General features: G+C 52.1%; 1 protein-coding gene across 3 annotated transcripts; it reads right to left on the reverse strand.

Moving 5' to 3' along the window:
- Positions 1–3,470: 3,470 nt before the first annotated feature.
- SLCO2A1 (solute carrier organic anion transporter family member 2A1) lies at positions 3,471–72,993 on the reverse strand. Of its 3 annotated transcripts, none has more exons than XM_056122069.1 (14): positions 72,718–72,993; positions 36,358–36,495; positions 30,593–30,755; positions 17,489–17,716; positions 16,817–16,915; positions 14,328–14,464; positions 12,787–12,862; positions 12,334–12,498; positions 11,046–11,232; positions 10,188–10,353; positions 7,687–7,850; positions 6,894–6,958; positions 5,662–5,785; positions 3,471–5,052 (listed from the first exon to the last, which is right to left on the reverse strand). In XM_056122069.1, exons 1-14 carry the CDS (start codon positions 72,811–72,813, stop codon positions 4,932–4,934), a joined length of 1,929 nt encoding a protein of 642 aa, XP_055978044.1. In that variant the 5' UTR covers positions 72,814–72,993; the 3' UTR covers positions 3,471–4,931. The 3 variants fall into 3 exon arrangements, with proteins under 3 accessions (XP_055978044.1, XP_055978043.1, XP_055978045.1); XM_056122068.1 differs by having other exon boundaries at positions 12,787–12,865; positions 72,718–72,990; XM_056122070.1 differs by lacking the exon at positions 72,718–72,993 and adding an exon at positions 37,361–37,393 and having other exon boundaries at positions 12,787–12,865.
- Between the last annotated feature and the right edge of the window lie 32,289 nt (positions 72,994–105,282).

The following is a 105,282-nucleotide window of genomic DNA, read 5'->3' on the forward strand; positions in this document are numbered from 1 at the left end:
CAGTTCTAGAGCTTTCTGAATGCTTATCCACATTGGAAGAAAACTCCATTGTTCATAAATACTGGAAGATAATTTTGGTTCTTGTCTATAATGGTAGGGGATTGGATTCATCCACAGTGGTAATGTTCATCCACGTTGGTAGAGAATTCTGCCCTCAGGCTTACTTAATGAAAGAGAATTCTGGTGCTAGGGTGAAGAAAAATCTAGTGTTCATGGTAGTGGAAAAGATTTCTTGTGCCCATTCTGAGTGGGATAGATCTTGATTCTCACCTGCACTGGAAGAGAATTCTGGGGGGTCTGAATTTCATAGTCTAGAGTGTAGGGTATAGTAATACTTACAACAGTGGTTAAGAGTTCCAATGCTCCTCAACGTCAGTAGCATGTACCCCAGAACGTTAGAGCACGCAGCGCTTAATCTAGATTCTAGTGCTCACTAGCCACGGGAGAGAGTTCTAGTGCTTATCTGTAGCCAAGAATGCTATTGATCATCCGCAAGGTAAAGAATTCTGATGCTCATTCCCATTAGAAGAGAATTCTAGTGGTTACTTTAGTAGGAGACTATTCCAGTGCTTTCCTTAGTGTCTGAATTCTAATGCTCATTAACAGAGAGAATTCTACTACTAGAATTCTGATTCTAACACTAGAATTCTAGCATTCTTCCACACCTTTTCTCTTCTGAGCATGCAAGAGGATTACCCTTCTCCCCACGTCAGCAGGGATAAACCAGCTCTGGTCAAGAGTGAAGATGTGACTTCCGGGCCCAAACATGAACTTGGCAGCGACTGTTGGCCTTCACAGCCTTTCTGCTCCCATCAATCAGTTAAGAGCTCAAAATCCAATCAGGGTGAATTATGGAGCTGGGGGATTACTGGGGGACCCCCTAGGAACCATGGGGGGTATATTTTGGTGAGCAAGACAGATTTCCCTGTGAGTCCTATAATAGATAGTATGCTCAAGGAGCTACCAGGAGAGGAACTGGTTAAATGGACAGGTTTGTAAGCTGTACAGATGTGCACTTTTAAACTGACCTATTGTCATCCAGGAGAGAGAGGTGGTGGGGATGGGGGTGAGGTGGGGGCAGGGGCACTCAGGGACTTCAGCAAGGGGGAGGGCCCTATGTAGAGTGACAATAGTACATGATGGGGGTGGGGTGGAGAACTACAGGACAGGTGTGTCACAGGAGGAAAACTGTCTCTCACTTGCTCAGGCCCCAATGACATGTTTAATCTCTTGTAAAAGACTATGAGGAGTCTGGTGTGACTGACAGGAGAGAAATAGCTCTCCCTGGACAATTAGTTCCTGTGGCTGTAAAAGAGCTCGCGCTCGCACTCTCTCTCCTCTCTCTCTCTTTATCACACACACACACACAGACACACACACACCATGCACAGTTCCAGCCCCTGCCAATCTCTCGGGGCATCTGTAGTAAGAGCATTATAGTGTGCGATCCATTTGATTGCGAGTGCTGCTCCCCATCTTTGGCTGGAAGAGTCACAGGAGTGGCATTGTTCTCTAAGCAGGGATCTCGGCCTGGCACCACCCAGGGCTGCTCCCTTGAAGGGCTGTCTGCGTGCAGATCTCCGCAGGCCTTTTCTTGTGGCAGCCTTTGCCTCCGTCCCCTTTCTCGTGAATCCTCTTATGACTGGTGGCGCTCTATATAGGAGTGCTTGGTCAATGGTCAATGGGGGGGGGGGGGCGGGGATGTTCTTGCTACTTGGATGGAAGCTGGTCAATGAAATGTTTCCCGGTTCTCCCCCATTCCATCCCCCACCTCCTTCCCATGGGTCAGTGAACCGCATTGGGAACAGAAGGGCCTCCCCATTGGAGAATGACCAGGGTAATGAGCTCTGCACTGCAGCCAGGTTGACTTCAGGTAGCATTGGCATGAAACTGGCCGCAATGCTTAGTCTATGGCTTTGGATTTTCATCTTCAAAAGTGGCCTTAAGGCCAGCCTGGCTGCAGTAGGTTGCAGGCTAATGTCTGAAGACACAGTGGTTGTGTGTGTGTGTGTGTGTGTTTATTTTTGGGTAGCACCCGGCAACACACAGGGGTTACTCCTGGTTCTGCACTCAGAAATCACTCCTGGCAGTGCTGGGGGACCATATGAGATGCTAGGAATTGAACCCATATGGCTGTGTGCAAGGCAAATGCCCTACCCCTGTGCTATTGCTCCAGGCCCCCGAAGACACAGTGTTTGATTCTCCTGCAACCACGAGGGAAGTGTGGTCTCCACATGCTTCCTTAAATGTGTGTTGGGAGACCTGAAACTTGAACATGTCCAAAGCACTGAAACTAGGAAAAAAAGAACCTGTGGGAATTTCTTGCTTCAGCCCTCTAGGGGCTGGGAGAGGGAGAGGCGCAGAGAGGGAATCTAGGACAGACAAGGGGCAGAGAGGGGCAATGGGCGGTGGTCCTGTCACTGAAACCCAAGGTGTGCAGGCTCACTTGACGCCCTCAGGGGCCTCCCATTAGGACAAGTACCAAAACTCTCCCTCCGCGGGAGGCCCCAAGACTCTGCAGGAGTGCCTGGAACCACACTCCGTGGCTGTGCTTTCCAGCCAGCAGGGGGCGCTGAAGTCAACCTGAAATGCTCCGCTCACGTGCGCCAACTGGCCAAGGGACACAGGATTCTGCCTGGGCACAGTGTCCCTGTGAAGGGCCCCAGGCCCCACCAAGCACCATGGTGGGGCTCTTAAGAAAATAAAGTGTAGGGCAGGAGCAATAGCACAGGCGTTAAGAAACTTGCCTCGCATGTGGCTGACCCCGGTTCAATCCTTGGTACCGCGTAATCGGTTCCCTAAGCACCGCCAGGAGTGATTCCCTGAGCACAGAGCCAGGAGTAGCCCCCGAGAACCATCAAGTGTGGATAAAAAAAATTTCTTTGAATGTCCTGCATCACTTCAGAGACATCCCAAAGTCCACAGCAATATTCTGGACCCGGGTGAGGGACTGGGGATGTGCATTTGAACAACCTCTCTGAGTTTTGCTGCCTTTGCAGGGAGTTTGCTCCATTCTGTTCTGGAAGGGAAAGGACGTTGACCCGCGGCATTCCCTGCTGACCCACATGGAGAGGTCTGCTGAGGGGACTCGCGTCAGTTCTGCCCAAGCCCGATGGCTCGGATTTGTCACTCTGCTTTGTATTCATCTCACTTTCTGGATGTGAACTCAAGGGGGACCAGGTCTCCTGAGAACCCTGTGATGTGTGTGTGTTGATGGTGGTGGTGGTGAGGAGGAATCCAGGCCTGAGAACTCCCTGCTACAAGCTGTGACCATGACAGGCAGAACTTGGCCGGAGGAACAAGATCAACAGAACACTGGTGCCACAGAACAGGCTGAGACTGGTGTCCATGCTCAAAGCTGCGGCCAGGCTCTGAGGCCTGTGGTGTGGACACTTCCTCTGCCAGAGCGTGCGGGTCCTGTTTTGTCCCGACAGGGCCACATGATGGCACGAAGTCATGACCAAGATAAATCAATAGCAAAACTAGAATATATTAATAGCAATATCAAAACCGATTTGGGAGGGCCGCCCACCGCCCGGTCTCTGCAGGCTGGACTTGCCCAGGTGTGCAGCCAGCAGGCAGGTCTCGGAATCTGGTGACACTGCAGCAAGGAGGACCCGGTTAGTCACAGGAAGCGTTTTCCAAGCAGAACCATTTGGAGTAGCTGGAACTGGCCCCGGGGGTGCCTGGCGCCCCTGCCTGAGTGAGAACTTGGGAACAGGCCCTGGGCACCGGCGACACTCGCCGAGCTGTCAGACTCGGGCAGCCGGTCATGTACACACAGTGTCTTTCCTAAAGAGTGGGACTGGGGCCTAAGGGTCAGTGAGCAGTGCCCGGCCTGTCCAGCCAAGCGCCAGAGGCTGGCCTGTGTGGTGGGCCATGGATTATCAGGGTCCTGCTGAGTTTCTGGTTCTCATTCTGTCTATCCTGGAGAGGGGCCTGGTGTGAAGGAGGAGGGGCGCAGGCGGAGACCCCGGTGCCATGCTGCGTGTGTAGGGGCCCGCCAACCTTAGTCCATATCCAGTTCTGGCCCCATTGTGGTGGGTGCCCTGTTTCTGGCCCCCCACGCGTCCTGTCTCTGGAGAGGTGGGGAAGCCTCCTCTCCCCAGGTGCTGCCCAGCCGGCTCGGGGCTTTCGGCCTTTGCGCTGGGCACTGGCTCTCCTGGCTTCTCCCACCGTCTCTTCTCTTCTAGACCACGCAGGCTGATGTCCACAGGGGCCTGGCCGCCTGCCCCAGGAAAGCCCGGGGAGGGGCCCCAAACACTGAGCTGGGGTTGCTCCCAGACTACAGACGGGGGGAACCATCCACCTCTTGTGTCCAGCTCACTTGGCTGGACATGGAGCCCCAGCAGACAGCAGTGAGCATGACAGGTCCTGGCCAGAAGGACCCAGAGTGACCTGTCCAGGGACCAGGCCTCACTCTGCTGAGTGCACGTGGGAAGCTTGGGGGCCGGCTGACCATGGTCCCCGACAGGGGCACCTTCCAAAGTGGCCTCAGGGGCCAGGATGTGAGGAGGTGAGAGAGCATCTGGGGGTTGGGGTGGCCTCACCGGCTTCGGAGGGGCCCCTTCCCTAGCCTGGCTCTGGCCACTGACAGCGAAGTCCACTCCCTCCTATGGGCCAGTGACTTTTCTGCTCATCACTGAGGTAAGGGGTGGACTAGAGCAGCCTCCAGGGGCCTCCTCACCTGAGACTGTGCTTTGGGGGAGAGACTGGCGTGCGGGAGGCCCCTCCCGAGGATCCCAGCTCTCTGCCCGTCCAGCTCAGGGCCCCCCAGGGACCTCGGGGCACATGTGGGGGAGGACGCAGGGAGGGCAAACAGTGACGGAGTCTTCTCTGGTACTTAAAAACAGAAATGACGTGTCGTTAGTATCTGCAGGCAGGTGGAGTGGGCAGAGTCCACCGACGGGGCAGGCGGCCGAGGGTCCGGGTCAGATGAGGCTGGCGGTCTTCTCCTGCACGTTGTACTCCTTGCTCTTCTTCACCCGCCAGGCAAGGAGCACCAGCAGCAGCGCGCCCAGCGCCTTGTGGCCCATCTGCAGACCCAGGTACCTGCGGACAGGAGGGGCCGGGCATGGCGGTGCTGCGGACACTCAGGGAAAGTAGAACCGCCCACGGTGGCCCAGGAACGGTTTCCTCATGCCTCCCAGACTTTCTCCCCCATGTGAAGACAGCTTTCCTCATTTCTTTGGCCACGGGTACAAGTGTTCAGTGCATAGGCAGGAGCCGGCAGGGCTTATCCCCAGGGGCGCCCCCCAGAGGCTAGATGCAGCCCTGCAGCCTCAGCCAGTCTGCAGGGGCCTGGGCTCCAGGCACTGAGGGGGCACCTTTCCGCCCTCCTCCTGATCTTCCCTCTCCGCATTTTGTTCCTGCCATTGGCCCCTGCCAGGAGCAGACATAGTCTACCCGGCTGAGCAGAGGGCGGCCAGCTGGTCCCGTCCCACCTCCCCTACCCCCGCCCCACCATCCCTGCCTTTGGATAAACTTCTTCCTTTCTTCCTTTCTCTCTGCAGTTGCCTCTCTCGATAGCCAGTGGGGATTGCAGGCCACCTCACAGTGGTCCTCTTGAGCCCCGAAGGCCTGTCCGTGGTGGTCCCACGCCCTGTGCACTGAGCGGCCCTCTGGTTTGCAGGTAGCAGAGAAGCTGCCCGCGGCCCTCACCTGTTCCGGAGGTTGTCGTTGTCATAGTAGGCACAGGCCCCTCGTCTCACTGAGCACTGTGAGCTCCACCGGATGCAGGAATAGTCGATGGTGAGGCCGTAGAGGGCTGGAGAGGGCAGCCAGGCTGGCACCAGAGGGAAGAGAGAGCAGGAAGGAAGGTCACGGGCACTGTAGGCAGGGCTAGGGGAGCGAGTCCCTATAGCGCTGAGCAGGAAGATCCCAGGTCTGAGAACAGCATTCTCTGCCCTGGGAACCACAATGGCTCTGGAGAGCACTAGAAAGCTCTGGAAAGTTCTAGAAAGCTCTAGAAAGCAGAGCGCTTTTTAGGAAGCCCGCATGCCTCTTACACTGGAAGGTGTGGCAGAGTAAGGGCCCCAAGCTCCCTTTTAGACCAGGCCACCTCAAGGCCTGTACACATGGACAAGAGTCCTGCATGGGGAACTGGTCCAGACATTGAAGTGCTGACCACCTCTGCCTGGCCACTCTTGAGGCAGAAGCCTCAAGTCCTCCTGGAGTGGACCCAACGTATGCTATCTCTACCTGTCAGCTCAGCCAAGCAGCGAAACACTGGGCTTCGGATGCCTCACACCCAGGTCTCTGAGCTCCGATGCAAAAATAAAGGCAAGTGCTCTATGCTGCAGGAATGAGGGGCTGGCAAGTTCATTTCCAAGGTGACAGGGCTCCTCAGGCCCCCCGGGGGGGGGGGTGTTTGGGCGGGAGAACCAAGGTCTCCTTTGGGGTTGGAGCAAGTTGGAAACGAGTTGTGCAGTTACAAAAATGAAACGGGGCGCCAGGATGGACCTCTGCCAGGTCAGAGAGGGGGTCGGAGGGGCTTGTCAAGAAGAGACGAGCTGGGGGTCGCAGCCAGCAACCCCCACCAAGAACGTGTTCCCCGCTCAGGGCCCAGAGTGTCCTGCAGAGGCTGCCCCTCAGCAGATCCTGGAGGGCCATCACCAGCACAGACAGAATTTCACGGAAGTGGGGACCTGGCGCCCCGGAAATTACATGCTGTGGGCATTTTAGCCTTTAAGGTCACCGAGTGCAAAGGATGAAGTCCCGAAATCCCTCGGCGGTCTTCGCACATTACCCCACCAGTCAGCCCCTGGTCCACCCACACTTACACAGCTTCTCTGTATAGCAGCGATGAGCTCTGGCTCTCCCCAATCCCGCCCGGCAACCCAAGCTGCCTCAGGGCCACTCCCCAGGAGGGGGGACACTCCTCAGATACTTACCCAGCAGGCGCATCAGCAGGAACTGGACCCCGATGGCGAAGGACTTTTCCTCCTGGTTCACCACGCTGAAAGGGCACAGGCGGTCTGTACTGGAGGACCGGCCTCTGCCCTCTGCCCTCTGCCCTCCTTCCCTTGCCCTTTCCACTTTCCCTGCCCTTGTGGGAACCGCCAGCCCCCAGCCTGAGCTACAGGCAGGCGGATGGGATTCCCCTGGATCCAGCTCATGAGTCTCGTCCAGTCGTCAGAACCTCCCCATCCCGTACCCACGCCCCCGGGGACACATTAGAAATGCAGATTTCCAGGGCCCACTTAGTCAAACCCAGCAATGGCACCTACTGTCACTGGGCTGCCCGACACCAGTCCTCTGAGGCCAGGTTCATCACCCCCATTTCGCAGAAGAGCAAACTGGGGCTCAGTGAGGTTGCTACATGCAGGATGCAGGATGTTCTGCCGTGCCCTTTCCCTTCTCCTCGTTTTCACCATCCTCACCCTCTCTGGAAACTCCCCAGCCCCTCTCCCACGGCTAGGCATCGGCAGAATTCTCCTCCCTCTCTCGGTTCGTCTGGGATTTGAAAGCGAGTGGGTCTCGGGGTCCGTTCCCATGGGGTTTGGCCACATGCAGGCCAGCCCTCCCCACCACCGCGCGGCGCCCCCATGCCCCAGAGTACTGGCGGGCCACGCAGGAGCACGCGGGTGGCTTTTGCATTTGCTCGTCTCTCAGCAAAGCGCCTTTAGAGGTGGGTGAGGACCCCACCCCCACCACAGGGGCCGAGAGGCTGGGCTGGCCACTCACCGGAGCACCATCATGTAGAGCGGGTTGTGCGAGATGCAGGCGATGAGGGACACGAAGGAGATGAGGAAGATGGCGGAGAGCAGGAGGTGAGCGCAAGGGATGGGGCAGGGCCCTGCCTTCGCTGCTGACGAGACCCCCTTCACGCAGTTGCAGTTCAAATAGATCTTGGGACAAGAAGGGGTGGGGGTGGCGGTTAGGCGCCTGCGCCAGCTCTGGCGGAGTCCTGGGGGTCAAGACGCTCCTCTGGAGTCCTGCCATGCACCAGGAGACATCTGCAGCAGCACCACGGCCCAGGAGCTTGGTGCTCGAGCTGGCGCTGCCAGGCAAAGACCCACCCAGCTCAGGGCCGCCCCGGCAGGAGCTTGGGGGCTGGGGGTGCATTCCTGCATGAAGGGCGAGGGAGGGAGCCGAGGAGGGAATGCGGGCAACCACTGTGCGGTACAGGTCTGGGCCAGAGCCTTTGGCTCGGTCTTGCTCCTATCTCAGGGGGCTCCCCAGAAGAGATTTCTATTCCAAGTCTGCGAGTCCATGTGGGTCCTATGGTGATGGTACAGCTCCCCTTAAGGCCCTGGCTGATGCCCGGGAGCGTGCCGTCCCTCTCCCACCATTCCCTGGACCAGCTGAGAGCTCTCTGGGCTACAGAGCAGTGATGGGTCAGGGAGTGAGCCCGTCCACTTCCTGCCACCGCACAGGGGAAAGGAAGCGCTTTTCATCCGGGCTGCTAGGAAGCTCAGGAATAAGTTCTCGAGAACACTGCAGCTATTTCCTCCAGTTTAGAGCTTTTAAAACATTTTTCACTTGTAATGATACCTCTTTTCTCTTGACATTATGCTAATGGATATCACTGTGCTATTGTTGGAAACTTGTCAAGATTATTTCTGGAAGTAAATGAGTCAGTGGTAAGTAAATACAGATAAGAAAGCCACAGAGTCACCGCAGCCTCCTCTGACCAGAAGGCGACTGATACTGGAGCCGGGCTTCTCTCTGCCTCCCACCCTGCCCCTTGCCCACAGAGCTGCCTGTGGGGCAGCCCTGGTCTGTCCGCTCCGAGGAGGATGGTAAGGAGGACTCAGATGTTCAGGCCATCCACGCAGGCGTGATGAAACCAGGCACATTCCTCCCTGGGGGCAAGTCCAGATCTCCCTCAGCTCCTGGGAACTGAGCTGCCAATGCCAACCCTGGCCTGCCCAGCCCTGGCCATTGCCCTTTCCCCGACCTGACGGGCGTGACACTCCTCCTCCATCTCACGCCAGCTCAGCCATGCCCGGCGCCAGCTCTTCCCAGACTGGAAAGGGTCCACCACCAAGGTTTTTCTCTCTGGTGCGAGCTCACAGGTTCCTTGGGGCAGACTCCCCAGTCTCCAGTGACCCGGGTCCCTTCCTGGAACCGCCTTCTAGAAAGGAAGCCCCACGAGATGATGGACCGACCATGGCAATTGTGGCCTAATCCCCAGCACCCATAGCTGTGCGGTGGCCAGGCCACTGAACCACTGAGCGAATGACTCGATTGGGTTATGGGTGCCTGGTCCGAGAAACCAGCAGCCCACAAACTCCTGGCGGGTTGGGAACCCACCCAAAGTAGCACAACCAATGTGGGCTCCCTGAGTGGAAGTCCCAAACCTGCCCTTCAACAGCCGGGACTGTCCGCCAGAATACAGCCATGCCTAGGGAGTGAAGAGTTGAATCAAATGCCCACGGTCACTGCGCTGGGCCTAAGCCTCCAGGTCCACAGGCAGAGACACTCTGCCCTCAGTGTCCACACCAGTTCAATGGCTTTGCTGGACCATGGGCACCAAAATCTAGGGGGTGGGGGGGTTGTGTTAGGACCAGCTTAGCCGGAGAACTGCCATGACAGGCTCTGGGTGACTTAGGCCTCTTCCAGGAACAAGAAAAGCAGAAAAACCAGATGCTTTTGTCAAAGATTACATCCCTGGAATACGATTAGGTCTCTGGAATGTAACTGTCAGGGAGGTGGGCTGGACGTTGCGGGCCCAAACAACAACAACAAAAATATATGTGCTATATATTTATAGGGCATAGAAAATTGCTGAGTAATGCTAACTTGCCAAAATGAAAGCATAAGAACTTGCTGAACCTAGTGCTCAGCGTCCTTGTTGAAACCCGCCGCGCCGGGTAGATACTTGGACCCCAGCTAGCTGGAACAATAAACGTCGCAGTGTGATTTGCATTATCGGCTCTGTTCTCTGTCCTGGAGGGGTGGTCGACTCCGAACTCTAACAGCTGCATCAGGAGATGCCTCATACAATTCACTGAAGCAAGGCTTGTTCCCCTCAGAGTGTGGCGGGGCCACCAGAATGGGGTTTGCTGAAGCTTGGCCCATCTTTATGTCACTTAGGGTCAGAGGCATCTGGCCGTGACTCGAGGAAAGGGAGATAGAGGGAGCGCAGGCATGACCCCAAGGGAGCCAGGATGTGGGAAGGAAGTGGAGGGTGCCTGGTCCTTCTATGACCGGGAGGCCATAGAGCACCCCCGGAGCCTTACCGGCTGCTTGGAGGTCACGGAGCTGCTGTTGATGTCGCTGCAGCCAGCGTGGCACGGCGAGAGATACTCCACACCATCGTCCCCACACACGGGGTGGAACATGGCATCTGTGCACCCACAGTCCTTGCGGCAGGCTAAAGGCTGCGGGTGGGGAGAACTCGGTGGGCTGCCAGCAAGACAGGAAAGAGGGTTCAAACAAAGCAAGATGAGCGGGAAAGCACACGTGCCCCGCTGCAGACAGGGCCCACTTCTCGGCTGGCTGGGCCTCGCCACTGGGGCCCAGTGGAGCCAAGGACCAACCTGCCGCTAGCGGGGCTCATGGCAACTCTCCACGGCTTTTGCCACTCGGGGCCCAAACCCCACCAGGAGGAAAACTCAGTGAGGCCGCCCTTCCCTGCAGAAGGGGCCAACACACTGACCACCCAGGACTCTGTCTGTCTGTCTGTCTCTTTGTTTTGATTTTGCTGTTTGGGTCACACCCATGATGCTCAAGGGTTACTCCTGGCTCTGCACTCAGGAATTACTCCTGGCGGTGCTCGAAGAACCATACGAGGGATGCCGGGGATCAAACCTGGGTCAGCCACATGCAAGGCAAACGCCCTCTCCACTGTACTATCGCTCCAGCCACCGTGTCTGTTTTGTTTGGGGGGTGTTCCCAGCTTACTCCTGACCCGCTGTGCTAACTCACTAGCCCCACCTGGGACCCTGACAAGACTGATGGCGGGGGTCCATGGGAAGGCCGCAGGGAACTCCCATCCCCCTCTCCCCTAGAGGCTGAGGCTGCAGCTGGAAAGCGGCCCCCAGATCCAGGCTCTGATCCTAGTGGACGGGGTCTCTGCACATCCCCCACCCCATTACCTGTAGTTGACCTCTGCCACGTTGGGGGTGGAGCAGCCCATGAAGAAGAGAGGGACACAGAAGATCATGGAGATGGTGATTATGGTGATAGCCACGCGGGGGATGGTTTGCAGAGAGAAGGCAAAGCGCTTCATGAGGATTCCTCCCAGCAGCATGCCCAGGGCCGCCGCGGGCAGGTTCACGGCACCTGCGGAGGGAGGGGCTGCTCGAGGCCGGTTCGGGTGCCTGGGTGGGGAGTGCGGCCTCGGACCAGAGACAAGCCAGCCGGGCTGGCTTCCGTCTGACAAGGACACACACAGCTGCAGAGGCTGACAGACCGCCCAGCACAGACAGGACTGCCGGTCAGTGTCCAGGAGACAGGAGGGGCCATGCAGGGAGAGGCACGTGAGCTGCAGTGCTCTTTCATCCCTGACCTTCGCTGCATCCTCACAGAAACCACACGAGGTCAGCAAGGCATGGTGTAGCAAAGACGGGAGGTTCCGGGGTGAGATTATAGCCAAAGGCCACACAAGAGGTTGGGGTCACACCATGTCCACTTCGCCCATCCACACAGTCAAGTTCACCTGTGAACTGGGCCCTGTAATCCAGTAGGGTGTTTGGGGAGACCCTGTCAGTGATTCTTTTTGTTTGTTTGTTTTTGGGTCACACTGGTGATGCTCAGGGGTTACTTCTGGGTCTGCACTTAGGAATTCCTCCTGGCGGTGCTTGGGGAACCCTATGGGATGCTGGGGATCAAACCTGGGTCGGCCGCATGCAGGGCAAATGCCCTACCCACTGTGCTTTCGCTCCAACCCCCATCAGTGGTTCTTAAGCTCAGGCAGTGCCCGTTCCAATGCCAGACCCCTTCTGAGACTCTGCTTTCCACGGCCACCAGAAGCCTGGCTGGGCCTTGGTTAATTTCCAACTCCTCAGGAGACCATAATGTGGAAGGGGTTCTCTTATTTCAGCAAACACACTCAAGGCCCTGGGAAGGAAAGGGGGCAAAGGCAGGGGCCGTTTTCTAACCCCCGGGATCTCGCTCTCCCTCCGCTGCGGTGAGTCTGTGAGAGGCTGTGAGGCTGCCTGCCCCCAGGACAGGAGGAAGGCGACCCCCACTCCCTGAACTGCTGCCTGGGTTGACAGGGCCCCAGGAACCTGCCCCTGAGTGCGGCAGGTCGCCAACCAGGAAGAACATCCTTGAGACTCTTTCTCTGGGCAACTCCTGCTCCGGCTCCAGCCAGTGTCCAGTCTGGCCGAGTTGGGCTCACGGGCTGCTGGTACAGACAGGTCCCCCCCGGCCCCGACTCACCGATGAGAAAGTTGGCGTAGGCCGCGGAGGTGCCATACTGCTTCTCCAGGAACTTGTTGAGGAAGGTGGAGAGGCCAGCGATGACGGAGGAGAAGGTGCACTGGGCCAGGACGACCAGCACGAAGAGCGGGTTCAGCAGGAGCCTCGCGAAGATGCGGGGGAAACCTGCAAGCAGACGCCGTCAGGCTGCTCGGGCCGATGCCCACGCTACAGGCAATGGTGGGCCAAGTATGGAGAGGAAAAGGACCCCCTGGAGAGGTTCTCGAGAGCCTGTTGCTTCCACAAGACGGGAGGAGAGCTGGGCAATGCTGTGGGGAGGTTGCGGACCCCTGGCAGCCTGTGGAGGGCTGGGACCACCTGCTCCCTTACCTCACACCACACCCACAGGGTGGGGAACCCCTGAGCCCCAGCCCAGCCCCCAGCTGCTCCCTGGAGTGCCTGCCAGCCAGTTACGTTTAATGAAGTCCACCAGGGAGCCACTGGGTACGGCATCCTCCATCTTCCTCGTCTCGTCCGCTATGGCTGGAGACTGCTGAGGAGGCAAAGGGGAGGGACCTGAGCGTCTCCCTGAGGTGCCTTCCTGCACCCTTCACCCTCCATCCTGGACGCTCCAGGCCCAACGGGGATGTGAGGAGGGAGAGGGTCTGGGCCAGGCCACACGCGAATTCCTCCACATACTTGAGCTGCTGATTTCATACCCAACCTTCCGTGGCAGATACCCATTCCTCCCATGCTAGTCGGTCGTGGGAGCATCCTTCCTGTCTTCGGACCCTTTGGGGACCCCTAGTCCAGAAGGCCCTCGTGCCAGTCTCTGTCTCGCTCCTCCACAGACCTGCCTCCTCCCGGGTTCCCAGTGGAGTTCTGCTTGTGCTTCTGTGCTGGGCCTTGACTTTCTCTGCTTCACAGACATACGGTCCCGAGCCCTGACACTGAGGGCCCTCGAGGAACCTGTTCCCTAAGGGCTCACTCCAGGTTTCTCCCTCTCCACAGGCACTGTCTCCATCCTCACAACTATCCTCACAGCATGGGTCTCTTTCTCCAGCATTTTAAAAAGTTCGGAATACTTGCACAAGGTCCCTCGCCTAGGCTCTGAGCAGCAGAGCAGGATACAAACTCAGGTTTGAATCCTATATCACCAAATTTAACCAACCGATTTTCCCCCAAGGCAAGCTGGGCACTCCTGCCCCATCCCTGCCCCCAACCCCTACACACATACACACTCCAGGTCTCCACCTCAAATTCTTCATTGCCCAGTGATTGTCAAGTTCTGTCCCTGGCACAAAGTTTGGGTGCAAATTTGAGTCCCTCTTCCAAAGCAACTCACTGGTAAGTCCTCAGGGAACGCCAATGCTTGCCCTAGTTTGGGCTCTCAGACAGCCATTCCTTCCCAAGACCGAGACCATCATCGAGCTAACCACCATGCTACCCCATCAAGTGGACCCTCTGTTCACGATAGCAGCATATGGTGCCTTTCTAGCTCAAAACAAGTTTGAGATCCTCCCTCAGTCCAACAACCAGGCTCATGACCATTCTTCCCTGTTTTCCTTTCTCATCTTTGCCTAATTTCTTCCCCAACAGGATATGATGAGAAGAGGTTCAAAATGGGCACCCTTGTAGCTCTCCCTTGACACTGGAATCCCCTTTCCCTCAGCCTTCAGGATTAGATGCTTTGGGGCCCTTCTAAATGCAAAATCAGATACCCTAGTCCCCATATCCATGTCTCCAGGGCTCTTCGTTTTTCATCCCACTCTAGAGGAGCTCAGAGGATCCCAAATTACATTCCGTGGAGCCTGCCCAGCCGCCAAATGCCAGCACGGTAAGGAGCCTCTGACAGACTCTATTGACGACAGTCATCCTCACTTTTCAAAGTTCTGAGAGATCCTGCCTCACAAAACTTGTGCTGATTGCCCCGCAGCTTCTTGGCTCCACTCGCTCCCTACCCCACTTCCTTGTTTGGGCACCGAGAGGCAGATTCAAGGGTGCTCGGAACTTACCTCCACTTCTCTGTGCAAGGCTCGAGGAAAGAAGAAAAAAGGGAACGAGCTAATCACCAATAAGGCCGAAGCAATGAGCAGGCCCAGCCACCAGGCTCCAATCCATCGGGGGTCTCCGGGGCTCAAGTTCACTGTGGCTGAAGCGAAACAAGAGGATGCAAGAATGCTTTAGGGCATGCACGTTCTTGCCTTACAAGAAAGAGGTTCTTGGAGCAGGCCCGTTTTTACTGATCAAGGAAGCTTCCACTCATCTGTTTCCAATCCTGAAAAGGGGTGACCCCACTGGTGGCTGAGTCACCGGAGGGCTCACCAGTGGTCAGACCCAGACCCCACAGTCAGAGTCAGGTGCCAGCAAAGTACAGGGAGAGGCCAGGTGAACTGCCTCAGCCAATCAGGAAACAGGGTCAGAGGGGCTAACCTTGCTCTTGACCCCGGAAGTGCCACCTCCTCAAGCAGGTTCAAACTTTGTTTTTCTGGGTGCCCAAACAGTGGTACTCGTCACCACTGAACACAGCTGGCCCCAAGTTTGCTGAGTCCTAAGAACTGAAATTCCAAACTGCTTAAAAGACTGAGAGAACAATGTGCCTTGGACTGGGCAACCTTCCTCAGAGTGAGCAAACTTTCAAAAAGTGAGCAACATTCTTCAGAGTGGGCAATCTTCCTCAGAGTAGGCAACACTTTTCAGACCGAGCCATCTTCTTCAGACTGAGCCATCTTCTTCAGAGTGGGAAACCCTCCGAGTGGGCAACCTTCCTCAGGGAAACTGCTCCTGATGAGTCTCCCTCCTGCATCTCAAGGTGACCACAGGTTGAGAATAGAGGAGGGAGAGGTGGCAGAATGGCTCACAGTGAGATGCTTCAGATGGCTAATGAACTTCATGGGTACTCAAGAGCTAGGAACAACTGAGGCCGCATCAGCAAAAGGTCAAAGATGGTTTGGCACCTAGGGAGAAATCCCCCATACTCCCCCTCTCTCTGGGAGAACAGGCAGGACGCCCTACAGAAGACACCGGATTTGTAGGCATATTCTAATCTTTACCACAGCTCTATTTTACCAGGCCTCATAAGTCCCATTTCACAGACAAGGAAGTGAGGCACAGAAAGGTCAATATTTCCAAGATGACTCAACCAGCAAGAGGTGGAGCCAGCACTGGGCACAGTCTGTCCCCTCTGGATGGAAGTCATAGTCAACCCATGTGTACTTTATGTGCAGTCTCCTTTTTCAGGAAAAGAATTCTTATTAAATCTTTATTTCTAAACAACTAAAATCATCTTAGACTCAAAGAATCAGAGATGAACTCCCATAATCACCAGCACTGCAGCCCTGCTTGGAGTCTGTCATAAACATCTCAGGTGCAGAAAGTATGTTTCTTCCGCAGCAGTCCCCCACCACACATGGCATGGGCCCCAGTCAGAGCCAGAAGCTGTTCACCTCAGGCTATCTGAGGGACTGTAAGGAAAAGTGCGGGAGTGAAAGGAAGAAGCGTGTGAGTGAGTGAAAGAGGATGGTATGTGTGTGTGTGTGTTTGTGTTTATGTATGAGAAAGCATGTGAGTGAGCAAAGGATGGGAGTGAGGGAAGAAGTACGTATGTGAGTGAGGAAGGGAGTGTGTGTGTGAGTGAATGAAAGATGGATTCAGTGGCTGTGAACAAGTGACTGCATGAGTAAGTGATGATGTGAGTACATGACTGTGAGTGTAACTCTAAGTAACTGAGTGATGAAATGACTGTGAATGAGTGTGTTGCATAAGCATGTAATAAGTGATTGTGTGAGTGGCTGTGGTTGTGTGAGTGTGTGTGACTTACTATGTGAGTGTGTGATTGTGAGGGAGTGAATGAATAATTGAATGAGTGATTGTAAATGAGTGTGAGTGACTTGTTGTAAGAGCTAGCGTGTGCGTGAATAATCTGCACGAGCAAGTGAGAGTGGCTGTATGTGTGTGACTGTGTGAATGTGAGTGTGAGTGACTGCATGAGTGAATCTATGAGTGTGCATGACTGCATGAGTGAATCTGTGTGAGTGAGCGAATTTGAGTGAGTGAGTGAGTGAGTGAGTGTGACTGTGTGCGTGACTGTGAGTAAGTGAGTGACTGGGTAAGTGACTGTGAATGGATATGCATGAGTGAATCTGTGTGAGCGAGTGAGAGCAAGTGTGAGTGACCGTGTGAGTGAATCTGTGTGAGTGAAAGAGAGTGAATGTGAGTGACCATGTGAGTGAATCTGTGTAAGTGAGGGAAAGTGAGTGTGAGTGACTGCGTGAGTGAATCTGTGTGAGTGAGGGAGCGTGTGAGTGATTGTGTGAGTGAATCTGTGTGAGGGAGAGTGAGTACGCGTGACTCTGTGCGTATGACAGAGTGTTCGTGACTGCATGAGCAGGTGACTGTGAGCGCATTGGGCAGGAGGGGCTGGCCGAGAGCCTTTGCCGATGAAACCTTGTCCTGACCTAAGCATTGCCTGGACTGATGCAGCCCAGGACGGGCACACACTCACCTGTGTCCACCCTGCCGTAGTCCACGAAGATCCGCAGCATGACAGAGCCCAGCAGGTACCCGAAGGCCGGTCCGAACACAGAGATGGCGAATAAAATGGCTGGAAAGAGGAATGGAAAAGGAGGCTGAGCCTGTCAGCCCCACAGCATTTAGGAATGCCAGGGGCAGCCATGCTAGGGGGTGACAGTAGGCTGGGGGGTGACACTCCCCAAAGGGACATCACAGAGGCACACAAAGGGGTGAATTTAGACAGTGGAATGGTCACCCGCTATCTGCTCTGGATGTGCGTCTCTGAGGCTCACCTGCCCCCAAGCAAATGGCCAGAGACAACACGTGGAACCAGGCCTGGGACAGGTGTTAGCAGCAGCTCAGGCTGGGCTGGCAGGGGGCCAGGTGATCTCTACGTAAACAAAGCTTCAGATTGCAGGAGGAAGCAGGGCCCTGCCCTGGGCTCAGCCTTGTGCATGCGTGTGTGTGCTTGTGCATGTGTGTGTGTGTTTGTGGTGGCAGGGTGGGCATCAGAAGTGGTAGGAATTCTGAGCCCCAAACCTCTGCATCACTGCCGGTGTGGTAAGGCAAAGTGCTGATTTTCCTCCATCTGCCCCCCCGGGCCCGGTCAATGCCACATCAGGTACCGCCCACCTTGCCACCCTCATCAAGACAGGCAACTCACAGATGTACAGGGGCGAGTTGTTGGGCTCGGCGAAGTCATCCACGTAGGAGATGCCAAAGGGCTGAATGGGCACTGTCCCGATGCCCGCCAGCAGCTGAGCCAGCACCATCAGACCCCACAGGCTGGTGATCTCCTTCTGGGCCTCCTGGGAGGAGCTGTGGCACTCACTGGGGGCCTGGTCCCCCAAGTGCTTCTGACAGAGCTCGTCCTGGTAGTGGCTGCTGTTGCCTGCAGGGAGAGAGCCTCGGTCACTCCCACTGTGTCTCTGGCTCCTGTCAGTGTGACCCCAAACCTGGCCTTTCTCTGGGCCCTTTGGGACAGAGGCTGTACTGGCACACAGCACACGACTCTGAGGGTCTGTCCACTTGGTGTGGAGAGACAATTCTAGAAAGAAGGGTGAGCGCGGCTTCTGCTCTGAGGGAGTCTATACTCTCCTTCAGGGGCAAATGCCCCCCCCCCAAAAAAACTCACACAGAGACTACATTCTCCTTAGAATTAATGCACTCCCTCAGTAAAATTAACTTTTAAAATAAAAAGCCAAGCTCGTGGACCTTTGGCACCCTGTCCTTGGCCTTGAGCCTTCAGTGCCTCCTTTAGATGTTTGGGCCACACCCAGAAATGCTCAGGGGTCACCTCCTAGTGGTGCTGGGGGACCAAGTACTTTAACCCTGTACTAGCTCTCTGGTCCTCAACAAAGTGGTCATAAGGAAAAATAAACTGGTCTTAGCCCTACATCACTGTGTGATCTTGGGCCAGTTCCTAAGTCACTCTGAGCCTCAGTTTCCCATGAGACAGAGACCCGAAGGTGGCTGCATAGGGAGATTTTCTATAAGTCATTACGGCACGAGATGATGGTTCCAGAAAGGGTTTCAGGTAGGAAAAGGAGGCGCCTGTAGGTAAGTGGAGAATGAAGACTGAGCCTGCTCTCCTGCAGGAAGGCCAGGAGGGACAGAGAAAAGGTGTGGGTGTGGGGAGGTTCTTCTTAGCACAGATACCTTCATCCCCTTCATCCCCAGCAGGCTAATCCTCATCAAAACCCAGAATAGGGCATGATGGAGAAGCAGCAGAGATGTTGGAACTCTGAGCACTGTGGGTGGGAATATAATGTAAAACGGGGTGCCATGATGAGAACACAATAGTGTCCTGAAAAAAAAAAAACAACAGGGGGCCAGAGCGATGGTAAGTGGGTAATGCTTGCCTTGCACCTGGCCAACCCAAATTTGATCCCTTGCATCCCACATGGTCTCCCGAGCACTGCCAGGAGTCATTCCTGAGTGCAGAGCTAGGAGTGCAGAACTAACTCATCACTGAGCACTGCTGAGCATGACACAAAAAGCCAAAAACCAAACGAACAGAACTACCATGTGATCCAGCAATCCCATGGCTGCGCGTGTACCCTAAGGAATAGGAGCAGGGAATGAACAGCTATCTTTCCACCAGTGTCCACAACAGGAAGTCACACCTGTCGACAGGTGAGAAGCCCCGAAGCATCCATTGGAGAGGTCCCTGAACCCCTGAGCGCCTGTTGAGAGGCCCCCAAATGAATATGAGAATAGGGCCTGAGACTTGGCTCAAAGGGCTGGGCACATTTGGAATGCAGGAGTCCCAAGTTCAATTCCTACGTGGTCCTTGACCACTGGTTACCAGAGGTAACCCCAATGCACCACAGGATGTAGCCCCAAATCTAAATATAAAAAACGGGGGTCCACGAACCAGAAGAAGGGGGAAGGAAAGAGAGTGTACGAGGAGCTTTTCGCAGAACTGGGGGTCTCCCCTCTCTCTGCCGCACCCCACCCTTCTCTTTTCTGGAGTAGTTGTCAGTTTTCCTTGGAAGCCAGGGCCCAAGTGAATGAAGAGTTGGCTACCACCCCCCATTCCCAGGTCACCCAACAGAGCTTCTCCCTGGCCACCCTCTACTAAGTGGTGGCTCTGGAACGTCTTTCCAGAGGTGGGAGGAGGCCCTCTCCCCACAGAGTACACGCAGAGAGCATCTGCTTGCCTGACCCACGTCAGTGTGTGTCTCATCTTCCCTGGGGCAGAAGCCTGCAGGGCCTGAGTTCATCAGCACACGTTCTTTGCCTGCAGGACAGCAGAGGTGGCTCCGCCAGCTTTCCGGGGACTATGCAATGCTAAGTGGAAACAGGCCGGGATCCCCGGCACCACCCCAGCAGCACGTGAGTCAACTCTGACTCATGCCACGTTTTGCATCCCAAGAACTTTACCTCTGGGTTTTGGACCCCTTGGCGGGTCTGGATATTGGGGGAGGGCTGTGTGGAGAGGGGCTCTCTCTGGTGATGGGACCGGAGGAGAGGGGGCAGGACTGAGGTCAGGAGAGGTCAGGGCCCTGTGCGGCTCACCGACACACACCAGGTTGGCCAAACTGATTCTCGCTGGGTGGGCCCTAGAAGGAGGCTTCCCAGGAGGTAAACCTGGCAAGGAGGCCGTCCAGGATGAGTTTCTCATGGCCAAGGAGTGAAGGATTCTGCCAGGAGGCAACAGTCAAGTCCCCACCCAGGACTGGTTTTGTTTTGTTTTGTTTTGTCTTGTCTTGGGGAGGGGTCCCACACCCAGCGATGCTCAAGGACTACTCCTGGCTCTGCACTCAGGAAATACTCCTGGCGGTGCTCAGGAGACCACACGGGATGCCGGGATTGAACCCTGGTTGGCCATGCTCAAGGCAAGCGCCCTACCCCCTATACTCTGGCTCTGGCCTCAGAAGGCTGGTTTTTAAGAGCCACCCAATACCTCCTCACTCAAGGCGGCATGAACCATGGACAAGGAGGGTCCTGTGGGGAGGCTGGGGAGGCCCCAAATCCTCAGAACCTTGATGGAGACAATATGCCAAGGCAGAGGTGTTTCCCAGGAATTTACTGGAAACATTGTCAAGGTACCAAACCCTTTTGCTCCAGTATTGCTCCTGGAACGTCATTCAGAATGTTCCACTCTGAAGGACCCATTTCCTCATCCTCCCAAATTGGGCTGCTCAACAGTTCTTTTCGAAAGAACTGGCTACACCCACTGGCGGGCCTGGAACAGACTGTCCTGAACTCGCTCAGGCTTTGGGATCCCAAAGTGGGCTGGAACTTAGGTTGTTTGCAAGTCTGGAGTGATGGTGGGTGATCCCAACAGAGTTGACAAAGCCTTATTAATCCAGAAAGCTCCTGGAAAATCTTCTCTACTATAACCAGCCTCCACTTATAGAAGGGACTGGAACTCTAGACATGTTCTTTGCACCTCCAGAACAGAACTGGGTTGACATCATTTGGAGGCTGGGGCTCAGGGCTAAAGGAAGAAATTTACTAGGTGTCTACCTTGGCTCTCTGCTCAAAGGTCCCTCAGAAGTGGCGTCTTCACTCCCCCAGACAGATGCAAGACTGCTTGCCTTGCATTTTATCTAAGGATTAGAAATCATGAGTCCATTCAACCCAGGACGTGATGATACAGTAAGACCAAGGTTCCCCGCAAAAGACGGGAAAGTTTGAGCAGTATTCAACTCCTCATTCTGCAAGGAGGAACTGGTAGAACTTTGGGGACAATGATATTGAGGTTTGTGAGAACCTGGGAACTGAGCCCAGAAATCAGAAGCAAATCAAATAAGGGCTGGCCGCCAGCAATGGTGGATTGTTATAAAGGATCTGAGGGGCAAGTGGGTGGCATGGAAGGTTACCCCTCTGCAGAAGAAATGATGTTGGGGAGAGCAGAGGGGATTCCCCTACTCTGGACCCAAGACTGGGTTTGAGGTTGAGGTTGGCATGCCTTCCCCGCCTACCACACTGGCACTAGTGCAGGGGGTACTGAAGAAATGCCTCCTTGGCCACAATGAGGCCTGTACACTGTTAGCAAAAGGGATTTTCACCCACCTGCCCCACCGCTCATCCATTCTCCTGCATAGCACCCTGAGGGTCACCCCTTGGCTCAAGAAAGAGGCCCCTTGGCTCAGCTCCTCATCAGAGCCACTTCCTAGTGGCAGGAGGGAGTGAGAGAGACCCCCAAAGAGCTGATGGAGACCTCAGCAGCTTATTTTACTTGTCTGGGTGATGCGTGCTTGGTTTACATCCACTTGCTTTATATCCAACTGGGTGTGAAGCGGAACTTATCATTCACAGATTTATTAGACAGTATGATGGGAACCTCGTCAGAAAAAAAAAAAAGCAATTAAGTGAGCTAACATGAGTTCATCTGCAGGCAGTCATGCCAAGCCAAGCTCGTTTCCTCTGCAACGGGGGCTCCCAGGCTGGCCGGAAGCTATGCGTGGTAGAACATGCCGGAGGAAGCTTCCTGACAAAGCTTGCCATGAGAGTCTGGGGACGCATGGTAGGAACATCCCTGGGAGAAGCGACTCAGAGCACACCCAGTGCAGGCTGTGTAGCCAGAGGAACTGGCGCCAGGCACCACTCAGTACTGTGCTCACAGGCTAGGGGGAAGTCAGCTGGGAGATGACAAATCTGCGAAGGGCAGGTTGCTGGAGTCATGGCTAGTATGAGAGCCCAGAGGCTGAAAATTCCAAACTAGACCCAAGGCAGTCAAGAAGGACTCCAGCCCAGGAGAGCGACTATAAATGAGTCTTAGTTTCGAGGGCTGGAGAGTACAATGGGTAGGACTCTTGCCTCACACCCAGCTGACCCAGGTTCTATCTCTCACACACCATATGGTCCTGAATCCACTAGGAGTGATCCCTGAATGCAGAGCAAGAGGAAGCCCTGAGCACCACCAGGTGTGGCACCTCCCCCAGCAACCCAGTCTCCCCACCAAAAGAGTCTTAGTTTGGATTTCTGTGTCAAAGGACCCTAATGGGGCTAATGGCTCAGGGGCCGAGTATTTGCCTAGCATGCGTGAGGTCCTGAGTTTAATTCTCAGCACCACGTGAGTCCCAAGCACTGCTAGGAGTAGCCCCTAAGCACCACAGAGTACAGTCCCCAAGCCCCCAATCAAAGACCCATAACTGGGTGGCTTGAAAAATCAGAGAAACATGCACCTCACTTGGTGCAGGTCTGGGGCTGGAGGGCGGGGCGGGGCGGGGGCGGAGGTGGTCACAGGCTCTGGTTGTGGGGTCTCGCCTCCCGGGAACAGCTGGGGGCAGCTGTCAGAGGCAGCCAGCCCAAAAGCCCCCAGCCTCTTCTCAGGCAACGTCCCTGCAGCTGCTGACCTCCCCGAGGTTCTCCCGCACCCCTTCCTGCTGCTCTGACTTTTCTCTCGGACCCCTGACAGACTTCTCCTTGCTGATGCGGCCAATGCAGCTCTGCATCCAGAAATGCCCTTTTTCTTCCAGAGGGAAAGAAACTGCTCCCGCCTGTGGCCCAGGGGCCGCCCGTTTACCGCTGGGCCATGGCAGGCATCCAGCACAGCAGCGGCTCCCGCTTTCCCCAGCTATGGCAGGAACAGAAGGTTCCTTCTGAGTTTTTGGGAGGTCCTCGGGGAGCAGGATGGACCAATGACTCCTTCACACCTCACTACCTCACTCCCTGTTTCTTTTATTTTTTTATCTTTTTTGGGTCACACTCAGCGATGCTCAGGGGTTACTCCTGGCTCTGCACTCAGGAATTACTCCTGGTGGTGCTGGGGACTATGTGAAATGCTGGGGATCGAACCCAGGTTGGCCGCAAGCAAGGCAAATGCCCTACCTGCTATACTATCACTCCAGCTCCCCCCCCTTACTCCCTATTTTCCTATCCCTCACTCCCCGACCACTTTCCTGGGGTACCCAAAGCCTTCCTCTTCCCTCAAAGAGACTCTCCCCACGGTCAGGGTTGCCCCAACCAATGGCTCATGAGTCATCTGCCCGGGGGAGGAGGACCCAGCTTGTTGCCCAGCTAGAAGCAGGCCTGAACCCTCAACTCATTCCTTAGAGAGGGAGAGAATGGGGCATGCCCTGGGAGCCTGTAGGGGAGCACTTGGGTCACCATGCAGGCCTGGGCCAGCGGCCAGCCAAGGCGGGGTCTTGACTTGCCCCCAGAGTCAAGCCCTCTCCTCTCAACGGCTTGGCCTTTTTGAGGGCACTGAATCTGAACCCACTAGACCACCAGGGAAGGCCAGCCTGGCCCTTCGGAGAGGGCATGCGCTGTTGCCATGGAAACGGCAGCTCTCCTGTCCCCTCTCTCCTGAGTGTCCAGCGCCGTCTGCTGTTTCCTATCAGCTCCCGTGGCCCTTCTCCCCGCACTGCGCCTCTGAAGAATGTTCCACATCAGCTCTCATTAGCTTTTGTTCTGCTCATCTGTTTGGGGCTATTTTTCTCTTCATTGCCTTAATAACATCCATGTGTCTCACGGTCCCCCCACACCCTCCTTGTTGTTTTCTCTCCTTTTCCAAGGTTAAATACATCCAACTGGCCTGGAGATGCAACGCCAACCCAATGGTCCAGCGTGCTGCGTCCCCCCTCCTCCTTGGCCCTGTCTCCGCCTGCACGGCACGCTTCACGATCACTTGGCTATGGTTGACTTCCCCATGGCCACAGATGCCCAGTCCCCTGTCCAGTCCTGGCCCTACGAACTACACTCAGCTCTCTGCAGAGAGAAATACCCCCAAATCTTCTACTCATAATATACACATACCCAAACACACACGCACACATGTGCGTACACACACAGATGCACATACATGTACCACGCACACACATGCACATACACGAACTCCCACATCCACACCCAAACGCACATGCACACATGCAGATGCACATACATGCACACCCCCCACACATGAACACCCCCCACACCCACAAAATATATACATATGCACACACACATACCCCCGTACACAGCTCGCTCTAACTTTCCTTCACAGGAAGCACATTCACCTCACCAACAGGTGAGTACTCAGGTGTTCACGCCCAAACAACCTGAACTCCTCCGTGAGGCAGGACCGGGCCCACACGCTTCAGGAAGGGTCGGATGCCGACATCAGGCCCCCGAGTTCTCTCTGTGGCAGGTGGCCCTCCGCACCCTGTCGCCACTTTCCTCCAGGGACCCTCAGGATGTGTGAGCATGGCCGCGGGGCGGACGGTTTCCAGGATGCAGGACCAGAAGGGGACTCTTCCCTTTCTTTTCTTGACCACTCCAAAAATACCATCTGTGGCCGCCCACTGTGCCGCAGGAAGGGGCTGCCCCCATTGTCTGGCGGGGGCAGACTTCCCCCCCAGTCTTGGCTGGGAGCTCTGGCGGGTCGTGCCAGTTCCCGCAGACAGCGGCTTCCGAAGACGCTTATCTCCCAGGGGCCCGTCTCTTGCTGGCCCGCTTCCCAGCCCTGCACGCCTCCCGCGCCTTCCCGACGTGGGCTCCCAGGCTGTGGCTGGGTGGCTCGTCTTTCTCGAAAGGCGCCAGGGCACATTTCCGGACTCCATTGACATTTAGAAAATCTAAACATTCATAAAGGTCTGCATGGCCTTTTTAGAATTAGCAATTAGTTGTTAAAGGTCTGTGTGATGTCCACAATGTCCGGCCGCTCTTTAATTTGTATTTCCCCCTAAAACGCATAGTTACGCTTCGTTTCCCAGGATCCTTTCTGGAGTGACTTTGCTCAAAGAGAAAAAAAATCAGTAATCAGCACATGATAATAGTCTGTGGGGGGCATCGCAAACGAGAAGCAGATTTCAGAACCCGTGGCAAGGGCAGACAAAAGGAAAGCCACCGCTAACATGTTCCAGGCACTTTCTCGCCACTGTTTCAGTTCCATTTTCCTTGCTCCCATTGTACAGATAAGGAAACCAAGGGTCAGCAAGGTAAAGTCCCACTTTGTCTAAGGGAACTTGGCAAGTAAATGGTTGGGTTAAGATCTGAAGTTCTATGTGTTTGTTTAGGACCCCCTCAACCGTGCTAGGATACTACCACCGACTTGGTGTCCTGGAGTCACTACTGGGGGAATCATGCAGTGCCAGGGATCCAACCTGGGGATTCTGCATCAAAGCATGCCATCTAGCCCTTTGGGCTATCTCCCAGATGCTCAGACTTTGAACTGTGAAGTTCAAGCTCTATTTATCCTGCCAGGCTGGTCCAGCTGGGAACCTGAGGGCTGAGCAGACAAAGCCTATGTTTGTCCCTCATGAAATCCCATCAGCTCTGCTGAGAGTGCCTGTTCTGGGCCAAGTGAGCCTGCAGCCCTTCAGAGGTTTGGGCTGCCCTGCCCAGCTGCCGTGACAGTTTCCCCAGGAAACTGGACCCTCAGTAGCCTGGAACGAGTTTACTCAGCATCATACAGCTGTTGTTCCCAGAATTGGAACCATCATCTAAGCATGTCACTGGCTTGGGCCACTGGCCACATTCTGAAAGTGCATCCTCCTCTTACAGATTTGATTGGGTTAGTCTGGTGCACACACAGCACCGCAGAGGAGCGGCCCAAGGTTCACACTGTCCCAAGTCCAGGGTGGGGGGAAACCAAGCACCTCCTGACTCCAGTTGAGATTCACTGTCACGGGCTCGGGAGATGGTGCAAAAGCTGGAGTATATGTTTCACATGCAGGGGCCCTGGGCTCGATGATCCCTGGCACTCCACGGTACCATGAGCACCTCTAAGCGTAATCCCTGAGCACTGAGCCAGGAGTAGCCTCCAGTACCTCTGGGGAGAGCCAGAAAACAAACAAACAAAAAAATATGCGAACCTCCCTCCCCAGATACACAATGTCGTTCAGGACAGAATATTTAATGAAGTGCATTTGTTCCTAACGCACCCGTGTAATTCACAACTCATTGTCCTGCATTTGACGAAAATGTTTGTGCTTCAAACTTTTCCCAAGAAGAGGGAATAGTTTTATAATTCTGAATAATTTTAGTTGCCCATAATCACATGCCCATACAACCCTTGCCTCCACAGTACAGAATGAGCTAGAGTCCATGGAAGTGGTTCCTAGGCCAAAGTCCTCCTCAAGTCACCCACTGGCACGGGGTACATGCCCCAGAGGTCACTGAGTCCTGAGCATGTCCAGCTGCTGCTCTGCCCCGGCCAGACTGAGAGAGAGGGACTGTTAGAACCCACAAAAGAAAATAAGCAACCATGAAAATTCACTCTCCGGGCCAGCAACCCTCCCTGCAGGCCTGTGGGTAACACCAGGACCCCTCGCTGGGTCCCCTGCAGTCCGATGGCAGTGACTTAGTGAAGACTCTGAGGCCAAGATCAGGAGACCAGAGTGCTCCCCTCCAGCAGAGTCCTGGCGGTGCTGAGTCCCAGCGGAAGGGCCGTCCCTAATCAGGAACGGGCGGGATTACTTTCAGAGCCCGCCTGCCTCCAGTCACTCCGTGGCGGCTGCTTTGTGGGGAGCAAATGCCATCGAGATGTGGCTCGGGCCTCGGGAAGCCCAGCCAGCAGGCTAAGGAGGCCACCGTGTGCGGCCCCTGGAAGGATGCCCTTCCCTGGGCCTGCGCCCACTGCCCCAGGCTCCCTTTGCTGGCTTTCTTAGCCCCATCTTCATGCTCACATGCGAGGGCAGGGAGAAGTGTCCCGAGCAATGGGAGTGTGGCTGCTGGCCCTGGCCCTGGCTCTGGCTCGCTGAGAGGGCAGTCAGTCGCTGCCAAGCCTCCCGCAGAGCTGGCCCATACGTACCTCCAGGCCAGGCCACAGATCTGGACGAGATTCTGTCTTTATCCTGTGCCCACTTAAAGCAGGACTTGGCTTTGAGGTGGCTGCAATAGACCCCAAACTGCCATGCATCTATGAGAAGTAGCAAGTCGGTAACTGGCAGGGAGGTGGGGAGAAGAGAAGGTCCCCACGAGAAACCAGCAGATGTTTCTTCTTTAGCTACGGTGATTTCTGCTGCATTTTCCCCAACAACCTATTTTCCCCTATACATATGTCTCACGTCCTGGAGCAAAGCCCCTTCGAGCATTCTAAGTGACTCATCTCTCTATAAATCTGTACATAAGACTTCAAAAAAAAAGAACCAGGTATACACGCAAATAGGAACCAATTTTCTCTGGGTGCCAGGAGTCTCAGACACCTTCAAGTACAATACAGTGAACTAAGAATGCGCACACATGGGCTGAGACATTCACTGTCGTCCGTCACAGTCACTGCCGCTCCCTAGGTCCCTCCAAACAAGTGCACACTTATTCCAGTCCAATAAATTATCATCAAATTCATTCCAGAGTAGTGATGCTCCCCAGGGTGCTAAGTGCAAACGCAAACCCCACTTTGAGTCGGATTATTACTCAGCCCAGACCACACAAAATTGTCACAGGGGAAAAAAATACACTGCAAACAAATATGGTTTATCGACAGGCAAACACAATGGATAGAATGCACTGTCATCAAGAGCAAGAGAAAGCAGATACCACACACGGGGATGATTAGCTTTCTCAAAACTTTAGCAAACAGAACAATCCCAAGGAGAACTATCTGAATAATCGAAGTGACCAAAGGGAACATATATAAATCATGTGGAGGTTCCAATAAACCATAAAATAGGACAGATATGTTGAACGATTCAATATATGTTTAAAAAATGTCCAAAAAATGATGATATATAGTCATAAAAATTTACAATTGGGGGGCCGAAGAGAGTACAGTGGGGAAGGTACTTTCCTTGCATGCAACCAACCTGGCACCCTGAGTCTCTCCAGGAAAGATCTCTGAGTGTAGAGTCAGGCAGAGTTCTTAAACATGAAAAAAACATGAAACATGGCAACAAACATGAAAGTAATAAAAGGGAATAAAAAGATAAGTTGAACTTCATGAAAATCTTACAATTTGACTTCACAAATGACACCACTGAAAAATGTAACATTGAGTTAAAGACTGGAAGAAAACAATTACAAATTTGTATACAATGAAGAACTCATATCTGAAAGAACATAGTGAGCATGACATCTTTTCTTTAGAGGAGAAAATATTTTTTCCTCCCAAGAGCAGACTTGAGCAGACCTTGGAGTAAGCAGATCACCAGGTGGCTCCTCACCTGATAAGAAGAGGGCGACCTCTTTCCCAAGACATGCATGTATGTGTGTCGATGTGAGTGATGAATTCTGCCCAGTGAGGACTCCATGACCGCCCTGAGGTCTGTCCCTGACCCCGTGACTAGTTACTTGGAAGATTAGAAGGTGGGAAAGCCAGATGAAACTATCTATCTATTTTGCTTCTGTACGTCTGCTTTGCCTTCGATAAGGATAGGACTGGGAAATTCATCCTGCTTCCATAGCCCTTACAGTATATAAAACGAAGGGGGGTTACAGCACTGTGGGGTGCCAAGTCTCTTAAGCTTGCCAACACACAATGATGAGTCTCTACTGCTCTTTACTCTTTTGCTGCTCTAAGTCCTTTGACGGGCAGTGAGTGGTGACCTAACAGTCCCACCCAGAATTTGCAAGGACTATCAAGTAAGTAAGTAAACAAAAAAACCCAACTGAGAAATGGGCAGAAGGCTTGAGCAGACACTTCAGAAAAGAGTCTATATCGAGAAATGAGCGCATGAAAAATATGTTCTACATCAAAAGCATATTTACACAAAATTCTGCCCACATATTTATAGCTCTCTAATCACCCAAACTGGAACAATGGAAATGTCTTTCAAAAGGCAAATGAATAAACGAAGGCAAATGCCTACAAAGGAATATAACCCAACAAGCAAAAGCAAGGAGCTTCTGAGATATACAACAACCTGGGTGAACTGAAAGACATGTCGCCTGAAGGAATCGTCTCAACTGTTACCTATTGTGTTTCTATTGAGATGATGTCTCAAAACCTCAAGAATCCCGATGAGCAAGAAAACAAGGGCTGCAGAGGCGTGTAGCCGAAGGTTTGGCTATGTAAGAACAGCACAAGGGGCGGGAATGATAGGTCACTACATAAAATGTTTGCCTTGCTTGTGGACAACCTCTATTTAATTCTTGGCATGCCACATGGTCCTCCAACCCCTGCCAGGAGTGATCCCTGAGTACAGAGCCAAGAATAAGCCCTGAGCACCATCGGGTGTGGCCAAAAACACACACAAACAAAATAAAAATAAAGGAACAGCATAACGGAATCTTGGGGTGATAGCATGGATTTGTATCTTGACTGTGGTGCTAACATAAATCTATAAATATGTTCAAATATATAGATAGAACTGAATATCGCCCCCCAAAAAAGTTAACTTTGTTCTCTAATGACTTTTGTTTTTGATCCCTCTGAGCTCAGGGATTACTCCTGGCAGAGCTCAGGGGACCATATAGGGTGTTGGGGATTTAACCAGATGGGCTATGTGCAAGGCAAGCCCCTTACTCTCTGTTCAATTGCTCTAGCTCCTCTAATGACCATTTGTTTGTTTGGGGGCCACACCTGACAGTGCTCACAGATCACTCCTGGAGGAGGGGGCAACCGGGGGAACCATATATGTGCTGCCAGGGATTGAACCCATGTCTACTGCATGCCAGGCAAACATACCACCCACTGTACTATCTCTCTGGTTCCTCTAATGATTTTTTTTAACCTACTTTAAAGTACAATAACTTGGGGCTGGAGAGATAGCACAGCGGGTAGGGCGTTTGCCTTGCACGCAGCTGACCCGGGTTCGATTCCCGGCATCCCATATGGTCCCCTGAGCACCGCCAGGAGTAACTCCTGAGTGCAGAGCTAGGAGTAACCCCTGTGCATCGCCAGATGTGACCCAAAAAGAAAAAAAAAACAAATAAAGTACAATAACTAGCACATCAGTAGGAATTAGAAAGTAGGTCTGCAGAAATCAGACACAATACTAGGAAGAGAACAATTACACCGCTGAGCAATGAACCTCAGTGTGCCAACATTAAGATAGAGGCTTCCTCGGGGAGGGAGTATAGAGTCAAGCGAAGCAATTGTTCATTTATTTCTTTTCACAAAAGAGCTCTATGGGGACCATGAAACAGTACATGTGCCCTGCAAGGAGCCAACCCAGGTTCGAGCCCTGGCACAGGAATTCTGGGCATTAGCGGGGAGGAGAGAGAGGTACCACCCTCTCCAGCCAGCCAGCAATGGGGGAATGTTCCACGCTCTAAACAATTCTGTGGGTTCTGGTTTTCTGCGAGAGTCTGAGGAGAAGCAAGATAAACGCCAAGGAGACTTTGTGTCAGTCGTGGGCAGTGGAGTCCAGAGGGGTGCCCATAGTCCTGGGGTATCCCCACCAGCATCCTGAGATGCCACCCATGTCTCACTCTCCCCAAGACCACTCACCGGCGCTGACCAAGCTGTACTGGTAGGGCTCCGAGAGGAAGTGCGGGAGGGTGAGGATGAAGGCACCCAGGGCTAGCAGGAGACCCCCAATGCCAATCAGCCTTGGGCGGTGCACCCGGCTGCCGAAGTAGCTGACGAAGATGATGAGGGTGGCATTGCTGATCTGTGAAGGAACAGAGGGGAGCGTGAGAGCGATCGTGGTTTACACCCAGATTTGCAGCCAGAAAGGGCCTTAGGGGTACGGGGATTCTCATCCTCCACTGGACAGGTGGAAGCAGGTGTCCAAGAGGCCAGCCTAATGGGGTCGTTACATTGACCAGGACAGGCAGAGACCAGAGGCAGCCATTTCTCACCTCCCTGGACCAGCCTGAGGGAGGAGCTGAAGAAAAAGAGAAGCTTCCAACCTCAACCTCTCTGCTCTGAGGCCCAAGACCTCTGGGGAACAATCCAAGGCAGCCTCCAATCCCAGCTAGCTCTGAGGAACAGGAAGTTCTCCCTGACCACAGTGCTCCCCGAGGACTGTGGCCCAGTAGTCAAAACCTCCTCTCCAAGGCTGGCACTGTCTCAGTCCATCATGTGAACCTCTGTCTACCCACAACAAAGTTGGGGCTCAGAATACCCAGGAATTTGGGTCTAGGGGTGTAGCTGGAATGGTATAAAGCATGCCTTGCACCTCGATACCTAGTTTGACCCCTGGCACTGTTACCAAAAAAAAAAAAATCCCAGTAACTTGCTCCGTTTATGTTGGGGGGCGACAGGCAGAAATCTGCCTGCCTGTAACGACCCAATTAGGCTGGCCTCTTGGACGCCTGCTTCCACCCGTAGAATCCCTGCACCCCTAAGGCCCTTTCTGGCTGCAAATCTGGGTGACTTCCATTCCCTGGAAATGTTTCCTGAGCTCTGTCACGCCAGGGAGGGGCGCTGAAGATGGTGGGAGGGGGGCAGGGATGGTGGCGGAGAGCCGCATGGTCTGATTAAGCCTCCACCCAAGAAAGGGCTGCCCCTCGACCCCGGCTTGTTTGCTCCCCCAAGTGGCTGGGTGTCACCACCCAGGACCCCATCCTGTCCATCCCAGTCTCCCGCTGACTGGGAAGCCAAAGTGACTAGATGAATGAGCAAATGTGGGTTTCAAATGGGGATGCGGTCCTTGGGAGGTGAGGTGTGTGAAGAGAGAGCCTGGTCTAGAGAGCGGCTCCAGTCAAATAAGGTTCTAGGACATTCGAGACCTGAACTTCGAAACTAAATCTATCCTCCATGCTTCTTCGATGTGACGAATTTCCTTCTAGTTTCCCCATCACTGTTCCTAAAAAGAGTGTAAATGTCTCAGCGAATCAGCTATGAGAATTGGCAGACATCAAAGGTCTAGGGGCAGGGAGGGAGGTCCCCAAGGAACTCAAGGAGAAACTACCAGGGCTGCCGGGAGCCCCACCTCTTGCAGAAGCCTCTCCAGCACACTGCAGGGCCTGAGCTTGTTTGCCTGAGAGAAACTGATCCTCCACAGCTTCTATGGATGAGGCGGCTCAGATCAGGGTCTGGGAGCCAGTCAGCTGAGAGGAGTGGGCCACGGTAATCCAAGCTCAACTCAAGCTCAAAAGATGCCTAAAATGCTCAGTGGAGCTACAGCACCCCACCTGAAGGCTGTCAAAACCCGGCTGTAACTCACTCCTACCTGTCAGTACTGCAAATCAAAAAGGAACCAGGGCAAACCGGTGGTGATATTAAGGGAGTGGGGGAATTTCAGAGGGGGAATGCTCGCTCAGGTCTGACTGTTGGCAGCGGTCAAGAGAAGCCAAGTATCCCATATCCTCTGTCAGTGGAGATGCAGTTCCTACGACAGGTCATTCACCTCTAGCCTGCTCCCCCTCACGCACACACAGTATCTCCCCTCACATACTCAAAACCTGTCTCCCCTCACACACATACCTGTCTCCCCTCTTATACCCACCTCTCTTCCCTCACACACCCAAAACACCTCTCTCCCATCACACCCACCTCTCTCTCTCTCTCACCCTCTTTCTCACAAACACGTTTCCCCCTCATACACGCTCGTCTCCCCTCACATACATACACCCATCTCGCCTCACACCCCCACCAGCCTCCCCTCACACACACTCATCTCCCTTCACATCCCCTTTCCTCTCTCTCTCACACACACACATACAAACACACATCTGTCTCCCTTCATATTCACCTGTCTCCCTCACACCACACACCTGTCTCCCCTCCACATATACAACCGTCTCTCCTCACACTCCAACCTATCTGCCCCCACACAACCTCTGTCTCCCTCCCTCCCTCTCTTTCTCTTTCTCTCTCTTTCTCTAGCACCCGTCTCCCCTTGCGCCCCCCCCATACCTAACATCTACCTGTTTCCCTCACACCCAAATCTCTCTCTTCCCCTCCCCTGGGTGTGGGGATGCCTCCTTCCCACGATCTGCAGTGCTTTCAATCTTGTACTCGAGGAGCTGTCATCTTTGCCTCCTACTGGAGTACTCTTCTTCCCCCAAATTCCCAAGCCTGACTCAATGGCATGAACTTCCAGCCTGTCTCTGTCCCAGACTTCAAGGTCTCCCAATTGTCTCTGCCAGCGGCTGTGCTAAAACTACTTGGCCTCAGAGCTGTTCAGGCAGCCACGCTGGCTCCTGCCTGCCTGCCACACAACAACCGATGACTCCGTCTCCACAGGGAAGTTCCCAGTCTTGCTCCCTGTGTTGAGGGATGACCCCTACTTCACAGTGTGGTCTGTTTTCAGATGCCTGCATCAGAGTCCAGTGAGGACAGCTGAATTCTTTAGTTGATTCCTGTCTCAGCTTCATGCACTCAGCTCTCCACCCCTCCTCAGGCAGACAGACAGACAGAGATGGGAATGTTCCTGTACAGAAGCACTCACACTGACACACAGACACACAGACACACAGACACACAGACACAGATAAACACAGAAACACAGACATGCAATTACACAGACACACAGAAACAAAGATTCCCAATTACACAGACACACAGAGACATACAGGTAGACTCACAGTCACACACACAGTCACAGAGATACACTGATACAGACAGACACAAACACACTCAGACACTCACAGACAAGATCATTAAGGCAGAGAGATGAATTTTCTTTAACTCAAACCATTCCCAAAGGCCTGGCCTCAACCCAGAGGGTTGAAAAGCTCATGTAAGGGGGTGGTGAGGTCGTACAGCAGATAGACTGCTTGTCTTGGACACGCCACTGACCTAGGGTTTGATCTCTGGAATCCCATATCATTCTTTCAGCACTGCCAGGAGTGATCCCTGAGCACTGAGTCAGGAGTAAGCCCTGAGCACCACCAGCTCTGGCTCCAAAAGAAACAAATTCAAAAAGCTCATCTAGGTTTGTGGAGGCAAACAGGAACTTCATTTTTTTTTCCCTTTTGGGTCACACTTGGCAATGCAGAGGGGTGACTCCCGGCTCTGCACTCAGGAATTACTTCTGGCAGTGCTCAGGGAACCATATGGGATGCTGGGAATCGAACCCGTGTCGGCCACCTGCAAGGCAAATGCCCTACCTACTGTGCTACGGCTCCAGCCCCAGGAGAAAGACTGATCTAAGCCAGTCTCTCTCTCCCTGGGTAGGGGACACCACCCTCGGGGGCACAGGACCAGTGTCGGAGGCAGGTGGATTAGAGGCTCTCTGTTCATTCCCTGATTCCCAGGGAGTATGGAGTGATTGGTGTTTGTCCCGTTTGAAGGGGGCGGTAGGCAGGGCCCATCTGATCCAGGCTTGAGGAGAGGCTCTGCATTCCTCTCTGAGCTAGAACCTGCTGAAAAGGACCCCACACTGGCCTGCGGAGGGCTGGGGGCGGGGGTGTGGGAAAGGACGGTGGGTCATCATTGAGGCCTAGCAGGGGCTCGGGCTTTAACTGTGGGGACACATCAGAGATATGAGCGTCCTGTGTCCTCCTGAGAGGAGACATTTGCTTGCAGCGTTTCTCAAGTCCTAGAATGGTGCATTGTGGGTAAGAGGTGCCAGGTCCGGGCGCCAGAAGGAGGGACACCTACCTAGCCCTCGGCTCTTGGGGTCTGGTGCAGTGGCAATGGGGAGAGGCCTGAAATGTCCCCAGGATACTTATGTGAGGGACGCACTCAAGACAAGGACAAGCACACCAGGGGAGAGGGGTCTGGGTCTGATTCCCCCGAGAGGGTGGGAGCTGCCCGGGGGCTTAGCGAGGGGATGAGGGGTACGAGGGTAGGGGGATATGAGTTTGGGTTGTTGTGTAAAGCGGTCTCTAGACTTGGGTTGGAGGGAAATGGGGAAGTTTGAAAGAGAGTTTCCTTGTGGTGTGAGATAGGGGGAGCGAGGTGAATGTTAGACTCACAGCTAATGGGAAGCCCCCGACCCTCCTGTCCTTACTCTCTCTCCCCTGGAAAGATGGACCGAGTCATGAGCATCATCAGGAAGCAGCCAGACAGATAGACGCACAGACATTACACACAGAGATACACACAGAAGGTCAAAGACCAGGGCCTCGGAGTTCAGGGGAGAAAGTTCAGGAAGTCCCTGGGGATGTCTGTTTATGGCCACACATGCTGTGGGGCAGAGAAGCAGTTGTGTGTGTGTGTGTATGTGTGTGTGTGTGTGTGTGTGTGTGTGTTGGAGGTGGGGGTGCTGGCAGAGAGGGGCACCTACACACACTCTACCCTGTGTTTGGAGAGTTACACATGGGCAGTGCAGGGCGCTGGACAAGGCCCTGGGATGGATGGTGAAGGGGCGCCAGGTTTCTGAGGGAGGCACCAGACAGGCGTGGGTGCCCCAAGGCTCCAGGTGGAACAGGAAATGCTTAGGTGATGTGGGGCCAACAGGGCTGGGCTGGAGGGGTGGGGGTGAGCTTTCCTCATCTGAGAGACACAATGATGCCGAGACCCTTCCTCCTGGCCCTGCAGCCGGGCCTGGCGTGAGTGGGGCTCAGAAGGGGCACTGCTGGGTGTCCCACCCAAGGAGGAGGCAGCATTCAAAGGGCCTCTCCTGCTGGGGAGTAGGTGGGGGAGTCAGGGACGCTGAAAGTTCAATGGGTGTTAGGTCTCCTTGGAGCTGTGGACGGAGCCTGTCTCCCACTTCCCCTGGGCCTGAGTTTCACCAGGTTGGGGCCAGATCTAGTTCTGGTCCCACCCACTCGGAGCCTCTGGTGGGACTAGAGAGAAGCTGGAAGCCAGGCCTTGAGCGCCATCTCCCCAGTGCAGCTGTTGACGACAGGCGCGACGTGGACTCCTGCCTCTTCCTCCAGGTGGCCTGGCCCGCTGGCCAGCCTCACTGGACGCCCCCCAAGCCCAGCCCCACCCTGCTTTCCTGTAAGTCTTTGAAGCCCGCTTTTTGTTTGTTTGGGGGTTAGACCCCACAGTGCTCTGGGCTCGCTCCGGGCACCACACGCAGTGCCCGGAATCACACCTCAAACTGGGGTCAGCTGCTGGCGAGGCAAGTGTGTGACCTCCATGGCCCACTTCGCAAGCCTAAGGCACTGCCGGAGTGAAAGCCCGTGGCTGGAAGGTCTGGCCACGAGCTGTTCTGGCTCTGGCAATCAGGCTGCAGCAGGGAGCTGCCGGGTCTGGGGTCCCAGCAGAGGGGAGGAAGCCGACGGGGCCACCTGGAAGTGGCGGGGTGGGCGGGTGGGGGCCCACCTGTGCACTGAGCTCAGCGTGGGTACGTGGGTATGGGGAAGTCTGGGGCTGCACCCCCGGCGCCCCCTTGCTGCGCCCTGGGGTCCGCTCCCAGGGCTCCTGCTTACCTCGTTCAGGCTGGAAATGAGGCCCGAGGCGGAGCTGGAGAGGCCGAAGCGCTTCTCGATGGTGGTGAGGCTGCTCTTGAAGTAGGCGCTGTAGAGCAGCTGGCAGAGCTGCAGCAGCCCGTGGCACAGCACAAAGACCTGCACGAAAGGCAGAGCGGGCTTAGCACGTGGGGCAGGCGGGGCGACCGCACCCACTGGCGACTGCGGTCCGTCCCAGCTGTTCCCATCATCCCTGACCACGCTCATCACGGTGGCACAGCCAAACTGGGGGTGGGGGGGGTGGGGGGGTGGGGGGTGGAGAAGCAGCTGGGAGTGGCCCTTTGCATTTCCCCCAGGTATTAGGGAGACAGACTCATGTGCATGTTCTATGAGGTCATAAAGCACCCGACGCAAGCAAGCTTTCCCAGGTGGAAAGGCACCACTTTATTTTATTTTACTTTATTGCTCAAGCATGGAACTTGAGGTTGAGCCTGGGGACCTTCCTGGAATGGGGAAACAACAGCCTGAGACTTCCGAACGCGGGCGGCAGGAGAGATAGGCTGCTGCCGTCCCTTTGTCCGTCCTTCTTTGTGTGTTTACACAGTTTTATTTTATGTTTTTGAATCACCGTGAGATACAGTTACAAGCTTTCATGTTTGAGTTACCATCAATCACACAATGATCAAACACCCATCCCTCCACCAGTAAACATTCCCCACCACCAATATTCCCGGTATTCCCTTTCCCACCCTCCCCTTGCCTCCCTGACAGACAATATTCCCCATACTCTCTCTCTACTTTTGGGCGTTATGGTTTGCAATACAGATACTGAGAGGTTGTCATGTCTGGTCCTTTATCTACGTTCAGCACACATCTCCCATCCCGACCGATTCCTCCAACCCTCATTTGTTTAGTGATCCCTTCACTACTCCAGCTGAAAGGCACCCCTTTCAAGGCACCAAATTCTGCTCACTGCCCTGAAGACAGGAATTCTGCAAAGAATATTCTGGAACAGGCAACTCACAGGTGAAGACTCTGTCATAGAAGGCGAGGAATAGGAAATTGGGTCTTCATCCTCCCAGACCATCATAGTTTAGAAACCTAAGAATGATGATGATTACCAAACGTTCGAAGATCCTTAGACATGGCCATTCCATAAATTCTCTTGGAAGCAGCTTCACATCATAAACACACTGTCTCTCGAATTTTTCCCTATGTTTAAACTAAGTATTTCATGATATAAAACTGGCTGCATCCTTCGGCTGCTGTGAAGAGACTTTTTTTAATTCTTATATTTACTCATTCAGATACTTAACTCATTCCATCTTACATTAATAAATATGTGTTGAATGCCTACCATGGCAGTAGCATAAGCAATGTGTAGGTATGTAAGTGATGTTCTCTGTCCCTTGAGAGGGAAATGACAGCCTTTCCTATTTACAGGCTCAATATTAGGGAACAACAGGGAAGGAGCCTGATTCTGAGGCAGCATCCTGGTGCCTATGGGCTGTGGTTCTGCCCTCCTGGCCCCAAAGGACCAATACACTCTGAAACCAGCCCAGGCCACCCCCACTGTCCTCAGGTCCTATTGCTTCACTCCTTCACGGTCCGTGTTTCTCTCCCCCCCATCCTTTGAGGCCACATCGAGTACCCTCAAGGGTCACCCAGTGTTTCCTCAGCCTGGCATCACCTCTGGCTAGGGGCCTCTGTGGCCACTCCCTGAGGGGAGGCCCTGTCTGCACACATGTCCAAGCACCGGGGGCTGTGCCGTGGGTGCTACTCAGGGGGCCCTGGGCAGAGCATAGGCCAGGACTGGTGGACCCCAGCTCAGTTTCTGAGGATGGGTGCCCCCATTTTGGAGTCCCCTGGGAGGAGTTTTGTGGAGATGGCACCGTTGCCCTCGGGAAGGTGGGCTGCTCTGTTTTAAAGCCTGGCTAAGCTCTTCCCTTTGTGGAAGGGCTGTGCGCTCATGAGGGTGGCACTGGCTCTGCCATAATCATCATTTCCGTTTCTGGTATAGCAGAGCTGACCCTCGGCCTGCTCCAGGCCAGGACAGGACCTTTCTGAAATCCGCTGTGGCTACTAAGATGGCACCATCCTGGCTCACAGTCTTAGACCCAGTGAGGAGGCTGCACACCCCCAAACCCAGACACCTGCCCCAGCCCCCCCCCCCTCATCAGGAGGCAGTGGAAACTTGCCCCTACCCCATGAATCATGGCCCCAGGGTCCCACCCTCCAAGGATGCTGCTCTCAGCTTCCTATCCAGAGTCAGGATTCTTTCTTTCAACAAGAATCTTAATTTAAAATAGCATAGGTGGAGGGGCTGGAGAGATAGCACAGCGGGTAGGGCGTTTGCCTTGCACGTGGCTGACCCGGGTTTGACTCCCGGCGTCCCATATGGTCCCCTGAGCACCGCCAGGAGTAACTCCTGAGTGCAGAGCCAGGAGTAACCCCTGTGCATCGCCAGGTGTGACCCAAAATGCAAAAAAAAAAAGTAGCATAGGTGGATCACGTGCCACAAGCTCCCCCCCCCCCCCCCAGCAGTCTGAAAGTCTGGTCTCTCTCTACCTCAGGCCACAGAAGCCTGTTCTCACCTCCTCTACCCTACAGTAGACACCTTTCACTGATGGCATTCATAGCATTTGGAAATGATGGTGATTTTGAAAACAATCTAATTTTACAAATGGGGTAACTGAAATCCAGAGAAAAAGCTCCCCTGCACATAGAAGGTTCTGGGCTTAGGTGTGGCTCAGTTCTGCTGCTTCTAACAAGTGAGTCGCTCCCTGCATCTCCTGGCTCTTTAGTTTCCCGACTGTGAAGAGGTGTTTCTTTCAGTTGGTTGCTTTGGGGCCACACCCAGTGGTAATCTCGGGATCACTCCTGTGGTGCTGGAGATTGAACCTAGGTCATCCAGGCACAAGGCAAGAGTCGTACCTGCTGCACTGTCTCTCTGATTCCCGAAGAGGCGGTCCCTAACTTTGACTTAAAGTCACCCAGGGAGAAGGGGTGGAGAATGTTTAAAACATAACCGTGGGGCTGGGGGGCATTTGCCTTGCACCCGGTGGACCCGGGTTTGATCCCCAGCATCCCATATAGTCCCCTGAGCACCGTCAGGAGTAATTCCTGAGTGCAGAGTCAGGAGTAACCTCTGAGCATTGCTGGCTGTAACTCAAAGAAAAAAAAAAGCATAACCCCAAATTAGGCCTCTTGAACAGAACGATTCCCTGAAATAAGCCCCACATGTACAACTTGAGACCCAGTGACTAGTTAGAGATCACACTTAGGTATGAAAACAGAGTGATGTGTGAAGATTAGGGGAAGCCCCAAATAAAACACCCCCAATTCTTAGGAATTGCCATTGTGAAATGCGTGGAAGATCAGAGGCAAGGAAGAGCTATGGGAAATGTGGGGGACAGTGATGGGCAGGCAGGAGAGTGCCTGTCCGGGCCTGACTTTTTCCTGTACAGCAAAGCTCCCTGAGCCCTGGAACTCCTGCCCAGGTCAGATCCCAGGAGGAGGCAATTTTTCATCTGGGATCATCTTGCAGGATCTTTCTCTTCTGAACATCCCCTACAAACAAGTGGCCCAAACTTCATTTGAAGTCCTCTTCTCTGGACATGACGCCCTTTCTGCCTTCAGGACCAAACCCATTTGCCCATCTGCTGATGGTACCCGTTTCTCAGACCCTCATCCAGATGTTTCCCAGATATTTACATGCAAGTCCATCACACCTTCCTTGGACATGTCCACTTGGGTACTCTCAGGTTCTTTGACTAACCACTTGCTGAATTGGATCACCAACTTCCTGGCCAACCCTCCAGCTTCCTGTCACTCTCCAGCACCTCATTTTCCCAAGCCAGACACCACGTGAAGCTCTTATTTCTCACCAGCCAGCATTCATGCCTCTGCTCGGCCCTATGGTTTCTCCCGACCACGCCTCAGCTTACGCCTCACCCTGTCCTAGGTCACGGCATCAGCTTCTCACAGGCCTCGCTTGGGAACACTCAGCTCTTCCAGCCACCACCCCAGGAAGAGCTTTCTCAAAGGCAGATGTCAGCAGGTCACACCTCAAACTGGTACAAACCAGTGTCCTTGGCGTGGCATCCAAGGGGCTGCAGGTCTCAGTCCCTGCTCTGCATGGTTACATGGACTGAGGTGGTCACATTCGCCTCAGAGGCTAGGACAATGGCACAACTTTATCAGCAGGTCCCTTCTCTGTGCATTCCCTAGGGCCTACTGGGCGATTTGAAGCAGAAGTGATGCCTGTGGCCACTGGGGCAATCCCGAAAACAGACACAGAAACTCCCTGACTCCCAGCTTTCCTACTCAGAGGCGCCACGCACTGGCATTCTAGCTGAACACGCCGGCCAGCGTCACCTGTCTGTCAGACAGGTCAGGAGGCAGTCACCAGGGAATCCCAGCCCAGCCTTCCCTGCGAAGGGAGCAGAAAAGAGCCATGGGCATGAGAGAGATGGCAGATTTCTGAGCAGACAGAGTGTCACGGATTAAGCACCACATATGGGGTTGCTCAGGTAGGCAGCACGAGGGCTGTCAGCCAGGTTGCCACACCTCATTGAGGGCTGGACCACTCCACATCTTCACCCGTATCCATTTACAGAGTCATCTTCCCCTTCTTTGTCCGGATAATCTCACCTAGTCCCTCAGGGGCCTATTGGCCAGGGCAGAGATCAGTGACGCTTTGTGGTCAAGGTGGCATCTCCAAGTCCCTGGTTCCCTTGACTGGTTTTGCAGGTGGCAGGTGCTGGCACATGCGGGAAAGACAGGTTGTGGGGGGTGGGGGTGGTGGGGGGAACAGGACCAGGACCAGACCATGCACGGAAACGGGGACTCAGGAGCCCTCGTATATGAAAGGATGGTGAATTTGGTTCTGGAACACCTGTGTTTCTGAGAATACAGCCCAGGAGAGACCAGCGTCCCTCTATCCGAGTGAGCAATCAGTGCACAGGAGTGACTAATCTCCAAGTTCCCCTGCAGTCTCCTGGGAGGATGGTGGAGACGCTGGGAAAGAAAAGCTGTCTCAGGTCTTTTCCTGAGAGAGATTGGCCTTTACTCTTTCCAGTAAATTCGGAATTCCCCTCTCCTCCCAGATACTGGCAGAAGTCTCCACCAACGGCCAACTGGCCCTTCCTGCGTGGCAACGCCCCGAGCAGAGACAGCCTGGGAGCTTTCTGGGTATGCTGCAGAAGCACTGGTGTGGATTATTCCCCCCCTCCCCCCAACCCCCTCGGCACGCAGATAGGATGCAGCACTGTGGCTGCTGGGGAGAACCTGCCGTGAGGGAAAACAGAAGGGGATGATGGAGAGTTCAGTGGACACTTGCGGCCAATGCCACTGGGGAACAGCCGTCTAGCTTCACCTTCCAAACTTGTGGCGATGGAGCCATGGGACCATGACCCCAAGTGCATGTATGAACCAAGAGCTCACCCCAGAGTTAGCACAAGGGGCTGCAGTGACAGCACAGCGGGTAGGGCGTTTGCCTTGTATGCAGTTAAACCTGGGTTCAACCCCTGGCATCCCATATGGTCCCCGAAGCATCACCAGGAGTGATTCCTGAGTGCAGAGCCAGGAGTAATCCCTGAGCATCTCTGGGTGTGACCCAAAAAGAAAAAAAAATAGAATCAGCATGAGATGAAGCAAGGCATACTTGACACAAAGCAGAAGAAATAGGTGCTACTGCTTGCGGGGCGATGCATGTTACACATGTGGAGGGCTGGAGGGAGGGGAGTGGGAGTGGTCTGTGGTCACTGTCTGGGCAGCTGGCGGAAGAGAAACGCAGGCCTCACTGTGCAAGGATGGGCGCGACCTTGGACACCGTCTTGGCTCCCTGAGAAGCAGCTCCCCACTAATGAGTGGGAGCTGAGATGGTCTGTGTGATCCCGGGCAGCCGCTAAGCTCCCACCAGACAACGGGACCCAGGAAGTGGCCCTCACTGGAAGAACAGAGAATGAAATTCAAGCTTCCTCCATGCCCCTGAATTACTTGTTCCTCAAGTCATTTATCCTTTCTGCTGCTTCCCCCTTCCTGGGGTGTGAAACTCTGGAACCGAATCTTCCACCACATGTGTGCTATACATCATTTGCTTAAGATGCTTCACTCTTCGTGCAGCCACATTTGCAGCCATGTGACATCTCAGACTCTACATCACGGGATGTACCAGGAGCAGCACACCACACTGGATGGGATAAATAGAACCAATCTCAACTAAAAAAATATTAGGACACAAGGCTCAACCTGTAACAACATATTAGTCATCTCTTATAAAATGTAATGACTCCAGGTGAGATACAACAACCTTCACACACTTTCTTCTAAGGAAAACTTTTTTGATCATTTTTTAGTGAATTATTCATAACAAGCTATGCAAAATAGGGCCGGCTATTGGGGCAGGCCTGGGTGGTGGTTGGGAAAATTCCAAATAATGGTGGTGTGAAGGTGTAATGATGGTGGGTTTGGTGTTGCAATAGTGAATGTAATAAGTTATTGTGAACAACTTTATAAAAATTAAATTGCAGCACCATAGCACTGTCCTCCCATTGCTCATCGATTTGCTTGAGTGAACACCAGTAACGTCTCCACTGTGAGACTTGTTGTTATTGTTTTTGACATATCGAATACGCCACAGGGAGCTTGCCAGGCTCTGCTGAGTGGGATGGATACTCTCGGTAGCTTGCTGGGCCCTCCGAGAGAGACAGAGGACTCAAACCTGGGTTGGCTGCGTGCAAAACAAAGTCCTACCTGCTGTGCTATCACTTTAAATTTAAAATATTTTTTAAAATGATGCTTCGTTCTAAGTTGAAAGGATCCCCTGATAAAAAAAGTCTGTGAGGGGCCAGAGAGATAGTATAGCAAGTAGGGTATATGCCTTGCACACGACTGGTCTAGGTTTAATTTACAGTACCTCCAATCTCCCACCAAGCCCACCAAAACTGACCCCTAAGAAAAGAGCCAGGAGTAAGCCCTGAACACCCCTGTGTGTGGCCCAAAAAACAAAGCAAAAACAAACAAAAAAAAAAGGAATAAAAAATGTCTGCTAAGCTTTGCATACTCTAATCTTCCTTTGCGAAAATCTATAATTCATATTAGCCTGTTAGTGTCACCAAGATAACTAACATTCATCAGACCTGCTTTGTTTAACAACACAGATTTTTTTCATACCTTTTGCACCACGAATCCTCACCCTCTTCCTCGTAACACATAGGGACTTTTTAAAAAATAAATGAAGGGGCTTGAGTGATAGTACAGTGGGTAGGGCATTTGCCTTGCATGCGGCCAACCTGGGTTTCCCAACATCCCATAAGGTCCCCTGAGCACTGCCAGGAGTAATTCCTGAGTGCAGAGCCAAGAGTAAGCCGTGTGTATCGCCGGGTGTGACCCAAAAAGCAATAAATAAAGAAATAAATGAAGCAGATTAGCCCTCTGCACAATAAACTTTAAAGAACCTATGGCTGTCTTAGAAAGCAGCAGCCTGCAGAAAAGTCAGAGAGACCATATGGTTTTTAGGAATGGTTGCTCTCCTGGAAGTGCCACCCACCCTGCATTTTGTTCACCTCACTCTCCTTTCCCGCCTTTTTACAACCTTATTTCCTGCCATGCCATTGTGCCCCTCACTTCTCTCTTACTGGCATCTTTCCTGCCAGAATGTAGACTTTGTAGAGAAAAGTCTCGATGATGTTTTGGGGAGGTTGCATCCCTATAAATACCCACCAGAGAATTACTAGTAACTAACCTCACCACCCCTTGCTAATACAGTTTATATACCGCCATCTTCAGCACACCCTAAAAAGGAGTAATGGTAAGCACATGGACATAAAAATGTTAGGTCAGCATGTAGCTTATGAGTTGGGAAGAAATGGGCTACAATTCCTACAATTCCGCTGGGGCTTTCCCGCCTTTACATTTTTGTTTATCAAGGTGGGAGAAGTAGATTGAAGCCAGTTGTTTAGGGTATTTAGGCATTAACTAAAATTTTGTGGGATGAATGGAAACTATGTAGCTGTCAGAAAAAATGAAGTCATGAAATTTTCCTGTAAATGGATGGACATAGAGAGTACCATGCTGAGTGAAATGAGTCAAAGAAAAAGGACAGATATAGAATGACTGCATTCATTTGTAGCCTATAAAAAATATATATAGAAGAATAATATCCATGACTAGGGTAAACAGGGGTTAGGAGGACTGGTCAGTGGTTGACTGGCTAATGGTTGGAACTAACCACAAGTGTGTGGGGTTGAGGATAGGTAAGATAAAAAAGAGACTGCTATGACAACAATAGCTGGGAATGATCACATTGGACAAGATCTGAGGGTTAAAAGTAGGCAAGGGAAATTCTTGATAACCTTTCAATATCAATATTGCAAATCACAATGTCCAAAAAAAGAGGGAGGAAAGGGAGAGAGAGAGAGGAAGAGAGAAGGAGGAGGAGTAGGAGGAGGAGGAGGAAGAGGAGGAGGAGGAGGAGGGGGAGGGGGAGGAGGAGGAGGAGGAGGAGGAGGAGGAGGCGGCACCTGTCAAAGAGGCAGACAAGGGGTGGTGGGTGTGGGGTGGGACGGAACCTGCTGGGAAATGTACACTTGTGGCGGGATGGGTGTTAGAATACTGTATGACTGAAATTCAATAATGACCGACTTTGTAATACTCTAAAAAGAAATACAATTTAAAAATGGAAAAATTTTGTTGCCAAGAAAGATAAAAGTTGGAATCAGTTAAAAGTTTTCAATCTAAATAATAATAATAATAATAATAATAAATAATAATAATATTTAAAATGAAGCACAGCATATCAAATGATATGGGATGCATCTTCATAATCTACTCATTTGCTTGAAATTCAACTGTGAATCACATGCCTTAAAAAATTTTTAAAAAGAGTAAAAAATTTAAAAAAATAAATAGAAGTTTGTGGGCTGGATGACCACCAATCTATTTAAGGATTTAGCTTAACGAAAGTAGATGATTTGCATTCACCAGGAAAGTTAATGTTAATGTCATCAGGTCTCGAAAGGTCCCTAGGACAGACAAGGGAGGGCCACTGAGGGCTGTGAAGCTACTTACCACCCCCCCCTACTACCACTTCAGTCTCGCCTGCTACCTACTACCCACACCAGTAATAGGAACCCCAAACACCACCTTAACTGCCACACTGCGTGACTTGATTAATTCAAAATCATTTCTGGATATTTCTAAATCCACACTAAAAAGCTCTAGAGTTTTACTTACCTAGGACCAGATTGTCTCGAGTGATGGAAATACTTCATATTTTATTGTGGTTGCATTGACACAGATGCAGACACTTGTCAAAACTCACCCAACATGTCAAAGCTGTGAGCTGTCTTATACATAAATTAATTCTGATAACGTTGATTTCAGAAGAGCTTCACAACCATGAAGTTAGTCAAAACAACGTTCCAGGGGTGTGAATTCCACAAATTATTTTCTTTTTTAGTAGGATGAATATTGGCAATGCTTTTGAAATAAATCTGTCTTCGAGGGTTCCATTTGGAAGGGTAAAATTCATGTAAATAGGTGTTTGCATGTGTGCTGATGGTAACCTCTTGAAAGGCACAGCATGTCAGGTGTGTGCGTGCGCGTGTGTGTGCCTATGTGCATGCGTGCATGTACTGGAGAGTGTGTGAAAACTACACACATCTCTAGGCACATCTTGTGAAAGGAAGCCAGAGGAGAAAGGAATGGGAGGCATTCTGACAGGGTGGGGTGGGCAGGAAGCTGTTAGGAGCCGCTCTTCCTCCAATGCTAACAATCATGAAGAGGGCACAGAGAGAAAGGAAGCAGGGAAACTGGAGCTGCCAGGAAGATCTCTCCGGGTCCTTTTACTGCTCTCGGTGCCAAAACAGACAAAAGACCCTGAAAGAGAACCCGAGTCAGGGTACAGAGGGGGACCCCCATCCCAGCCAGGTCTCCAGGTCACGAGTGATACAAGCATCAGTGGTCCTCTGTTCACACAAGGACGGGGCCCTCAGAGCTCAAGAAAGGACCACAGATCACCTTGGCTGGCTGGCTGCCTGGGCCCCATCTGCTCACCCTGGTTTCTAAAGGATGGCAACAGTGTGGGCCACGTGACTGTGGAGACACTGATCTGAAGGGTGAGCCTTGTGGGATTTCACAGCTACAGAGGCCCTTCACCAAGTCTGAGGCTGTCCTCACCAAGGTGGAGGCAAACTCAACTCATCGGATGCTGAATGCCCAGCAGGTTGCCATGTGACAGCGACAATCTGGCATTTGGGGAGCCAGAACTCACACCCAGGCTGGAGCAATCAACCACAGGCATGCCTTAGTCAGCTGGAACCCCTGCTCTGTGATCAGTGTAAGCGTCTCCCCTTCCCCCTTATTTAGAGTCAATACTATACAAGCATAGGTTGTATAAATCAGGTTATACCAAGACCTAGAATGACTAGAATGACCAGTAATGAACCATCCTGCGCCTCTGGTACAGGATTTTACTGCAGTTTTAGTTTTCTTCTTCTATACCTCTCCCAAACAAACAAAACACGCTGATTCTGCCATTTCTTGATTTATCACTTGAGCCCGCATGCCTTTGTAGAGAGAATTTAGTTTGCTCATTTGACGGCCCGCTCTTCTCCTTATACCTCCCGACTTTTTATAGTCATTTCAGCATTCGAATAAGTTTGCTGAATTACTTCACTCTGTGATAAGCAAGCTCGGAGCCACAGGAGTAGACTCTTGGGGGTGCCCTCAGCCTCACACTAGCTGATAGTCCCCTGGGTCAAAAAGTGTTGCTTATGCTTTTCTGGGGTGAAGCATTACTGTCACTGTCACTGTCACTGTCCTCCCTTTGTTTATCGATTTGCTCGAGTAGGCCCAGTAACGTCTCAATTTTGAGACTTGTTACTGTGTTTGGCATATTGAATACATCACGGGTAGCTTGCCAGGCTTTGCCGTGCAGGTGAGATATACTCTTCGTAGCTTGCCGGGGGAATCGAACCGGACTTGGCCGGGCTGGCTGTGCACAAGCAAACGTCCTACCGCTGTGCTGTGGCTCCAGCCCTAACCCCATGTGACTCAGTTCCACTTTGCATTCTCCAACTTTACCCCTGTTGCTCTCAAGGCTTGCCAAGTCCAAGGGTTTTCTCCACTGTGGGCCTCCCTCCACGCACAAGGAGAACCTGCCTCTGCTCTATTTCATCCACCACACCTGCCCCTGCCCTCCACGCTGGCCAATCCAACCTTCTAAATTTCATTCATCACATCCCTCAACCTTATCTTCCAACTGGCTGAAATTACTGAGGGGGGGCCAATATCTATTCAGGTTGATGTCTTTGATTATAAGCTCAGTTGATTATCTAACAAATAACTGAGTAAGTGTGCCCCTAAATTTTAATATGAAACGGATTCAGGGTAGTATGCATTTGATAGTGGACTGAGTAGTCAAACCAAAGAGGGCAACAACAAACTAACCCCATCTCTACAACAGATATGCTTGTTGATGGCTCATGAATTCATCTAGAATCTTCTAAACTGTCGGTGTGCCGACAGAAGCCTGGATAGTTGTGCTGACACCCATCTGGGCATCTACCTATCTCCACTTAGAGTTCTTTTTGTCACTCTACATACACCTTTACAGTCCATTCTCAGTCCTGGTTAGTGGTTCACCAAGTGGTAAAACCCTCCAGGTCTTACCCTTCAACTGGGTAAAGCTCAGGGCTTAAGTGGCTTAATGAAATGGAGACAAAAAGAAACAGCAATTTTCTTTTTTGTTGTGGGGTCACATCCAGTGATGCTCAGGAGTTAATCCTTGCTCTGCGCTCAGAAATTACTCCTGGTGGAGTGCTGGGGAACATATGGGATGCCGGGGATTGAGCCTGGGTCAGTCGCATGCAAGGCCAAGAACTCTAGTCACTGTACTATCTCTCCAGCCCCAGAACTCAGCAATCTTGACTGACTCCTGGCTGTTTCCAAGGACCCCCTGGCTTCAGAAACGAAGGAGGGTCTTTGCTTAGAGTTGGTTTCTTGGAGACCCACCTGAGAGTCCCTGCACAGTTGTTATGGGAAGGAGGCCCTTTTTCTCTGCCCCAGGAGGCCCACTGTGTCTGGGTGAAGACTTCAGCGAATTGGCCACTGTCCTCCCCCTCCCCCCCACCCCCCAGTGCCTTCTGCAGGGTGTGACTTTGGATTCAAACTGTGTCCTAGCAGCCCCACAGGGAATGTTTCTTTTCAAGAAGTGATTCAGGAAATCAAATATTTTCCCACGCAGGAAGAATGTCTGAACAAGATAAAGTTCAGAGATTCAAAATAACCAGCCAAGCGTCAAAGAGGTGGTATTTATGGTAGCAATAAGAAAGGGAAACGCAAGCTTTATTAGTATTATAATGAACTAGAAAAGGCCTCTGAGTGGTAGGAAATGTACATTGGTGAAGGGATGGGCATTGGAACATTGTGTGACTGAAATCCGATCGTGAACAACCTTGTAACTGAGTATCTCACAGTGATTCAATTTAAAAAATTTTTATACACACATATATTTAAAAACTGGGGGTGGGAGGCCTTAGAGAAGGCAGGATTCTAGATGCCTTTGGGGATCTGAAAGTTCAAAGAAACAGGCACTGGAGCCCTGTTGGACAGTCCTGTATTAGTTCCCCTTCTCCTATCTTGTGCCCCTGCAGCCTCTCCTACTCATAGAGTGAGCTCATGGGTGCCCATGGTTCTCCTAACATGGCCCCGAAAGGCCCCTGTGCTTCAGAGGACTGTTCCACAGAGGGTGGGGGTCTGGGTGATGCAGGTCTGCACCACAAGAGGCTAAGAGGGGCAGCTGACCGCTCTCCCACCGTTCACAGTCCAGGCCCGGCTCTACCCACTGAATTGGATACGATTCTTTCTCATTTAGCCTAGTTCACTCAGTTTGGACACACACAATCTCCTAAAAGCCTCAATGTAAAATAAAGGTGCAGGAGAGCTGGTGCTATGTGTTGAAGCACATGTCTAGCACGTAGAGGCCCTCAGTTCGATTCCTGACACCACGAGGATGGACCTGGTGGCCCCTGTCCTGCTGGGAATGAGTAGCACTGGACTGAGACGTTCCCTGGGGACCCTGAGCAATGCTTGGGAGACTCCGTCCAAATTTAAGTCAACCCTGGAAGCTCCCAACCTGCCTGATTCTGTAGTTTTGTTTCTCTTTCATGGGCTCATATTTATTATTATTAGGAGTGATCAAAGCTGTATCTTTGATAAGACAAGGTCCCTGGAGCCTTGGAGGATGAAGACCAAACAGGTTCCAAAGCTACACATGGGTTTCCTCCGATGCTTTCTGGCTCCGGACATCAGCCATCAGCAACCCCTGCAGCCGTGGTTGTTTGTTTCCCTTCTGTTTCCTGTGTCCCCCTTCGGAAGCTTAGCCGTGGGGGTGGAGAAGCAGATAGTTTGATTGGTCCAGTGGGATTTGTGGGGTGAGGGTGACAGGATAAAAAAGCAAAAAAAGAGACTGTCTGAGGTGACCAGGACCTGCCTAGATTTAACCATATATTAAAATATAAGGCCTGGAAGGGAGAGGAATTGATGCCATGAGCCAGAAGCTTGGTGATCAAAGTTTCCCAGAAATTATATAACTTTCAAGCAAGATTGTCACTACAATTTAGATAAAAATTTGCCAAATTCTTCTTTAGCAATTCCCAAAATCTGTGCATATGCATGTGTGTGTATGTGTGTGTGTGTGTGTGATAAAGTGGGGTGATGGGGATGGAGGCAGAGAGTGAGAGAGAGGAGAGAGAAAGAGAGAGAGAGACAGAGAGTCATGCCTTTATTAAGGAGGGGAGGAGAGTTTAGCTACACCCATCTGTGCTCAGGACTTACTCATGGCTCTACACTCAGGAATCACTCATGGATAGCGGGGGGGAACCATATGGGGTGCCAGGGAATCGAACCTGGGTTGACGGAGTGCAATGCAAATGCCCTAGCTGCTATACTATCACTCCAGGCCCGGATCACTTCTATTTTTAATCCAGGAAAGATTTCCTGCCTGTAGAACAGGTATCATTTGCCTTTATTTGTCTGTGTGGCAGGGAAGGAAGAGGGGCTCTCAAAGCAGGAATTGTTAAACTGAAATAAGACCCCATTGGGGAACTCCTTTGTCTTCATTTATGGGGTGGCAGGGGGGTGCCCGTGTGAGACCATGAGTTCAGTTCCCGGTGCTGTGCACATGTGTGGAGCCCTGTGAGCATCTGCAGTGAAGAGGTGTGATAAAGAGTTCCTAGACTGCTTTGCTGTGGAGCTGAATACTTTACATTCTTTCTGTACTTTGTGGCAAGAAGACGAGGGATTACTGGGGTGGTAGGTGTTTGCCTTGCATGTGGCTGACCCAGTTCAATCCCTCACATCTCATATGGTCCTGAGCACTTCCAGGAGTAATTCTTTAGTGTAGAGCCAGGAATAACCCTGAGCACTATTGGGTGTGCTCCCCACTGCACCCGCCTCTGCAATAAATAAATAAATAAATAAATAAATAAGATGGAGGTTACTCTTCTCCCTCGCTTCCCCGAGGGGTTGAGAATTAGGCTGATACCACCTCATCCTCAAGGAAAGGGAAGCTGGTTTTTATTTTTCAGAAGTGTTAAGTAGGGGTTGCCTTAGAGTTAGTATCAGAGAAGCCCAGGACCCTAAGGAAGCTGGGCGGGAAGGAGTGACCGGACTCCATTGCCCCAAAGGTTGTCTGGCTGTGACCCAGCAAAGACTGGAGAGTCAGTGACTTCACATAAACTTGTTTTCTCACTAATTTATGTCTCCTCACTTGTCAGTCTGTATCTCCCGCATCTAGCCTGCTGGCCTCTATCGAGTGCGCACTAATTCTTCAGCAGAATGGAGTTCATCACCATACACCCCGAGAGGCAGGCAGAACCCCAGCTACTAATGGGCGAGGGAACAGCCGGCCTGGGGAAGTGATGCTACTGTCAACACACACACACACACACACACACACACACACACACACACACACACACACACAACAGTGGAGAACTAGGTTGCAAGGTACATTGTTCTGCTCTCAAAGCTGCCCAGCCCTGGAGGCTCAGGAACGGGTGTACCCTGAAATTCTCAGCAGGGTTCCAGTTACCTAACTGCTGAATCAGCGGCTCTCTGAGATGGCTTTACCCCAGCTCAGCAGCACTGGGCCCACTGAGCTCCCCACATCCCCTGAGAATGTCTCCGCAGTTCCCAGTGCTCTTGCTTTTCTCTCAACTCCTCCCTAGACAGTCTTGTGGGAACCCCCACCTGATGTGGACAGCATCTGGGTAGATCTTCAACCTTTCCGGCACCTCTCCACACATACCCTTGCCCAGGGAGTCCCCTCAGCAACCCCACCTGTACCAACTCCGATTCTCTCAGCTGCTGACGTTCTTGCCCCAAACCGCAGAAAGTCAGCAGCCTTGGGGGACAGAGGACCGAGACAGAAGGAGCCAGCCACAAGCTGCCCGAGAGACTCCATTAGGAGTCTCCATAAGGAGCCTGAGAGATTAAGGCCACCTCCAGCAGGACAAGCAGTTGATGCTTATCTGGCCAGAGTTGCACAGGTGAAGATAACGGCATTATGGCATTACAAACTAGTTCTTACATCTGACCACAGAGATAATCACCTCCTCCCCAGGACAGATTCCACACCCCCACTCTTCACCCAAGGGTGGTACAGGCTTGTCAGATCAGCCGCCAGCAAAAGCTGGGGTGCAGAGTAATCTGTGGGGTTTCAACTGCACTCAGCCTGTGCTCTGCAGATAAGCTGTGACCTCACGAAATGCGCCCCCTCCCTCCCCCCAGGCTGACAGGGTGCTTCCCATCAGTGAACATCAGCTTTGATTCAGAGAAAGCTCCTCTGGGCGCCTTTTCCCTTCATCTGGAGAACATAAAATAACAAAATAGGAGACTAACACCCAAGAGTGGCCAAGATTAGTACCAGGAGGTTTGCTCCATGGCTTGGAGGCCAGCCACACATGCTAGGGGAAAAGGGATCTCAGATAGAGAAGGGAGCACCAAATAAAGGGTGATCCTCCCAGGATGGGAGAAACATGCTGAAAGTAGACTGTAGACTGAACATGATTGCCACTCAATGCCTCTTTTGCAAACCACAGCACCCAAAAGGAGAGAGAGAGAGAACAAAAGGAAATGCCCTGCTACAGAGGCAGTGGGGGGATGAGGGGTGGGAGGGATACTAGGGCCCGTGGTGGTGGAAAATGGGCACTGGTGGAGGGATGGGTATTTGATCATTGTATAATTGAAATCCAAGCACAAAAATTTGTAAGTCTACAACTGTACCTCATGGTGTTTCACTAATAAAAATAAAATAAATAAATAAATTAAGAAAGCATGAATCAAAAAAAGAAAAAGAACCCCAGTACCACTCTCACCCATCTCAGTTCTAGTTGGAGGCTTGGGGTCCGATCTCCAAACCAAACAGGCGCACAGCATTGGACTCCTGTTGCTCCTGCCCCCACTGCAGGCCTTTGCATGCCCTGGCCAGCTCTGCCCTTCTCCTGAGCCCATACCATCCTCCTACCCCTCTAACCAGCAGCCAGAAACTTCCTTTAAGTCGAACAATCCCACAGAAAAGGCAAAAGTCACAGGGCCAGAGCACGATCCAGGGTTTGGCATGCTCAAGGACCCGAGTTTAAACTCTGGGTACCACAGGGCCCCCGAGGTCCCCGGGGGTGGCCCTGGTAGCCTCTAGCACTGCCAGGGTGAACATTGAGCTGTCCAGCCCAGTTGGCCAAGTATTGTCCCAAATGACCCTCAGGTGCTCTGAGCACTGCTTGCAAGCTGTCCCTCAAGTCCCCTCAAAAACAGGAGAAATGAAAAGGTAAGACACCAGCATACAGCTTGGTAGAGGCTCACCAGGAGCTCCCCAAGGGGGCAGTTCCAGCTCAGGAAGGAGTCGGAAGCAGCCTGGGGGTACCGCGGAGGCCCTCCTACTCATACCTGTGCCTCCAGGGCCACTAGAATAGGACAAGTGGCTGTGCTGTGCGTTTCAGACAGTGTTGCAAAGCTAACCGGTGTGACCCCTGTCAGGGCCTGGCAGCAGCCTCTGGGGACGCCCGCTACCACCTTGGAGTAAAAGCCAGCCCTGCGCCCACCTAGACACCCTTCCATGGCCACCTTCTCTTTCCTGGAGTTCCTGCCCTCAAGGCCTCCCCTCAGGGTCCAGATACTACCTGCAGGCTGAGGGAATGAGTAGCCAGTAGCGAAGGGAAAACTCACAGCTGGGCTCAGTAGTTCCCTGAGTGGGTATTCATATGTGCGGTGGGCACTGAACAATCAGGGGTGGGGAATCGGCGGCTTCAGGTACAATTGGGGGTACTCTCTGGCTACTTGAAGCATGGCTTCTTAGGCCAGTCACAGCCACTTTTTGACTGAGAAGTGTTGATGCAACAGCAGGATATAACAGGGGCCGGAGTACAGCAGGTGAGGCGCTTGCCTTGCACACGTCCAACGTGGGTTTAATTCCCCACAGCAGTGCCAGGAGGAAGCCCTGCGCACCACCAGGTATGGCCCCCAAACCTCAAACATAAAATATAAAATATAAAATATATGTAAACCTAACATTCACTGATAATAATTCATTCACTGGCAAAGAATAGTTAACTAATTCATAATAAATCATTCATTTAAAAGAGAGACGATGTCGTGACCCTCCACATTCCGGTCATAGCCCACAGTTGAAGAAGCTAGAGCTTAAAGAAAGTAGATTTCCAGGAAACTTTCACTGCAAACCAGGGCAGGAGGAGGATTGAAGTGTGGGGACCCCTGGAGAGCTCTTTCCTCAGCCCCCAGCCAGAGGTTGGGGCTGAAGAGTGGGAATGATCTGAGGTGAAAGGAGAGGTGACGGGTGACACGTGGACATCTGAAGGAAAGGAGTGTGTGTGTATGGGGCAGGGGGCAGGGGTGCAGAGCGTGGCGGGGGCGGGGGGGGGGGGAAGAGAGCAGGGCAGCAAGAAACTCAAAACACAATGGGATGCAGGTAGCAGAGGGAGTGAAGTTACACATGGGGCAGAGACCCGAGTGGACATAAGTGAGCCATCTTGAGCCCAGGCTGGTGGAAGGAGACTCTGGGGAAAGACAGGCTCACTCTGTCTCCTAACAACACGACCCAGAGGCTGGATCGATAGCACAGCCGGTTCAATTCCCAGCATCCCATATGGTCCCCAGGAGTAATTCCTGAGAGCAGAGCCAGGAATAACTCCTGTGCATTGCCAGGTGTTACCCAAAAAGCAAAAAAAAAAAAAAAAAAAAAAAAAAAAAAAAAAAGACAAAAACAACAAAAGACCACGACCCTGGCAGGGGCTAAAGTTGCTCCCACAGCACGTGGAATGCAAGGTGAGTGACATGGTGACGACAGTGATGTGGAGCCCTCGGGGCTGCTGAGAGAGGCTGCAGCTGGGCCAAGGCCGTTATCTCTGTCCCCCAGCTCTTCCCGCCCAGGGCCAGAGCCCAGAGTCCATTCCAAAGAGTCAAAAATTCCCAAGAAAATTCTCTGCAAGCTGAAAGCGCTGCCTCCAGGGGTCCCCCAGGGTCGCGTCCCCTGCAAAAGGAGCAGAACCAGGAGCTGGAACGAGCTTCATTCTCAGACATCAGGCTTCATTCTCAGACATCAGACATCTGGCCGGGATGGGGTTTGACTCGAGGCACGTCTTTCTTCTGGTTGTTATTGTTGGGGGAGGGGGCACAAGTAGTGTTGCTGGGGGCTGACTCCAGGTTCTGTGCTCAAGGATCACTCCTGGCATGGTCCAGGCAAGCGCCCTACCCACTGTGCTATCTTTTTGGCCCCTCTTCTGGTCTTTAGATGGGAAGAGCCTGACCCAGCCCTAGCCCCTTCTCCAAGTAGGCAGCCGGGGGCTCTGGTGGGGGTGCAGGGGGTCAGGCCGTCAGCCCGGTCTGCATGGCGGGCGGGGGCTCAGAGCCAGCTGGGCTCCATCACCTCAGCGGACTCCTCGGGACACAGCCTCCTCCTGTGGCCCCTTTCGGGCTTCCCATATCTCCCCGGCTGGGCCTCTTTCCTTCCTCCCCGCCCTCAGAGGGGCAAAAATGAGTCCGTAGAAGGAAAAGGAGGAGGAACTGGGGGAGGCCTGGTCCTTGGTGAGCAGCACAGGAAGTGGCTGGAGACTTTCTCAGAAGACCCCGCAGGTGCCGGGAGGGGGAAGGAAACGTGGGCACAGGGGCCAGGCAGGAGGTCAGGGGAGGCAGGGAGCGCCTGGCCCTTCCCATTGGAAAGCCCAGCGTAGATGACCCCGGGGAACCTCCTTTCCTGCTGCCACTCCCTCAGGACTCCACACCCCACCTCCCAGTGCCCTACAGAGACCTAGAGGTGGGAATCCCCCCACCTGGGGCTGGGGGAGCACTTGGGGTGGTAAGGCTTGTGCACTGTGAGCCGGCCAGTCTAAAGGCAGCAACGCGAGCTCACATCTCCAATTCCCAGTTCCTCCAAGCGTAAATATCAGCTGCTAGAACCCTCCAGACCTCAGCCCCAGGAACTCTGGCTGGCCGAGCTCTCTGGGAAAGGAACCCGGGACGGATCCCAGCCCGGGTCAGCAGACCTGCATGCTCGGGTACCTGGAAACGCTTCTAATTCCAGCCCATGGTCATCACAGAGCCCCTGAAAAGACTGTGCCCTGCTCTCTCCTTTCTCCAGCCCGAGGCAAGGTCAGGTCAGGGCTCACAGCCTTGGCTGTCCCCGCAGCAAGGAGCTCTGGACAGACTCAGGCTATGGTCTTCCCCAAATTCCCCGGCCAATCATGGCCCCAAGCGTTTCCTGGCCACCATCTCAGCCAATGTGACTTCCCATCAGTCACTGTGAAAAAGTGAGGATAGAGGGGGCTGGGCTGGAGAGAAAGCACAGCAGGTAGGGCTGGAGACTTTCTTGCACAGGGCAAATCGGGGTTTAATCCTTAGCACCCTATAGGGTGTCCAATCCACCAGTAGTGATCCCTGAGTGCAGAGTCAGGAAATAAGCCCTGAGAACACTGCGTGTGGGGCCCCAAACCAAAAATAACAACAAAATAAAGAAGGGGTGTGGGAGGGGATGGTGCAAAGGACTGAGCACATGTGTTGGGCACAGGACTGGGTCCAACCCCCAACGGGCAGGCATGGGGCCCTGTGCAAAGTCACCTCCTGAGAACTGCCGAGTACGGCTAGAAAAACACAGGAGGGAAGGGGAGGAGAGGGAAACAGAGGGAAGGAATGGGAAGGGGAGGCAAGAAGGGGGGAGGAAAGGAGAGGGAAAAAATAGGAGGAAAGGAAAAAACAGGAGCGAGCCAGAGAAAATAGGGAAAAGAGAAAGAAAATACGTGGGCTCCAATATTTTTTTCTAGGGGCAAAGGTACACATGGTGGTGCTCAGAACTTCCTCCTGGCAGCGTTCAGGGGCACGGGGATCTAATCCAGGCCAAATGCGTGTAAGACGGGCACCCCACTCACCGTACCATCACTCCAGACCCCACCGTGTCTTGACTTTGGCACGGATACGGGCATCCATCCCCCAGCACCCCGCCCCACACCCCGCAGAACAGAGGTGCCTAGATTCCAGAGTGCGCCAGAGCTACCTGGAAGCTGCAGGGACAGCCTGAAGAGTCTCTGCTCTCTTCTGGAGATAGAGGGTCAGAGATGGGGCCTAGATGGCCACAATACCCAGCTCCAGGTGAGGCATTGCTACTGGGCCCCGGGCCCTCTTGGGGAGTCATGTCTGGGCTCCAGAATCTTCCCTCCAGACTCTTCCTGGAGACAAGGGTGGAGTCTGCGTGCAAATCTGCTGTAAAGGAGGGCCCACGGAGGGAAACCCAGGCGTTTCTGCTGCCTCGCTAAGCAGGGGGTGTCCTCATCCAAGGGGGGGGGGGCTGGCTGCAGCATCAGTGGGGGTGGGCAACGCCCCAGCTGGCCCTGGCTGTGTGCCTCTGACTACCTCTCAGACCCTGGGAACCCCCATGCATCTCACCGAGAACCCGCATGGGCCAGGGTAGTGGGGCTTCACTGTCCACACCAGGTTTGTTGGGTAGGATTTCACCTGCAGCTTTCTGGACACCCAAATGAAGGCATCACAAAGCATCTTGAGATAAGCTAAGAAAATACTTGACGTGTCCCAGTCGCAGCTGCAGGAGCAGCAGACGTGAGCTCACCCACCTTCTGTGTATCATTCATGTCTGTCTTTGGCCCAGGGGCCCATGACCTCAGCAGCAGATGGACGGACGGCACAGCAAACCTACAGACCTCCGGTATGGGGGCTGCTGGGCTGGCCTGCATCTCATCATGGCATTTTCAGACTGTGAAAAGGCACGCATGGATGCCCCCTTGCACACTTTTCATTCCATCAGTGGCTTCTCTGTTCCCTGCACCCCATTTCTCTAATGCCCAGGGAGTTCTCCTTTCTCTTGGACCTTTCTGGCTGCCACTAGCACTGTCTAACCTGTCACTGCCCTCTTACGCCACGGGGGGATTCTGGGGTGTCAGTTGGCCTGACTACAGCCCCCCCCCCACCCCCCAGGTATTTCACCAAACTCCAATCTAGGAGTTGTTGTGAAAGGAGTTTGTGGCTGTAACTCTAATTCTAATGAGAAGACAGTAAGGCAAAAAAATCACCTGGGTGGGCCCGATTCCATCAATCCAAGTGCCGTAAAGGCCCGAGGCGAGGGTGGGGAGAGGATTCCTGGAGACAATCTTGGGCCCGGCAACCTGCAACCACATGGCCTGTCCAGAAAATTTTACTTCCCTCCCGTTCACCACCAGCAACTGGTTTTGTTGTTGCCCAGCACTGGCTTGCCGTGCTCACACATTTGGTTGCAGTTCTCAGAGACTGCTGTGTTGTGCTGTGTTATGTTGTGTTGTATTGGCTGTGTGGCCCTGGGGACTGCATATTTGGTGGCTGTGCCTGGGGCCCCAGGTGGGAGCAGGCCTGGGGTGGCGATCAGCACACAGAGGGTGCAGTTTGGGATCCAACTCTGGGCTTGCAAACCTGGTACTCCACCTTGAGCCATCCCTGGACCCTGCCGTCCAAATTTTGCATTCACTTTCAGCCCTCATAATTGTGTAAGCACTGTAACAAATCTCTTCCATATAAACAGTGCAGTCTTCTGCCCCCGCGCCTGGCTGTTCCTTGCCTGGGCCCCTTGGAGGGGAGCGGGTTGAGCTTTCCTCCCCGCCTCGACCAGGGCTCCGGCAGCCGAAGACCTCCAGGACCAGCCACCACCATGCTGAGACCACTCTCCGCACACATGAAGGTACTGGCAGAGGGACAAATCCACGCGGGTTCCGGGGCCGAGACCTCCAAGCCTACTCAGATTGGAGTTGAGCATCCTCCACCCAGATCCTCCAAATTCCAGTAGGCGGGGGTCACACCCACCACCTGGCCCCCTGGCGCCGTGTAATCCCATCAACGGCCAAGACTCAGAGACTATAAAATTCAGTTCCCGGAACCGCGCGGCCGCATTAGCGGCCGCGCAACATCATATCAGAACATCTTTTTATGACATCTTATTATCTCATTCCTACTTTGGACAAACTTGCAGGCTATCAAATGTAGCCTGCCCACAGGGCAGAGTCTGGCAAACTCCCCGTGGCCTACCAAATATGCCAAATACCAGTAACAATGATGGGTCTCATTCTCCTAAAGAGCCTTGAATATAATCTCAGGGCTAGGATGAAAGAGACGTTACTGGGGCCTGCTCGAGGCAATCGACGAATAACAGGATGATGAAAAAAAATGAAAAAAATAAACATATGTGTGTGTGTTCCAGTGACTCTGCTTTGACTGAACCTCCACAATGCTGATGTCCTAATACCCAGAACCTGCAAATATATTGTCTAACATGCAACTATTAAACTATTTTTTTTCCTTTTTAGGTCACACCTGGCAATCTCAGGGGATACTCGTGGCTCTGCACTCAGGAATTACTCCTGGCAGAGCTTGGAGGACCATATGGGATGCTGGGGATTGAAGCTGGGTTGGCCACGTGCAAGGCAAACACCCTAACTTCTGTACTATCGCTCCAGTCCCCTAAATTAAGATTCTTACAATTGGGAGATTATCCTGAATTATCTGTGTGGGCCAACAAAAACACAAGGATCACTATAACTAGTCAAAGATCCCACATCAGAATAAAACATCAAAGGGGAGAAGTTTCCCGATGCTCACTGCTAGCTTTGAGGATGGAAGAAGGGTCCCAAGCCAAGGAATGCAGGAGGTTTCTGGAGCTGAGAAAGGAAGGGAAAAAAAAAAAAAAAGATTCCCCACTGAAGCCTCCAGAAGGAACCCAGCCCGATCCACACCTTGATTCATGTCCTCTGTCCTCCGACTATAAATGGGACATTTGTTTTACAGAGCTAAGTTGGTGGTTTGTAGTAGCAGCGATAAGAATAGCAGCCCCTCCATCCCAACACCAGCACCTCCACCTGGGCCCCCTCATTCTCAAGTCACCCTGTCTGGTGTGCCGAGGCTCCTCCTAAGGATAAGATCCCCTGGGTCCTTACTCAACCCTACGGTGCTAGAAGGAATTGCAGGTTCCTCAGGGCGGGCACAGGACTCAGGGGGACCCAGCAGAGCCCTGCTCCACGGAGGACTGAGGCTCCGATGGAGGCAAATGACAGCGACATTCAAAGAAACATCCAGAGGGGACAGGCCAGCTGGTATCCAGTCCAGCTGCCAAATCCTTCACACATGTTCCTATTGTGCTTTGTCTTTTACAGGTTGATTATTAGGAGGCAGTCTGGAGCAATGTAAATCTCTCCCCATTTGCTGCTCTTCTAGCCTTAAATATCCCCTGTAAAGAAAGAGTGGATTTAGCTCTTGAGTAGTTTATTCTGTCGATTTTGTTTGGTGGGGGGCATGCCCAGCAGCCCTTAGGGCTCACTCCTGACTCTGCACTCAGGGATCACTCCTGATGGGTTCAGGAGATCATGAGGGTGTCAGGATCGAACCAGGGTCAGCTGTGTGTGAAGCACTCAACTTAGCTATACTAGTTCTCTGGCCCCAGGATTGTAGGTAAGTAAGTTCTCTACATTTGTTGTACAATTTCTAATTTGCCATCTTGGGATTATCATTTAGTCAGTTAGGAGATTTGAATTTGATGATAACTTTCTCTGGACCTTCTGAACATTAGTTCCTTTTATTCTGTTATATCTTTAGACAGAGAAGCCTGCTACTGGTTACTGTTAGGCCATGGTTGCTCCTGCCATCTCTGGTTCTGCTCCCTGCGGTCCCAGTGCATGAACAGGGTGAGGTGTGCCTCCTCGCGCAAACTCTGTCACCCTCCCTGTGTTTCCTTCCTAGCGACCCACTGTGTGTTGGTGACTTTGGAAATTCTAGCCTCTTCAGTACTGTCTACCACCTCTTCCTTCTCTTCTCTGTCTCCTTTAGAGACTTAGATGTGACATTGTATCACCACCGTGTTCTCCCTCCTGCCCCCACCCCACCCTCCTGCTTCATTCCCCGGTGCCTCACCCCCTCTCCCACGATTCAATTAAGGAGTCTTCTGGTTTGCTTGGTTTGGTTTGGGGGCCACATCTGGCTGAAGGGGAACAGGTGGTGGTGATGGAACCCGAAACTCCCATATGCTAAGCATGTCTCTCTCTAGTCCTAGATTAAGTATTTTTAACTGAGGAAATATCCAATCTTCAACTTAACTATCTGTTAAATTATTTGTTTTTGTTTTATTTATTTTTAATTTTCTTTCTAAAATTCCTCTCTGCGTCTCAGATCTGCCTTTACTTCCTATTTTCTCTTGCACCTCTTTATAGACATACTTGTTGTTTATTTTGCTTTGGGGCCATATTGATGGTGCTCAGGGATTACTCTGGTGACGCACTCAGGAATTGCTCCTGACAGTGCTCGGGATACCATATGGGAAGCGGGGACTGAACCCACTTGACTGCAAGCAAGGCAAGCGCCCTTCTCACTGAACTATCTTTCTGATCCCCCTCTTTATAGCTATTATTTATTTTTTGGTTAGGCGTCTACTCCTGGTGATGCTAAGAGCCTACTCCTGGTTCTGTGCTCAAGGATCACTTAGAGCAGTGCTCCAGGAACCACATGTGGTACTAGGGATGGACCCTGGGTTGGCCACATGGAAAGGCAAGCTCTTTACCCCTTGTACTACCTCTCTCAGTGTTCCATTATCTCAAAATCTTGGGGTGCTAGTTTTCTTCACTGACAGAGACAACTGCTATGTGTTCATGGTGGGTCCTCTCTTCGAGGGTACCTTTCTATTGAAGTCAGTTCCAAGTCACTGTCTTCTCCTGGGACCACTGAGGCCTGAGGTGGGAAAGCCCTCCTTCAGAGTGCTTTTACTCTGAGTCTACAGATGGCAAAGTTACCACCATCAGAGAACCAATTTCTTAGGCTAATTAATTTGCTTAGATAGTCCCATAGCACGTGGATAAATTCTGTCTCCAATTCTCCAGGACACAGTCTTGGGAATTTGATTTCCCAAGGAATATTCTTATACCTAGAAAAGAGAATTGCTCGTTCTCTTCTCATGAAGCACTTGGTTCTGTGAAGGAATCCGAGTTCCAGCTCCCCATGGTGGCTGTGGCACCTGGGCGAGACTCCTTCCTGCCTCCATAAGGAATCTCTGGCCCTCCCTGCCCCACGCACCCAATCACTCTGCACAGGGGGGACAGCTGCATACCCATCCCTCTGGGGTTCAAGCCTTCATCTTCTGTCCCTGAAGCTGTGACTTTTCTTCTGGCAAACCTAGCTGTGCATTTAGATCTCTGGGTTGCTCTGATCAGCAGCCTTCCAGGTACAGGCGTGTGCCTGTTCGTGTGAGTGTGTGTGTGTGCGCGCGTGTGTGTGTAGAGAGAGAGAGAGAGAGTATGGGAGGGGTCTTAGGTCCTGGGTCTCTGTCCCATGAAAAGAAACCATGATTCACTATTCAGGATCGTCCCATCCCAGTGCCTCTGGCAGACAAGGGCCCTGCCTGACTCACAAATACATTGGCTTGCATAGGTTACATGTCAGACCGCTAAGGCACTGGTGACACTTCAGAATCCATGTCCCCAGGCAGGTGCACTCTGTTCTCTCTCTAGCCTCTTCTCCCAGTTCTTTTCCTTCTTACTTTTCACCTTGGGCATCTCGGATTTATTTGTGCATCTGCCCGTTTCACTTTGCTCCTCGCTGACATGACGGATGAGTACCTGGTATGCGTGTGAATGAGCTGGCAGCTGTGCTCACACCATTCCCAGGCTCAGGCCCCTGTTGCTTACAACACTGTTTGCCGCTGCCTGGCACACAGTAAGGGGTAAGTCGAGGCTCACCACATGCTTGGGCGTAAGTCCTTCAGGGACGATGCTCCTCATGTGCCTTTAAGCCCAGGCCCCGGGTAACTTCTCAAATCCTATTCCAGCATCTGTGACCACAGTCTGGCCCGCGGGCCAGCTCTTCCTCCCTGGCACAGGGCCCATCAGATAGCGCTTCCAAGAGGGCTGGATTCCCGAGTTCTGAGCCAGTCCTGGCAGTGGGTACCAGAAGAGCAGAGAAGACTTCCTGGACAGAAACACCCCTCAATCCGCCCAGGAAAGAAAATCTCCAACACCCTGACCTCTTATGATGAGGTTGGATCCATTACCTGATTCTGCCTCCTGCAGTAGAAAGCCACTGAACACAGTATAATCCTGGGGGTGAAAATATACCTCAGGAGGCACTGGAGCAATAGCACAGCGGGTAGGGAGTTTACCTTGCACACGGCCGACCTGGGTTCAATTCCCAGCATCCCATATGGTCCCCTGAGCACCACCAGGAGTAATTCCTGGTGCAGAGCCAGGAGTAACCCCTGTGCATTGCTGGGTGTGACCCAAAAAGCAAAGATGAAAAAAACAACAAAAACCCAAAATATACCCTAGGAAATTGTCCTTTCAGATACCCTGGCTACCCCAATTTTGCTGGCTACACCCCCACTCTACCCTCTGGGACCCGGAGACCAGCCCAGTGTCTGTGCCGTTCCTCTCACCATCTGTCTTGTCCCGGTGTCTCACATATGCTTTGGTCCTTCAGACCAACAGGCACAAGCTGGGCTGTCTACTGATAGTTTGGTTAGATTTTCCCGTGTCAAATGTAACAGACCCCAGCATTGGCGAAAACCCCCACCAAGCCTTAGCTCTTCACTGACCCTCCTTCTTGGCTAGACATGCCATTCCCTCCTCGGACGTCTGAGTATGTGTGCTACATGACACATGCCATCCCTACCCTCCTCCCAGGAAGAGCGTCAAAGCCGAGCCTGGTCTCGCTGTGGGGGGCACCTGCCCCCGTCGAATGGAACTGAGTAGAGGTAGAGTGAGCTGGAGGCCTTCGACCCACGAATGAAGAGACACAACCTCGCAGCTATGCCAGGACAGCCTGGGGCATCCTGGCAGTCACCCAGCTGCTCTCTGAAAGCTTCTGTTTTTCTCCCTCCCACGGGTCCTGGAGACATATCTCCATTCTTGGGCATGAGTGTCTCTGATGGTGTGTTCAGAGCCAGAATTAGACAGAGGGTTCCTGTTCCTTCTTGTAAAATGTCACTGCAAGGAAGGCCGGGGACCCGGATCATTTCAATTCACCCCAACTCCTATGGTTGTAAGACCACAGTCCTAGGGCCGGGGGACATGGCTCGGTAAGATGCACAGGCCTTGCCCATGGAGGATCACAGAAACACAACGAAATTCCTGAAAGTCCTGGAGTGTAGATAGCCCCTCAGTTCTGACTGAGTGGAGAGAGCTGGTCCCCCTAGGAAACAGAGTTGATGGGCAGTTTTCTACTGGGAGCCTTTGAAGGGGCCCAAAGTCAACAACAATACCGGGCAAAGAGTTTCCACGCTGGACACTGACTGAGGGCTGGAGGAGGAAGGACGGTCCGGAGGAGAAGCACCTGCCTCACAAGCTCCCACTCCCAGCTGTCACACACATCCCCAGCACAGCCCGGGGAGCTCTGCTCGCGGCATCCCGAACAGTACCCATCATGGACAGCTACACCACAAAGAGATGTGAGACCCCACAGCGGACAGGAGGTGTGGGTGCCCCCACAACCCAAGGCAAACACTTTGGTGAGGGTCACAGCAGCTCACCACCACCAGCAAGCCCAGAGGCCAGTGTGCGAGCACCACAGTCCACCCAACCACCGCAAGGGCCCTGGAGAGCAACACAGCCAGGTGTGGGGCTAGGCAGGGCTGGGCATGGGGGCAGAAAAATCTGAATAAGGTCTCCTTCCCACTGAGCCCAAACAGCTAGATAGCTGGGAGTTTCACTCCATGAACTAGTCCTGACCGGAGCTGTCCGTGTTTTATGCCTCAAACTCCGTGTGCCAAAGAAACATGGTTCAGTTGCCTTGAGCATCAATGTGACTCAAGATTGGGGGGTTGAGGGGGAGGGGGTCAGGGAGAAGGAGAAGAAGGAAAAGAAGGAGGAGAAGGAAGAGGAGGAGGAGAGGGAGGAGAAGGACAAGAAGGGAGAAAAAGGAGGAGGAGGAGGAGGAGGAGGAGGAGGAGGAGGAGGAGGAGGAGGGGAAAAAGAAGGAGGAGAAGGAAAAGGAGGAGAAGGAGGAGGAAGAGGAGGAGATTTCATAGGAGAAAACTTCAAGAACTAGAGGTTAGTGCAATTATTAGACACGACATCAAAAGCAGGATTCAGAAAATTAAAAATTGATTAACTAGACTTCCTCAAAGTCAAAACTTCAATAGGCTGGGGGTGGGGGGGAAACTGGGGATATTAGTAGTGGGAAATGTATACACTGGTGGAGGGATGGGTGTTGGAACATTTTACGACTGAAACCCTATAATGAAATCTTTGTAATTGTGTATCTCATGGTGATTCAATTAAAAAAAAAAAAGACTTGGAGCAGGAAATGTGGCAGAGCACACGACCTGCACGTGTGAGGCCTCTGATTTGATCTCTGGTACTGATCCACCTCCAGCATTGCTAAATCAGAGATTCTGAGTGAGTCTTTAATTCTTATTATGGGGACCACTTCCAGAAGTGCTCATGGAAGACCTTAGAACAATAACAAAATCAAAATTCTCATCATCTGTGAAAGAAGATTAAAACTAAACTACAGAGAGGGAGAAACTATTTGCAAATCACATGCCCCATAAAGGGTTTGTATTGTGTTAATAAAGAGAATCCCATTCGAAAACAGATACAACATACAGACATATCATCAATGAAGATGATAAACATATGGCAAATAAGAACAAGAAAAGCTGTTGGAGATCACTCAAAATCAGGGAAATGCAAGGTAAGAGCTCAATGAGACGTTGCCATATACCTATTGGAATAACTGTTATTAAAAGTAATGACTACAGGGCCAAAGCAATAGTACAGAGGGTAGGACGTTTGCCTTGCACGTGGCCAACCTGGGTTCGATCCCCCCGGTATCCCATATGGCCCACCAAACACCGCCAGGGGTAACCCCTGAGTACAGCCAGAATAAATAAATATATATATTTTTAAGTAACGATGTTCAGGACTCTAGAGACAGTTCAGCAGGCTGACCACCTGCTCTGCACGCAGGAGACCTGGGATCTATCCAGGTTCCCTGAGCACCCCTGTGAGTAACCCTTCAACCCTGCCAGGTGTGACTTCAAAGCAAAAACAAAAGAACAATGAAAAGTCACCAACACATGCTGATAAGAAAGGGGAGCGACTCCGAGGCTGTTTGGGCAAATGTGGAAGGGCACAGACTCCCGTACACATGCTTTTCTTGAAATGATCGATTTGCTAGGGCCAGAGGGCTAGCACGGGACTTATGGCCTTGCACAAGGCTGAGCCGCCTTGAATCCCTAGCACCAAACGTGGTCTCCAAGCACAACTAGGAGTGATCCCTGAGCACAGAGCCAGGAGTAAAGCCCTGAGCACAAAGAGGCACCATCCACCCTCACTCATCCACATCACACACACACACACACACACACACACACACACACACACACACACACACACAGACCCAGCAATTGGTATTCACTCCAGAGAAATGGAAACTTATTTCCACACAAAACCAGACCACCATGGCTGGGAGCAGCTTTATCTGTAATAACACCTACCTGGGTACAACCCAGAAGCCTGTCCCTGGCTGAAGGGTCACAAAAAGGACAAATGACAGTATGTCCACACCGTAATGACTTTCCAGCAGTGAGGGAAGGGATGACAGTGTGTCCCACTTGGCTACATATCAGAGGCATCTTACCGAACGGACAAAGCACCCCAACTGGTCCTACAGGACTCCCATCTGACACAGAACAAGAGCAAACACTTGAGTAGAGGCTGGAGGTTGGGGTAGGGAGTGCGGGGGAAGGAACACCACAGGACATGTTTGTAGTTCAACAGCATAGGGACCTGTCTATAGCGGCCACACATCACAGACAGACAGACACACACACACACACACACACACACACACACCCCACAGCATTCCCTTCTTTTCCCACTTTTGGCATTTTGCTGTATGCAGTTAAGGAAGAGGGGACACAGAACCACACAATTATTTTTTTCCTATGACTATCAATTACCTCAAACTGATTTTTTTAAAAATCCAAACAAATCAAGCTTTGCTTGACACTAAGGCTGGAGTGATAGCACAGCGCTAGGGCGTTTGCCTTGTATGCAGCCGGCCCGGCCGAGCCTGGTTCGATTCCTCCACCCCTCTCAGAGAGCCTGGCAAGCTACCAAGAGTATCTCGCCAGCACGGCAAAGCCTGGCAAGCTCCCCGTGACGTATTCAATATGTCAAACACAGTAACAAGTCTCATGATGGAGACGTTACTGGACCCGCTCGAGCAAATTGATGAACAACAGGAGGATCGTGACAGTGGACAGTGACAAGAACGTAGTTGATTTTCTCCCTGGTCCCTCAATAAGGATGGCCCCAGGTCCTGGAAGCAGGTACTCAAGGCACCTTGTGGGTCCTGGAAGGCACAGCCATTTCTTCGAGACTTTAGGCAGAAGCTGGGGAGCACACCCCAAGTGCGGGTCAGTAACCCGTGACCCCAAAACAGTCCAGGCCCCAGGGCTTCTTGTGCCCAGGTGCACTCCTGGTTTCTTGGTGCCCCGTTCCAGTTCTCTGGCTCTGCTCCCTTTCTGAGGCTCCTCAGGAAGCCCTAGAGGGGAGTCAGGACTGGAGGCTCAAGCCAGGCAACAGGGCACTTCTAAGCCCAGGGTTTCACTGTGTGTGTGTGTGTGTGTGTGTGTGTGTGTGTGTGTGTGTGTCCAAATAATGAGTGGTCAATCCTTAGCTTCTTGTGATGGGAGCTCTCAGCCTCAAGTTGTGTGTGTGTACGTGTGTGTGTGTGTGTGTGTGAGAGAGAGAGAGAGAGAGAGAGAGGCCATTCCTTAACTCCCAGTGAGTGGAATCTCTCTACCCTGGGTTTTACTGTGTGTATAAGTGTGTGTGTGTGTGTGTGTGTATACAGATGTATGAGTATGTGTGTGATTGTGTGTGATGAGTATTGTGTATGAGTATGTGTGTATGTGTGTATGAGTATGTGTGTGATGAGTATTGTGTATGAGTATGTGTGTGTGTATGAATATGTGTGTGTGAGTGTGTGAGGGTGTTTATGTGTGTGTGTGTGTGTGTGTGTGTGTGTGTGCGCGCACAGTACGCATTCCTGAACTCCAGCTGAATGGGAGCTCTCTGGCCTTGGATTATACTGAAAGCAGTTTCCTAAACAGAATTCGCAGGTTGTTGGGATGTAACCCTTGCTTTGGAAACTGAGAAGTGAAGCCCCAAATGTTCCCTGTGCCCTAGGGGTTCCCCAGGAAGTTCCTCAGGAACAGGAAATACCTCCCCACAGGAAAGGGGGCCTTGCTCCCAGGTCAGAGTGAGAGAAAGCTGAATCTGCCAGGGGCAAAAGCCCTTTCTCTGCACAGTTCTGCAACACCCCCACAAAACCCCTCTCCCACTCCCCCGAATCTGCACTCCAACCTTGCTGAGCTTTGAGAAGAGACAGGCTGAGCGCAGGCCTGTGAAGGCCAGGCCACAGATGACCAGGGAACCAGAAATTCAGTTTCCTTCTTACAGGAGTTACCTGTCCATTTGCATTTCCTGGTGCCTGGTTCCCAACAATCTCTCCCAAGTAAGTGCTTTGTTACTTTATTTTTTTTTTAAATGATACAAACAAACACTGTCCTCCCGTGTTCATTGATTTGCTTGAGCGGGCCCAGTAATGTCTCCATTTTGAGACTTGTTGTTACGGTGTTTGGCATATTGAATACATCACGGGTAGCTTGCCAGGCTTTGCCGCACTGGCGAGATACTCTCAGTACGTTGCCGGGCTCTCCGAGAGGGGCGGAGGAATCAAACCCGGCACGGCCAGGCTCACTGCGTGCAAGGCAAATGCCCTACCACTGTGCTATCGCTCCAGCCCAAAAGAGGGAGTGACCATCTCTACATTTTTAAATTTGGGGATGGCTCTCCAGGAAATGCTTCGGGAACCACACAAGGCATGAGCTCCCAACCTCGGAGCCATCTCCAGCCCCCCAATTTGTTACTGAAAGATGACTTCAAGGTCAGCTCTTCCTCTGTCAAGAACGGTTCACCACCTAAGGAAAGAGAAGCTGGAGCCATCCTGGGACAGGCAGGGGAGAGCAGGGAGCCAGGATTCTTTCACTGCTCCCCTCACAGCCCTTAACTGAAACTCTGGAGGAAAAAATAGTTTCCTTCCTTCCCGCCCCCAAGCAGCGGTGAGACTTGGTTTTTGAGGCCACCGGAACCAGCTGGGAGGTTGACCTGGCTCCTTTCTCCCCTCCACCCCACAGAGTGTCCTGGACGCGGGTCCCTGGCTCGAAGCTCCTGACCCCGGGCAGCAACTCATGAGATAACCTCAGTTTGGCCCCCAAGGTTTCATCTTGAGGAGAAACAGAATGATGTGAGGCTGCCAGCCTAAGTAAGCCACAGAGACGCCCTCCTCCCTTGGCCCCGCGCGCAGCCCTTGGACGAGCCTGTTTTTAATTTAGAGTGAGTTCTAGAAGCTCACAGCTCCCTCTGACAGTGGCCGTCAGCGGCCCTGCACTTCTGTGTAAGTGAGAGAAAAGCAAGGAGAGAGGCCCTCGGGAGTTGCTGCATTTCCTCTTGGGAAGGGAGACACAAAATTCCCCCCAGAGTGGGTGTCTCGAGGCTCCTTGGATGGGAGCATGAGACGCAGGGCCAGGAACGCAGGTGACACCAAGGGGATCGCGAGTACCTGAGCTGGGCACCAGGGCCGGGGAGGGAGCACCAGCAGGGCCCCGAGAAAGCACAGCGCCTGGCCACAGGCTCACCTGAGGGGTTCAGAGCTGACCTCCCCCAACCCGCGTCCGGTGAGGTAAAGTGCCAAGGTTAGGCTCATGTTCCCGGGCTCTCGCCTTGGGGGTCCCCTCACCTTTCTGAAGATGTCCCTCACTCAGCCTTGTTTTCCTCACTGGCAGTTTTTTGGGGTTTTGGGGGGTTTGGAAAGAGCTTCCCCCGTGGTTGGGAAGTCATGCCTGCGGTGCCAGGACTTGAACCTGGGTCCTTGTGTGCAGCAGACATGTGGCCCAGCCCTTTGAGCCCCAGCCTTGTTTTCCTTCTCATTAATGGCGACCATAATAGCGCCCATTTGGGAGGGTTGTAATGAGGCCTAAATATTAAAACACTTCCATAGCTCTTGTTGTATTCAGGCAGGCCCATTACAGTTAGCTATTATTACTATTATTTGGACATTACTATTAACCATAGTTTCTCTTAACTATTAACTCGGCCTCGTGGAATGAGGCTTAACTTGTAGAATGATCGTTCCTAAGCCACGTTTGACTGTACCGTCCTGTTTGCTGAGGCCAGAACTGACCTTTACCGCTGCCAACCCCCAGGAGCCCAGCAGGGTTCACAAGCCGCTTTCCTACACCTGGTTTGTGATAATAGTCACTAAACCCCAGGAGGCGGGAACTGCTGGTGTCCCTGGTGTTCCCCAGGTTTTTCACAGAAGGACCTCAGAAAAACATCTCCCTCATCCACCTAACGAAAAGGCCGCGGTGGACATGGAGCCGAGTCCTTTGGCTTCTGCCCCTTCCCCTCCACCGTCTGTTATGTAGGGGTTGGCAGAAAGATCACAAAACAGGTTGGTTAGTCTGTCCCAGCAACAAGGATCCTGAAAAACGGGTGCAGGGAGCGATCTCACGCCTGTCAACCAGCTCTCCCGGCCCTGAGCCCCGCCAGGAAGGTGCAGAAGGGGCAGCGGGCCCTGGAAACGCCCATCCAACAGCAGCCGGAGGAGAGCCTGGGGTGAGTCTCACAGCATTCCAACCTTGTACCCAGTTCCAGGCTGAGAAGTGAAGCGAAGCAGAAGTCCCTCCAAACTCTCATCTCAGAAATACCGCCATCAAGGGAGGCGGTGATTGAGAAAATCTGGTTTTCCGAGTTTAAAAAGGAGTCTCATAACTGGCATGAGACTAAGAGAGACGCTTAGGAGGCCAGCTGGATGGGCCCAAGGCAGGCACGCGCGGCCAAATCATCGGCACGTGAGCAATTATCTTCTTTTTAGAGATCTTCAAAGAAACTGCTGTCATAAACTTATTTATTTTAGGCGCTTGGGGCAGCCCTACAGACCCACCCCACTCGGGTCAGTGAGCCTCGCTGTCTCGCTGATGGGAATCTGTCTGGGGCAGTCGTGCCGTCCCTCCGGCAGTCCCTGGGTAATTAGTGGGGCGCCCTGCTCCCTCACGGGTCCCTCTTCTCAGACCACACAACCTCTGCTCCCACCCCGCCCTCCTGATTTCTCTGGTAAACACCAGATTTGCTGCTGAGATTGCTTTTTGCTGCAGAATCTTTTCAATGGTGGGATCAAAATTGTGGTATTTGGGGCCACAGAGACAGTACAGGGGTGAAGGCACATGCCTGGTATGTGGACGATGTGGGCTCAATCCCCAGCATCACACAGGACAGGGTTCTGTGTACTGCCTGGTGTAGTCCCAATGCTCCCCCCCCCCCCCCCCCATCACCACCAAACCCCTGTGATAATCTCCCCCAGATCTCACCTCCCTGGGCAAGAGTTGAGGATTATCTTAAACTGCAGGTTTTCTTTCTAATGCATCCATTCCCACGCTGGACTGGGGAACAGGGCAGAGAAGAAGGGGCATTGCAGCAACCTCACCCACACGACCAGCCCACAGGGACCCCCATCCTTCCTCTGGGGAACTTGGTGCTTCCCTGGTGGCACCAGAGGCTGGTCTAACCGTAGGCGCTCTGTGGCTGTCAGAAACAGCCCCAAAGGGAGCTCCCACATCCTGCTGTGAGCCTGGAGACGCAGAGGGTCAGTCCTCTGCATGCATATTTATGGGGCAGCGAGGGGCAGTGAGGGGGATGGGCACGGACATGCACTCTGGGCTCCAATCCCACAGACCTGCCCGAAGGTGGCACCTGCCTGGACATTACTGCAACAGGTGCGTTCCGGAGACAGGAAAGCCACAGTGGGGGCACTGGGTGCGGGATGGGAGGCAAAAGCCTGGAGAAGGCATGGGGACCCCCACCAGGAGGAGAGGAACCTTGAGCTTCCGTCTAAAGCACCAGCCCAGAGCCTCCCAGTCTGCCCCAGAGATGCTCTCCACCATTTAGGAACCAGGCAGGTCACTAAGCTAGGGCCCGACCAAGAACAAAATGGGACAGAATTGTCCTGTGTCTATCCCGGGGTGCAGGTGCACACACCTCCAGGAGTCCCCTGACCCCAGAGGCAGACCCGGGCAATGGGCCCCTGAGTGCCTGCACACACACACACACACACACACACACACACACACACACACCTGTATTCTATCCTGGTGCGCAGGTGCACACACACAACCAAGAGTCCCCTGAATCCTCTGACCACAGCGGCAGACCTGGGCAATGCGTCCCTTAGTGCCTGCACACACACACGCAGATACACACACACACACACGTGTCCTGGTGCCCCCTGACCCGCAGCTGCAGATCCCAGAAATGGGTCTTTGAATGCGTGCGTATACACACACACACACACACACACACACACACACACACACACACACCCCTGTGTCCTATCCTGGTGTGCAGGTACACATACACGTCCAGGAGTCCCCAGACCCACAGCGGCAGACCACTGTGATGGGTCCCTGAGTGCCTGCACACACACACACACACACACACACACACACACACACACACACACACACGCTCGCGCGCGCGCGCGCACACACACACACACACAGGCACACGCACACGCACACGCACACGCACACGCACACACTTAAACACATACGTGTCCCAGCGCCCCCAGACCCGCGGCTGCAGGCGCTGGGCGATGGACCCGGGGCGCGGCGCCCGGCACGGAGAAACGCGCCCCGACGATCCCGCGCGCGGACGCCGCCCCCCGCCGGAGGCGCGCCCGGAGGGGAGGACGCTGGGACCCGGACAGTCCGTCGGGTTCTCGGCTCACCTTGATGTTGCCGAAGACCGTGCGGCGACAGCTGCGCGCGGGGCCCGAAGTCCCGGGGCCGCCAGGGCGCGCGCCAAGCTCGAGCAGGAGCCCCATGGTGCGGTGCGGGCCGGGAGCGCGGGGGGCCGGCGCGGACGGGGGGCGGGCGGCGGCGGCCGGAGGAGGCGCGGCGGAGACTGAGCGAGAGGGCGCGCGTCCACAAGTTTTATAAGTGGCGGCCCGCGGCGCCGATGATGAAACGCGCTCTCTCCTCCCTCTTTCCGCGGCCGTCGGAGGCGCTGCGGGCCCCCGCCCCGCCCGCCCGCCGCCCCCCGCGCAGGTGGCACGTGGCGCGCGCGCGGTGGTCGCGGCTCCGGGGTGCCGCGCCCGCCCCGGAGGGTGGAAGGCGCCGAGCCGGGAGGCGCGGGTGGTCCGGCGCCGGGGCTGGTGCTCGAGGGGCGCCGGGGGTTCCCGCGGGGCGGAGCGTGGGGTGCAGCGGGACGGAGCAAGAGTCAGGGGCGCGCCGGGGGTGCAGCGGGCGCGCACTGGAAGCCGCGGGCCTGCAGGAGAAGCCCCGCGCCCGCCCTCCCGCCGTGCTCGCGGCGGTGTCCCGAGCGGGTCGTTGCTTGTCCGCACTCGCAGAAGCAGCCCTCGCCTCGGTTCCCGCGATGGCTGCGACGCTGTTTGTGAGCGGGACTGATTTCTCTTTAGGCTGCTCTTTGCGCTGGAGAGGGGGCAGGTGACAAGGTGGAGAGGTGGGGGCCGCCCCCGGGCTGGGCCCTGTGCTGGCTCGGAGCCAAGGTAAACTCCAGGCGCTGTCAAGTGTCAGCAGGGCTGGGTCTGACCTGCTGCTCCGCCGCCGGGACTGGGGTGCGGGGCTGGACACGCGGGACGCACCCCCACTGACCTCTTTCCCAGGGCTGGAGGAGGGAGCAGCGACTTTATTGCCCCAACCCCAACCTCACCCAGTTTTGTTTTACCCCAGCCAACATTGTAAGTGCAGAGAAGCAAAACAAGGCTGGGCTTTTCCCGCGAAGGCAGGAGGATTCTGCCCCCAGTGCTCCGCGGGAAGGAATTCAGATCTCGGCTCCTTTTCCAGCCCGCGGATTCCTGCAGTCGCCTGCAGAGTCAAGTCTGCCAATCCACCATTGACTCCCTGGAAAAAAGCAGACGCACCCCAGCCTGGCTCCAAGGACGATGCCATCACTGAGCCCTCCACATCCCGCACACTCCAGCTTGGCCTTACACTTGCAGGCGCTCCTCTGGTCTGGATACAGCTGGGGGCAGAGTGGGAAAGTGACCCGGCCAGGCAGGGCATGGCTTTCCTGAGAACCAGTGGAGGAACCAAGGGCATCCCAAACCGTCCACCAGGCTACGGGCTGTGGTACTGCACGTGTGCCCCAGAATGAGGCTCTTCTGAAGCTTGTTGCTTCGTGCTTAGTAGAGGCCACAGCCTCGAGGATATTTCCTGAGCCAGTGTTCCACGCCCCCCCCCAACTGCATGTGACTCCCCTTGGAGCTGTGCTTTTCACGGGACCCTTTCCAGGAAGGTGCCCAGTATACACCCCTCCCCTCACCCCCCTCTGGGTAGACCCAGTGGTGCTGCCCTCCACCAAAGTCCACGTAAAGCTAAAGCCTCAATACCGTCCTCTAGAAAATTTCATGGGGTCCAATCCCTGGTACCACATGGCCTTCAGAGTGTGACCTGGAGTTCCCTGGCACGAGCATCACCTTGGTAGTCCCCACCACTGCATTGCCTGAGCCATGCTTGGACCCTCACACTGAACCATCTGATTCTGGGAGTCACCCCCAGATCCCCTGAGTACCCAATCCCAAATCAATGGTCACGGTCCTCTCGTTGTTCATCGATTTGCTCAAGCGGGCCCAGTAACGTCTTCATTGTGAGAATTGTTGTTACTGTGTTTGGCATATCGAATACGTCACGGGTAGCTTGCCAGGCTTTGCCTTGTGGGCAAGATACTCTCAGCAGCTTGCCAGGCTCCCTGAGAGGGGCGGAGGAATTGAACCCGGCTCAACCAGGCTGGCTGGACGCAAGGCAAACGCCCTACTGCTGTGCTATCGCTCCAGCCCCAAATCAAATCAAATCCCAAATCAAAACAAATGAAAAACGATGACTGAAATTCATGCACCTCCTATATGATAGAACCTCATCCCCAGCTTTCCTGGCCCCTGAAACCCAGAGTTGAAGTACCAGGTCCCTTTGCAAAGTTCTTCCTGAGGTCTCAGTTCACCAGCGAGATGAAGCAGAGACCAGAGAAGCCAAGGACACGAGCCCCTCGGGCTCTGAGGCTGTGCCCGGCCTCAAGGCCAAGTGAGGCCTCACTACGGTCATCTAAAGATGCGGGAGACCAGCCCAACTTTCAGGTTCTGGGCATCTCTGACAGAAAGGCTTTGCTGAAATTCTCTTCTTTCCGCCACATTTTCTGGATGAATCTGGCCAGTTGTGGTGGAGACTCAGCCCCAGTGAGGTTTCCTCTCACAAAGCCCAGGGGTTCTCTCCCTCAGGGTTCCCCAGAAAGCGAGACCTCAAGATATAGGCAGGTGGGTAGATAGGGAAGGCCCCCTCCCTCAAGGCAATTGCAGTGAATTTCCGGGGAAATGGTATCAGTGGCCCTGAAGTTGCAAAAAGCCAACTTTGCAGAAAACAGAAACTAAGGTCTGATAAGACATTCACCTGGCCAGCAACAGAACCAGAGAAGGCTGGATCCACCCACGACAGAAGCTCCAGCAGGAACAAAAGGTGAGGAAAGGAATTTCAAAGAAGATCATCAACCACTCCCAACCCTCCCAACCCTCCTCCGCCCTACCTGCAACCAACCAACCAAAGGACTTTTACCTAGGTTGAAGCCCCACATAGGGGCAGGTTGGGATAACCCTATAAAAGCCACCTTAAACAAAGGCTGCCAGAGCCCATTGGCTGCTTGTGCCCACAGGGCTGCCCATGTGTCGCCCACTTCTCCCCTCTGGAGATGCTAGGGAGTGGGTACTTCCTATCTTATCCTGGGATGTGTGTAGAGGCTTCTCCACCCTTGGAAAAGCCTTCTCTCTCTCTTGAACGCATTACTCCACTCTCTCACTTTCTCTCCCTCCTCCTTCCTGAAGCCTTCAAATAAAATCTGTCTTTATTTCACTGCTTCTGAAATTCTTTTCTGTGGGGCGAGACAAGAGTCCATAACCCTGGGTCCCAGGTGGCAGAGGCAGATTGAATGAATCTCTGAATGAATCTCTCCTCCTTGCCTTACATAAGCCACTCATGGGGCTTATGACACCCACTGACATCACTCATGGCTGTCATCAGCCGCTGCCCACTAACGTCTCCTGCTTCCAGAAGAAGCCAGGCCCAAGAGCCCCACAGGAGAGCCCATGTCTGCCCAGTAGCCCCAGCTACTCGCCCTTAAGTCATCCTGGGTCCTGTGGCTGCCCTAGGAAACAGGCGGGAAGATAGGGGAGCCCCAGTAACTTGTAGTGGGGGACAACAGTCCCTGAAACCGGAACCAAGTCAGAGGTGTGAAGGCCTTCAAGACAAAGGAGCCCAGGAAGCCATTGAGGTACAGAATTCCGGGCCTGAGAGGAGAGGCACCAGGAAGCCAGGAGAGGCACCAGACAGAACAATGAGCAGACAGCCACCGGAAGATCAATGCCTTTCCTGGGGAAAAGCCCCATTAACTCCTACTTGTGAAAGAATTTGGGACAAAGGCAGCGATGGGAAATCATCCATGGCTAACCTTCCCCTAAATGCAAACAAGATCCTGTCCACTCTGGAGAAGCCCTTGTTCTCTCGGGAGCACCTATCTTAACTTAGCTCTCTCCCAGTCCCTTTATTTCCCAATGCATTTGTTATTTGTACTTCACTATCTCCTCCTGGGCCTTTCCTTTCTCCTCCTTCATCATTCTCATCCTGTAGAATCCGGAGTTCCAACCTCTGTCGACAATCAAGAATCAGGGACTCTGTTTTGTTTGCCAAGGCGTCAAAAATCAGATGGGCTGGTCATGTAATGAGATTTAGAGACGACCGCTGGACTAGAGCCGTTATCTACTGGATTCCACGGGACGTCAAAAGACCACATGGCCGCCCACCTACCAGATGGTCAGACTTCGTCATCAAAATCATGAACGATCGGTTTGAGGCTCTTCGTGTTTCTAGAACGAACAGACACCATTGGGCTACACTAGCACGTGACAGGGACAAATGGAGACGTTACTGGAGCCCGCTCGAGCAATTCGACGATTAATGGGAAGTCAAGTGATCAAGTGATCTCCTCCTGGAGAGAAGGAGAAGCGAGTTGTGGAAACCCCAAATACCTGGTAAGACTAGAACAGACTTTTCTTTCCTGCACAGAGTTAACTCCTCACTCTAACCCGAGTCTAAAGCTTCCCAGTAAATTGGGTGGCAGGGGTCATTGGGACGGGTGGGCGTCAGGGGCAGCATTATGGCTGCCTCATGGGGCCGTGAGTCTCGGTGCTGTGCAGGGGCTGGAACAGACTTTTCATTGTCCTAAATCTCCTGGAAAGAAGCAGTAGGTTTTCTTCTCAGCCTCTCTCCACCCCACTTCACACAAGGCACCTGGGCAACATTAACGAGGGGGTTTTTCCCCTCACAAGGCCCAGGGGTTCTCTGCCTTCAGGGCTCTCCAGAGCGTGAGTCCTTCTCGTGGCCGCTCACCAGCTGCTGCCCCCCTGCCTCTTCTGCTTCCAGAAGCAGCCAGGGCCCAAGCGTGCAGCAGGAATGGCCATCTCTGCCCTGCATCCCCAGACACTTGCCCACAAATCTTGTCGGTCAGGGGCCGTGTGGCTACCCTAGAAACACAGTTAACATCCTGCTGCTTGATCAACATTGGGGTTTGATTGGGGAAAAGGGAGAGAAAGAATATATTGCACTTCCAGTGTCTGTATGTAAAGTAACTCATTTTTCTAAAAGAGCAACACGTTTTGGGAGTGGGGGAGGGGTAGGGAGTGGAGAGATAGTACAGCAGCAGGACACTTGCCTTGTACACAGCTAGGTTTGTTCCCCGGCACCCCATATGGTCCCCCAAGCCCAGCAGGAGTGATTCCTGAGCACAGAACCAGGAATCAGCCCTGAGCACCACCAGGAGTGGCTTCCAAACCAAACATCAAAAGAGCAGCCGGTCCCTCTGCACCTGCTCCAAGACCCCGCCCAGACCCTTTGATTCATTGGGCAGATGTTCCTTTTCCCAGCAACAAACTCAATCAAGGAATGGCCCTTGACCTCAGGGCCTCTGTGGTCTCCCAGGAGGGAGAGGAGGAAGCCTCAGGGGATTGTAGGAAAAACATCTTCACCTGCCCTAACACCTCCCCAGGTGAGGCCCCAACTCACCTGCCTGGAGGAGGGGAGTCAGACTGAGCCCTCAGGACTAGACGCTATCTAATCACAGTGAGGACATGCTGGACTGTCCAGGCGACCTCTCTGGACACAGGGAAGCAGGCGCAGGGCCCTCGCGGAGGAGCACTGAAGTCCTGGAGGAGGGTCTGCTCAGCAGTAGGCGGGAGAGGAAGGCTGGCCAGCCCCGGGGTTGCCGAGGGGGGCGCCTCAGGACTGGAAGGGGCAGCGGCAGAGGGCCCCCCATGGAGTGGCAGTGAGTGGGGTGAGTCCCACCCCAGACAGGCAGGTGCAGGTGAACCGGCTCAGGAAGGGCGCTGGACTCTAGACCACAGGGGTGTGGGGGAGCCCCGCTGTGAGGAAGAGGTGCTGGGAGCAGGTCCAGCTGGGCCCGGAGGGAACTGCAATAGGGACAGAGATGGGCGGGGGGGATCGGGGGGGGGGGGGGTGGCAGCGAAGCCGTGAGAGGGGTCCAAGGGCCCAGGCAGTGGAGCAGGTCTGCGGGCCCAGGGAGAGGAGGGAGATGTGGGGCAGACCTGGCCTGGCAGGAGCTGGCATGAATTCAACGGGGAAAGCAGAAACCCAATGGTCCCCTTGCCTCGGGAGGGAATGAGGCCAGGACCGCAGTTCCAACCGCATCCGCCCCCTCGGGCCTCAGGCTGGGCCAGTGGTCCCTCACTGGCCCCCTCACACAGCACCCTCATTTCACCCTCCACAGCAGCGTCATCAACACCCTAGCACCACCCCCGAGAGCACCCTCACATGGCACCCCAGTGGCACTCGCACCCAGCATCCTCACACCAGCCTCATACTGCCCCCCCAGCCCCTCACAGGATTCCCTCATGGGACGCCTCACCCTTCTGACGTTTGCACTCCTTGCTGGCCTCAAGGCCTGGCTTCCGCCTTGCCCAGCCCCAGTTGCCTGTTACCATCTGTCCTGGTCTCCATGACAACAATAGAGCATGCCTTGCAGGGGACCAGAGGTGCTGTGACTTGCTTGAGGCCACATGTGGTGGTGGGCGGGTGGCAGGCTAACATCTTGGGTAGCTTGGGCAGCTGGCTCCAGGCAACTCCTGCTTCCCACCTGGTATAGCGTGTCAGTAGCCAGAGCAAGCAACTGGAGTGACCAAGCGGCAGGCGTCCGGTTCCCCCCACCTGGTGCCTGGCCCCTGCCAGTCCCCCGGGCCCTGCTGCCAGTTCCACACCTGCCCAAGGTGCTGGCCCTAAATGGCAGTTCGAGCCCTCCTAGCTGTACCCTCACCCAGGCTCTCACTTCCTGCTCGCCTCTGCCTTGCCCCTCCGTTCTGGCAGTGTGGGCCGGGCCCCTCTTGCCTTTCTCCTGCTGTCCTGCTCTCCCAGCCCTGCACCCCTCCCCCAGACCTCTCCCTGTCCTGTTCTGCTCCAGGGGGCTATTCACTGCCTCTCTTTGGCCCGCTCACCCCCAAGCCCACCCCCAAGCCCACCCCCAAGCCCACGAGTGTCACCTTGTCACTCTTGCACTCCTGGAGCTGGGACCTCTCGCCCCGCTGATCCAGGTCAGGGCCAGCATCACACGGTGTCATGTAGCACACCTCATGAGCACTGGTGACATCCCTGGCCCCATGGGGCCTGGGGTCTGTAGCCCGGATGTCACGGAGTGAGCTGAAACACAGGTCTGGGCTCGGTCTGATGCTTGTTTATAAGCTGTGTGTTAATCTTCCTATCCGACTCTTTCAAAAATCAATATTAATTGTTTAAACTCTACTGGGAGAGAGAAAATATTCCCTTCGCACATCATTCCAAAGCACTCCATCAACTTTGCCAAATCCTCTGTAGTTTTGCATTCCTTCCCATAAGCCTGTGCCCTCAGGAATTCCAGGGCACCCGGAGGAAAAGTCTGACTCCCAGCTGAGCAGCTGCTGGCGAGGGAGCTCTGAGTCCTTTGCAGTGCCTGTTGGTGTGTGTGTGTGTGTGTGTGTGTGTGTGTGTGTGTGTGTGTGTGTGTGGGCACGGAGCAGCAGGGGTAGGGGGCGGAGGTGTTTCACCTTTCACAAATAAATTCAATCACTTGGTCCTCACCTCTCCCTGCAGGGCCCGTTGCCAGCAGAGCCAGCCCCTCCGGTGGCCTTCACAGTCCTGCTGCTTTCCCAGGCTCAGCGTCTTCCTTGCCACCCGACCCTCCTGACGGGGCAGCAAGGCCAGCAGCTCAGCAAGGACAAATGCCTGAATCCCTTCACTGGTTGACAGATCCCCCGAGCTCGGCCTCATCCCCTTATTCCCACAGCCACTTTGGAGCTGCCCTGGGACATGGCTGCTGGAGGCAGACCCTGATTTGGGGACCCACCCCTCATACACCACACACACACACACACACACACACACACACTCTCTCTCTCTCTCTCTCTCTCTCTCTCTCTCTCTCTCTCTCTCTCTTCTGACCCCTTCCTGGGGTCCAGGCTCCTCATCCGTCTCCTCAGTCTCCGAAGGGGCCTTTGCTGCTGTTCTTGCGCTGCCCAGTCACGCAGCTGTGTGGCCCAAGGCAGCCTGCTGCCTGGTCTCCTCAGCAGAGTAAGGTGAACACGGGGCCCAGGAACGGCCAGCGCTGCTGCTGCTGTGGTTTCTCCTGGTGCCACCTACCCGCCTACCTCATCACCCTCGTACGCGCCTCTGCCATCCCCACTTTTTTCCACAAAGACATTTGCCCAAATGCCCTGCTCCATGGAGCCCCAAATACCTGCATCCTCTGTGGAACTGTCCCTGCTGGGGTAGGAGGGCAGGAGTGACGCCTCTGATATCCCTCAGAACAGGGATCCTTGCAGCCTGAGTGTGGGACTAAGTATGGAGTCAGGCTAGCATACTGGAGAACGCTTAACTGAGGCCCCCTGCTCCCCAACCCACAGTGCAGGATGAGGTCCCTCTCTCCTGCCCCGATTACATGCACAAGAAGAAACTTGGGGGTGGGATGGTGGCCAGGGGGCCTTGAACTCTATCCTCTCCCTGGGAGAGCTGTCAGTGCTCTGGCACACACAGACTAGCTCTTACCTGCATACATTCACACTCCCTCACAGGCTCTCTCTCTCTTTCTCTTCTTTCTCTGTCTGTCTGTCTCTCTCTCTCTTTCTCTCTCTCTCTCTCTCTCCCCTCTCAGATACATGCTCTGACACTCTCTCATACACTCATAGGTGCGCGTGCACACACATACACATAAACACTCTCACACACATTCCCACTCTAACACATAGGTATACACGCACATTCCCATGCATTCCCAATTTCTCTGATACACTCTGTCTCACACACACACTCCACCCTCACACTATCACACAAACCTTCTCTCACAGGCACACACACTCTCTCTCACCTTCACATATTTTATATGTTCCACACATACACACACACACACACTCACACACACACACAAGCTCTACCACACCTCTTCTACCCTCATCTGTCCTCACAGACTCTCTCACATGCACACACATTGTTGCTACAGTGACTTAAGTGAGGCGGGGGAAGGAGAGATGGCAGCCTGAACAGGTGAGTCTCCTGCTTCCCCTCTGCAGCCGCCAAGTCCCCAAGGAGCACCTGCTCTGCCCAGACCTGTTGGCTCTCACAGTGCTACATGGCAGTCGTCAGACTGCACCTGAGACCCGCTTGTTCTACCCAGGATGGGAAATTCTCCCTATCACCCGACTGCCCGGGAGCTGTGAAACTCAAGCTGGAGCAGGAACTGCCCCTCACAGGACAGGGAAGCCATTTTTAACTTCTACTCAGGTTCTGTACAGGTCCATTACTTGCCCTCACAGAAAAGGATTCTGGGAGGAGACAATTAGTGAAATGAAAGTTTCTTTAGAAATTATGAGGGAAGAAAGGGAGAGAAACACTTTCAAGAAAGAATTGGACTTCTCCAGAGGCGATATAACTCTGAATAGCATTTTAGGAGAGTTATATGTTGATATTCTTCAAATTTCCTTGACTTTCATGAAATTTACATACAGGTGGTACTACATGGAAAATATCATGCCAAGTGAAATGAGTCAGAAATAGAAGGACAGACATAGAAAGATTGCATTCATATGTGGAATATAAAGTAACAAAATAGGAGACTAACACCCAAGAATAGTCTAGATAAGTACTAGGAGGTTCACTCCTTGGCTTTGAGGCCAGCTGCACATGCTAGGGGAAAAGGCAGCTCAGATAGAGAAGGGAGCACCAAGTAAAGGGGGTTGGGAGGATCCTCCCAGGATGGGAGATGCATGCTGAAAGTAGACTATAGACCCAACACGATTGTCACTCAATGCCTCTTTTGCAAACCACAGCACCCAAAAGGAGAGAGAGAACAAAAGGGAATGCCCTGCCATGGAGGCAGAGTGGGATGGAGGGATGAGGGATGGGAGGGATACTGGGATTAGTGGTGATGGAGAATGGGCACTGGTGGAAGGATCATTGTATAACTTAAACCCAAGCACAAAAATATGTAAGTCTACAACTATGCCTCATGGTGTTTCACTAATAAAATTTTTTTTAAAAATTTCCTTGACTTGGAGTTTTCTGTAGACATAGAAACTCATCATGATATTGTCACAGAGGAAGAACTTTGAACTTTCGGTGGTCTCTCATGTCCTTATCACAGTCTTTTATTTCTGGTTTCTACTCTCCTCCATGGATCCAGCTTTCTGGGGATCCCATGCTGGCATCTGTTAGGGTCTTATGGATCTCATTTCCTGTGATCATAAAGTGGGTCTGGCCTTCATACTTTGAACTATGTTAGGGCTAATGACTGACTTTAAAAAATCACAAATAGGCTTTATTACTTTTTGAGAAACTTATTCCCAGAAGTCCCCCATCCACTCTCACGCATTCCCACCCTCACAGCCTCACACTTTCTCTCACATGCACACAATCTCTCACATGCACACACTCTCTCACATGCACACACTCTCTCTCATTCTCTCACACCCTCACACACTCACACACACTCACATTCTCTCACACCTTCACACTCTCACACGCACACACACACTCACATTCTCTCATACACCCACACTCTCACTTGCACGCACTTTCTCACATCCTCTCCCACCCTCACACTTTCTCTCACATGCACACATACTCTCCCATACTCTCCCCCACCTTTACACCCTCCCACTCTCATGCTCTTTCCCATCCTCTCGCTCTCTCACATGTGTGTGCACAGTCTCTCTCACACTCAGATGCTCTCAAACACTCTCCCTATTCCCACACACTCACACGGTCTCTCACACACTCTCTCATGCATGCACTCAGTCTTTCTCTACCATGCAGGCGCACATGCTCTAACACGCCCTCATATGCACAGGTGCACACAGGTCTTTGGCACGTCTGGCCCACCAGTGCAGTGGCGCCCCTTTCCACAGCCCTGATGTGCAGCTGTCTCTCACCGGGTCAACGGCAGAGGCCCTTGCCAGAGTGTGCAGAGCTGCTTCCACTTTCTAAATGTTCTCTTGGCCTCTATCCCTGTAACAGTGCTCTGGGCATCTGCATGCTGCCTCGTGGAGACCCCCCGCCCCCATTCTGAATCCTGCTCCCTGGGGCCCACCCTGCTTCTGGGGCCTTCTTTCTCCTCAGACTTCCTTCCTGTTTACTTGCCCTTCTTCAGTTTGTCAGCATCTCCTCGCCCCCTCGAAAGCCTTGGCCCTGCTTTCTCCCTGCATTCCCTGGCACCCTGCTTGGCGCCCAGTGCTGCTGCTCCCAGGCGGTGCTCTCCCTCAGGGGCTGGGCACCTGCGAGGCCGGCACACACCCTCTGTGTGCTGTTTGGACTGGCAGGACTAGGCGGAATGTCAGCTCAGGGACAGGACCCAGTGCAATCACCGGCACAGATAGCCTGACACCACCCACTGGGGTAGAGCAGGGGCCTGGCCATCAGAGAACCCGCCGTCCCACCGCGGGCACGTACCTCCTTTCCCAGGGGGACAAACCTGGGTCCAGAAGGCCCCAAGGCCACCATCCTAGGTCATGACCTATCCTATCTTGTCTCCCCCACCACCACCACCAGCCTCAACAGGATAGTGCTCCTAGGCCATGGAACTATTTTCTCAGCTAAATGAGGGGACCTGTGGGGTCTGGGATCCCCCACACATCCTGGGCCATGTGACCTGGGCGCTGAGTCACCTGATGAGCTCATGGAAGTCAGGCCCCTCCCTGGTCATGGGTCACAGGGAGGGAGTTCTGGGGGTGTGGCTCCCTGCACAGCCGCAGCCCACAGGCAGGTGGTTGACAGAGGTACCGGGCAGCCAGGCCTGGGGTGGGACACCAAGGCGCCCTCACACCAGTGTGTGCAGACCTGCCTCCTGCGTCACCGCCTCTGACCACACCTCTGTGGCCACAGCCATGGACACTGACCAGCCTGTGTCAATCTGCTGCTGGTGACTCCCGGACTCTGTCCCATTCTGGTGAAAAGCACTTGGCCCTCCTTCGTGGGTACCTCGCCTCCCCGCTCCAGAGTATGAGGTGGGTGGGGCTGACCTCCGCCTGACAGAAAGGCGTTCAAACCTGATCCCCTGGCCCTCTGCTAGAGTGATCACAGGCTCTCTCCAAAGATGGCCAGCACCAGGGTACCATCTCAGTGCTGGAGTCAGCCTTCCTGAGAGACTCTTCCCTGAGATGTAGCATTGTAGCACTGTCCTCCCGTTGTTCATCGATTTGCTCAAGCGGGCACCAGCAATGACGTCTCCAATGTGAGACTTGTTGTTACTGTTTTTGGCATATTGAATACACCACAGGGAGCTTGCCAAGCTCTGCCGTGTGGGAGGGATACTCTCCATAGCTTGCTGGGCTCTCCAAGAGGGACGGAGGAATAGAACCTGGGTCGACCACGTGCAAGGCAAATGCCCTACCCGCTGTGCTATTGCTCCAGCCCTGCCCTAAGATGTAGCCACCAAAAAAAAGCGGGGAACCGAAGATAGAAGCCATAGAGCTGGAACTGTGTCCTCTCCCTGTGTGGGACTTTGCATTTCTGTGAGCCAACAGAGTCTGAAGGAATTTTCTGTTGCAGGTCTCTGCAGAGCTCTACTGACTCCAGCCAAGGGAGGCTTTTGGGGACTGAGAACCCCAGAGCCAATAGCCTTGCAGCTGCCAGGGTTGGGGGGTCTGGAGTTTTGACCCCAGCTTCCAAAAAGAGGAACAGAGATCTGAGATCGGGGCTCACCTGTTTCTCCAGAGTCAGGTTACTTTTTGACTCTTGCAGATTTTGTACGTTTGCTGGTACCACAAGCCAAGGAACCAGCCCTGCCCTGCTGGCGTCAGCCCTGGTGGTGACCCAACACCACCAGAAGATGGTTCAGCTACAAAGAGTTCTCCAGACATGGGGAGTAAAGGGGGCCCACAGCCCCTCAAAGTTACCTTTGTGAAGAATGTGCAGTAAAATGTTATGTCATGACAGAAAAGAAAAAAAATCAGATGAAGGGGTCAGAACTATAGTACAGTGGGTAGGGCGCTTGCCTTGCACGCAGCTGACCTGGGGGTGATCCCTGCAACCAGAGTCCGGCAGGAGTGACCCCTGAATACAGAGCCAAGAGTAAGTCTTGACCACCAGACACCATTTTTGGAATTGAACCCACATCTCTTTACACCCTTTGTCTACACTGGGGTCAGGGGTGATGCTCCTGGTCCAGGCCTGCCTCAACTCCCCTCTTACATTTTTTGGGGAGACCCTGCTCTCCTCAGGGTCTGCATGGCAAGAGATATATGTCAGCTCTTGCCCACTGTGGGGTCCTGACTGCAGCACCCAAACCTCCTGGGTCTCTGCCTGCACGGGCGGGGGCCTTTCCCTGGGGGGACTCCGCCTTCCTCCAGGCAGTGAGGGGAAGAGCTGGAATTTGAACGTTCGCCCATCAGATTCCAAAGTCCAGCCTCTGGTCACTCCATGACGCTGCCTGTCTTCTCAAACATTCCAGGTGACTTGTTTGTTTATTCCTTTCACAAATATTGACTGAGCAGTCACTGTGCACATGCCCCCGTGATTCCTGTCACACCTGCTCTCCTCCTCAGGCCACAGTCACACACAGTCACACCTGGCTGCCAGCAGGACACACGCACTTTCCACTCCCAGCCAGGCTCCGGCGCTGTGTCTCCTTCCTACACTTATTCTGAAGAGTAGGGAGGAGGAGAGATATGGGGAGAGCAATGGAAAATGTGGTCAGCCTTGAGGGTATATGCAGCGAAGACCCACGGAGCTTCCTGATGAGCTGCCACGGGACCCACACCAGAGTGAAGATGCAGAAATTGGGGGCCGTGGGGCCGGTGCTTGGTCGACTTGTCCAGGCAGTGAGAGGAGAGAGCATGGTGGGAGCATGAGATCATGCTGCTTGGATACGCATCACAACCACTCTGGGACCTGCTCTGACGCCTTCCAGTCCTGTTCCCCCCTTGGCCTCAGAATCTGGTCATTTTCATTGCATTGCAAAATCTTCTTAGTTTGATATATCCTAAGTTTGTATTTGTTCATGTTTGCTTCGCTTGGCCAACAGCATTGAATCATTGAAGATGCCTCTAGATTCAAGGTCATGAAGTGTTCTGCCTGTGTTTTCCTCAATGAAATCATATCATCTATGAATTGAGGTATGATCTAGAGACCTTTAATCCATTTTTATTTGACTTTTGTTCATGGTGTTCAAAAGGGGCCTGAGTTTTTTTGTTTGTTTTGTTTTGTTGCATACGACCAGCCAGTTTTCCCAACACTCTTTATTGAAGAGGTTTTTATTGCTCCACTTCATATAGTTGGCTCCTCTATAGAAGATTGACATTAGTCTTTCCAATTCATGAAAAGGGAATGTTTCCATTTCCACGTTTCTTCTTGTATTTCTTTTTGTAATTATATACAGTTTTCTTTTTATTTATTTTTTATTTTATCTTATTTTTTTGCTTTTTGGGTCACACCCGGCATTGCACAGAGGTTAGTCCTGGCTCATGCACTCAGGAATTACTCCTAGTGGTGCTCGGAGTACCATATGGGATGCCAGGAATCAAACCCGGGTTGGCCGCATGCAAGGCAAATGTCCTACCGCTGTACTATCACTCCAACTCCCTATATATGGCTTTCTTTGCCCAAGTTTTTCCCTCTTTTATTAAGCTGATTCCCATGTACTGAACTTTTCTGAGGGACAATTGTGAATGGTATTTTTTTTTTATGTAGGAGTACTGCTATTTATTCAGCCACTGATTAGCTGATTGAATTGGGCATGAACTCCACCTTACTTTTTTTTTCATAATCTTATTTATTTTTTTCTTCTTATATTTATTTATTGAATCACTGTGGAAAAAGTTACAAAGCTTTCATGCTTAAGTCTCAGTCATACAATGATCAAACACCTTTCCCTTCACCAGTACTCATTTTTCACCACCAAGAACTCCAATATGCCCCCAACCCCTCCCAATGCCTGTGAGACAGATGATTTCTACTTAACTCTTCTCTACATTAATTACATTCATTATTTCGACAAAAGATGCACCATTATTGTTTAGAATTCCCCCCCTCCAACAATCAGAATTGCTGAAAGGGCATTGTGGACTACTTTGTTTTCTATAGCTGGTTATGAGAATCATATAATGTCGTGCAGCCACGATAGCAGCCGCATGATTTTGGATTTCTGCAAAGAGCCAGATAATTACGAGATTGGTTTCTGTGCGTCTGGTGTTATGGCTGTGCCAGAGAGCCACTCGTGGGGGGCAACTCGTGACCTCAGTAGGGCATGAAGGACGAGCTGATACCAGCCCCCTTCCCATGAGACTGCAGTTGTCCAATCACGGCAGGCTCATACCTGGCTTTCCTAAAAGCTCTGAGGCGGCAGCCACCTTGCTGCCAGAGGGGAAAAAGGCAGAAGGGAGCAACACCCTTTCCCTCCCAGGGAGGCATAGCACTGTAGTTATACACATGGTTTGTTTGTTTTTCTGCTGCAAGCTGCCGGGCTCTAGATTAAGTCCTTTTGCCTCTGGAGCCATGGCCATGCCGGAGAGCCGCTCATGGGGGGCAGCTCGTGACCTTGGTAGGGCATGAAGAACAAGCCGGTACCGCCCCCCTTCCCATGAGGCTGCAGTTGCCCTGTCACCGCTGGCTCATACCTGGCTTTCCAATAAGCTCTGAGGCGGCGGCCATCTTGTAGGCGGTTCAGATGCATTTCTGCCAAAAGCCACGGGTTTCAAGGTTTGTTTCTGAGTCTCTGGGATCATGGCCGTTAATTAACTTGATCAGGAGCCAGAGAGGCCATTTGTAGGTGGTGATTCGGGGTCTCTCTGGGATCAGGAGGAAAGGGCTGGTTCCACCCCCATCTGGTGAGGCACCGCATGTCTTGTCACTGCAGCCCAAATCTGACTGTCCAGTGGCCTCTGTAGGATGGCAGTCACCGGGCTGCCAGGGGGAACAGACCAAGGCACAAAACCTATTCCCACCTGGAGTGGCCCAGCGCCAGTAACCTACTGCAGGAACAGGATGCATTTCTGCCAAAAGTCTTTGAGTTCTGAGATTCATTTCTGAGTCTCTGGGATCACAGCCATTAAGCAGTTTGTTCAGGAACTAGAGAGGCCATGCCTCCAATTATACAGCTGAGCCGGAGGTGGTTTGTGGGTGTGTCTCACACATACCTAACTTTTGGCTGTTTACTTTCTTGATAAACTTTGCCCCAAGTTTTTGGAGTCTGACCAAAGGCACAGCAGCGATTTTGGGGCATCTGAAAGTCTGATGCCATCAGGCTGCTGATGCACTCGCCTCACAGGTACAGATTAACCTGCTCGCGGCACCATACCCCCTTGTGAATGGTATTTTTAAATTGCTCACTTCAATTTCATTATTTGCATGTAGAGAAAACATGGATTTCTCTATGCTGATTTTGTAGTCTGCACTTTACTGTACACTTCACTGTACAAGTCTATTGTTTCTGGGAGATTTTTGTGGAGTCTTTAGAATTTTCTAAATATATCATGTCATTTGTAAATAATGAGAGTTGACTTTATTTCTGATGTAGATGCCTTTAGTAGTTTTTTCTTGCCTAATTGCCAAGGCAACAACTTCCAATACTAAATTTATTAGTAGTCGTGAGAATGGGCAACTTTATCTTTATCTTTGCCTAATATTTTTTTTTCTTTTGGGTAACCCTGTGATGCTTCGTGGTTACTCCTGGCTCTGCATTTGGGAATTACTCCTGGTGGTACTCAGGGAACCCATTTGGGATGCTGGGCATTGAATCCAGGTCAGCTGCATGTAAGGCAAGTGCCCTACCCACTGTATGATCATTCTAGCTCCTATCTTTGCCTGGTCTTAAGAGGGAAGGCTTTCAGATTTTTACATTTGAGTATGATGTTTGTGTTTATGGTTTATGGTAAATAGCTTTATCTATGTTGAGGTAAGGTCCTTCAACACCCATTTTATTGTGCACTTTTGTCATGAATGGGTACTGAATCTTGTCAAATGCTTCCTCTGCATCTATTGATATGGTCATATTTTTAATCTTGCTTGTATTGATATAATGCATTTAGTTAATTGACTTCTGTATATTAACTATCATTGCACCCCCCATGTTGAATCCTATTTGGTCGTGGTGTATGATCCACTTGAAGTATTGTTGAATTAGGTCGGCTAATGTTTTTTTTTTTTTTTTCCCCCTTTATTTTATTTTATTTTTTTTAAAGTTGTAGATTTACAATTTTTTGTGCTTTGGTTTCAATTATACAATGATCAGATACCCATCCCTCCACCAGTGCCCATTTTCCACCACCATGGATAATATCCCTCCCACCCCCATCCCCCCATCCCCCCGTCTCTGTGGCAGGGCAATCCCCTGTGTTCTCTCTCTCCTTTCGGGTGTTGTGGTCTGCAAAAGAGGCATTGAGTGGCAAACATGTTCAGTCCATAGTCTACTTTCGACATGCATCTCCCCTCCTGGGAGGATCCTCCAAACATCCTTTATTTGGTGCTCCCTTCTCTATCTGAACAGCCCTTTCCTCTAGGATACCCGGCTGGCCTCTAAGTTATGGAGTAATCCTCCTGGTGCTGATCTCAGCTATTCTTGGGTATTAATCTCATACTTTGTTACTTTATATCCCCCAGATGAATGCAATCTTTCTATGTCTATCCCTCTCTTTCTGACTCATTTCGCTTAGCATGATACTTTCCATATTGTACCACTTGTATGTAAATTTCATGACTTCATCTTTTCTAAGAGCTACATAGTACTCCATTGTGTAGATGTACCAAAGTTTCTTTAACCAGTCATCTGTTCTTGGGCATTCAGGTTTCTTCCAGTTTCTGGCTATTGTAAAGAGGGCTGCAATGAACAAACAAGTGCAGATGTCACTTCGTAGGTCGGCTAATGTTTTGTTGAGGAGTTTTGCATCTATGTTCATTAGAGATGTGGTCTATCGTTTTCCTTTTCTATGAGGTCTCTGTCTGCTTTTGGTATCAGGGTAATGTTTGCTTCACAAAAACTGGGAGGATTCCTGTTTCTCTAACTTCCTGGAAGAGTGAGAATATTGACATAAAGGATTTTTTGCCATCATTCTGTAGAAGTTAATCACCTTCTACTCTAGCCACATCCTAGGGCAGAACCGCAGCTGGCCTTGCACTTCAGAGATAGTGGAGAGGATTTACTTCAATGTCTTCAGTCCTCTCATATGTCTACCCCCATCTTTTTTTCACTTCCTTCCAACCTACCTATGATCCAGAGCCAGAGAATTCCATGGAGGGCTCATCCCTCTTTTTGAATCAGTGGCCAGCCCCTGCTGTTCTGGACCACCGGCTCCCTCTCACCTTCCTTTCCTGTGCCCCGCCCCTTCCCTTTCTTGGCTGCACATCCCCCACCCCCCTTCCTACAGGAAATCAGCTCTGGTCTCCACATTTCCCTACACTAACACCACTGCAGTCCTTCTCCACCCCTGGATTTCCTGTTGACAATGGGGGTGGAGTGGGGGTGGGATTTGTGTCCTTGAAAGTGTCTCTGTTTTTCTCTCTGTTTGTATTCCCAGTTCGCCCACTGCAGATGGCTCTGGAGCTTTCCCCGAAGCAAGGAGGATTCCCCCAGACGACAGGGGACCTTACCTGACCAGCTTCCCTGCACTCAAATTAATAATTCCCAAGAAAACTGGGTACTGCTCTTGGGTGCTCTCCAGCCAGCAGTGTGCCTCTCTCCACTGTCTCCTGCTCTCCTGCCCTCAGTGTCGCTTCACCCCAGCTCCTTCCCAGCCCCTCACATGCGTACTCTTACCCTCTTGTCAGGCTCTGACTTCTTTTCCTCATCCTTCCTGTGACCTTGGCCATTTCCTGCCCCTGAGAGGGACTCACTCAACTTCCCCAGTGGAGACCCTCTGTCTTCTAACACCACCCAGGAGGGCCATCTGACTTCCAGACAGCCAGCCTCTGCTTCTCTCCCCAATGCCCTTCCTGGGCTCACACATTCCACCACAAGACCAAGACTTCTTCCTAGTTCTCACCACCAAGCAGTGATGGTAGCAGCCAACAGAGGCTGGTGCTTATGCACAGGCGAGTATGTTAAAAGAATGGGTTATCATCTTCATAGGACTACGTTCATGCTCCCTTCAATAATTTCCTCCCTGCTTTTGTGGGTTTAAAACTTGTTCTCTTGTCCCCAGGCCTTTACCAGTTCATATCCTTGCAAATGCCCAACCCTGGTGGGTTCTGAGTCCTGGATCGTAAGCCTCTCAGTCCTAAGGCTGGGCAGTGGGTCACCATCTGCAGCTGCAATGGTGTCTCCTGGCTGCTGTATCTGTAGACCTCAAACACAGCCCAGTGGTGCACAAGCCAAAGCTGATCCTCCCAAGGCCTATGCCCTAGCTGGCCGACCTCTGATCTCAACACAAATCTGATCTGACCTCAGTTATCCAGGGCCTTCCAGGCCCCCTCCAGCTCCCTTCTGGTTCCTATCCCAGGGGACGGACTCTTAGGAACTCTGGCCTATTGTCCCTCTCAAAACCCATTCATTTCTCTGCCTGACCTTCCCTACTGCTCATGGGCCTTAGTGACTGTGGGTAATGGGAGTGGCCCCTGGGGAGATGGTGGCCTGCTGTGGACTAATGCAAGTGGTTGTCCAGCCAGGAGTGGGATGCACCACAGGAAGTGGTCCTGTAGGCCCTCACTAGGCTCACGTGCAGGTTGGTGTGCGTCGGGAGGAGGGAGGATTTGTGTTTCTCATGCATGCCCAAAGGTGGCTGCTGCTGACCCATGGCCACCTGTTAGAGGAAACTTTCTTGTCTCCCCCTGTTCATGAATGCAGCAGGCTTCCACAGACCTAAGCTAGAGGGCATCCACTTTGACTCAGCTGGCGGTAGCCAGTCTCTTGACATGGACATGTGTATGTCTCTCTGTCTCTATCTCTATCTCTGTCTCTCTCTTTCTCTCTCTCTCTCTCTCTGTGTGTGTGTGTGTGTGTGTGGCGGCTCCAGGGATTGAACCCAGAGTCTTTCACTTTTGTGGTTCATACTCTACCTCGAGCCACAGGTGTACTAGCCATAGACGTTATAAGGAAGTTGTGGTGTACATACACAATGGAATACTAAGCAGCTCTTAGAAAGAACAAATCATGCAATTTGCCACAATATGGATGGAACTGGAGGGTTTTAAGCTAATGAAGTCAGTTGGAAGGAAAGGGACAGAAACAGAATGATCTCTCATTTGTGGGATTTAAAGAAGCACAGCAAGGGAGCATCAAAGGCTAAAGGCAACACAATGAAAGAACTGATCCATATAGCCTGTGTGTGTCGGGGGGGGAGCAATGTTGGAAGGAATGTTGGGGCTCTTGGGGGGGGGAAATGGAGACACTGGTGAGGAGTGTAATGTTAGAATTTTTTGAATGCAAAATTGTCATTGACAGTATTGGGCTTTGTGTGTGTGTGTGTGTGTGTGTGTGTGTGTGTGTGTGTGTGGGTTTGGGGGCTATATCCGGAGTTGCTCAGGGATTACTCAGGAATTACTCCTGGTGGTGCTCAGGTGTTATGTGAAATGCTGGAGATTGAACCCTGGTTGACTACATGCAAGGCAAATGCTCTACCTGCTGTACTATTGCTCTGGTCCTGATTAATAGTAAATCACAGAACTTCAACAAAAAATTTTAAGTTAAAATATAAAAATTAAGGGATCCAGAGCCACAGTTCCACGAAGGCCTAATTGACCTACTCATGGCCAACAAAATGCTTCCGTAGCTTCCTCTTGCACCCTGACCTTCTGTAGCACCCACATTCTGGGCTGAGAGTCAGGAGACCTTTCCACTCAGGGCAAATGCCAATCTTGGGGAGGAAGTGGAGAGTTGACGTGGGCTGATGCAGGGGCCAAAACATGGCCTCAGGCTAAGGCCAGCTCCCCAGGGCTGTGGCCTCAGCCAACAGGCTCCATTCTCTCTGGTCCTCTGTACTCTCAAGAGACTAACCCCCAGTCTTCAAGACGAGCCCCCTGCCAAGTGTCTGCCCTGCTTCCCACAGCCCCAAGATGCTATCAGGGCAGGGCTCGCTCTGCTGAGGACCAGGATGTGGGAGGCTGCTGAGGCAGTACTTGAATTTCTTTGGCCGAAGCCCTCAAGTATTTGATATTTTCTTTGGTAAATATTGTAATAAAATGGTACTCACTTCCTCACCCAGACCCAGATCTGATTGAATCATTCCAAACAGCCACACTTTAATAGAGTCTGTGGAACGGAGCCTGGATTATGGTCTGGCACTCCAGAGATGCTCAGTAAATATTTGTTGAGTGAATGAGCACGTTCGTTCCAGAATGATACATCTATTCCAAAAGATCTGACGCAACCCTGGCTGCTCGAGTCTAAACAGAGTTTTCCCTATTTCTTTGAATGCTTCCATTTTTAATATTCTCAGATGGAGTTTCGCATAACTCTTCTCTCATCCTGCAGTTGACTTCCCAGGGAGGAATGGAGGAATTCCTCAGCAAGGCACAATGACCATTCGAGGGCAGGAAGGAGCCCAGCAGCATACTCTGACAGTGGTGAAGGTGCCCCACTGTGGATTCTGCCACAGATGGTGCTCCCAGCTCCCAGATCTCAGAAGACTGGGCTCTGAGAACTAAGGAGCCACAAAGAGCAAGGAGTTTGGTCAAGAATGGTCCAAAACAAACAAAGCTACCTTGCCTGGTGCCATGAGGATCTGCTCCCAGAGGGAAGATCTGTTCACATCTTCTTTTCCTGCCAGAACCACAGGGGTGCCACACTCAGGTACAGGCCCTGCCCTTAAGAAGGCTTCATCTCACTGGACAGAGTTAAAATTGTTACAAATGTGACAATGCGGGACAGATGAAAGAAATTTTTCTATAGCCAGCCATCTGTAATAAATGATTCTTGGTGAACTTGGGGTCCTACTTTTTTGGTTGACCGTTGTTCATCAATTTGCTCGAGTGGACCCAGTAACGTCTCCATTGTGAGACTTGTTGTTACTGTGTTTGGCATATCGAATATGTCATGGGTAGCTTGCCAGGCTTTGCTGTGAGGGCGAGATACTCTCGGTAGATTGCCAGGCTCTCCGAGAGGGGTTGAAGAATCAAAGCCGGCTTGGCTGGGTCTGTGGCTTGTAAGGCAAATGCCCTACGGCTGTGCTGTCAGGCATTGCCTTTTGTTGACATGGAAATAAATTCCTAATCATTTATAAAAATGTTAAAGTCTGTGTCCCAAAATGCTAATGTCCTAATGTCCTAAAATCCCACCCAGTGTCTCTTTCAGAATATGCCCCTCAGTTGGGCTAGGCTATTGCATGCCCAAGCCATAGAAGGATCCACATGCGGCTCCCATTGATATATAATTTGCTCTCCGGTTAGTACTGAATGAACGTGGGAGTGCAGCCCATCTGGTCTGTGTGGTCCAAAGGCCCAACCTAGTATCAGTCTCTGGGATCGGAAGCCTAATTTGATGATGAAGGGTCTAGCTTAGCAATCACATTTTTACAGCAGGGGTTTAAGACATCACATATTGTTACCTGATGGGCCCACCCCCCTCAAGATAACCAAAATATTTGTCTTGTGGGTGCCCTGATTATCTCAGCAGACCCTGACCACACACACTCTGTTCCCAGAACATCTCTCCTTAAAAATTTACATCTTATTGTCCATAAGGGGCCTTTGTCTTTCCTTGGAGACCTTCCCACACCTATGTATGTGCCCTAATAAACCTCTATTTTTTTTTTTTGCTTCTGATTGTGGTAAGTTAGTTTATCAATCTTTATACTTTGCTGGGGCTGGAGTGATAGCACAACTGGTAGGGCGTTTGCCTTGCACGCAGCCAACATGGCCGACCTGAGTTCGATTCCTTCGCCCCTCTCGGAGAGCCCGGAAAGCTACTGAGAGTATCTCGCCCGCACGGCAAAGCCTGGCAAGCTCCCCGTGACGTATTTGATATGCCAAAACACAGTAACAACAAGTCTCATGATGGAGACATTACTGGGCCCATTCGAGCAAATCGATGAACAATGGGAGAACCGTGACCATGACCATACATTGCTGGTGGCCTACATAGACCTTACCTCCACTCTTGATTTTGGGAATCCCCAACACTTGGCACAGCAGGCAATTTCCTCACCCATGGATCTATGCACATTATTCTCATTTTCAAGATCTGTTTTCTCCCTTCCTTGAAGGTCAGTGGATTTTATGTCTCTCCACTGAAACCTGAGGTATCTTGGTGAGAGCAACTCTGACAGACTCCAAAGTTCAGTGATTTCACTCTCAAAATCTTCCAGTACCCATTTTCAGTGACCTTTGAGATCTTTTCCTCCCTTCTCTGAGGATGGGTGATTTTCATATTTCTCTACTAAATATTCAAGAATTCTGGCAAGAGCGATTTCATGATCTCCAAAGTTTGGCACTTTCTGTCTGATTATCACATGAGGCTGTTACCGGTGACTCAAAGATCTTTCCACTTCCCCCCTGCTATCCCTTGGCTGAGACCCAGACCCCAGGGTGACTCCATGTCCCTGCATTGGTGGGTGAGTGTTGCTCTGGGGACCTTCTGAAAAAATAGGCACCCTTCACAGTCTCTCAGAAGTCAGTTCTTTGATGGATAACATGGCAATGTTCATTACTCTTCCATTGTTTTTCTCTCATCAATGGAAGTTAAAGGATGCCCCTTCCTTCCTCTCAAAGTCCTGATCACAGGTCTTCCTTGGGACATTGATGCTGTCTTTTACCTTATATTATCCATTCCTCTTGGCTGTCTTCTCTGCAAACAAATGATTTTATTTTGAAGTATGGCTTGAGCTCAGTAAAGATTAGGTGACAAGGAGGTTTGTCCTTGAATGAAACTTTTGATGTTAATATCATTCTACTGCTAGATTTGTATTGTCACCAACCTCATAAATGATTTGAAGTTCCCATAGGTCTCTATGGGAGGGAGGTGGGCAGCAGAGCCCAGATCCTTGAGAAAATTGATCTATGTGCCAAAACTCTTCAGTGCCACCCTCGAGAACATCATGCGACGACTGGAATGGAAAGGAATGGGAGTGAAGATAGATGGTCGGCAACTACACCACCTCCGCTTTGCTGATGACATTGTCTTAATAACACCAAACATTAGTCAAGCGGCACAAATGCTGGCCGACTTCGACCGTGAGTGTGGAAAGGCCGGACTACAGCTGAATCTTACGAAGACAATGTTTATGAGAAACAGCCTTGTTCCTGATGCCCCATTCACTCTCATCAGAACGACCATCTCCGAATGCAACAGCTATGTGTACCTAGGTGGAGAAGTCAACATGACAAACGACCTGACTCCTGAGCTGCGCAGGAGGAAGAGAGTGGCTTGGAACGCATTCAAGAGCGACGAAGAAATAGCTAAGAGGACGAAGAACCTCCGGCTCTGGGCACATCTCTTTGATTCCACTGTTCTTCCTGCATTAACATATGCCTCAGAGACCTGGGCCCTACACAAACAGGATGAGAACGCTATTCAGGTCTCCCAAAGAGGAATTGAAAGAGCTATGCTTGGAATATCACGTTTCACTCAAATGAGAGAAAGAATCCGGAGTTCCGACCTCCGTTGATGATCAAGAATCAGGGACGCTGTCAAGGCATCAAAAATCAGATGGGCTGGTCACGTAATGAGATTTAGAGACGACCGCTGGACTAGAGCCATTACCGACTGGACTCCATGGGATGTCAAAAGACTGTGTGGCTGCCCACCTACCGGATGGTCAGACTTCTTCATCAATACCATGAACGATCGGTTTGAGGCTCTTCGTGTTCCTAGAACAAACAGACGCCATTGGGCTATACTAGCACACGACAGGGACAAATGGAGACGTTACTGGCGCCTGCTCGAGCAAATCGATGATAAACGGGAAGTCAAGTGATCAAGTGATCAAGTGCCTCATAAAATTTTCTGACAAATCTGGTCTCCTTGGGCTGGAGTGATAGCACCAGCCGCTGCATGTGGCCAACCTGGGTTCAATTCCCAGCATACCATGTGGTCCCCTGAGAACCGCCAGGAGTATTTCCTGAGTACAGAGCCAGGAGTAACCCCTGAGCATTGCTAGGTGTGACCCAAAAAGAAAAAAAGGTCTGATATCCTAGATGACCGGTTACTTCTGCTGGTTTCAGGGGACCCTTTGAGGTTCTGGGGCTTAAACCACTATTGACTGCTTGCCAGGTAGGTTCCCTACCCACTATACTATCACCCTTAGATGACTCTCTTTGTCTGTAAGTGCCCCCACCCTTTATCAGAACCTTCATTCCAGCCTCGGTTCTTTTTCTTTACTCGCCTCCTCCTCTTTCCAACTTTGACAAATCCCCAACTTTGACTGATAATCCCTACCACTGTCCTAGTCTAGGATCACAAGTAGTGGGGTTTTCCCCATCCAGGAGGTTGTGAGTGCAGAGGCGGAGACCATTAGTGTCCCTCCTCCATGTTCGACACTCCAGTTAGTGCCAGCAGTGATCCTGTTATTCCCCTACGCCCTTTGATTCCAAAGCCCTAGCCCTACTTAGTGGCTCAGTGGCTCAGTGGCTCTTCACCCAAAGAGTTAAAAGATGCTTCTTCCATCCCTTGATTCTCAGATTCACACTCTTCTCCCAGAATCAAGCAATATACTTAGACAGCCCTACCGCAGGGATTCAAGAATAGCCCTCACCTTGTGGGATAGACCCTGACATAGGACATCCAAGAAATACTTCCAATTTCTAGTACTCTCTTAGAACATGTTGATGAACTTTTAATCTGTAGTACAAATCTACAGGCCTCCCTCCAAGATACTGTCTTCACTCTGAACCATCTGGCAAATTATAATACTAGTTATCCTCTTCCAAGGTTCAATTAATTTTACAAAAGGTCAAATACTTAAGGTTCGTATTTTCTCCAAGATGATGCCAATTATATGTCTCCCACACACAAAAGAATTATTTTTCCTGCATGACCCCTACAAACTACACAAACACATACACACACACAACCACAATCACCTTCCTTTTAGGGAGTGGCTGTTTTTTGTAGAATCTGGATCCTTCGGTTTTGCATTACTGCTAAAGCTTTATATGAGACCTTAAGAGGATCTGATACAGAACATCTGGAATGGAGTAATGAGTTAAATAAGGCATTTATCAACTTGCAAATGTCATTATTTGATCCACTAGCAAGTGCCCCTGCCTTGACCTTTCCAAATGTACAAAAGCCCCTTTCCACCTCTAGAATGAAAAATGTGGGGTGCCCTAGGAACTCTAGTTCAAAATCTGAATCCAGGCCTTCAAACACGGTATACATAGCCAAAAATCTGGGCACTGTGGCCACAGGATGACATCCATGCCTAGAACTCTGGCAGCTCCTTTTTGTTTTTGTTAAGGGCTCACAACCAGTGATATTCAGGGCTTACTCCTGTCTCTGTGTTCAGGAATCACTCCTGGCAGTGCTCGAGGGACCATATGCGGTGCCAGGAATTGAACCTGGGTCAGCCAAGTACATTTGTCTGCTGTACTCTCTCTCTACCTCCTAACACTGGCAGCTACTTACAAAAGAAAGTCAAAACTTTACTTGGGGGCACCCACTGACCATCATGGTCTCCCTTAAAATCCTCTCAAAACTGTGAACCCCAGTGAATTTCAAACAGTCTCCCCTGCTGGACCTGTGAAAATGTTGGGCTGCTCAGAAATACAGATTAAACTTTGTAATACTCTTTTTTTTTCTTTTTGGGTCACACCCGGCAATGCACAGGGGTTACTCCTGGTTCTGCACTCAGGAATTACTCCTGGCGGTGCTCAGGGGACCATATGGGATGCTGGGAATCGAACCTGGGTTGGCCGCGTGCAAGGCAAACGCCCTACCCCTGTGCTATTGCTTCAGCCCCTGTAATACTCCTAATTCGGCCAGCTCTCTGCCAGATCCTTTCCCATGCTAAAACACATGGTTAAGAAATACTTCAGTTGATTATAGCTGTTTGTGAGAACCAGGTTAGATTTTCTATACTAATAGGATTTGTTTTCTTTTTTGCCTGGAGGGGAGGTAGGGGTGGGGGGGCGAGGGTGGGGACTCCCAGGGCCTTTTCAGAAGGCCCAGGCCCCCTCCCAGACAGGTGATTCTCAGCCCAGCTGAGCCTGTGATTCAATGCAAGACCCAAGAATACAGTGCTGCTAGTGCCTTGCTGGGCCAGACATTGCCCAGTCCACTTGCTGTTTCAGAGACCTCCAGGGCTGCACTTGGATATGCTCAAGAGACCATGTGGTGCCAGGGGTCAAACTTGGGTTGGCCGCATGCAAGTCAAGTTTCTTAAGTCCTGTACAATCTCTCTAGTCCTGGGAATTATTCTTTGTTGGAGGTTTATCCCCATAAAGTAGGGGATATTACACCATTACAGAAAGAGTAATTGAAGCCAAACTTCTGCACTGCACAACCTCAGCTCAAAATGCCAAATTAATCACCCTAACTTGAACCTTATTCCTGGAAAAAAAAGTCAAATCTTAACTAGCTGTACTGGTTCTAAATATGCCCATCACATCATTTATGTACGTACAACCCTTTGGGAAGAGAGAGAATACTTGGCCGTATAGAACAGCCCAATCAAACAGAGGGAGAGAATTTGGGACCTCCTCTGGGTGGATTATCTTCTGTACCAGGTGGCAGTGATGTAAAGGGCACCGGCCTGTCACTGACCCTATTTCTCCAGGAAATGTTCTTGCAGACTGAGCCGCACATCAGCGTCCTTCTCATGAGAGACCCCCTAGTCTCCACCACTAACATTTTCCACCCAGACTATACTAATCAGGAGATCAGTGAAGAAACACCCAAGGGTCACACTCTCAGGCTCTAGGGCACACCACAAGAACAAATTATCGTCCTGGAGAGGCCAGTGGAAATCTCTGTCTAATATCTATCATTCCCCTCATGTACATCCAGACTCTCACATGGAGCAAATTTACCCAAGCCATGTAAAGGGTAAAAATACTCGGGACACTTGACAGTCCACTTCAAATTCCTGCTCCATTTGTTCCAACAGTAACCACAGAGGCATATTTAAGCCCGTCTCTTCTACAATTGATTCAACAGAGGGACATTTTATCAGGAAGATATTGGCAACCAGATTTTAATCACGTCCTCTGCACAGAAGATATGAATGTCTCCTGGTCTGGGTGGACACATTTAGAGAGAGTGGACAGACAGAAGCTTCCCCACTGAGATGGAGAAGGTACATTAAATAGCCATGGTGTTATTACAGGAAATTATTTTTTACTTTGGGCTCCCTGATCACTCCAGCGATCGTAGTCAGCCTTCATCTCCCAGAAGGGGAGATGGACTGATTCTTTTCAGGTTCCTTTTCACAACTCCAACTGCTGTCAAATTGTCAATTTGTGAAAATTGTTATATCTCACCATGGGAACATTAAGTCCTTCTCTGGGGGTAGCAACTGTATGTTGCTACCTGAGCCTTTTGTATTACTATTTTTTTTTTATTGATCTTAGTTAGCTCAAGTTACTTTCCCATCTAACTTGGTGTGCTTTCACTGGGATGTCAGTATTGTGAAATTTGGAGGTGTCATGAGGCTGCATATGCTGTGGGGTGTGTGTGGCTGCTGGGACTTCCAGGAGAACAAGTGTGGAAGCTGCTTGCCGCCACTCAGAGAGGATCCCAAGGTTTTCCGCCTGAAAATCAGTGTACCTGGAACTTCTGTCGATTTGGCATCTCTGCAGAGATTAGTTGTGAGCAGTGAAATTGGGCCAGTGGCATGCTGGTAGCTATGGGGGGTGAGTGTGGCTGCCGCAGCTTCAGCAGGGTGGGGACTGGTTCCTCTCCCCTCCTGGGGTGTTATAATGTATTTTTAATACTGACTCTACTATTACCTGCTCCCTTGGATTCAGGTCTTTCATAAAACTCCCTCCAACTCAATGAAACACATGCCAGCCTTATGACCTCACACCCACCATCCAGGAAGCCCTTGAGCCTGTTCATTCCTCTCCTGGCCTCTCCAATTCTCCTTCAGACACCTAGAGCTTTTTCTGCCATCACGTATTTTCTGAGTTCTTACAAAGAACCATTTAGGACTTCACCGTCCAGAAATTTCCTCTCTTTTTTGAGGCTCCTTTCCATCTCAAACCAGTTTCTACTCCTTTGCTTTCTTGCTGCCTCTTTCACTTAGTCTTCTCTCTCACCCATATTTTACCATTCTCTAAGAAGACTTCAAATGGTATCTTTAGCCACCGAAATGAAAAGCCTCCACGAGCAATTATGTTTCCTTGCTGCAATGGTCCCTCAGGATCACTGACACTGACTCTCCGAAAGTGAAGCACAGACAGAGAAGCAGCTCGGCCTGTAGAAGTGCCCATTATGGGCCTGTAGCCCCTTTCCTCAGACAGCTAGCAGATATGTGGGGGACATCTCTATGACCCCTCCCTGCATGAAGTAGTATTAGAAGACATATCTTCATCATTTACAAAAAAAGATGTGTACCCTTACCCCAAAGTGGGTGGGAAATAGGTAATGAACACTAAATGAACGATCCTATCCCGTTTTTAATATTTTCACAATGAGGGCTTGAGACCTACTAATTACCAAAAGGAATTTTCTCTCGGGAGCAGCTTATATGCCTTGATTATCTCAGCAGACACTGATCATACGCATTTGGTCCCCAGACCACCCTCAAGAAAGTAGAACAGTCTCCCCTTAAAAAGGGGACACTTTTTTTTTTTTGCTTTTTGGGTCACACCAGGCAATGTACAGAGATCATTTCTGGCTCATGCACTCAGGAATTACTCTTGGTGGTGCTTGGGGGACCATATGGGATGATGAGAATTGAACCCAGGTAGGCCATGTGCAAGGCAAACGCCCTACCTGCTGTGCTATTGCTCCAGCCCCTGGGTGAAACACAACAATCTCCACACTCTTTCCTCTAAGTATACTTTTTGGTAGCATTTTCAACAGTTTTTCATAGCAAACAGTACAAAATATATTATTTTGGCTCTGTCTTGGGGCAGAGATTGGGGTTCAGGATGGAAATATCCGAAATATGGTGATGGAAAGGTGGTGGAATTGGTATTTGAATATTAAATGTAATCAAGTGAACTATCTCATAAAATTAAAAAATTCTACTTCATAAAATTTTTTAAAAATTTTAAAAGGTACATCCTGTGGCCTACCTATGAGAGCCCCTCTAAGACCTGCCCTCAACTGTGTGCACCATAACAAATTCCCATCTCTCTGTCCCTGAGTGTGGTAAATTCTCATACCAACCTGCATACAGCATAGGTAACAGAAGTGACCTCTCTGCAGAGAGCAGAACAAGAAGTCTGCTCAGCTAGTCTCGGCCCTCCTTCCCTGGCTCTAACCCCTGGCTCTGGCCCACACAGATAAAAGGCAGAATGTCTCCTCTCCTTCCCATTAGCTCTTTCAACATCTAATCCAACGCTAATGTGTCTTGGTGCATTAGGGAAACCACAAGGAGAAGAAAAATGAGGTTCCACCAGGTCTGAGTCAACCTCCCAGTGATACTAGCCAGGCCTGATGTTGAGAGAACGTTGCTGCCAACCCACCCAAAGTTGGGGAATGGACTGGAGCCTCTTCGGTGACCTGTCCCAACAGCCGACCTACCCCCAGACGCCCTGCAGGAAAGGGGAGCAGAGCAGGCTACAGACCTTGCATTTTGAAGCAGTGTTCACCCCAAGGCATTCTACCAGCATGTGAGAAAAGAAACAAGTCAGACATGTGAGTTTCATGGAATAAATGAGCAAGATTTATCTCTGTTTTCAAGTTTTGAACATTTAGCAATAAATACCAATTTTGCTCACATATCCACATGGATTATTAATAGGGCTTGGAAATGTTCTTGAAGACTAAGAATAATGAAGTCTTATCCATTAGGTAATCTGGAGACATGGGCGACAGCACCGCTAACTGAACAATGTCACATCACAGAACAGTGCTAGGTCTGCACGGGAACCACTCACAAAGGTATTCATGGCGTCATTCTTGCCCAACGGCAATGTTGAGGGTGATGTTCTTGTTACGTCTCGTCAAACTGACCTTCTTCCCCATCTCCCTTCTAAAAATGCATCCAAGGGACCCGGGGATGGCTCAGTGATAAAAATGTTGCAAGGGAAAGGCTGAGCGCTCAATTCCCAGTGCTATCCAAGTGCACCAAAGAAGGTTTCAGTTGTTCTGCAATTTTAGGGATCCCTGGCACTGGGACAAAGTCGGCTCTCTCTGGGTCTCTGGGTGTATGAGCACTGCGACTTCAAAGATAAAGTAAGCTGCCTGTGACGTAAAGGTAAAATGAACTGTGACTTTTCCTGGAAGAGCGTGACACATAATGTGGAAAATTTACATCTGCAAAGTATTTTGAAATTGTTCAGCATTCAATTATGTTCTATGGGAATTAAATAGTAGTCCTTCCAGGAACCGAAAAAATAGTACAGTAGATAGGACACTTGCCTTGCATGCAGCTGAACCCGGTTCCATCCTCAGCATCCCACATAGACTCTTGCCCCTCCCTGCCCAAGAACCACCAGGAATAGTTCCTGAGTTTAGAGCTAGGAGTAAACCCTGAGCATCGCCCAGTGTGGCCTTAAAAATAAAAAGGCAAAAAATAAATAAATGAAAATCCTTCCATATTGAAAACTAAAGTGTGCCACCTTCGGCAGGCACCTCAATGAAAGACGTGCAAGAACCATGGCTGAGGATGAGGCTCTTGGCCAACTCTCCACACCCCCCGCCCCTCTGCTAGCATGGTGGCCCTGTGGCCCCATGGCCTTTGGGTGAGCACCACAGCCAGATGTGACTCCGGGGAGCACAACAGCCAAGTGTGCATGCTCCATAATGAGTCAGTGCAGGATTGACCCTGGTTAACACAACAATAAGGGGAACCCAGGGAGGGGTTCCCAGGGAGGGGGCGGAGTGAGGGACAGTATTAATCCATTTCCATGGATTCTGGCTGCTTTTCCAGAACATCTAGCCTGGTGTTTTATAAACAACAGGCATGCATTGCTCACAGGCTGGAGGGCCAAGATTCAGCAGCCAGGAAGGCTGCTTCCTGTTCCTGGCTGTCTTCACAGGTCAGAGGAGCTAGTCACCTCTCTGGTCTCTTTTTATAAGGGCACTAATCTCACTCGTGACTGTTCCACCCTCATGACATAATCTCTTCCCAAAGGCCCACCTCCTGGCACAATGCGGGGGCGACATTTCACCAAGTCAGTGAGGATGGGGGGCAGAAACACTTACCCTGTAACCGTGAGGAAAGGAGAGAAGGAAAAGCTTAAGGTCTATGGAAATGCAAGTCCAGGGGACTGGGCCTCTGGTAATTTTCCTGCAAACTAAAGCGCAGAAGTGATTTGTGGGGCTGAGGATCTGGACATCAGTAGGATCGGCCAGAGACTGTGGGAACTTTCTAGAATGTGAGGTTCCAGTCTCCCATCACACGTAGATCATTGACAAACCTCAGTTCTTTACTACTAGTTACAGTTTCTTGCACAACCTCAAGTACTGATGGTTAATGTTGCTGGATGCAAAGATTTCGATGTCCCAGGGACTATATGGGACATACTTAGAGTAAAATGTGTTCATTTGGGGAAACAGAAAATGGCTCAAGGAGTTGGAGCAACATTTACATGCAGGAGCCCTGAGTGCTGGAAGCGCAACTCATTGATTATTGGGAAGTCACACTGGATTGCAATTCTGTATTTTCACTTGCTAAGCCAATGCAGGTGCTAGACCATCTTCAGTTGACTCAGGCAAGCCTCCCCAAGTCACTACGGTGAGGTACCACTTGGCCAGATGACAGCAAGTGCATCCTGGAGTGACCTCC

The sequence above is a fragment of the Sorex fumeus genome, unplaced genomic scaffold (genome assembly GCF_029834395.1).
Source record: "Sorex fumeus unplaced genomic scaffold, SorFum_2.1 ptg000044l, whole genome shotgun sequence".
In the NCBI taxonomy this organism is placed as follows: Eukaryota; Metazoa; Chordata; class Mammalia; order Eulipotyphla; family Soricidae; genus Sorex; species Sorex fumeus.

Coding starts and splice junctions, on each gene's coding strand:
- SLCO2A1 (XM_056122068.1), bottom strand. CDS start 72,813: ATGGGGCTCCTGCTCGAGCTTGGCGCGCGCCCTGGCGGCCCCGGGACT. Junction 7,851..10,187: donor CCGTGACCTCCAAGCAGCCG/GTAAGGCTCCGG, acceptor TCTTGTCCCAAG/ATCTATTTGAACTGCAACTG. Junction 5,786..6,893: donor CCTGCTGATGCGCCTGCTGG/GTAAGTATCTGA, acceptor CTCTGGTGCCAG/CCTGGCTGCCCTCTCCAGCC.